Genomic DNA, 140,780 nt, shown 5'->3' with positions numbered 1-140,780 from the left:
CCCTTCCCCTAAAGATTCCAATCCTCCTGGTTCTGAATAAAGAGCTATTTTAAACTAGGAACTCAGAAGGGGCTGCGTGCCAAGTCAGATCGCCACGCCACCTAGCCCAGAATAGTCTGCTCTACTACTCTTCAACCATGGGCCCTCAGATGTCGTCGGACGACAACTCCCATCACCTTTGGCCATTGGCTAAGCTGGCTGCGGCTGATGAGAGCTGTAGTCCAACAACATCTGGGGGCGCACGGTTGAACAACCGTGGTCTGTCCTACACTGGCTCCCACAGGGGACTTGCCGAGCTCAACCTACAGATGCCAAGGACTGAACCCGGGATCTTCTACATGCCAAGCAAAGCGCTCTGCCACTGAGCCATTTAACCGGAGACCCTTATGCAAGGGGAGCCAAATGCGACCTCCTGGGCCTCTCTACACGGGCCTCGGGACTCTCCATGGGGGACATTCCTCACTGGCCTTGATTTGCACCCCAAGTGTTTTTTTTTTGTATAGCTGTAATGCGTCCTTGAACTCGGATCATGGATCTTGCTTGTCTGGGATGGCAGAGAGAGGGATGGCACGTCTGTGTGCAGAAACAAGACGACGACAACAACAACTACTACTACTAATAATAATAATATAGACCTCACTCAGAGATCCCAGGGAGGGTTACCACAATTTAAAAACACATAATTAAAACAAATGGAAATGGACTGCCTTCATGTCAATTCCGACTTATGGCGACCCTATGAATAGGGTTTTCATGGTAAGTGGTATTCAGAGGGGGTTTCCCATTGCCTCCCTCTGAGGCTGAGAGGCAGTGACTGGCCCAAGGTCACCCAGTGAGCTTCATGGCTGTGTGGGGATTCAAACCCTGGTCTCCCAGGTTGTAGTCCAACACTCTAACCACTACACCACACTGGCTACAAAGGCAAAATGGACATACATTGCTCCACCCCATTTTTCCTGTGGCCCCACCCACCGCTGGGAAGCGGCCCCCAGACGGTTGCCCATAAAGACTTGCGGCCCTCCGCCTGAAAAAAGGTTCCCCATCCCTTGTATGCCGGTTCACACCCTATCTAGCCAGGTATCGACTAAACGGTCAGTCTACGTGAGCAGGGTTTCAGGTAGAGAAAGCTCATTCCCATCACCTGCTCCGTGAAATCCTTTTAAACTTAAGAGCTATTCCCCCCTCCCCATTTCAGGCCATACCTTGATCTTGGGGTGCAGGAACCTGGACTCCTCATCCTGTGGTATCTCACTCGGGACCTGGGCTGTGCAATGGGGCTGGGCGGCAGTGCAGCTGGTGTTTCGGATCGTCATGTCCAGGGGCATCGGGTACGACGGGGGCTCAGCAACCGAGGGCTCCAGATCTTTCCACAGGGCATAGCCACCCAGGGAGACTGCAGGAGAGAAAAGGAAGTCGTTCGTTCCAACATCACAAGGGCTTAAAAGCAGCCCTTCTGGATCAGGCCATTTCGTCCAGCAGCCTGTTCTCAACGTGGCCAACCGGATGCCTCAATGGGAAGCCTAAGGGAAGGGCCTGAGGGCAACAGCAATTCTCCCCACTTGCAATTCCCAGCCACGCTTCCTCTGACGGAGGACCTTCTCTCACCATTAAGAAGTTTCCCCTCATGTTTGGCCGAAATGTACCCTCCTGTAACTTAAGCCCATTAGATGTAGACCTGCTCTCCGGATCAACAACAGAGAACACGTCCTTGCCTACACATATGTAAAAGGCCAGCAGTGGGGGACCTGTAGTCCTCCAGATGTTGCTGGACTATAACTCCCATCATCCCTGACCATTGTCCATGCTGGCTGGGGCTGATGGGAGGTGGACATCTGAAAAGGACATCTGAAAGGGCCGCAGGTTCCCCATTCCCGGCTTTAAGCTAACTGTAAGGATTGACTAATCTGGAATAAGCAAATGCAATCTTGAAAACACGTGAAGGGCAGAAGATGACTTAAAGGCCTCTGTCCTCCCTCCGTCCGCAAACCTGAACAGAGCATCATCCAACACAGGGCTCAAATGCAAAAGAATCTCTATAGGAAGTGTGGGTCTTGGGGGAGGGATGTAAAATCCCCTTGTGTCGGATGCTAGTCCTCATGACCAGAACTAAGTTGGAATGCTAGTCCTCACAGATGGAACTCAGTTGCGGCGCTAGTCCTCATGGGTGGAACTCAACTAAAAGTGTCATGGGGTGCTCTCTCCTTCCCTCCCCCCCCCGCAATCCCTCCCTCCCTTCTCTGCCTTCAACTACCACCACCCATCGTCAGCTGTAACAGCAAGTAAACAGCACAGAACCGGTTAACCGGGATGTTATTGGAAAGTCGAACCCAGCCCAGGTAGCTAATTAAGCATTTCCGGGCCGGCGCCACAATTTCATCTCCTGTCACCTGCCTCAAGGGAAGTCGCATGGGAGGGCCCATGTTGCAATCACCCACCAAAGGCGCATCCACTCAGCCTTCCCGTTCTTCTTGGCTCCGTTGGAAAGAGAAAGAACACCTCAGCACTAGGCAGAACCCAAGTAGGCGTCCCACAAGGATCGTGATGAAAGCCAAGCTCAAAAGGCAACATGAAGTGAGGAAACATCCAGTCCAAACTCTCTTAACCAAGCCAGCAGTAAAGGGCTGATTAACCACCAGCAAAAGGCTGATCAATGGCTGTTATGGCGCTGATTGAGGATAAACTCCTCCCCCCCCCAAAAAAGCAAAGACCTAAAAACCAAAGTTTCAGGAATACATTGCAGATTGGAGAATCTGCTTGCACCAAACTAAAAACACCCCATCTCTCTGCACAATATTTCTTTAAAGGTTTTTAAAAGGTTTCCTTGTACTTAAGCAGCGTTACATTTCCTTTTGATTTATCTATCAAGCAGCCTGGAGTGAACTGACAAGCCATTCGAAGAAGCCTGTCAAATTTGTCAGGGTCTGGTTCCCACCCCATCCCCATTCCTTTTAATAAAATGGAATTTGATGAAACATTTCCTTCCAAAGCAGTTGCAATTTGAAAGGAGGGAGTGGAACTTAAAATCTCCCCCCCCCCATGCACAGACATGCACACAAGCCTTTTTCTCTTAATTGCAGATATATGTGCAAGGGCTGCCTGCAGTTGCCCTCCATCACCTCTGCACATGCTCAGAGGCATGACGCCCCTCAGTGCATTCCAGAGCTGAACCGATGTTCAAATTCACCTACACTCGAAGCTTCTATTTTTCCCAAGTTCTGTGGGAGAAGGGGAACGCATAGACACCCATAGCAGGGGGGCAAGGGGGCTGCTGCTGCCCCCCTCCCCCGATGAAACATGATCCCCAGATCCCCAACTTCCATTAAAAAAAGAAAAATTCCTATCATTTGTAGAACCTGAGATATGTGACAAAATGGACAGACACTATTATCAAGAAGCCTGTGTCACCCTTTCAGTGTTTTATTCCTTCCCCCCAGAAAAATCCCTGCAGATGCCCAGGGGGCCAGGGGTGTCTATTTGGGAATGCAGGAAAGCAAGACTCTTGCTGTGTCTCCTTCTGCGATGGCTTTTTGTGCTCAGAACATCTCCTTGCATGCAGAAGGTGAGAGGTTCAATCCCCAATGGCATCTCTGGGCAGGGCTGGGAAAAATCCTTGGGAGCTGCTGCCAGTCAGTGTAGACAATACTGAGCTAGATGGAACTCAGTCTATGTTCTGATGGATGAAACTGAGGTTATCCTATCACTAGAAACTAAAATGATGAAACTGAGCTTATCATACTTTGGACACATCATGAGAAGACCGGATTCACTAGAAAAGACAATAATGCTGGGGAAAACAGAAAGGGTAGAAAAAGAGGAAGGCCAAACGAGAGATGGGTTGATTCTGTCAAGGAAGCCACAGACCTGAACTTACAAGATCTGAACAGGGTGGTTTATAACAGATGCTATTGGAGGTCACGGATTCATAGGGTCACCATAAGTCGAAATCGACTTGAAGGCACATAACAACAACAACAAAAGCCAATGGTCAGAGATGAGAGATGGAATCCGGCAACATCCCGGGGGCCACAGGTTCTCCCGAGGCCTGGCTTTAACAGGCATATGGCGAAGGATCGACAGGTCCACTTTCCCAGTTACCACACACACAGCCAGATAAGGCTTCCCCGGCCGAAATGCTGCTTGCTTCAAAGCTTTTAATAGATAAGGTTTGCGCAGAAGACATTCTAGCTCATGGTCGGAACCACCCTCTACGAAGGCAACCAGGGAGAACGAGCAAGGGTAGCAAGCGACTGCATTTCTTGCCCAACCCTCCGTTGCAAAGGCTTCCCAAAGAAATCTCGGCACACAGGCTCCAGAGACTTCCCAAGACTGGATTGCAAAGCACCTCGCCCCAGAATTGTTCCCAGCAGCCTTGGGACACATTAAGAAGGATTGCAGCTCAGTGGCAGAGCCTCTGTTTGGCATGAGAAGGTCCCAGCTTCAGTCCTTAGCATCTCCAGGCAGGACCGGGAACGTCCTGGGCCTGAAATCTTGGAGAGCTGCTGCCTGTCCATTTACTGAGCTAGATGGGCCACTGGCTCGACACGGTCTAAGACCGCCTTCATATGTTCCTATAGAACAGCTGTGGAGAACTTGTGGTCCTCCAGATGTTGCTGAACTCTATCTCCCATCATTCCTGACAACTGGCCATGTTGGCTAAGGCTGATGGGAGTTGTAGTTCAGCAACGTCTGGAGGACCACATGGGCACCAACGGCCAATCACTCACTCGTGCAGAAGAAAACAAAGGGCTATAACTGGGGAGGAGGCAAAAGCTGACCTTTCCCTGATGGCCCGAGAAGCAAGCTTCTCCAAAGCCCAACCCCTTAATCTGCATAGCCCCGCCCTGGGTTCAGTTTCGTGGTCACACGAGAACGTGACACAACAACGGGAGAGTGGGATAGAATGTCGAGAAGGGGGTCCAGAGAAGAGAGTGCTACTCATAGCAGAGGGGGTATTCTTGGTAGCTCTGCCATCCTCAGAAGCTCAGGGGATCATGGCCCAGGAGAGGACTGTGGCATCCGCTAAGTTGTGGAATTCTCTCCCCAGAGGTGTGTATGGCACCTTGGCTTTCACCGAATGCTAAAGACGTACCTCTTTACCCTGCCCTTTGACACCTGAGATGTATTATTATTATTAATTATTATTATTATTAATATTGCTATTAATATTATGTATTGCTCGCCCTTCACCCAAAGGTCCCAGGGTGGGTCACAACAGTTTTAAAATACATCTTTACCCCTCCATTCCTGTGATTGTAATTTGTTTTAATTGTTTTTAATATTAAATTTTAAACACTTGTAACCCTCCCTGGGACCTGTTGGGGAAGGGTGGGTTATAAATTTAATAATTATTATAATACATGTGGCTGTTTACAGAATAGCATAGATCCCCACACAAAGAGGTTCCTACCCCAGAGAGCTTACAATCTAAATCACTGGTCACAGAACCATAGAACAGTAGAGTTGCCAGGGGCCTGTAAGGCTATCCAGTCCAACCCCCTGCTCAATGCAGGAAACCAACTTCAAGCATCTCTGACAGGCGGTTGTCCAGCTGCCTCTTGAAGGCCTCCAGTGTTGGTGGTGCAGAATCCTGTGGCCCTGAAAATGTTTCAGGACACAGAGGTTCCTGCCCCACGGAGTTCACAATCTAAATCAGCAAGGAGGAACCTGTGGCCGTGCAGATGTTGCTGGACTCCATCTCCATCTGGCTGGGGCTGATGGCAGTCCAACATCATCTGCAGGAAGGGCCACAGGTTCCTCCATTCCTGATCTCAATGTTGATGGTGCAGGAACGGGGGGGGGGAGACATCCAAGGAGGGGCCAGAGTAACAAGGGATGAACGCAAGCAAACATTCCTCACCAACTTAGGCTTTGTTTTGGTCACAGGAGAAGACTATCATGATCACTCAGGCTAACCTACCTTGCAGGGGTGTTAGAAGGATAAAAAAGGAAAGGGGCCACATATGCCAACCTGAGCTTATTGGGGGGAAGGATGGGATAAATAGGTAATAAATGAACTCAGCATGTGGCCGGGGGGATGTTAAACTGGAGACTTGAAGAGAAAAGTGGGTATTTGGAGAGAGGGAGGAGTGGGGGGAAATTTCAACTGGGCCTTGAGCCCCACTCAGTGTGGTATAGAAGCACTCAGAGTCATCACAGCCAAGCTGATGGTCATTTTGTCTCACTGAAGAGCCAGAGCAGCCTGAAACCTGGGAGACCAGGGTTCAAATCCCCACTCAGCCCCGGAGCTCACCACATGGACCTTTGGACCAGGCTAAACTTTCTCTCCAAACTAACATACCTCACAAGGGGGGAAAGAATTCCTTTATTTCTTAAGTTTATTCCCCCGCCTTTCCTCTAAGGAGCTCAAGGTGGCATCTTTGGTCCTCCTCACAACAGCCCTGTGAAGTAGGTCAGGCTGAGAGACAGCAACTGGCCCAAGGCCACTCCAGCGAGCAAGGATTTGAATCTTGGTCTCCTGGGTTCTAATCCAGCACTCCAACCACTACATCGCTCTACCTCAAGTACATGCCCCGGAGCTGCTTGCACAGAAGGAAGGATATAAAGGTAATACGGTAACTGAATATATATACACACATGCAGCCTCAGTTTCCCCCCTGTTATCTATAATCCAGTTTAAGAACATAAGAAGAGCCTGCTGGATCAGGCCAGTGGCCCATCTAGTCCAGCATCCTGTTCTCACAGTGGCCAACCAGGTGCCTGGGGGAAGCCCGCAAGCAGGACCCGAGTGCAAGAACACTCTCCCCTCCTGAGGCTTCCGGCAACTGGTTTTCAGAAGCATGCTGCCTCTGACTAGGGTGGCACAGCACAGCCATCACGGCTAGTAGCCATTGATAGCCCTGTCCTCCATGAATTTGTCTAATCTTCTTTTAAAGCCATCCAAGCTGGTGGCCATTACTGCATCTTAAGAACATAAGAACATAAGAAGAGCCTGCTGGATCAGGCCAGTGGCCCATCTAGTCCAGCATCCTGTTCTCACAGTGGCCAACCAGGTGCCTGGGGGAAGCCCGCAAGCAGGACCCGAGTGCAAGAACACTCTCCCCTCCTGAGGCTTCCGGCAACTGGTTTTCAGAAGCATGCTGCCTCTGACTAGGGTGGCAGAGCACAGCCATCACAGCTAGTAGCCATTGATAGCCCTGTCCTCCATGAATTTGTCTAATCTTCTTTTAAAGCCGTCCAAGCTGGTGGCCATTACTGCATCTTGTGGGAGCAAATTCCATAGTTTGACTATGCGCTGAGTGAAGAAGTACTTCCTTTTGTCTGTCCTGAATCTTCCAATATTCAGCTTCTTTGAACGTCCACGAGTTCTAGCATTATGAGAGAGGGAGAAGAACTTTTCTCTATCCACTTTCTCAATGCCATGCATAATTTTATACACCTCTATCATGTCTCTCCCTATCATGTTTCTCCCTAGACACACTTTACTGGTCAACTAATACATCTTACAGAGAAATTAAAGGCTGTTTTCAGTCTGGCCAGCAGCACAGGGCCAGCCCCCCCCCCGGAATGCTTTCCCCAAGTCAGCACATTGGAATTTATTGAGGAAACTGGGAGCAAGCTTCCAGCACAATTAATTAAACGCTAATTACAGCCTCTCGAGCGAAGCGCTGTGATGCATGCCAAGGCAGACAGGGAGCTTTATGAGCAGAGCACCAGGCGTTTCCCCCCCACCCCAATTCCTTTGGGCTCTCCCTCCATCACCAAACCGGTTGCAGCCCCCCTCCTGTGCGCGTGCGCACTCTTCATGACCACCCTGATGCTCTCAGTGGCCTCATAGCTCCGATTGCCAAATGGAACCTCCAAAGTCAGAGGCAGCCTACCTCTGAATACTACTCACTGGAGGTTAGTCACCATAAGTAAACAAGATCCTGGGACTAGATGGGCTTTGGGCCTGATCCAACGGCCAGGTTCAGAGTAGGGGAGAGGAGCCCGACCCTTCGAGACCCCCCCAGCCCTTGCCAATTCTCCCACCACAACATGACTACATGCTTGTCAATTTAGTACTATACGTACCACGCATCTTGTGGAAGTGGGTGGCAATCCACAAAAGCTTATACCACCAGTGGTGCCATCAGGGAAGGACTTGGGGCAGAGTTCTAGGGCCCCACTCAGCAGAATGAGTGGGGCAGGAGGAGGGGGGGAATGTGGCTGGCTTAGCACATTTCCAAGTCAGTGGAGCAATATACATTATTGTCGGGGGGGGGGAAGGCAGACTGTCAAATTAGCCATCACATTAGTTTTTTAAAGGTGTCACAAAACTTGTTTTTGTCGCAACAGACTGGCACAGCCACCCTTCTGAAAAGGATCGCTTACAGCAGTGTCACCAGGCCAAGTTCAAGGTGTGTTATATTGTTGTGACCCAACCTGGGCTCCTTGTGGGAGGAAGAGTGGGATGCAAATTTAATAAATAACAACAATAATTTACAAGGCCCTAAACAACGTGGGTCCAGGACACCTTAAGGACCAGCTGTTCTGTACATCCCTGCACTATAATGGAGATCTTCGGGGGAGTCTCTGTTAGTGGTCCCAGATGCACAGCTCAAATTCACCAGGAGCTATGCAGTTTGGCATTGTAGGTCTCATTCTTTGGAACTTCCTTCCAGATAACAACAACAACAACAATCATAATAATCACAATCACAATCACAATTAGGGAACATCCTAAAACTCTGTCCCTCAAACCATCCAAACCTGTCGAACTTCAGGTGCTTGACGGAGACCTTTCTCCTTCGACAAGCATTGAAGCATGTTGGGTTATTGCTTGATTGATTGGGACCATCTACATTGAAAAGTGGCCTATAGCTATTGGAAAGAAATAAGCTTAAGGGGGACTGCAGCATTCTTCCAGCTAGGGCCACAAGATGTTGCCGGGCAACAACTCCTGTCACCCCTGACCATTGGCTAAGTCGGTTGGGGATAATGGGAGTTATAGTCCAACAATATCTGAGGAAACCAAGGTGGAAAAATGCTGGTCTGAGGATTGTTGGGTGCTAAGAAATGGGTGCAAGTGCCTAGCAATTAAGAGGTGGCCAATGAAACCCAGCTTCTTCCTCTGTGCATAGGACTCTGTTGCCTGCTCCCCAAAGGGAAGTGACACCTAGTAGTTACTTCAGACAAGTCCAGACCCAGGACCCCATTGCTCTAGACCCTGCATTAAGGAAGGCAGTGGGGTCTAGCAGTTAGAGCAGTTGGTGGGTACTAGGGAGAGGGCTTTTTCTGTGGTGGCCCCCACTCTCTGGAACTCCCTCCCGTTTGATCTCCGACATGCCCCTTCCCTGGATGTATTCCGCAAGGCCCTGAAGACATGGCTATTTCAACAGGCCTTTGAGATCTTTGGGATGGGTTAATCTCCATGATTTTGTCATCTATTATGTGCTGTATATGTAAATGTCTTTATAAATGTACTGATGACTGTCCAGTATTTTATTTATTGAGATTAATGTGACTGCATTTGATACTATTGTATTTTATCCCATTTTAATGTACGTCGCCTAGAGTGGCTATCTGCCAGATAGGCGACACACAAATTAAATATTATTATTATTATTATGTGAGCCAGGAGAACTCATCCCTGGGTTCCTGCTCTATTGCAAAAGGAAGTACTGAGACATTTGCAGTGGGTGGGAGGGTAGAGAGAGAACACTATGAACCAAGAGTTAAGAAAAGGTTTCTAGTGCTTGTTAGTGGAAGGACTCTTGACTGATTAATTAACATTTTTATACCTTGCTTTTCCAGCAAGCAATTACCTCCCTAGCTGGGCTTTTGCACCTTTCACGGCTGTAGGGCAGGCAGAAATTCACACGCACACCCATTAGGCATCCTGCTATGCAACCCGCTGAATTTCTGCTTGTCGCATAGCCCTTAAAAGCCTAAAGATCCTGCTGATGTCATCATGATCAACAAGTCCATTGAATTCAATCGGTCCACTTTGAGCAGGACTTAACTAAAGCCTGCACCTTGCCACATTAGTTACCTATATTGCTATGATCAAAGGTGAAAACATTACATAAACACCTTGAAAAAATCCAGATTGTTTACCCTAGAAAAACAGCCACTCGTTAAGGGCCGGCAAAAACTCCGAGATTGCAATCCTGAGTTTACTTAGCTTCTATGTTGAGTACGTGCGTGCAACTATACATGTTCAGGATCGCGGTGTACGTGATCCTGACCTTGCGCCGGACGGAGAGAGCGCAGAACAGAGACGCCCAATTACCTGGTGGTTTAATTAGCTTGGGAGTCGCGGGAGCGGCGTTTCCAGCGTCCAATCCCATGGAGCGCTTCCGGCAAACCCCACCACCACCACCTTGCGCCTCGTTCTACTTAACCAACCAGCCGAATCGCCGGCGAGTTTAAAAGCCGCCCGCTCATCGGAAGGGGGTTGCCGCGCATAACTGCACTTTCCCAGCATTCTTGGCCAAACAATAGGTTCGGATGGCCGGGCGCCCCGCGCAGGTGTGGTTAATTTTAAAAAAAGGGGGGTGGGAGTTTAAAGAGTAAGGAAGCCTTCCGGCTTTGCCTCAAGGGGACCCATTCGGAACGGAGTCACGATCTGTCGCTGTTCGCCCCCCCCCGGGCCCGATCACAGCCTCAAGCCCCCCTCCCAATTCCCAGACACATCCTCCTTCCAGGAAATGGTGGGGATCGAGGCCTCTCGGGCGGAATCTGCCCGAGCCATGATGGAGCCTAAACTTTTACCCTCTCGACCCCTCTCCTAGGATGGCCGTTACGCGCCACCTTGTTCCGCCTACCCCGGAGACATTTTCTAAGCCATTTTTTAAAAAATCCCAATCGTTTTAAAAGGGGACTTTCCTGTTTTTTTCCAGGCGTGACTCCGGATTTTATTCTAAAGCCGGAGCGGCCGTTGTTCAGGCCCCCCTCCCCAGAGTCCTAGAGTGGTCCCTTCCCAAGACTCACCTGGCACGTAAATCTCTCCTCTTTCTTCATCGGGAAGTTCGCTCCAGTTCCTCTTGCCGGTGGAAACGCAAGTTTTTTTCACGAGGAAAGCTCTGGGCATCTTAATTCTCTGGATAGCTTCTTTAAAAAAAAAAAAAAATCTCCCACCCCACCCTCCAAAAATGGCTTCGTTTCCTCACTCCTTTCCTCCCCTGGCACACCCCCACACCAGGAAAAAGATCCGCTTCGCTTTAATTAAAAAAAGCAAACCCTGTCAGTTTCGTGCTTTTCGTTATCAACACGCTTTTTGCGGATGGAGCGTTGAAACAAACAAACAACAAAGTTTCCCGGCGGCGTTCTGCGGATGGAACGCCGAGACACACAAGCAAACGTTCCCGACGTTCTACGGATGGAACGTTAGCCCCGCCGAACGTTCCAAAGCTGGTCAGTTTCACTCCCCTGCTACGCTGCCTGGTCTTTGGCGCGCCGGGCTTCAACTCGAGGGTCAAGGTACACCGAGCAAGACGGTGCGAGAGGAGAGCAGGTTAAGTCCCTCGTAGTTCACCCTCTCTCTCTCTCTCTCTCTCTCTCTCTTGTGCCTCTCTTCCCTCTTCAGTTAAGCGGGATGCCGGATAGATTTTTGTTCGTCGATGCGCGCTTGCCGGGGGTGGGGGGGAGAATGTTTTCCTGCCCGCCGCTTCCAGAGAGCTGCGAGTTGGCTGTTGAGCGCAGTGAATGCAAAACTCGTCCCTGTCCTTGCCTCTAATTAGATCAGATGTTTGGGGGTGTGGGTGGGGATGGCGCATGCGTTTGGAAATAACGGTGTCCTTACCTTGTGTGTGTGTTACCTGGCTGCCAAACCGGTTTGCGGGGGGGGGGGGGAGGAGGAGGATGGTGCTCCCAACAACCACGATTTCTAGGATGGCGTCTGTGTTTGGCTGCTGTTCCGGGCACACATCTGTCTTTTTCTGGTGGGGGGTATTAATCTATCTTCCTCTTATATTTCTTCCTAAGGCTGTAAGGGGGGGGCAATTGCTCCTTTTGCCTCACCCCGTGAACCATAACCCTGTAATTCAGGTATTTTGTATTGCACATTAATTTAATATTTTTTTCTTTCAATTGTTTTTCCCCCACTGTTGTATATTGTTAAGTCGCTTCGGGACGGCAAATCTCCTGTTAAGTCGCTTTGAGACTTTTTTTTTTAAGCGACTCATATTATTTATTTATTAAGCTTCTATCCCGCCGCACCTCCCAGAAGGAGCCCGGGGCGGCGAACAAAAGACCGAAAACATCTTTAAAAACAAACGATCTTAACGAGCCAACGCGCTAACGAACCTCTTAAATTAAGATTCTAGCCCTTGTGGAGCCTGAGAGGTGAAGCAAAAAAGTGCGGGTGCGCTAGTTTCCTCATTAGCTCCCCCCACCCTTCTAGTTTTGTTCGTGGGCGCATTTGCTTTGCTCCCCACCCCCGAGGAAAAATGCCTGGGGCTGCCCGTGGCTGCAATCCCTGCTCGTAATTTAAGAATAATCAAAAAGGTTTGCTTGTGAGGAGGAGTAATCATGCATAGAATCAGGCTGGGCTGACCTAGCAGCCTTCTCCACCACCACCCCCCCCCAAAAAAGAGAGTTTGGAGAAAAGTTTGTGATGGAAAAAGAGAGGGGGGAGGAGAAGAGTTAGGGTGGGGCAGGCCGGCATTCCCTCCTGCTTTCCTCCTTACCTGGTATGGGAAACTTCAGTAAACACAGGGAACAAAGATCAGCCAAACAATGGAGGGGGGGGGAGAGAGTTCGGAGGCGCTGATCCCAAGCGCAAGCGAGGGCGTGGGAGAGGGGAATTCAGACCCTCAGGAATGGATCAGTGGGATCTGTTTGAAGGGGGAATCAAGTGGGATTTTAAAAAAATCGAGGATGAAATGCTTCCTGATTTTGGCATGATCCCCTACACACATGTGCACACTGGATTAAGAGGGGCTGTAAAACTGGGCACTGAACAGATTCCTATTAAATCAGCCTTCGCTAATCTGGTGCCCTGCAGACGTTTTGGACTGTGACTCCCATCAGCCCCAGCCAGTGCTTCTCTTCCTGATGGGAGTTGTAGTCCAAAACTTCTGGAGGGCACCAGCAGGGGTGTAGTCATCCAGGCTTTTGGGGGGCGTCTTAGACCCCTTACTTTTTTCAGAGCAGTGTCTCAGAAGGGTCCCTATGTCTCCAGCATCCGACGAGACAATCGGCATGAAAGGGGAGTGCGTTAGCCACTGAGAAGAGTCTTCTAACATGCTGCCTCATCCTTTCCTGCTGATTGGAGCAAATAAGAGTGACAGGAGGTGAGTCGGCCACTGAGAAGACTCTTCTCAGCAGTTAACACACTCCCCTTTCGTGCCGATTGGCTCTTAAGGATATCTGTTGTTGTGGGAGAAGGTTTCAAAAGGATCTCATTCTTAACCCAGCAGCAAAAAAAAAGTGGGGCATGGCCGTGACTAACATGAAGGGACCCTGCACTTCTGAAGTTGCCACTACACTACTGGGCACTAGATTAGCAAAGGCTGTACTCAGTAAGTAAGTGGCAAACACAGGGCCCAAAATATCCCTGAAAATCCATATATAAAATATTCCCGTATGGTTGAGGTTCTTTCCCCACCCCCACCCCAACTCCCAGCATTCTCTGGGTGAGACTGAACTTTTCCAAATCCTCCTAGGCCGTCTTGAAAATAAAATCTTCAACTGCAATCCTATTGCATGTAAATACATATGGCGGCGTACACAGGGCCATACCATTAAGGCACACTCGGAGCATGTCCCCCCTGCCCCCAAAGAATCCTGGGAACTGTAGTTTGTTAAGGGTGCTGGGAACTGTAGTTCTAAAGGGTAAACTACAGTTCCCAGGATTAGGAACATAGGAAGTTGCCTTATACTGAGTCAGACCGTTGGTCTATCTAGCACATTATGGTCTACACTGACTGGCAGCAGCTCTCCAAGGTGTCAGACTGGGGATATTCCCAGCGCTACCTGGAGATGCTGGGGATTGAACCTGGGACTTTCTACATTCAAGGCAGATGCTCTGCCACTGAGCTGCGGCCCTTGCCTTTTTCATTGGGGGAAGCACTGCTCTTTCACTGGAAACATTCAAGAGGCAGCTGGACAGCCACCTGTCAGGAATGCTTTGATCTGGATTCCTGCATTGAGCAGGGGGTTGGACTTGATGGCCTTAGAGGCCCCTTCCAACTCTACTATTCTATGATTCTATGATTATGGGGTATACAAAGCGATCACTTCCCCCAAAGCATCTCAAAGAATCCCAGGAATAGTAGTTTGTTAAGGGTGCTGAAAGTTGTTAGGAGACCACCTCACAGGGCTACCATTCTCGGCACCCTGAGCATACTACAGTTCCCAGGAATCTTGCTGGGGGAGGCCATGGCTGTGCAAGTGGTATGAGAGCGCTTGAAACATCTGGTGCGGATGTGACCAAAACTCGCAGGGATTTTACTTCTGAGTACGGGTGCCTCTAACTGGGGTGCAAGGCTGTCCAATAGGCTCAGGTGGGTCCCCCAGTTCTTTGCAGTTGCCTTGGGTGGGACTGTGGGAGGCATCTCCAACTCTGCATTCCCTGAGGCTAGTTTCCCTCTTCCATCCCTCACTGATTTTTTTTTTAAGTTTGGCCCCAAGTACTCTGCAAGCTCACTTGGTAGTCATAAAAGTCCCATGACTCTGAAAATGAGGTTTCTCCTCACACTTAGAATAGGGAAACCCATTGTAGAGGGTTGGGCTAGGACCTGGGAGACCATGAAGTTTATTGGGTGACTTTGGGCCAGTTTGCTGCCTCTCATTCTAACCTACCTGACAGGGTTGTTGCGAGGATAAAATGGAGAGTGACGAGAACTATGTATGCCACCTTGAGCTCCTTGGTGGGATATAAATGTAGTAATAAATAAAAATGTTGCTGAACTACAACTCCCAATTAGCCTCAGCAAGCATGCCCGATGGCTAGAGATGATGGGAACTGTAGTTCAGCAACATCTGGAGGGCCAAAGGCCCCTCATTTCTGCCCTGCAGCTGTTTGCAAGGGTGGTTCCGCACATCTGGGGGCTGTGTTGATGTCGCTGCCCTGTCGTGGCTTCTGGCTTGGCTGGCTTGAGGCATCTAGCATCATTGTGGGTTGCCCTTGTTTTGCAGTGTGAGGCTAGACTAGGAGCCTCTTTGCTTTCTTCCCACACTACCAGTAGTGTAGTGGCAAATTCAGAAGCGCAGGGTCCCTTCATGATAGTCACAGCCATGCCCCTCCCTCTTTTTTTTTGCTGCTGGGTTGAGAATGAGATCCTTCTGAATGCCTTCTCCCACAACAACAGATGCCCCTAGGTGCCAGTAAGCACAAAAGAGGAGAGTGTTAGCTACTGAAAAGAGTCTTCTCAGTGGCTGGCTCACCTGCTTCCACTCCGATTGGCTCCAATCAGCAGGACAGGACAAGGAGCCTATTAGAAGACTCTTCTCAGTGGCTAATACATCATATCGCAGGATGCTGGAGACATAGGGACCCTACTCCCAAAACAGTAAGGGTCTAAGACCCCCTGAGACCCTGGACAACTACACCCCTGAGTGCTATTCCTCTTTCTGAAGTGTTGGGGTTCAGGGCCGTTAGAAAGTCTTACCCTCTGTCCCAGAATTTGCTTTTTTCTCAAGGTACACACGATCTAGGTGAACTTGAAGCCAAGAAGAGAACCCTTGTCATGATCGCACCGTACTGAAACATTTAGCCAGAACTAACTGAGATCTCAGAGAGCCAGTGTGGCATAGTGGTGAAGGTGTTGGACTAAAACCTGGGAGACCAGGGTTTGAATCCCCACACAGCCATGAAGCTCACTGGGTGACCTTGGGCCAGTCACTGCCTCTCAGCCTCATGAAAACCCTGTTCATAGGGTCGCCATAAGTCGGAATCGACTTGAAGGCAGTTCATTTACATTTACATTTGATTGAGATCTCACTAGGTCCATCTGTTTCAAAGGATCTCCTCTGAGCATGACTAATGTGCCTGCTGTGGGTCAGGGCAGCTCTGCGAATGGAGATGCCACCATGTTGTGTGAGTCGAGAGTGACAGGTTCAAAGGCCTGGGGCTGTGGGGCCCATCCAATCCTCCTCTCTCCCCACCCACCCACCCAAATTAGATTTGGACCCCCAACCCCTTCCTCTGCAGCTTGTCGTTTCGCTCGCCAGCTCTTGGCCTGCTAACAGCAGTGCCAGTTTCGGACCACTGGACTTCATGGTCTGATGGTGGAGGGCTTTTAGATGGCAATAGGTATTTCTTGATTAACTTCCAACAGACTCGTCCTCCCCCTTAAGACAGTAAGGCAAAGGTGGGAACCTTCATGACCCAGGGGCCAAATGTGGCCCTCTGTTGCGCTGCAGCCAACTCAGAAGGGACAGGAAGGGGGGAGGCATGAGTTTCAGGCGCCTCCGCAGCCAGAAGAAGCAGAGTTGGGGATTGTTGTGTCTGAGCAGGATCGTGCGGGAGGGGGGCAGCCTGCTCTCCAGCCAGTTCCCACGAGTAACGCCCTTTCCGAGGAGCCGAGCGCACCGCCCCCAGTTGATGCAGAGGACTTGTGGGGGGAAGCTTCAGAGTCAGTGCCAGCTCCTCCTTTACCAAGCAGTTCCCAGGAGGATTCCAGTGTGGCACCGCCCCCTGACCTCGAGCCCGTTGCTCCGGAGCAGGTGTCTTCAGATGAGCAGTTGGATGCGCGTCCCCTGTCTCCTCGTTCCCGTCGCCACGAGAAACGGACAGGGCAAAGACAGGAATTACGAAGGAGTCAGAGATTACGTTCGAAAACATTTCCTATATAAGCCTGCCGCTCCCAGTGGGGGGTCGTTGAGCCAACTTCCTTCACACGCTGCAGAGCATGTCTAGAGTATAGTTAGGGACTCTAGTGAGTTAGCGTAGGGTTTCCTATGAAGCGCAATGCCTTTGATGTATCCATTACTCTAATAAAATGAGATTTACTTGCGCACACACTCCAGCCTCATTCTTTCGGCTCTGGACGGGATAGATTGACTCAACCACCATCCCTACTCGAACCTGTTCCCATGGCGGATGACATGGACCAGAACGGAGCAAGAGGCGGAGTACCTATCACCATGGAAGCTTTGTATGCCGAGATCCAGAACCTCCGAGTGACTACGCAAGCCCTACAAGCCGAGAACCAAAACCTCAGAGCCGCAACGCAAGCCTTGCAAGTGGATAACCAGAATCTCCATGCCTTGGTCGCCCAAGTCCAGGCTGCGCCCCCTGGGGCGGCAGCCCCTGTGAAGTCTCCAGTGGGGCTCCCCGTGCGATACGGGGGCCAGAGTGAACAGTTTGCCACGTTTCTAGCCCAATGTGAGTTGTACATTCAAGTGGGCAGAGCTGAGTTCCCAACTGATGATGCGAAGGTGGCGTTCATCATCAGTTTATTGGAAGGAGAAGTGGCAAAATGGGCCATCCCGTATTTGATTCGCAACGACCAGATATTGCGCCAGTTTGACGCCTTGAAGAATGCAATGGGGGACATGTTCCGAGACCCCCAGAGGAAGGAGACAGTTGCCTGCCAGTTAGGGACCCTGAGACAGGGAAAGGGGTCTGTAGGGCAATACACGAATGCTTTTCGTGTTTTGTCTCAGGAGATGGAGTACAATGACCCAGCCTTGATGTACTTCTACAGAAATGGACTGAGTCCAGAAGTGTTGGATGAACTGGCGTGCTCCACACACCCCGACTCACTGAGGGGTTTGATTCAACTGAGTTTGCAGATAGACAGCCGCTTAGAAGGAAGAAAGTTGGAGCGAAGAATGGAGCCTTCACGGAGTCAGGTTGCTGCTCCGCTGCCCTGTGCGCGCCCCGTGCCCAATCCTGGCATCCCTACTGTCTCGGGAGAGGAGCCCATGCAGATTGGAGGGGCTAGACCGCGATTGACAGAGGAGGAGAGGGAAAGACGCCGGAGGGAAGGACTGTGTCTCTATTGCGGAAAGTCTGGACACCTCGCCAGAAATTGTGCAGCCAAAACCGGAAGATCCCAGCTGCCGGAAAACTTCACATCCCAGCTCTCGTAGAGGCTAGAGAGTTGGGGGGTGCTACAGACACTGAGCCTCCATTACGATCCCTTCCCTCCCAAGGGGCCCTTCTGTTGCCCATTCGCATCACCCTATCCTCAGGTGAGAGCTTCTCAGCCAAGGCTATGATCGACAGCGGAGCATCTTCGTTTCATAGACCGAGAGTTGGCGCTACACCACGCTATTCCCACAAGAGAACTGAGTCAGCCGTTGGCAGTGGAAACTATAGATGGCTGGCCTCTGAAGTCTGGGGGGGTGACTAGGGTGACTGAGTCGGTGGAAGTGAAGGTCCCTGGGCATCGGGAAGACCTGTCGTTCTATGTGGCGTCCTTGCCGCATTTCCCGGTGGTGTTGGGTATGCCTTGGCTGGTTAAGCACAACCCCACAATCTTTTGGGATGAAGCTGTGGTGGTTTTTACCTCCAAGAACTGCCATCAACATTGCCAGCCTGAAGAGGAGCCACAGGTGTTGGCAGGGGTGTCTCCCCCAAGGGATATAACTTTGCCCACCAAGTATGGGAGTTTTCGGGATGTCTTCGATAAAAAGGAAGCGGAGTAACTCCCTCCTCACCGGCCCTATGATTGTGCCATTGATTTGGTGCCTAGGGCACGCATCCCCGCCGGGCGGATCTACTCTCTATCTGAACCAGAGTTGGCAGCGTTAAGGGGGTTTCTGGACGCCAATTTGAAGAAAGGCTTCATTCGCCCTTCACAGTCCCCAGCTGGTGCACCCCTGCTGTTTGTGAAGAAAAAAGGGGGGAGCTCCGTCCCTGTAATGATTATCGAGCCCTAAACCAGCTCACTATTCCCAATAGTTACCCACTGCCGCTCATTAGGGAAATGTTGGAGAGGTTGCGTTCCACCAAAATTTTCACGAAACTGAACTTGAGAGGAGCTTACAACTTGGTGAGGATTAAGGCAGGTCATGAATGGAAGACTGCGTTTAAGACCCGTTACGGTCAGTTTGAGTATTTGGTGATGCCATACGGGTTGTCGGGAGCACCTGGAGTCTTCCAAAATTTTATGAATGACATCTTTTGGGACTCTGTGGACCGCTTTATGATAGTGTATTTGGATGATATCCTGATTTATTCGAATACTCCCGAGGAACACGACTCGCATGTGCATGCAGTGCTGCAGAAGTTACAGGAACACCGTCTTTACGCGAAGCTGGAAAAGTGTGGGTTTGACCTAACCACGTTGGACTTTCTGGGGTATCGGATCTCTCCAGCAGGAGTAGAAATGGACCCAGAAAAAGTTCGTTGTGTACTCACGTGGCAACCTCCCAAGACCAAGCAGAATTTGCAACGCTTCTTGGGCTTTGCGAATTACTACCATTGTTTCATAGCCAACTACTCCCATCAGACCGCACCGCTCACGGATTGCCTGAAGGGCTCAGGACCTTTCCAATGGACAGAAGCTGCACAAGAGGTTTTCGAGAGCCTGAAGCGAAGGTTTGCTACCGAACCCATACTACAGCATGCCAACCCGGCGCTCCCTTTTGTGGTAGAGACGGATGCGTCGGACATCACGATTGGAGGGGTTCTTTTGCAACCGGCCCAGAAAGGGGGAGAACTGATGCCTTGTGCCTACTTTTCCAGAAAGTTAACCAACTCTGAACAAAACTACACTGTGTGGGAAAAGGAGCTATTAGCCATTAGAGATGCCTTTGAAGCCTGGAGACACCATCTGGAAGGGGCACAGCATGAAATTGAGGTGCGCACGGACCATCGTAATCTAGAGAGTCTTCATACTGCCCGTAAACTCAATCAGAGGCAAGTGCGCTGGGCTCAGTTCTTCGCACGGTTCCATTTCAAAATTCATTATATCTCCCAAGCACAGAATAAGCGGGCTGATGCCCTCTCAAGGAAGCCAGAATTTCTGAGGGATCCCACCCCAAGACCGTTACAGTACATAATCCCTCCCGAGCGGGGAGTAGTAGGGGCCTGCCAAGATTCTTGGGAAGCTGAAGTGCGTGAAGCGCAACAACAGGACCCTTTCGTGCAGGAGCAGCGGGTCGAAGAGGGCGCGTCACCCCAGCAGAACAGAAGGACCTTATATGGAAGGATGGCATACTGCACCATCAGGAAGCTGTTTATGTGCCCCCCGGAGAACTGCGAGTGAGGGTACTATGTCAGTGCCATGACGCCCCCACGGCAGGCCACTTTGGGGTTTTTAAGACCATTCAAGCTGTCACTCGGGAGTTCTGGTGGCCCAAGGTGAAGAAGGACATAGAGCATTACGTTCACTCTTGCCCCACTTGCATGAGGGCTAAACATGCCACTGGGAAGCCACCGGGGCTACTGGAACCCCTTCCTACTCCAGGAGGACCTTGGCGAATGATTACTATGGATTTTATAACAAACCTTCCACCTTCGCAGGGGAAAACCACAGTTTTGGTGGTTGTTGATGCCTTCTCGAAAATGGCTCACTTCATTCCGTGCGCAGGGTTCCCAAGCGGTCAAGACACTGCCAAGTTGTATGTGCAAAATGTGTATCGGCTGCATGGTCTGCCAGACAGCCTGGTTTCTGATAGGGGCACACAATTCACCTCGCGTTTTTGGCAAGCGTTGTGGAAGTTGCTGCAAAGTGAGCTGAGACTGTTGTCTGCCCATCATCCCCAAATGGATGGGCAGTCCGAGAGGGTCAACGCAGTGTTGCAACAATATTTACGTTGTTTTGTGGGGTATCAGCAGGACAACTGGATGTCCTACCTGCATTTAGCAGAATTTGCCTATAATTATGCTGTGCATTCGCACACGCGACAGACTCCTTTCTTCGCCGATTTTGGCTACCACCCCCGAGCCTTCCCTGCCCCAAAAGACAGTCTCTCAGTCCCAGCCACAGAGGATTACTTGCAGGAACTTCACACTATGCCACAGCTACTCCAAGAGCAACTAGAACAGGCCAAAGCGGATTACAAACGCGCAGCTGACCAGTATCAGAGAGCGGGACCTCATACGAGTGGGAGACCAGGTCTGGATCTCTACACGTTTCCTAGCTATGCCTGGCCAGTGTCGTAAACTGCAGGATCGGCGTGTAGGGCCCTTTGAGGTGGAGGCTCAGATTAACCCCGTGGCTTACAGACTAAAATTGCCGCCCACCTTCAAGATGCACCCAGTCTTCCACAGGGCATTGTTGACCAAGGACGCTGCCCCCGACCCTCACCATCCGCGAGTGGAGCCCGCACCGCCGTTGTTGGTAGAGGGGGAGGAGGAATACGAAGTAGAACAGATTTTGGACTCACGAAAACGCCAAGGGCGTCTTCAGTACCTGATTCATTGGAAGGGGTACGATCCAACTGAACGTTCCTGGGAAACAGAGGAGAATGTGCACGCTCCGACATTGGTGAGAGAATTCCATGAGGCTTATCCAGAGAACCTAGACCTCAGGGGTGGGAAGGGTTAAAGCATGGAGGGGGGGATGATGTTGCGCTGCAGCCAACTCAGAAGGGCAGGAAGGGGGGAGGCATGAGTTTCAGGCGCCTCCGCAGCCAGAAGAAGCAGAGTTGGGGATTGTTGTGTCTGAGCAGGATCGTGCAGGAGGGGGGCAGCCTGCTCTCCAGCCAGTTCCCACGAGTAACGCCCTTTCCGAGGAGCCGAGCGCACCGCCCCCAGTTGATGCAGAGGACTTGTGGGGGGAAGCTTCAGAGTCAGTGCCAGCTCCTCCTTTACCAAGCAGTTCCCAGGAGAATTCCAGTGTGGCACCGCCCCCTGACCTCGAGCCCGTTGCTCTGGAGCAGGTGTCTTCAGATGAGCCGTTGGATGCGCGTCCCCTGTCTCCTCGTTCCCGTCACCGCAAGAAACGGACAGGGCAAAGACAGGAATTACGAAGGAGTCAGAGATTATGTTCGAAAACATTTCCTATATAAGCCTGCCGCTCCCAGTGGGGGGTCGTTGAGTCAACTTCCTTCACACGCTGCAGAGCATGTCTAGAGTATAGTTAGGGACTCTAGTGAGTTAGCGTAGGGTTTCCTATGAAGCGCAATGCCTTTGATGTATCCATTACTCTAATAAAATGAGATTTACTTGCACACACACTCCAGCCTCATTCTTTCAGCTCTGGACGGGACACCCTCCAGGCATCTGGCCCTCAGAACTCTCCTCTCTGGCCACACGCCTCACTGGTCCTGCTTCACTCTGTTTTGGTGGTGTTTTTGCCTGGCCAGGAAGCCTCCTCGAACTCCAGTCATGCCTCTTGCTTACCCGGATGGAGGACAGAGAGAGCTGTGTAGAAAAATAGCCTACTGTACATTGGCAAGTTTTTCTTTTTACATTTATTACCATTCCATTTATATCCCGCCTTTCCTCCAAGGAGCTCAAACACGGTTCTCCCCTTCCCAGTTTTATCCTCGCAACAACCCTGTAAGGTAGGTGAGGCTGCGAGACAGCGTCTCGCCCAAGGTCACCCAGTAAACTTCATGGCCTCGTGGGGATTACAACCCGGGTCTCCCAGGTCCCAGTCCGACCCTCTAACCACTACACCGCACCAGCTCATTCCTCAACATTCACTGCTTTGTCCTCTTTTGCCTCTTGCCCTGCCCACTGCTGGCATGTGGCCCCCGGAAGGTTGCTTGACAGTGAATGTGGCCCTGGGATTAAAAAAAGGTTCCCCAGCCTCTAGCAGTAAGGCAATTTTTAATTCTCAACTTAGTCTTATGGGGAGGCGTTAGGTGGTAATGTGTGTTCCTTCCTTCGGACCCTCTTTTCTCCACTCCCCCCCCCCGCTACACATGCGTTTTAGGCCAGGGGAATCTAAACCACTGTTTTTCAACTCTGGGTTCATAGATGTTGTTGGACTACAACCCCCATCGCCCTTGGCTGTTGGCTAGGCTGGCTAGGGCTGATGGTAGTCCAACAATGTCTGTGGACCCAAGGCCGAAGACAAGTGGTCTAAAACTTTGGCCCTCCAAATGTTGCCAGACCATCAGCCCCAGGACGCCTGGCCAATGCTCAGGCATCATGGGAGTTGGAGTCCAGCAACATCTGGACAGCCATAGGGTCCCCACACCCGTTTTCGGCAGCAACTTTGAAATGCGGGAAGCCATCGGTGCATTAGGCAGGAGTTGGCACTCCGGCTTATTCTCCTGAGTGGGGCCGTTGACGCCTGCCCCAACGTCCTGTCCCGACAGCACCTCCACCCGTTAAGTCAGTACATCCCCTTCTGGCCTGGCATGAGGGGGGGGGGTTAGTGTCCTGACTGCCCAACCCTGTTTCTCAGGTAGAGGTGGCTTATTTTTTTGTATCGTGCCCAGCTTGTGAGCTTCCCAGAAGTTTCTGGCTGAGTGCCACCGGAGGCAGCAAATGTTGGAGACAGTCTGTGCCTCTTTGGGCCTGATCCTGCTATTCGTCACGTTCGTTTTGTTTCGTAAAATGCCGTGACTGGAAGCCTTTGGCTATCCCTCTGAGTTGGACCGCTGATCTTGCTGGAAGGGTGGGGTGATGTGTGTGTCTCTCTCTCTTCACAGCCTCCCCACCTGCTTCCAAGGTGCGTGCCTGGAGTCTTTGAGGTGAGCGGTTGAGCAAGGTCAGGCCCAGGTGTATATTATTGGCCTCCAAAGAAACGACAGGGCCTTTTTTTTTTCTTTTTTGGCAAACAACTGCCTAGAAGCGCCCCAAGGCATGGGGTGGGGCGCGGGGGTGAAGCTCTGCTGTTGTTTCTCTCTCCAGGTTGCAGCACGGCACGGAGGATCCTGCTGGAGGCGGGCGGCGGAGCATATTCCAGCAGTAAGTCAGCTGGGCGGGTGGCGTGAGGTGGTAATTCAGGCCCATTCTGCGTGGGTTTGCAAGTCCTGGTGCCTTCCAAATCATGTTTGCTGTCTCCTCAAAAGAGCCTGGGCGTCGATGGTGGGGCCCCAACCTTCTAAGGAAAGAAGGAGGAGGAGGCGACTCTCTCCCCAAGGATTATGGAGATCATTGTTGCTTTGAAGGAGAGAGCTGGTTTCTCATTTCCCACCTCTGCTATGGACTTTGGTGTGAAACCTTAGTCAAGTTACAGTCGCTCTCCGGCAGTTCCATATTTTGTTAGTTGGGACTGGGCAGCAGGGGTGTAATTGTCTGGGGTCTCAGGGGGTCTTAGACCCCTTAATTTCTGGCGAGCAGGGTCCCAACTTCTCCAGCACACTACAAGCCAATCAGCATGAAAGGGAAACGTGTTAGCCACTAAGAAGAGTCTTCTAACATGAGTCCTTGTCCTTTCCTGCTGATTGGAGGCAATCAGAGTGAAAGGAGGTGTGAGTCGGCCACTGAGAAGACTCTTTTCAGTAGCTAACACACTCCCCTTTCATGCTTATTGGCACCTAGGGGTGTCTGTTATTGTGGGAGAAGGCATTAACCAGGATCTCATTCTCAACCCAGCCATCAAAAAAAGGGGGGGTGGTAGCTGTGACTATCATGAAGGGACCCTGCACTTCTGAATCTGGCACTGCACTACTGCAGGGCAGCATATGGTAGCGATTTACCTCCAAGGATTGCTGAGGTGGCAAATGCACTGAAGGTAGAGAGGCTTTTGCAAGAGAATGGAGGGGGTTGATTATAGTGGTGTGGATAAAAGGGAGGGTGCTGCATGTTTGTAGGGCCTGAGTTCAAGAGAGAACTTAAGAAAAGCCCTGCTGGATCAGGCCAGTAGCCCACCTAGCCCACCATCCTATTCGCACAGTGGCCAACCAGATGCCCCCGTAGGAAGACTACAAGCAGGACCTGAGTGCAAGAGCGCTCTCCCCTCCTGCAGTTTCCAGCAACTGGGATTCAGAATCATGCCGCCTCCGACTGGGGAGGCAGAGCCGAGCCATCGTGGCTAGTAGCCGCTGATGGCCTTCTCCTCCAGGAATTTGTCTGATCCTCTTTGAAAGCCATCCAAGCTGGTGGCCATCCCTGCCTCTTGTTTGGCTTTTGTCAGAGTGAGGAACAAAGGCTTAACAGGAAGGTGGGTCCTGCACTTTTTCCATGCTGGCCTGAACAGCAAAACGGGGGGGGGGGTGTCAGAGCAGTGGGGGGGGCAGCCATGTGCATGTTTAGACATGGATTTTATGAGCGTGGAAGAAGGAGAAAATACAGGTGGGTTGACCTGGAGTGGACACGATTTTGCGTATTTGTGCTAGCAACTGGGAGCGGATGCAGGGGGCCCTGGGGCCATATGCGGCCCCCTGAAATGTACCATTTGCCCCCCCTCCCATTGCCAGCTCAGAAGAATATAAAAAGAGTAGTGGCTGTGATCTCGGCATCAGCTGTGATCCTCTTCTAGACTAGTGGGGTCACAGTTTGACACCCACAAGCTCATCCTCAAAGTGACCCTTTCATTTTAATTATTCTTACTTTACAATCATCTTTGTCCCTAGAAAGAATTGGTAGCTAAGCAGCAGGAGTCCTGGGTCCTATTAGCAGTTCTGGCAGGGAGGGTTCGAGATCCAGCAATTCTAGCTCTAACTGAGGGTGGGGGATGACTGGAGCAGACTAGGAACGTTGAAAGCTGCCTTGTACTGAGTCAGACCATTGGTTCATCCAGCTTAAGATTGTCTACACTGACTGGCAGCAGCTCTTTGGGGATTCCCCGCCTTACCAGGGTATGCCAGGGGTTGAACCTGGGGCCTTCTGCGTGCAAGGCAGATGCACTATCTCAGGTCCTGGGTTCAAGTCCTTGGTTCTGGGGTTTGGGTTGCATTGGGTTACAGCAGGTGTGAGGAGCCGTTCGCCCTCTAGGTGATGCCGAACTCCAACTCCCATCAGCCTCAGCAAGCATGGCCAATGGCCAGGCAAGATGGAAATTGTAATTCAGCAACATCTGGAGAGGGCCAAAGGTTCTGTCCTGCAGCCATCTGCAAGGGGTGGTTTCACACAGCTGGTGACTGGACCCCAACCAGGGTGTCAGCAAAGGGGGGGTCTTGGGTTGTTCGGGAGGGAGGACTTGTGTCCCTAGTGTCAGAACACCTGGGCTTCTGGAAAGGGGACTGAGGCCTCATGACTGCAGCTGAAGGTGCCTCTTTATAGCAGAAGGACTGGAAAGGGGGATGAACATCAGAAGAGTCCAAGGCCCATCAGAGTCCAGCATCCGGTTCTCATAGTGGCCGACCAGATCCCCAAGCAGGACGGGAGTGGAAGAGCCCTCTCTCTGCTTGCCATTCCCAGCCACTGGCACTCAGAGACATACTGGGCGCTTTCGGACTGTCGCTGTTTTCGGGTGGGATTTGCTTCCATCCTGGCAAATTCAGGTTGTGCCATTATAGTTGTTTGGGAGGTCTTGTGCCACAAACCAGCTTCCCCCTCCAAAGAGCCGACTTCTTGCAATAAGGAAAGTGATGAGAAATTGCAGGCTAACCCTTGCATTGATGCAGCTGTTGTCTGACCTCCCCGCAAACGAATCGGAGCGCATCCTCGTTTAACAGCCAACGTCCGCATCTCCCTGCAAACAAATCAGGATGAATGTTCAGTAAACAGGTTGTCTGGAAGGGTTCACTGCTTCTGACAGTGGGGTTGGAATATAACCACTGCAGCTAGTAGCCATTGACAGAAGTTAGAGGGGTCTCTGTGCCATTTTAGGAGTGAGCTGGAATCTTGACGACGGATCTCTTCCGAAAGGTCACAAAATCGGAGGTTGTGACTCTGTCGGCGAGTCACCTTTGCCCCTGTGAAAGCTCTTTCCCCAGCAAAGGCGCTATCCTTCCAGACACCACAGGACTCTTTGGAGTGGTTGGCTGTAACAGGTGTGAATGCGACAAAGCTCCTGGAATCTGTGCTGGAATCTGGTCTTGCGTTTTCTCCCTCGGGGAAGGGTGCGGACGTTCAGAAGCAGCGCACGACTGTTTCATTGCGGTGCCGACTGAGAGCCTCCCCGGTGGCGTCAGCTTCGTGCGGTTCCTCAGGTTCCTCTGCTTGGGTGAGGTCCGGGCTGTACGTGATTCACCTGCCACGCGGGGAGTCTGCTGCTTCGCGTCCCTTGGCAGGCCCTGCTGTGTGTGCTGGGGCCCCAAATGCCCCAAAGCCGCGGGTGCATCTGAGCCAGATTTGGGATGCTTAATTGAGGCTGGCTCAGCAGGCACCTGTTTGCTGCATTCCAGCCCCTGGCACTCCAAACGGCACGTCTGCTGCTGAGTTCCCGCAAACAAACAAGGACATTTTCGAGTGTCAGGAAACAGCCTGAGATTGGCTGAGTACGCAACATACATTTAAAGCCCATTTCTCCCTCTTCCAAAAGAAAAAAAAAGACTGCTGGGGACTGTCCTTTGTATGGAACTGTCACTCTGCGAGGGGTAAACTACCGTTCCCAGGATTTTTGGGGTGGTGGAGGAATGTGCTTTAAATGGATGGTGTGTATAAAGAGGGGGATGGAGGGCCGCACTTGGCCCCCAGGCTTGTGTTCCTTTCTTAAGGGTGCTAGAAATAGTAACTGGGCTCCTGCTGGGAGGAAGGGCGGGATATAAATCAAATAATAAATAAATAAACTCTGTGAGGGTTAAACTACAGTTCCTACGGATTTGGGGGGGTGAGTCATGAGCATTAAAGTGGTATAAATGGAAATGGACTGCCTTCAAGTCGATCCCAACTTATGACGACCCTACGAATAGGGTTTTCATGGTAAGCGGTATTCAGAGGGGGTTTCCCATTGCCTTCCTCTGAGGCTGAGAGGCAGTGACTGGCCCAAGGTCACCCAGTGAGCTTCGTGGCTGTGTGGGGATTCGAACCCTGGTCTCCCAGGTTGTAGTCTGACACTCTAATCACTACACCACACTGGCTGCATATATTTATGCCATATTATGCCATATTATTGCTGCATATATTTAAAGTGCATGACTTCTCCCAAAGAATCCTGGGAACTGTAGTTTGTTAAGGGTGCTGGGAATGGTAGCTCTGTGAGAGGAAAAACCCCACGTCCCAGAATTCTTTGGAAGGGAGAAGGTGTTTTAGATGTATGGTGTGTACCCATCCTGTGACCAGGGCCCATTGTCGGGCCAGCCGTCTTGAGGGTGCTTTGAGCACTTTTAAACATTAGCTCTAGGATAGGGAACCTGTGGCCCTCCAAGTCCCTTCAGCCCCAGCCAGCATGGCAAATAGTCAGGGGTGATGGGCACTGAAGTCCAGCAATAACTTTAAAGGGACACATAAGAACATAAGAAGACCCTGCTGGATCAGGCCAGTGGCCCATCTAGTCCAGCATCCTGTTCTCACAGTGGCCAACCAGGTGCCTGGGGGAAGCCCGCAAGCAGGACCCGAGTGCAAGAACACTCTCCCCTCCTGAGGCTTCCGGCAACTGGTTTTCAGAAGCATGCTGCAAGTTCCCTGCTCTGTTCTTTTAAGAGCAGCTTGATCTGTGGCTTGTCAGCCTTCAGCAGTTGGAATGGGGGGGGGGGGACACGTGTGGTCCTCTAGATGCTGATGGCAGATATGTTAAAGGGAAGGGCAAGAGCATCAGCCCTGGGTTCAGTTTACCTGGATGGAAAATGGGTATCCTAAACTAAGTAAAATAATGTGAAATAATGTCTCGTTTTATTTTTCCTTATGGAGTAATTGTGCGCATTTTCAGGGGGGGGGGCAGATGCTATTGGAGGTCGGTGATTCATAAATGTAATAGACTGCATTCAAGTCAATCCCAACTTATGGCTACCCTTTGAATAGGGATTTCATGGTAAGCGGTATTCAGAGGGGGTTTCCCATTGCCTTCTTCTGAGGCTAGTCCTCCCCAGCTGGCTAGGGCCTGATCAGCTTGCCACAGCTGCACAAGCCAGCCCTTCCTTGTCCGCAACTGCCAGCTGAGGGGCAACTGGGCTCCTTGGGACTATGCCGCTTGCCCATGGCTGCACAGGTGGCAGGTCATGTAACCCCTGAGCCACTCACTGTGGATGCAATGTATAAGAAATAAGGTGATGTTGTTTGTTGTTATGTGCCTTCAAGTCAATCACGACTTATGGCAACCCTATGAATCAGCGACCTCCAATAGCATCTGTCATGAACCACCCTGTTCAGATCTTGGAAGGTCAGGTCTGGGGCTTCCTTTATGGAATCAATCCATCTCTTGTTTGGCCTTCCTCTTTTTCTACTCCCTGCTGTTTTTCCCAGCATTATTGTCTTTTCTAGTGAATCATGTCTTCTCATGATGTGTCCAAAGTATGATAACCTTAGTTTCATCATTTTAGCTTCTAGTGATAGTTCTGGTTTAATTTGTTCTAACACCCAATTATTTGTCTGTTTTGCAGTCCATGGTATGCACAAAGCTCTCTTCCAACACCACATTTCAAATGTTGATTTTTTTCTTATCCGCTTTTTTCACTGTCCAACTTTCACATCCATACATAGAGATCAGGAATACAATGGTCTGAATGATCCTGACTTTGGTGCTCAGTGATACATCTTGGCATTTGAGGACCTTTTCTAGTTCTCTCATAGCTGCCCTCCCCAGTCCTAGCCTTCTGATTTCTTGACTATGGTCTCCATTTTGGTTAATGACCGTGCCAAGGTATTGATAATCCTTGAGAAGTTCAATGTCCTCATTGTCAACTTTAAAGTTACATAAATCTTCTGTTGTCATTACTTTAGTCTTCTTGACATTCAGCTGTAGTCCTGCTTTTGTGCTTTCCTCTTTAACTTTCATCAGCATTTGTTTCAAATCGTTACTGGTTTCTGCTAGTAGTATGGTATTGTCTGCATATGTTAAATCATTGCTATTTCTCCCTCCAATTTTCACATCTCCTTCAACTTGGTCCAATCCCGCTTTCAGTATATGTTCTGCGTACATGTTAAATAGGGTGATAAAATACACCCATCTCACACCCTTTCTGATTGGGAACCAATCGGTTTCTCCATATTCTGTCCTTACAGTAGCCTCTTGTCCAGAGTATAGGTTGCGCATCAGGGCAGTCAGATGCTGTGGCACCCCCCATTTCTTTTAAAGCATTCCATAGTTTTTCATGATCTACACAACCAAAGGCTTTGCTGTAATCTATAAAGCACAGGGTGATTTTCTTCTGAAATTCCTTGGTCCGTTCCATTATCCAATGTATGTTTGCAATATGATCTCTGGTGCCTGTTCCCTTTCTAAATCCAGCTTGGACATCTGGCATTTCTCACTCCATATATGGTAAGAGCCTTTGTTGTAGAATCTTGAGCATTACTTTATTTGCATGGGATATTAAGGCAATAGTTCAATATCGAATAGGCGATATAATACAATTAAAAATCGTACAGCGTATGTAATGCACGGTGCATTACAATTGCTACCACAGGCAGAAGAATCATTGAGCAGCCTACCAAGACCATCAGCAATTTTCAAGTGGTCCGTGGGGCGGGGGGGATTTGGGAATCACTGATCTGTATGAAGCCATCGGAAGCGGTCAGTCAGGGATTGGAGCACAGTGAAACCAATGTGCTGATGACACCCATTTCTGCTTTTCTGTAACATCTGGATCAGGCATGGCCAGGGCCCAGGTGCAATGGTGGGCTGGATAAGGGCCAATCAGCTGAGCTTGAATCCTGGCGTAAGAGGGAGTCTCTGTGAGCAAGTGGCTCTCAGGTCCAAGAAATAGGTCTGTTGCCTGTTCTGGATGGGTTGCTCTCCCTCTGAAGGAGCAGGCACGTAGCTTGGGGGTGCTCTTGGAGCCCTAGGAATTTAGGATACTGAGTCAGACCATTGGTTCCTCTAGCTCAGTATTGTTTGCCCTGACTGGCAGTGGCTTGCTGCGATTTCAGGCCAGATTTCACACTTCAGCACCTTGGACAGCTCCTTGAAAGTTCAGACTAAAACCCGGCGCGGATTCTGCTGCCCCACTGACATGGAGCCATCGCTGCTCGAGATCATCCAACAAAACTAAAGGCAGAGGAAAGGAAGTCCTTCACACAGCGCTATGGATGCACGCCACAGGATGCACTGATGGCCATCGAAGAGGATTAGACAAATTCCTGACAGATCAGGCTAGCAGTTGTGGCGGGCAGAATGCCTCTGAGTACCAGTGGCTAGAAATGGCAAGCAGGAGGACAGAGGCTGTTGCCCTCATGTGCTGCTTTCAGGCTTCCCTGAGGTGTCTATTGGTATATAAAGCTTTTAACATTTTGGGGTCAGTTTACCTGCACAACCGCCTTACCTCATATGTGCTCGCTCGACCACTTTGATCTGTGGATCAGGTGCCACATAATACTCGTTCCACACTTGTGAGAAACTGATCCTTTGTGGCAGCACTTACAGGCAGTGTGGTATAGCCGTTAGAGTGATGGGCAGGGGCCTGGGGGACCAGAGTTCAAATCTCCCACTCAACCATGAAATGCACTGGGTCACCTTGAGCCAGCCTCTATATCTCTCAGCCTGGCCTACCTCTATAGGTTGTTCTGAGAATAAAATCAGGAGGAGGAGAGCCATGTTTGTACGCCACTTTGAGCTCCTTGGGGGAAAAAAGGTGAGATATAAATGTGCTCATTTATTTATTTACTGTACTTTTAGACCGCCCTTTAGCGACAAGCTCTCAGGGCGGTGTACAACAGAATAAAACCACATTAAAATACAGGTGAGTGTGGGTACAATACAACTATAAAAACATTTTAAAAGCAAGGTGAAATAAATAAATACACTCTGGAACTCCCTGTTGGCATCAGGTAGGCGCCTTCCCTGTGTTCTTTTCAGTGCCTGCTTAAAACATTTCTGTTCCAGCAAGCCTATCCAGACATGTAGATGTTTTTAGTTTACTGCCAGGGGAGTAATCTTCTGGGGTCTTGGGTTTTTTTTAGACTCCTTACTTTTTTGAGAGCAGGGTCCCAGCAGAGTCCCTATGTCTCCAGCATCCTATGAGACAATTAGCATGAAGGGTGTGTGTGTTAACCACTGAGAAGAGTCTTCTAACATGCTTCCTTATCCTTTCCTGCTGATTGGAGCCATTCAGAGTGAAAGGAGATGGGTCAGCCACAGAAGACTCTTTTCAGTAGCTAATACTCTCCCCTTTCATGCTAATTGGCTGCTGGGGACATTTGTTGTTGTGGGAGAAGGCGTTAACAAGGTTCCCATTCTCAACCCAGAAGCAAAAAGAAGGGGAGAAGGGGGCATGGCTATGACTAAGATGAAGGGACCCTGCAGTTCTGAATTTGCCAATACAGTACTGTTTACTGCTGATTCTAATTGTTGTTCAAATGTTTTTAATTACTTGTTTTTATTTATAATTTTAATGTTTCTTGTGAACCGCTTAGAGGTTTTGTTGCAATCAAGCAGCATATAGAGTTTGTTAAATAAAATAAATAAATACACATACACACCCTAGTGGAAACAAAATGGGCCTTTCTTACAAATGTCAGGGCTGTTGTTTTTTGGCATCCTCAGGGAGAGTCTGAAACCTCAAAAAAGCCTGCTGCTGATGCCTCCTCTACGCCTCCCCAACTTTAAAACAACAACAACACACCAACCTGGTGCTGAGCAGTTGGGTTGAGCTGCCATTTTAATTTCCCGCAATGCCCCTGAGGAACAGTACATCCGGGGCATTCTGGGAAATTTCACATGGCAGTTAGGCGCTGCTGCAAGACGGCCAGAACCGCCACTGACATCTGCGGTGACTTTGAAGAGCTTGTGCTTGAGTCTTGCTTTTCCCTCTTCCCTCCTGTCCCGCTTTCCTCCGCTGTCGTGTCTTTCCAGATTGTGAGCCTGAGAGGGAAGGGATTGTCTTAGTGCTGATTTTTTGTAAGATGCTCCCTCTTTTTTGGCTAAAAGGGCGAGGTACAGATGCTGCAAATAAATAAATAGGACCTTCCCCCTCAACACAGGGCAGGGACGGGCAGCCGGTCACCTTCCAGAATGCAGCTCCCATGTGGCCTCCCAGCTGTTGTTGGACTACAACTCCCTTAATGCTGGCTGTGGCGAAAAGGAGCTGGGAGACCAACAACATCTGGAGGGCCACAGGTTCCCCACCCCTGATTTAGAGAGCGCAGTGTGCTTTCTGGTTAATAAGAGCATCAGAGGAGCCCTGCTGCATCCTGGGGATGTAGAAAGCTGCTTTACATGGACTCTGACCAATGGTCCATCTAGCTCAGTGTTGGCAGCAGCTCTCCAGGGTCTCAGGCAGGGAGACTCTCCCAGCCCTACATGGCGATGCCATCAGGGATTGAACTTGGGACCTCAGACGCTCTTACTGCCCTGATCAGGCCAGTGGCCCATGTGGTTTCAGAGGAGGGCGACAAGGATGATCAGAGAACTGGAAACAAAGCCCTGTGGGGAAAGGCTGAGAAAACTGTTTGTGTTTAGCCCGGAGAAGAGAAGACTGAGGGGAGATAGGATCGCACTCTTCAAATACTTGAAAGGTTGTCACACAGAGGAGGGCCGGGATCTCTTCTCAATCGTCCCAGAGTGCAGGACACGGAATAATGGGCTCAAACTGCAGGAAGCCAGATTTCAACTGGAAATGAAGAAAAACCCTAACTGTTAGCATGGTGCAACAATGGAGCCAATGGCCTAGGGAGGTGGTGGGCTCTCCAACGCTGGAGGCCTTCAACAGGCAGCTGGACAGCCACCTGTCAGGGATGCTTTAAGTTGGATTCCTGCATTGAGTAGGGGGTTGGACTTGATGGCCTTATGGGACCCTTCCAGTTCCACTCTCCTATGATTCTATCTAGTCCAGCATCCTGTTCTCATAGTGGCCAACCAGATTCTCCAGTGGGAAGTCCAGAAGCTGGACCTGAGTGCGACAACAACTCTGCCCAATGGCGATTCCTCCCAGCAACTGGTATCCAGAAGTGTACTGCCTCTGTCGGTGGAGGTGGTGCATTCACAGAAGCGGGGAGGTGCAGAGGAAGGAGCTGTAGAATTCCTGGGGAGCCTAAGCTGTTAGATCCAGTCCTGGAAACTGGCATTGCGGCCTAGAGGGACGCTTGGATTTCCAGTTTGGCTATCTGCCCCCGCACCATCACCACCACCCCAATAACAGAGCCTGTCAGCAAGAAATCCAGAGTGGATGTGAAGCATCCGAAAGACGCTGATCACGCCCAAAGGGACCGGCTGTGGAGCCGGGGTAACTGGTTCCTCCAAATACCGGGAGAAGGGAGGGAGAAACTAACAGGGATGATGATTGGGTGAAGTGTTACATAGTGGGCAGATTCCTGAGTGCTAATTCTCTGCTTGGAGGGGGCCCCGGGGGTGGGAGGCAGGTGGAGGTAATGGAAGCCAGGCTTCCTGTCTTTTGGAATCGACATAAATACCGGAAAGGTGTGAGAGAAGTGAGAGGTTTTCATCTTCTTTTGAAGCAAGACTCCTGAGGGTTTTTTTCCTCCCAAGTATCTGTCGTAGTGGTTGTGGAGAGGAAGTAGTGACTAATGGTTAGAAGAGAAAGGGAGAGAATATCTTGGGGGCGTGGGGGGGAGGTTCAGAGTCCTCTCTGATAATGGGTTTTATTATGATGATTAATGTATACTTTTGGTGTACATGATGAGAAAAGGTTACAATATTTGGGGCTTTTTAGTGTGGAGGAAATCTACAGCCATACTACCCTGAACACGCCTGATCTCAGAAGCTAAGCAGGATCAGGCCTGGTTAGTACTTGGATGGGAGACCTCCTGGGAATACCGGGTGCCGTAGGCTTAGAGGAAGGCAATGGTAAACCACCTCTGAATACCTCTTACCATGAAAACCCTATGAATATATCCAAAAGGTTCAGAGGGTCGCCAGAAGTCGTAATCGAAGGCATATAACAAAAGTGTGGAGGAAAGGCATGGTAGAAGTGTATAAAATTATACATGGTGTGGGAAAAGTGGACAGAGACACGTTTTCCTGCCTCCTAACCCTAGAACCCAGGGCCATCCAATGAAGCTGAATGGACATTTCAAGCACATCCGGCATGCATTTCAAGCGCATGCTTTCCCCCAAGGAATTCTGGGAAGAATGGTTTTCCCTGCACCGAGCTATAAATTCCCAGCACCCTGAACGAATTGCAGTGCCCGTGATTCTTTGGGGGAAGTCATGCGCTTCAAGTGCGCATTGGCTGCACTTTAAAAGTACGGTGTGGACCTGCTCTCATCAGGGCGGACAAAAGGAAGTCTTTCACACGGTGCAGTCTGTGGAATTTGCTCCAACAAAGTGTACCGATGGCCAACACCTTGAATGGCTTCAAAAGAGATTTAGAAAAATGTATTCCTTTGTTCCTTTATTTATTAAATTTATAGCCTGTCCTTCCTCCCAGAAGGAGCCCAGGGCAGCAAGCAAAAGCACTCAAAGCACTCTTACAAACAAAAGACTTTAAAACATACTAAAACAAAAGATCTTTAGAAACATATTAAAATCTTTTTTAAAAATTCCCAGAGGTTAATGCTATCAGTGGCTACTACTAGCTATGATGGCTATGTTGTACCTGGAAACTGCAGGGGGGGAGCAGAGTTGCTGTTGTGCTCAGGTTGTGCTTGTGATCTTCCCACTGGAACATCGAGGTTGCCACTGTGAGAATAGGATGCTGGACTAGTTGGGCCACTGCACTGATCCAGCGGGGCTCTTCTTACCTGCCATCTGCATTGATGGTATGTTCTAGAGTCCCAAAGTAGACTTAAAACAGGCAGTGAAGTCAGGGCAGACTCTTGTGTCTGCTAAAGCTTGGGAGACTTGTTAAATACCCCAGATTATGACGTGAAGGGATAGGGCGAGCTGCCTTCAGTCAGCGGCTTCTTGAGGCAAGTGACCAAAATGGAGCCTCCATTTGCAGAGGCAGCATATCTTTCAGATGTTAGGGACAAATAATAGGGAGGCAGGCCGCAAGAGCCTGTGGCCCTCTGGATGTTGTTGAGTTCCAGCTCCCATCAGCCCCAGCCGGGGTGGCCAGTTGGGTATATTAAGACAGGGTTGTGTCTTAAAGCAATTGGGGGGGGTGATAGCAGGAGAAAGTTGGAGCCAAGACTCCTGGATTCTTGGCTTGCCCATCTCACAAGCTTCGGGTGCCTCAGCTTCCCCCACGCAAATCCTGAGCTCTGTGGTGTGTGTCTGCCAACCTGCCCATTAGCTAGCTGGGAGTGATCTCTTTGAAGCACTTCCTAGCTCAGCGCATAGAGTGCTCTAGGGCTCAAGCTGTAGAGGCCACAACTGAGAGTGCGCAGTCCACAGTTATGTCCCAGTTATTAATTTAATAACAGCCCGTTGTGAATTTTTTTTTTTGATTGGCTGTTGCTGCTTTCATCTCCACAGGCTGGAATTGCATTCACTAGTGAAACTGCCCGCCCCCTCCTTGGGGACAGGAGTAGTATCATTAAGTTGCTTCTGCAGAAGGGAAACTAAGGCAGGAGAGGATTGTCCTTTGCAAAATGGAGTCAAGGGAATGAAATCCCAGCGCTCTCTTTGCCGTGCGTGAGAACTGAAATTCTGCGCCAAGATCACCTCAGTCCCATGCCCCTGAAAAGCTGCTGTTCTCAAACCTGTTATTAAAGTAGCCAGTGAGGTAGATCTGCTTGATTTTGTATCATGTTTGCATAAAGAATTTAATCTGCCCTTGCCAGTTATGGTAAGGAGATGGGGGCTCTGTCACTAAAAGTGACAGTGCTGACCCCTAGAAATCATTTCCCAGCCAGATGTGCCCTTTTCACCTTAAGGGCTAGAAACTTGAGAGAGATGATGATGATGTGGTATCCAGCGGCCGATGACAGTTCATTGTACAGCTATAGTGTCACAGAATGCATACAAACCCCAGTAAAAAAATTTGTTGGAGCACCTCTGTTGATGTATATTCTTTGTTTTCAAAATGTGTTTTATTGGATTTTGATGCTATAGGATTGTAGGGTCGTCACTCTGGGACCTCATGGAGTGGGTAAAAAAAAAACTCTTAAATGAATAACTAAATAAAATAGGGTGTGCCCAGGAGATAATGCTCTCTGTGGTTCTAAAAAGAGTATCTCTGAGCATGCACTGGATGCTTTTCCTTCACCTGTGGCCAGCATCTACAGTGGGCAGAGTCAGGCACTTGTCGGGGCTCAGAGGCTATTGAGGTCTCCCCTTCCCCCCCCCGCCTCCATGTCAGTCCCTGCTACCACAGGAACATACAAAGCTGTTTTATACCATGCCAGAGCACAGGTCCATCTAGCTCAATATTGTCTGCACTGACTGGCAGCAACTCTCTGGGGTTTCAGATGGGACATTCCTAGCCCTACCTGGAGGTGTCAGGGATTGAACCTGGGACCTTCTGCATGCAAGGCAGATGCTCTTACCACTGAGCTGTCGGTCCTCTCTCCCCCCCCCCATGTGTGTAAGTGGGTTGTGATCTCCCCTCCAGAAAACTCCAGTGCAGTTGACAGGCCTAGATGCCATAAATTTTTTAAATGGGAGGTGCCGCTTGGTCATCACAATCTCTAGCGTTGGAAGCAACAGAGGTGTATAAAATTATGCCTGGTTTGAAGTAAGTGGATGGGGAGAAGTTTTTCTCCCTCTCTCACAGCAGTAGAATCTGGGGCCATCCAACGAAGCTGAAGGCTGGAAGATTCAGGCCAGACCAAAGGAAGTCCTCCTTTGGACATTTAGAGACTTGGGTTTGCTTACACAGTGATGAAGGAAATGGACTGCCTTCACATCAGTTCCGACTTTTGGCGACTCTATGAATCGGGTTTTCATGGTAAGCGGTATGCGGTATTCAGAGGGGGTTTCCCCATTGCCTCCCTTTGAGGCTGAGAGGCAGTGACTGGCCCAAGGTCACCCAGTGAGCTTTGTGGCTGTGTGGGGATTCGAACACTGGTCTCCCAGGTCATAGTCCAACACTCTAACCACTACACCACGCTGGCTCTCTACATAGTCATAGTAAGGAGAAAATACTCTCGTTTTTCCCCCCACAACCACTCCTGTCTAGGAGCAGATAGGGTTGCCAGGTCAGAAGCATCCCAAACCCTGAGATTTCAGGGGTGTGCCCTAGTGATGTCATAGGGGGTGGGCCCTAGCGATGTCATTAACTATGATACATTAAGCATCAACCACAGCTGGTTAGAGCATACCACTCAAACAAAAAATTATCTGATTGGAAACTAAGATGGAAATCTTAGTTAAATGAGGGTGTTTCCAGGTCCAGCTGAAGTGACGGGATCATTCCTACTCACCTGCTTAAGAGGCTGGGTAAGGAACATTTAATCTACCTGACTTGCTTCTAGCAAAAAGGGTTTAAGTGCCCACAGGCCAGGACAGTCACCAGAAGGCCATTGTAGGAAGAAAGCCTAGTGTTGTGGAGATGTTAGATGGGAGCACTCAGAAGTAAAGATGGATGCCCCTGAAGGCTGCAATTCTAAACACACTTACTAAGGGACTAAGCCCCATAGAACTAAGCAGGACTTACTTCTGAGTAGATATTGTTAGGATTGTGCTGTTGGTAACGCTTGACTAGGGATCCTCTGCAACTACATCCATATCCAAGCAGAGTTGGCAACCCCCTGCCTGGAATGACCTGTCTGCCTTTTAACGTGGCTGCTCCAAACTTCTTTACAGACTTCACCCTTCACTGCAGAGAGAGGTCTGAGAAATGAGTAAGAGTTAAGAAGATTCTCTACTCTTTCCTGCCTACTCTGTGGGCTACTATAAACTCACTTTGACAGCCAACCCAATTCCAGTGAGTAATAACTGACACAGAGAGAAAACACACATGGTTTGGTCTACCTTCACAGGCAGTAGAGTGGGAACAACAGCAGTTGAATCCACACTTCCCAGTATGTGAATTTTCTTTTACCACTATTGAGCAAGAAACAAACCTTTAAGCAAATAACAAGGTGCATCATCAGTTGTTAGCAAGAGTCCTCTGTAGACACGTGTTTCACATTCTACAAGTCTTGTGAATTAGGATCTTTAGACACGGGCAGTAGTGTGTCTTGGCAGATTTACCCAGTAACTTACACTCTCACAGATCATAAACATGGGGATATTTAGTGAGCATAGACACACAGAATCAAAATATATACATTTAACACTTCAATGGGGAATAGCTCAGTACCATTACATATCTATTGACATCAATGGGGATAGCTCAGTAACAATATGTGTGACGGAATTAGCTACATAAACCTAATCATAACTAAACTCACATACACACTCAGCATACAAACACACTAAGGAGCAAGAACACAAGGCATAAGAGGAGACGGAGCAAGGAGTTGAGTTCAGCACAACTGAGAGAGGCACACTAGCCTGCCCTTTCTCTCTCTCTGGGCTCACTTTGCAGACTAGGCCTCAGTCGTGAGCAGCCGGGCAGGGAGGATCAGAGCATGGCATCTGAAACACAGTCTCAGACACACGCACAGTCAAAGATACGCAAAGGGAGCAGATGTGGAGGCTACAATTTGTAGGGAAAGGACCTCCAAAAGACAGGATAGAGAGCAAGATATGTCTTTCCCAGTCCTGAATAGAACTGGAGCGCATTGAGACTCCTGGGTCACACAGGGAAACAGCAGATGGATCAGGCAGGTCCTGAAATGGCTTCTTGGATATCTGCTTTGGCTAGCAAAGGTCCAGAGCAAAGCTGGAAAAGTAGCAGAGTCCTGAAAAGAGCTTTTGAAGCCGCTTCAGCAAGCAGGGGCCTCTGTTTCAGCAGGCAGGGGTCCAGAGATAGTGAAGGAAGAGCAGGGGAACGTCAGATCTCTGGGTTCTGGCTGGCTAAGCAATTCAGCCGGCGATTTTAGGTAGAGTGATATTCAACAGGGTGGGTGACCAAGACCCAAAGACCAGAACAGTGATTCAGCAGGTGATTTCATAGTGGAACTGGGCAACCAGAACTCAGGATGGCCCTAGGAGTCCAGTTTTTATATCTTTCTGGCCAAAAGCCTCAAAGGAGAATGCAGAATTGATTGGATCAGGCTGGTATCCTTCCTTGATTTCCGTACTTATGATGAGTCACAGGGTTTTTCTTTTGTGAAGACAGCACGTTTTAGCTAGCTGGATAAGGTTTGAACAATGGGCTCCTCTCTTGAGGGCCAAACTTTTACCATTACTTTTGGGATTGCGCTGATTGGATTGCCAAAGGTCACGTCCTGTGCATATGACTGGGAACATCATCTCAGTTAAAATGATAGACTTACCTCGTTCAGCTGCTTTTCCCGTCAGGTCTCATGCAGCCTTTTTGGAAAATGAACCAAACTGAAGCCATTTTAAAAATCATATGGCCATATTGGGGTGGAGTGTCTCTCAGGTTTATAGGCTCGTAGCCAGCCTGCCACCACAGTGGGTTTAAGGGGATTGAGCTGACCATGTGGAACTACTGTTGTTGCTTCTTATGGATGTAAGGGACTAAGGTCAGAAGTAAATGAAATGCAAATAGAAAAAGACAGTGATGATTTCCTAAATACCATACCATACCAACCACAACAAGATTCCTATGAGTAAGACAGAAAACTCAGCATCCCACCACCAGTCAGGCTTCCAAACCAAAACTAAAAAAAATCCTGGCAGCCAGTCAGCCAAGGTCACAGAAATCCCCATGCAGCAGAACCTGACTTGGGGGCTGCAGTTAGTGCAGAATGCTGTGGCACGATTTCTGACATGAGTGAGACGCTATCAGCCCATAATACCTCTGCTCTGAAATCTGCACTCCTTGCCAATTTGCTACCAGGCCAAGTTCAAGGTTCAGTACTTGTTCTGCTCTTGTAAGAAATCAGTCCTTTAGTGTGGCAGTACCCAAACGTACAAGATCTGAATAGGGTGGTTTATAACAGATGCTATTGGGGGTCGCCGATTCATAGGGTCACCATAAGTCGAAATCGACTCAAAGGCACATAGCAACAACAACTTACACTTTGGAACTCCCTGCCTATTTACAATGGGCGGGCGCTTCATTGTACTCATTTTGGCACCTGCTAAAAACATTTTTTGTTTAGGCAAGCCTACCCAGGCATGTAGAAGCTATTGTGTTTTCTTATCTGTTTTTAACTCATTGTTGGCTTTATTTTGAATGTTTTAAATACCTGTCTAACTGTTTCTGCCAATAATTTCACTGTTTTAATCCCTTCTATAAACCGCTTTGAGGGTTTGTTTTTTTACAAAAAAGCGATATATAAATGTTGTAAATAAAATACCTAAATACATTTTGGAGTCACAGTGGCCCTTGGGTCTCTTTCCTCTTTTAGGCACAAAGGAATCTGCCTTATACCAAGTGAGGCCATTTGATACCATCTAGCTCAGTACTGTTTTCTTTTACTTGATGATTTGTTTTATTGGGTCTGTGACCACACAATAAATTGATTGATTGATTGACTAGCATTGGCTCTCCAGAATTCCAGGCAATAGTCTTTTCCAGAAATTGAATATTGGGCCTTTGCATGCAAAGCATATGCCCACTGAGCCACAGCCCTGTTTAAAAAAGTATCTTTTAAAACTGTCCTTTTCAATTCACTAATGAATACACAGCATTCTAGGGCAGATCCACACCACGCATGTAAAGTACATTCAACATACATTTGAAGCACGTGAATCCCACCACAGAATCATGGGAACTGTAGTTTGTTACAGAGCTTGGAAAAGTTACTTTTTTGAACTACAACTCCCATCAGCCCAGTCCAGTGGTCATGCTGGCTGGGGCTGATGGGAGTTATAGTTCCAAAAAGTAACTTTTCCAAGCTCTGGTTTGTTAAGGGTGGTGGGAACTGTAACTGTAAGGGGGAAACTACACTACCCAGAATTCATTGGGGAAGTCATGTTTTTTAAATGCGAGGTGGATATACTTTAAATGTATTATGTGGATTTGCATTACTTCATAAACTTTGCTTGCATATAAATCATTTTAATTACATTTTAAAATGGAAATAAGCTACAATGTTTACTGGGTGGCCATGGGCTAAGCACCACCTCTCAGCCTAATCTGCCCCTCAGGGTGAAAACAAGAGAGGGGGACCATGATCACCCCAAGGAAGAAGGGCACACATAAAATGTAGAGGGAATAATAATTTGTAAATAGTAATTTACAACCATAGTGTGAAATCAGATACATATTAAGACATAGTATGAAGAAATATTTATATAAGCATGTCGGTCAAAGATGTTTATTATTTACACAACCTGTAAAGATGTTTATAGTGCAATTCTATGCATGTTTACGCAGAAGCAAGTCCCAATGTATTCAATGGGGCTTACTCAGACAGGGAAGCATGCACAGGACTGCAATTCAGTGATAAGGAACTTCACTCACCCAATCCAAAGTATAGAATCATGCCACTTTAAGCTATTTTGCAACTGTTTAATATTTGTTTTATGGTTATTGGATTTTAAAAGGCTTTATTTCTTGTTGTGAGCTGCTTTGGTTTCCAACCCTACCTCACAGTAGGGTTGCCAGGTTCAGGGCCTGAGACTGATTCTGTATCTTTAGGAGAAGAGAAAGTCAGCCAAGTGCAGGTGTTCTTGCAACCCTGTAATGGGAAAAACCACAAGGTGGAATTCTCCCTCCCGCCTGCACAACTTTTAAAGATACAGAAGACCTCTTGGTTGCAGCCTCCAAGAGGTCTTCTGTATCTTTAAAAGTTGTGCAGGGGGAAGGGAGAATTCCACTTGTGGTTTTTCCCATTACAATGTGAGACAAGCAGGCAAAAGAAACTGTTCTCAGAACTTGAAATGGACTTTAGGTATTGCCCGGGGGAGGGGTCAACAAAGCTTGTCAATCACAACCTTGACTTCACTTATTGGCTAAAAACCTGAAAGGGCAGGGATTAGAGCAGCCGGTACGGTAGGGCCCCACTCATATGGCAGGTTAGGTTCCAAACCCCTGCTGGAAAGCGAAAACTGCCGAAAAGCGGATCAGCTGTAGTGCGGGGGTCTGGAACCTAACCCGCTGATTGCGCCAGAGGAGGAAAAGATCAGATCTTCCCCTCCTCTGGCACGATCAGCTGGAGTGCAGGGAGCTCCAGCCCCCCCTCCAGATGATCGCCTCACTGGCGCCATATTAGCAGAATGCCAAAAAGCGGGGTGCCGAGAAGCAGGGCCCTACCGTACTAAGAGAAGTTGCAGGGGGGCTGACATTTTGGTTTATATCTTGTGAACCAGAAACTTATTTTTTTAAAATAAAAGCTAAGAGTCCAGAGATTAAAGTGACTCGCCTGGAGACCTGGAGAAGACCCCCCCAAAATCGGAGTCTCCAGGTGAAAACTGGATACCTGGCAACCCTAGGAGCACAATGGGACTAGAGGGCCTCTTGCTCAACTACCTGGAGCTAGTAAATAGGTCAGACTTTTTGTTCCTATTGTCTGCCTAATCCCGCAGCCGGTGAGCAGCTAGGAGTGCCTCATGTGAGAGCACAGGATACGAATTGCAGGCGTAGGGTCCAGGGATGTAGCGACAGCCCCCCCCCCCCGGTGAGGGCATCGCCCCCAAAATGATAATTCTGCCCCCCAAATGAAATTTTCCTTCAGTCCCCAAATTTCTAGCATTGCAGTGACTTAAAACTTCAGTTGAGCTTTTAAAAATACAGTTGAGGCGTTGAAAGGCAGGGGCAGGGCAAAGTTACCAAAGGAATGCAAACACAGCAACTACACGAGTTAAAAGTGTGAATGAAGTGAACACAAGTCTTGATGGATGCGGGAGGGAACTGGCAACCCTAAGGGTTTGGAAACTAGAGGAAGGCAAGGTGGGAAAGACAGTGTCGTGATGCACTGCAGAGTATCTCCCCCTCTCCTGTAGTGCTCAGCCTGTCTTGGAGGTGTTGGGTGTTCTTAGTGCATCTGGTGGGTGTGCCTAGGCTTTGGGGGCTAGACGATGCAGCAGCCTAGCCTAGTCCAGGGCAGGACGTGAGAAGAAGCAGAGAGGTGCGTGAGCTGGCTCTCCAAGGCCCAGGAAGCCTGATGAGACCCCTTACTAACTTAGCCCAGGCAACGGGGAGCTGGAATATTGTGCGTGTGTTTGGCTTGTTAAAGAAGTTGAAAAAGATATGCTTTCAATCTTTTCAAGCTGGTTCCATTTCAAAATGGTTTTGATGGGTATAATGTGGCCAGAGCTTTAGTCGCAACAGTTTTAGACCGCCACTCTACTGTGCAAATGATCATTATAAACAATTCCCCTTATTTAACTTTTCTCATGCAAACTTATGCGCTACCAATATAGGGCATGTGAGATTTGCTGGTAGAGCCATCAAGAAGCCGTATTAGTTGACCAGGTCAGGGCCTTTCTCAGGGCCACAGAGATTCTGTGCTTGTTCAGCTGATTCTAGCACCAGTAGTTCAGAGAAACGTGTAGTTCCTATGTGACACGCTGCGAAGGATTTCCTTATGAAAAGTGATGTTTGCAGGTATTAATTTAATTTTTACAGTGAAGCTTCTCTCAGCTGCTTTCCTGGCATGGCAAAGGAGACCAGGGTAGTTAGTTCAGGGAAGTAGCTTCCTCAAGAGAACTGAACTCGCAGGTCATGAGCTTACTAAAACATTGTACCTGTACAAGGAGGCCTTTCCACTCATGTACACTTTGTATGCTGTGGCAAGACTCACCTCTAGTGCCTCTACAGTTGTGTGTGAAAAGTCATTCTCAGTTTTGACACACATGCTGACACCGTACAGGCGTTCAGTGCTTCATCAGAGAAAAGCAAGCGTAGTCATCTTGGCTTCTGAAAGTAACACATCTGAAGGAATTTCAAGTGAACAGTTCCTCTGCAAGTTTGCAGGGAAATCACGGCGCATTAGACTGTATTAACAGTTCAGATCATTATAGGACGACTTGCACAATATACATTTACTTCCTAGTCACTGTTATTTAGTTTACACAGCTCTTTTGCATGTGGAAAATTTTGTGTTTTAAACTGATTTCTTTTTTTTTTGTAAACTTCACAAGTCTTAGTTCCTAATTAAAATGAATAAACCGGGGTTTATTTTTGTCATTAACTATGAAAACTCCCCCCCCCAAGAAACCTTCTGCAACCCTCCCCCATTTTTGTCTCTGCCCAGCCAATGAAAATCGTCTTGCTACACTCCTGGATCAATCCCTGGCAGTTCTTCATTTCAAATATTATTTATATGTATTAGTCTGTTAATGATTAATTAGATTTATCAGTCACTTGTTCCCTGAAGGTCTCCAGTGATTTACAACATTGTTAAAAACACAAGTAAATATATCGTACCATAGCAAGAACAACCACTCATCCCCGTAACAGCCACAGAAGGCATTGGCAGCATTCTGATACAAATAACATCATCTTAGTCTATCAAACCCCTAAGAAAAGAGAGAAGTCTTTACCTGGCACTGAAAAGATGTCAATGAAGGCGCCAGGCAGACCACACTACAGAGCGTATTGCACAGATGGGGAGCCACAGCTGAAAAGGTCCTATTGGGTACCGGGGTTTCTGCTGGAGGTATAGAGCCAGATTAGCCAATGTGGTGCCCTTCAGACATAGTCAGACTCCAACTCCTGTCAGCCCCAGCCAGCATAGCTAGTGGTCAGGGATGATGGAGTCCAGCAGTGTCTGGAGGGCACCACCTTGGCTACCCCTGAGGCAGAGCCACACAGAGCAAACGATGCTGACCCAGATTTATTTATTTATTTGGACCATTTTGCAATGCGGTTGCAAAAAAGGCAAGTATTAGGCTGCATTAACAGAAGCATAGTTTCCAAATCATGTGAAGTACTAGTTCCCCTCTATTCAGCACTGGTTAGCCTTCATCTTGAGTACTGCATCCAGTTCTGGATGCCGCACTTTAAGAAGGATGCAGACAAACTGGAACAGGGTCATGGGAAGGCAACGAGGATGATCAGGGGACTGGAAACAAAGCCCTATCGGGAGACACTGAAAGAACTGGGCACGTTTAGCCTGGAGAAGGGAAGACTAAGGGGAGATATCATAGCACTCTTCAAGTACTTGAAAGGTTGCCACACAGAGGAGGGCCAGGATCAAATAAAAACTGCGGGGAGGGGGAAGCCGAGAATCCTGTCCGCTTCCTCCCCCCCTCCCCATAATGCCTGGTTCAGTTTAGCAAGCGCAAGCAAGGGTGAGGGAAACATTTTCAGCCCGAGGGTCACATTCCCTTCTACGCAACCTTCTGAGGGCCACATGCCACTAACAAGCAGGGCAAAAGTCAGCAGAGCAACGAAGACACATTTTGCCTTTGTACTGTACGCTCGTTTCTTCACGCAGCCCACATTATCCTCCATCCAGACAAACACGAGGCATGTGCACAGTTGAAGGACAGATTATAGCCAGGCAAGAACACTCAGGGTGTCAAAGGAGTGCCAGGGAGTGGAGTGCCCTGGGGAGAGTTCTGGGGGCCAGACAGAGATGCCGAGAGGGCCACATTTGGACCCCGGGCCTGAGGATCTCTGCCCTGCTCCTCCCCCCCCCCGGTGAGGATTTTGTCACAGCTTTAGAAACAACAGTTTTGTCTAAACAGGGAAGTAGTTTTACAAGGAGACTCCCCCTTTTTACCCAGTTCTGGCCCCGAGAGCTCATCTGGGGAGACAAGGCTCTGTCTCCAGATAAGATCTTCCGAGCTGCTAACGGAGGCGCTGGATCGCAGTTACGCCCGGCCCCGGGTGCGAAGGGAGGCGAAAGGCAAGAGCAGGCTTGCCGGAGTTTCGTTGAGTAAGGCCTGAGTAACAGTTCATGAAACCGCTTTGCTCGCCCCCTCCCAAGAGGTGAGTGAGCAGTTTCCAAGCAAGCTGTTGTTCTTTGAAACAGGTTGCCCGGGCACCCCGCGTGTGAGCTTAAGAGATGCTCCCTGGAGCTGTTGGCACAGGCCTTTCGTTGCCTTTCCTAACAGCTGAGAAGGACAGGTTTCTCCTTTTTTTTTTTTTTGCTCTGAATTTCACCCCACGGACCAGAGAATCATAGAATAGTAGAGTTGGAAGGGGCCTGTAAGGCCATCCAGTCCAACCCCCTGCTCAGTGCAGGAATCCAAATCAAACCATCCCGACAGGTGGCTGTCCAGCTGGCTCTTGAAGGCCCCCAGTGCTGGAAAACCACCTCCCGAGGCCATTGGTTCCATGACATTTCCATTCTAAGGACGTATGGAGAGCAGCCCTGTTGGATCAGGCGAAAGGCCAGTCGAGGCCAGCATCCTGGTCTCCAAGTGGCCAACCAGATGCCCCAGTGGGAAGCCTGCGAGCAGGACCTGAGCGCAACAACAACGCTCCCCATTTGCAAATCCCAGCAACTGGCATTCAGAGGAACCGTGGCGGCTCCCTGTCACTGGGGCAGTGGAATCCGCTCCGGGTTTCAGTTTGAACCTTCCAGGGGTGGACACTGACATGGAACCACCAGCCGCCACTGCAGAGGCATATTGCCTCCAACAGGGGAGGGAGAACATAGCCATCTTAGGGACATCGAATCTGCCTTATACAGAGTGAGGTCATTTATTTTTGTAGCTTGTTATTGTCCGCACTGACTGGCAGCGGGTCTCCAGGATTCCAGACTGGGTCTCTCTCCTTGCCCTACCTGGAGATGCCGAGGACTGAACCTGGGACCTTCTGCATGGAAAGCAGTTGCTCTACCACTCAACTACAAACCGTCCTCATGGTCCGGGTGGCTAGGAGCCACAGATAGCCGTCTCCATAAATTGGTTTAATCCTCTTTCAAAGCCATCCAAGTTCGTGGCCATCACTGCCTCTGGTGGGAGCAAATTCTATAGTTTTAACCAGGGGTGTAGTAGTCCAGGGTCTGAGGGGGTCTTAGACCCTTTACAGCAGGGTCCCTACGTCTCTGGCATCCTATGAGCTAATCAGCATGAAAGGGGAGTGTGTTGGCCACTGAGAAGTCTTCTAAACATGCTTCTTTGTCCTTTCCTGCTGATTGGAGCCAATCAGAGTGAAAGGAGGTACAGTCAGCCAAAGACTCTTCTCAATAGTTAACACACTATCTCTCGTGCCGATTGGCTCCTAGGGACATCTGTTGTTGTGGGAGAAATTACACGTGGGAAGAACTGAGGAGTGTGGAGAGAACAACGGAGAGAAAGCCAGTGAGCGAGGGGGCATGGCTGAGAAGGGACGTGGCGTGACTATCCTGAACAGATCCTGCACTTTTGAATTTGTCACTACGCTGCTGGTTTTAACTCTGCGCTGTGTGAAGGACGTCCTTTTCTGTCCTGAATCTTCCAAAGTTCCATGAGGCAGAAAAGACCTGGGATTTGTGGGGAGAGGGGGTTAGGTGTTTCCTGGGCCCAATTCAAGGGATGGAGAGCCTCAGTCCTGGGGTCCAAATACGGCCTCCCAGGCCTCTCTATCCGGCCCTCCAGACTCCCCTGGGCCACCCCCTGTCTCCAAGCCCCACCCCTAGTCAGCCCTGCTCCACCCCCACCTCAGTGGCCTCTCGCTCACCAGGATGGAGAGGCCTATGTATAGAAACGTCTGACTTTTGCATGGCTGGAGTATATAGCCTGCTGCAGAAACGCAAGAATCACATTTGTTCTTCTGCCCGCTTTTGCCTCTGACCCCGTGCAACCTTTGCGTGCGGCCCCTGGAACCTTGCTCGTGAGGAAACACGGCCCTTGGGCTGACAAACATTCCACACCCATTTTAAAGCCTTAGGCCTTGGAGGGAGGAATCTGTCAGGGATGCTTTAGGCTGGACTCCTGCGATGAGCAGGGGGGATGGACTCGATGGCCTAATAGGCCCCTTCCAACTCTATGATTCTATGACATTGCTGGACTCAAACTGCCATCCTTCCTAACCACTGGACATGCTGGTTGGGGCTGATGGGAGTTGGAGTCCATCAACCTCTGGAGGCCCAGAGGCTCCCCACCTGTGCCCTACATAGTCTGGGCCTCAAATAGCTCAGGGTCCACCTTCTCCTGCATGGCCTTGGGTTTTAAGATCAACTAATGAGGTCCTGCTCCAGGTTCTGGCCTCTAGGGAGGTACAGATGCCATCTCTCTTGCAAGTCCTTTTCGGTGGTGGCTCCAGAGCATGTTCTCCCAGGAACATAGGAAACTGCCTTATAGTGAGTCAGACCTTAGGCCCATCTAGCTCAGTACTTCCTATACCACTGTTCTTTATTTTTATTATTTCTTTCTTTATTAGATTTATATTCCGCCCTTCCTCCCAGTAGGAGCTCAGGGTGGCAAACAGAAGCACTAAAAACACTCTAAAACATCATAAAGACAGACACATCTTTGCCTGGCCGCGATAATGGACTGGATGGGAGCTAATAAACTGAAACTCAATCCAGACAAGACTGAGACACTGTTAGTGAGTGCCTTTTCCGCACAGATGGTGGATGTTCATCCTGTTCTGGATGGGGTTACACTCCCCCTGAAGGAACAGGTTCGTAGTTTGGGGGTTCTTTTCGATCCTTCCTTGTCACTTGAGGCTCAGGTAGCCTCGGTGGCTCGGAATGCGTTCTACCACCTTCGGTTGGTAGCCCAACTACGCCCCTATCTGGACGGTGACGACCTCGCCTCTGTTGTTCATGCTCTGGTGACCTCTAGACTGGACTACTGTAATGCACTCTACATGGGGCTGCCCTTGAAGACAGTTCGGAAGCTGCAGCTAGTGCAAAACGCAGCGGCCAGACTGTTGACGAGGACCAATCGGTCCTCACATATTACACCTGTTCTGGCCTGTTTGCACTGGTTGCCGATTTGTTTCCGGGCCAAATTCAAGGTGCTGGTATTGACCTATAAAGCCTTACACGGTGTGGGCCCGCAATACCTGATGGAACGCCTCTCCCGCTATGAACCTACCCGTGCACTTTGTTCGACATCTAAGGCCCTCCTCCGAGTACCGACCCATCGAGAAGCTCGGAGGGTAGTGACAAGATCCAGGGCCTTTTCGGTGGTGGCCCCCGAATTGTGGAATAGTCTCCCCGAGGAGGTACGCCTGGCGCCTACGTTGTTATCCTTTCGGCGCCAGGTTAAAACCTTCCTATTTTCCCAGGCATTTTAATGTATTTTAAACGTTTTAATGTTTTGGTTATTTTAATTTATTTTATTGTTATGTATCTGTATTTTACATTTTGTGATTTTGCTGATTTATTGTATTATCTTATGTTGTACACCGCCCAGGGAGCCACAGGCTAAGGGCGGTTTATAAATTAAACAAAATAAAATAAATAAATAAATCCTTAAAAACATATTAAAAGAAAAGATCTTTGAAAAGATCTTTTTTTAAAAAAAAAAACAGCTTTAAAAGCATCTTAAAAAGCAATTCCAACACAGATGCAGACTGGGATAAGGTCTCTATGTAAAAGGCTTATTGAAAGAGGTCTTCAGTAGGTGCCAAAAAAATAACAAAAAAAATGTCCAATACTTCAGGGAAGTGAATTCCAAAGGGTTGGTGCCACTGCGCTAAAGGCCAGCTTCCTATGTTGTGTGGAACGGACCTGCTGATAAGATGGTATCTGCAGGAGGCCCTCACCGGCAGAGCATAACCTAGGGTTCCCAGATATTTTTGTTGGACTACAAGTCCCATCATCCTTAGCCATTGGCTAAGCTGTCTGGGGTTGATGGGAGTTGTAGTCCACCAACATCTTGGGATCCAAGGTTGACGAACAGCAGTCTTCCCTGACCGGCAGCCGCTCTCCAGGCTTTCAGCCAGGGCTCTTTTTTAGCCCTAGCTGGAGATGCTGGGGACTGAACCTGGGACCTTCTGCATGCAAAGCAGGTGTTCCACCTTTGAGCTCTCGCTCTTCTGTCTCCGTGTGTTCTTTGGCCTTGCTTCAGAGGCACGTGAAGATGTTTTTATTCCACCAGACACTTAGGAAATAGCTGGAACTTTTTTCTTTTTCCTTTGTGCAGCTGCTTTATCTTGTTTTAAATTGTTTTATCTTGTTTTAATTGGATGCTTATATATCCCAGGGGCTTTTTTGTTTTGTTTTTTGGGTAAGCCGCCTTGCAACCCAGAAACACTGCAAATATGTAAAACTTGTTAATATCCTGTACCCAGAAAGCAAAATAAAATAAAATAGAGCGGGTGGGTTTACGCAATTTCTTCTTAGTTTAGATTCTAGCTTAACTGGATTGTTCAGGTCTAGAAGCTATAGGGTCCTGGGGAATCCATCATGTTAATAAAATTAAAAAAAGGACATGAAAAGGTGGTTGATTTAAATTTTATAAGTGGATAAAATGTATAAGAATAACAAGGAGGACATTTGTAAGGCCTTTGATAGCATAAGCTGGATTTTTTTTATTAAAATTACTAGAGAATTTTAAATTTGGCCTTAAATTTACCAAAGTTATGGAAAGCATATATACACAATCAACAACTATAATAAAATTTAGTGGTACCAAATCAAGGCAGATACAGGATAGAGCAGGCACTAAACAAGGGTGCCCGTTATCCCCTCTGTGATTTACCTTAGTGATGGAATTTTTAGTCAACAGGCTCAGAATTAATAGGGAGATTCATGGAGTTCAGGTGGAGAAGGAAGTTTATATGCGGATGACATCATACTCGCGGTAACAAATCCTATAGAAGCCTTACCACATATTCAAAAAGAATTACAAATCTTTTGGGAGGTAACAGGATTAGCAATAAATTTTAAAATATCAGATCTACTTTGTATCAGTATACCACCAAACCACCAGCTACATTTCTCTCAAAACTGGGAGTTCCATTCAGGGCTGTGCAGTCGGCACGCCAGACCTTCGACTCCAACTCCTCTATTTTTCTACTGTCCAACTCTGAGTCCGACTCCTTCATAAATGGCAAATGTATATTAACTAGTAGTAACACATTTACTGTAGTAAAATGGTAGTACAAGGCATTTCATCACTACCACGTGAATCCAGAGCTTGGAAAAGTAAACGTTACTTTTTTAAACTACAACTCCCATCAGCCCCAGGGATTGGGCTCGTGGGAGTTGTAGTTCAAAAAAGTAACTTTCCCAAGCTCTGGATTCACGTACTGGTGATGAAATGCCTTGGGCTACCATTTTACTACAGTAAATTTGTTATTACTAGTTAATATACATTTGCCATTTATGAAGGAGTCGGAGCTGGAATCAGAGGAGTCGGTACATTTCTACTGACTCCGACTCCACCCAAAATTGCTCCCGACTCCGACTCCACGACTCTGACTCCACAGCCCTGGTTCCATTAGCAGAAACCTCCTTTCAGGGCAGGATTTATGTACAAGCTAAACAAGCTACAGCTTAGGGCCTCACATACTAGGGGCCTCACATTAAGAACGAACAAACAAACAAATTACAACATTGCCACCAGGAAACCATAAACATCACACAAAATGAAGATAATTTTTGGTAGGTATTGAATATCATTGTTGTGGTTTGCTTGCCGACAACAGTAAACAATTCTATAGAAGGTTGTACACATGCGGCCTTTGGATTCTTGCAGAAAACAGCCCATGTGTCGGCATCAGGTGCGCCAACCTTACAAGTAATGCACATACTTGTTGAAGAGGGAAGGGCCTCACTCATGTTATAGCTTAGGGCCACAAAAAGTTTTAAATCCAGCCCTGCCTTCTTGATATTTAGGGGTACAGGTATGCAAAAACATGAAAAAATCATACATAATAAAATTATGTTCCTATATGGAAGCTTATACAAAACGATAATTCAGTATGGAGTAAATTGAAGCTGTCCCTTTCCAGCAGAATAACACTAGTAAAGATGACGTTGCTTCCAAAGTTCACGTATTTGTTTTATGTTTTACCCACTCAAATAAGGAAGAGTAAGATAATATTTTGGGAAAGGAAACTAGAACAATTTATATATGCTTCAAAAAAAACCAAGAACCGCCAAAAACCTTAGGTACAGAGGGAACCAAGAGCGAGGATGGGGAATCCTTAATTTCCTTTTTATATTATGAGGCCTATCAGATTAGGCATATGATTTCATTTTTTGATCTTAAAACAGAAAGAAATTGGGTCATAATAACCCTAAAGGGCTACCATAGATTAAAAAAGAAGTAAAAAAAGAGTATAAAATTAGAACCATACAACAACGACATTGGAGATATGGAAATATAGAAAGAAGCTGTTTTTACCAGCCTGGGTTCTTCTCTGTAATCATCCAGATTTCTGTAAGAAAGATTAATAGATGACAAAGAGTTAATTAAAAATGATATTTTCAGATTAAAGGACTTTTACGTGAATAACTATCCCATACCTCCAGATACCTGGCACATGAAATTGAGGGATATGGGCAATGCCGTAACTAGGCAGGTGCAACAGGTGCACAGGCACAGGGCACAGGACGAAGGGGGCCCTGAAATAGATTTGCTGGAATGAAAATTATAAACAATTGTTATATCGTATTTGTTTTATTATTATTTTCCCCCTCCAAAAAAAATTAAGGGGCCCAAAAATAAAACCTTGCACAGGGCACATGAAAAGCTAGTTACGCTACTGGATATGGGCATTTCTTGGTTGGCATGATACCAAATCAGTAAATTTATAAAGAGAGAAATTGGGCAAGGGGATCAAAGCGGTGGTAAACGCATCCTTGAAAGAGGGTGTGATGCCATCTGCTTTCAAGGAGGCAATCGTAAAGCCCATCTTGAAGAAGCCCTCCTTGGATCCCCAAGTTTTCAATAACTTTTGCCCAATTTCGAACCTACCATTCTTGGGCAAGGTCATTGAGCGAGTGGTGGCCAATCAGTTGTCGACACACTTGGATGAAACGGATTATCTAGATCCATACCAATCGGGTTTCAGGACTGGGCACGGAACTGAAACAGCCTTGGTCGCTCTGGTAGATGATATGAGGAGGGCATTAGATAGGGAAGAATTCACCTTTCTTGTCCTCCTCGATCTCTCAGCGGCTTTTGATACTGTCGACCACAGCATCCTTTTACATCGCCTGGAGGGATTGGGAATTGAAGGCACTGTATTACAGTGGTTCCGTTCCTTTCTCTCTGATAGGTATCAACAGGTAGCATTGGGGGAGGAGGTTTCAGACCCTTGGCCTCTCAATTGTGGTGTGCCACAGGGCTCTATCCTCTCTCCCATGCTATTTAACATTTATATGAAGCCGCTGGGGACAATCATTAGGAGATTTGGGCTGCAGTGCCACCAATATGCGGATGACACTCAGCTCTATCTCTCATTCAAATCTTCACCAGAGTTGGCTGTGGAGACCTTGTCCAAGTGCCTGGAATCCGTGAGTGGATGGATGGGAAGGAACAAGCTGAAGCTGAACCCTGATAAGACCGAGGTGCTGCTTGTGGGGGATAAAGGAAGGTTGGGAGATGTTGACCTGAAGTTCAGTGGGGTGAGTTTACCCCTGAAGGACCAGGTCCGCAGCCTTGGGGTTGTGCTTGACTCCAGGCTGTCCTTGGAGGCTCAGATTTTGGCTGTGAGCCGGGCAGCCTGGTATCAACTACACATCATACGAAGGCTGCAACCCTACCTTCCTGTTCATCAGCTCCCCCTGGTAGTACACGCCCTGGTCACCTCTCGTCTGGACTACTGTAATGCGCTCTACGTGGGGTTACCCTTGAAAACGGTCCGGAAATTACAACTTATACAAAATGCGGCGGCTCGACTGCTTACGAATAGTCGCCGCTGGGATCACATCACCCCAGTGTTGTTCGATCTACACTGGCTTCCAGTTGTTTTCCGGGCCCAATTCAAGGTGTTGGTATTAACCTTTAAATCCCTATACGGTTTCGGCCCAGTTTATCTGACGGAGCGCCTTCAACGCCACCAATTATGCCGCCCGACAAGATCAGCCACGCAGGGCCTTCTCTCAATCCCGCCGACAAAAACAGCTAGATTGGCGGGTACGAGAGAGAGGGCATTCTCAGTGGCGGCCCCCACTCTTTGGAACTCCCTCCCACAAGATCTCCGGCACGCCTCTTCCCTAAATGTATTCCGTAAAGCCTTAAAGACCTAGCTCTTTCAACAGGCCTTTGGGATCTCCGGGGAGGGTTAATTGCTAAGACTGAAATGCCTCCTACCCTGTTTTAATATTGTTGCTGCTGTATTGTTCTCATACTGTTTTTTATTGTATTATTGTATTTTATCTCATTGTGTTTTAACTGTTTTGTACGTCGCCTAGAGTGGCCTTTGGCCAGATAGGCGACACAGAAATTAAATTTATTATTATTATTATTATTATAACTCAGGGAACGAAAGAACTGACTCGAGAAAAATATTGAATGCAGGCCGTACTGAAAAAGGTCTAGTCTCCTCCTTATATAAGTGTTTACTGGGAAAAGATATGGGCAGTAACCAAATACTTAAATATGGGAAACTGAATTGAGTTGTAAAATTGAAAATGAGATCTGGACAGGCATGTGGTTACAATTCCCATTTAAATCAGTGGCATCTTTGAGGGAAATGGCTTTAAAAATGGGCCCGTCCTACTTTTCTCTGCACAAGATGAAAGAACAGGTCAAGTACCAACTCCCTTTAAAAGACTATGGCTAAGTTAACGTATTCCTTGGACTCTATAACTGTGTATTTCAATGGAAAATAAAAGATGTAGCGTGGGAAGAGGGAAGATTTATGTAGGGGGAATGGGGTAAAGGAGTATCGTTTACATTGTCGATGAATATATATGTTTTCAAAACCTCTAAATAAATAAATAAATATTGCCTGGGGGGGGAAGAAAAAAGTAGATTAGGTAATTATTTTATATTTTGTTATCAATAATTATTGCAAAATGCTCTCGGTATGACTTATCTCAGTCGTCTTCCTAATGTTAATCCGCCTCAACAATACGTTATTATTGGTTTGTTTCATCTTCAATCATTAGTTTACTTGTTCTGTGTCGAAAAGCATTATTTCATGTCAACATTTCTACAGCATCCTGCGACACCATTTCGTTTGTGCAAACATTCGTTTCTTTCGCTGCACTCAGTGTTTATTATTGTATCATGTTTTTATTACAAAATCTAATTCTTGCAAACTGTATTGCTTGTTCTGCACTTACAAAGGAGCTCTGTGATATGAACAGTGCAATTCTATAGGACAGAGATAGGGAACCTCAGGCCTGGGGATCCAATGCGGCCCTCCCAATCTTTTCACCCGGCCCTCAGGAATCTCCCCCAGGCCATGTTTTCGCCTGGTTGGAACGCACCCTCGAACTCTTTAACAAAGCCTCTTCCTTGCCCGGAATATAGAAAAGGGGTGTGTGAGTGTGTGTAGCAACTAGCCCACTTGATAAAGGTAAAATTCAACAGTATAGATCGGTGCAAAGAATAAGCATACCGTGAAATTTATTTATTTATTTTAAAATATTTCTATCCCGCCCTTGTACCCTACAATAGGGCACTCAGGGCAGCTTACAAAAATAAAATCAAACACGTACGTAATAAAATTGTCAACAGTAAAATCCCAAAAACATTAAAATACATAAAATACATAGGGAATGGAAAGAAGCTGCTAAGGCTCCGATTACCATTAAAATATATATATATAATCACTACGAATCATTTCAGCGTTGGTCTCAGAGCATGTGCAGAATGTTTTCCCCCGGTACCGGCACTTGGGATGGAGTGGAGGGGTGGTGATTAGAGAAGAAAGCTTCCGGGAGGGACGGCAATGGCTTTTGGACACCTGTGAACCTTTGTGCAGACGCGTGTCTTTTAAAGGCACCCACACGTTACTGCTGGAGCCGGGTTGCGCTTTTGGCCGATGGTGGGCGCCTGTTTTTCCCTGCTCAGCCGCTGCTCGGGTTCCCTCTAGCGGCAGGATCGTCCGGAAGGGGAAGTCGGAAGGCCAGCCGCTTTGCCCAGGCCCGGAGATCAGCTGAGCGGCGCCTGCTGCAATTGCAAAGAGGAGGCGACGAGGGGGCCGGCGCTGCCCGGGGGTGGAGGTACGTGTCGCGGCTGGGAAGCGGCTGCATTCGTGCAAAGCGTGTTGGGGGGAACGGGCTCGTAGTCCCAGGCTCTCCCTTGCCCCACAATCGGGACCGATCCAGCCCCGTCGAGCTTCTCCCCACCTCGGTGCGCCTCCACTTGCAACTCGGAGGGTCGGTGCTGTTTGCAAACGTCCGTCCATTTAAACAAAAAAACCCCCAAAATTCAGGGTTGATCCAAAGCTCTCCTCCCCCTCTCCCGCTGCTAGCCCGTGGGGGGGCTTTGCAGAGGTGCATCTTCTTTACTGTAGCGCCATATATGTGGGCAGTGTGGACCCCTTAAGACGCGGACGGGGCAGCTCACTGGGTGACCGGAGGCGGAGGGGGGAGGCAGCCATGCATCTCTCAGCCTAGCCTACCTCACAGGTAGGACGTCCTAGGGAAGGGGAGAACCCCGGACGCCACCTTGAGGCCCTTGGAGAAAAGGTTGGGATGTCTAGATAATAATAAGTAAAGGAGATGTTGGACTCCAACTCCCATCAGCCCCAGCCAGCATGGCCGACGGTCAGGGATGCTGGGAGATGCAGTCCTGCAACCTCTGGAGGGACACAGGTTCTATTTACTATATTTACATCCCACTTTGATATCCTCCAAGGAGCTCAAAGTGGCGTGCAAACATGTGGGCTCTCCGACCCTGGAGGCATTCAAGAGGCAGCTGGCCAGCCATCTGTCGGGAATGCTTTTATTTGGATTCCTGCATTGCGCAGGGGGTTGGACTTGATGGCCTTATAGGCCCCTTCCAACTACATGATTCTGTGGTTCCCCCTTCCTGATTTTATCTTCACAACAACCCTGTGAGGTAGGTTAGGCTGAGGCAGTGACTGGCCCAAGGAACCCCCACAAGCTTTATGGGTGAGAGGGGATTTGAACCCTGATCTCCCAGGCCCTAGGCCGACACGCTAGCCATTACACCACACCGGCTCTCACTATTGCTGCCAGTAACACTGGTGCCACGCTTCTGCCCTGCCTGTGTAAAGGGCAGGCGTCGCTAGCTCCCAACATCATTGCGGAACTTCCCGAGAAACAGCACTGACCTCTCCGCCTGCCGCCGCTTTCAGCCTGGGTGGGACTCAGCCTTAAAGGGCAACCCCAAAGTTGTGTAGGTGGAAGCCCTATGCCATGGTACATCCTGTTTCTGGCAGTGCCTGCCAGCCAGGCACAAAGGCAGCAGGCCTGTGCCACGGCTTATCTCTGAACAATTGGGAACTTAGAGGAAGACTGCTCCTGAGGCTGGAGGTTCCTCTTGGCAATCATGGCTAAGAGTTATTCATAGACCTATTGTTCCGGGCAGGGATTTGTGTCCATAGGGTTGTTGTAGGAAGCTGCCTTATACCAAGGCCACATTCACACCATATATTTATTCCATTATTATTCCACTTTACACAGGCACGGCTTCCCCCAAAGTACTCTGGGAAGTGTAGTTTGTGAAGGGTGCTGAGAGATGTTAGAAGACCCCAATTCCCCTCACGGAGCTACAGTCTCCAGAGTGGTTTAACAGTCAGTCCCTCTTCCCAGAAAACTTTGGGAATTGTACCTTTATGAGGGGAATAGGTGGTCTCCTAACAACTCTCAGCACCCTTGACAAACTGCACTTCCCAAGATTCTTTGGGGGAAGCCGTGATGATTTAAAATGGAATAACAGGGGAACAAATGTATGGTGTGAATGTGGTCCAAGTGTGATGTAATGGTTAGGGTGTTGGGCTATGATCCGAGAGACCAGGGTTCAAATCGCCCCCTCAGCCATGAAGCTCGCTGGGTGACCTTGGATCAGTCACTGTCTGTCAGCTGAACCTACCTCACAGGGTTGTTGTGAGGATAAAATGGGGAGGGAAGAGCCATGTATATCACCTGGAGCTCCTTACGAGGGTAAAAGTGGTATATAAATGTAATAAATAAATATTAGGCCAGTGGTCCATCTAGCTCGGTATTGGCTACACTGACTGGCAGCAGCTCTCTACGGAGTCTTTCCCAGCCGTACCTGGAGTAGAGATGTTAAGGCCCAGAAAAAAGAAATTGAGGGGGGAAAACAGGTTTTTCCTATTTTTTCCTGGTCTCCCCCACCCCCCATTTTTCAAGATTCAAAACCGGAATCATTGGGGGGAAATGAGAAAAAAGCAACCAATCTCTCCCCCATTTTTTCTGTTTTTTTCCCCCTGGGCCTTCGCATCTCTAACCTGGAGGTGTCAGGGTTTGAACCTGGGACCCTCCACCCCCAAGACTGTCCCCTAACTACATGGCATCCCAGACGAATAAATGGCGACCGACTTAGGGCCTCTGAGATAAGTTGGGATCTCAGTAACGCTCTCTGGGGTGGCCAAAGTAGGATTAAGGTGAAGGAATTCCCACATCATTAGGGTGGCTTCCAAGCAGAGGCCCCATTATCAAGGAGCGCGTCTTAACAATTTATTTCTTACTGTCTTTGTCTTTTTCCCCCCCACAGTCTCATCTCGGCCATGGGGTCAAAGAGTGGGGATTGCTGGGCCAACACCCTTGCTTCGTTCCGCTTGGGCCCCACGGCTTTCCTCTTGGCCCATGGGGCCAGCGACACCTTTGTGGCTGAGCTGTTGCGGGAGCTCCGGGGCGAGAGGCTGGGGGAGCAGCTCAAGGTATGTGGGACCCCCGTGGCTTTGAGGGTGGTTGTGGGGCTGGGGCAGGAGGGGAGAACACCTCCCTAATGTGGCCCCAGCATCCGCAAGGGCCGTGCGGTGAGGCTGACCTTGTTGCTCGTTCGGAAGGGATAAACGACAGCCCTGCAAATAAGCCCACCAACATACCAAAACAATAACAAAAATTAAAAGCCTGCGGGTACCTCTTTACAGGCTCTGGCGCAAGGTCTCTCAGTAAATATTCCCTCAGAAAACAACAACAGTATTTTAATCTACTTCAATGTGGTATTGTGTTTTTATGTACCGTTTACAATTGTATTGTGAGGCATTGTGGGGTAGAAGGGCAGGATAGAAGTATTTTAAATGGATAAATTTAAATAAATTACATAAAACAAAATCTAACATGGACAAGATGGTGGAGTATGGTCGCACCATTTTGTGTTCCTGTCTCTTTTTCTGCTCTTTCGTACACCGCCCTGAGAGCTTGTCGCTAAAGGGCGGTCTAAAAGTGCAATAAATAATAAATAATAATAATAATAATAAATCTTTTAGATGTGGCAGCCATTTCATGTTTATTCCCTACACACGCACCCCGCGGCTGCCATTGTGTGACGGCAGAGCACCAGTTTTCAACACCTGAAATGTGGCCCGTGGCCCCGATAGGTTGGCATCCCTAAGCCCCCCTCCTCCGTAGCAAGCATGGAAGCGGAAGTTATTTCTTAAGTATCCTTCATCGAAGGATTTCAGGGCAGTGTACAAGAGCGTGAATGAAACCAACACACACACAACATATAAATCCAATTTTAAAACCAACAGATGCGCTTAACAAAAGACAAATGAGGTAAACAAAAAAAAACACCAAAGAGCTGAGGGGGAAAAAACAGACTAGGGCAAAAACATTTCAAAACGTTAAATGCCTTGGCAAACATTTATTTATTATGGCATTGATATCCCACCTTTCCTCCAAGGAGGTCAAGGTGGTGCACATCGTTATCCCCCTTACCATTTTATCCTTACAACAACCCTGTGAGGTAGGTTAAGGCAGAAAGACTGTGACTTGGCTGAAGGTCACCCAGTGAGCTTCATGACTGAGAGGAGATTTGAACCTTGGTCCTAGTCTGACACCATACACTGCACTGGCTCTCTATATTACCAAGGCAGCCTTTCCCAACCAGTGTGCCTCCAGATGTTGTTGGACCACAACTCCCATCAGCCTCCCATTGGCAATGCTGGCTGAGGCTGATGGGAGTTGTGGTCCAACAACATCTGGAGGCACACCGGTTGGGAAAGGCTGTACTAAGGTCTTCACCCGGTGCCGAACAAGTAGCAGTGTCAGCGTTGAATGTGCTCCCCTGAGGAGAGCATTCTAAAGACAAGGCTTCTTTTCCAGCCGTCTCTCCCTGACTTAGTGGCTCTGCTTTCTCTCTTGGCAGATCTCCATGTTGACGCTCCTCTTGGAATATCCCACCCTGCTGTGCCCAGACGCCAAGGTAGGGCAAGAGGCTGCGGCATCCCTCCTCTCCCTCTTTGCCCAGCTGGGTCCCTCATCCAAGCACTCGTGTCTACGGTGCCACCTGCTCTTTGCCACGGGGACGGTGCTGGTGGCCACAGACGCCTTCAGCGAGAGCTGCCAGACTGCCCATGAGTACCTCTTCCTGTTGCTCCACCTGGCGTCTGACCTTAACGACCGCCACGGGGGAGCTGCAGAGCGGCCAGTGCGATCGGCCGCTTGTGAGTGCCTGCGGGAGCTCGAGAGCTGCTACCCCGGGCTCCTCTCTCGGCGGCTGGAGATCCTGCGTTCCTTACAACACCAGGAGGCGACCCCAGCCCACCAGGGCTACACACTGCTCTACGGCCTGGCTTTGAGGAACGCCATCTTGCGGTTGGCCCAGGGCGGCCTGGAGACTCTGGGGGAAATCCTGGCAGGCAGTGAGGGCCTGGTGTGGGAGGCTACAAGGGAACCAGGGGAGCTCCCTCTGGCTACCTTCGACCAGCTGTCCCTGCTGCCCTCGCCGGGTGACGTCAAGGACCTCAAAACGGTGGTGTCGGCTCTGCTGGACAGCTCCTACCTCCTGTCCTCCGTAGCCCAAAGCCACCTCCTATGGCAGCTGGCCCAGGCAGCAAATGTTGTGCGCACCCAGTCGCCCGCCGTCTTCAAAGCCCAGCTTGTACGCCTTTTTGGCACGGCAGAGGTAGAACTTCAGCACGCCATCTTGCAGCTCAAGTCCCTCTTCACCGACAGCCTGTTCACCTCTGAAGATGAAACATTCCTGCTTCGCCGCCTGGTGGGGCTAGCCCAGCACCCAGCTCTGCCCGCCCCGGTGAAACTCTTCCATCTGGACTGCCTCTTGCACTTCCCTGAAAACCGGCCACTGGGCTCGGGCACGGATGAGGGGTTGCCAGTTCTGCTCACCCCTCACACCACTTCCGGCCTCTTTCCTGGCCTCTTCCAAGACCAGGGCACCGTCTTGGCCCGGCTGAACCTGCTGTGTCTAGTGTGTGTAGAGAGTGAGGGGCCCATCGCCGAACGCGCAGTGAGCTACCTCTTGGAGCATGTGCTCACCCTCGGGGGGCTGGTGTCCAGGAGAGGTGGAGTGGAGGCCACCCGGCTTTTTTTCCAGGCAGCCTATTTATTTGCCCGCTACTTTGGCTCCCGAGTGCAGCCCATGGTGGAGGTGACCCAGTGCCTGTTGGACCTCTACCGTCAGAATTGTGCTCTGGCACCAAACCTTATCAACCTTTTAGATGAAGCATGGCGGGCTCCGGAAGCAGGTGGCTGGGCTGGCCCTCTTGCCCAGGCCTTACAAGAGCTCGTTGTGGGTGTTCCCTTGCAAGAGGAGGACTTGGCTTGGCACCTGAAAGTCTTGGCCCGATTGGCAAAGGAGAAGGACATCCCTCAAGGGAGCACCATGCAGTTTCTCAGTCGTCTGGTGGCCTCAGGGCGACTCGGAGATTGGCGCTCGGGGCAGATCCTCCTGAGCATCTGCCGTAACTTGATGCAGCTCCGCCCGCTTCCTGCTCCAGGCCACCTGGCTGACCTTCTGCAGGCTGTGTCGCTCAGCCACCTGGACGTGGATGTGCAGGACCGGGCTCGGTTCTACTACACCCTGCTGGCAAACCTCTCCAGCGAGAAGCTCGGGGCTGTGCTGGCTCCAGGAGGTCCCATCAAGTCCCGGACACTCTCCTCCTCCATTGTGGCCGATAGCGAGAGCTTTGTGGCCGCTCTGACTGTGCATCCAGCCGAGCGAGCCCCCTTGCAGCTGCAGCGGGTGGGGGCCAGCAGCGACATGCCTGTGGCCCCTCACCCCGAGCAAGATGTGGAGGGCTATTGCCAGTGGTTGTTGGAGCCCCGTCCTCCCTTGCAGCTCAATTTGACGTACCAACTGGTCCACACGGGTCCGTCCAGCCCCCGCTATGATCTCCTGCTCTGCGTGATTCTTCGTTTTGCGTGCTCAGACCGGTACTATGAGCCTGTCCCAGAACTGTGTGTGCCCTGCCTTTCGGCGTCCCGCCCCCCTCGGATGCTGACATTAACCCTGCAGCCACGGTGCCCCTACCCGACGCGGCTGGACGTCTCTGCCCTGTACACAACGCAGGAGGGCCTCACCCATTGCAGCCGGCTGGAGCCGTTGGAGGTAGCCTTCTCTGATCTTTTCATGCCCCTGTCGCTACCTCTCTGGGCTTTAGACAAGCGGCACCGTCTCTTCAGCGCCCTCTGGGACCGGCTTCACCCCGAGGGCAACGAAACAGGTGCCGAGAGCCTCACCGTCTGGCCCGTGACCCCGCAGTCCCTGGTGTGCCTGGTGCATGATCACTTTGCCCGGTACGTCCTAGCGGAGCAGTCAGGCTGCTATGAAATCGGCATGGCTCTACCTCCTCAGTATCACATTCTGCTTCAGGTGCAGAGCGCGGAAGACGTGGCCCGGGTGGGCATTCGCACGGACAACTGGAAACTGTTGCCCTTGCTGAACAAGTACTTGCAACGTCTCATGGAGACCAGATGAAGGCACGGATTGTGGGCAGTGTGAAAAGAGTACAGGGGTTCGCCTATCAAACATCTTTGTGGACCCCAAATAAATGCTTTTCTGTTTTTGCAAGTCCAGAATAATTGTAAACCGTGTTGAACGGAGAAGGGGAGGTGTGTGTGTAGCAAAGGTCACCAACCCAATGGGTGCCAGGTGACCTACTAGTGCCACCTACGATGCCTGTGAAAGGCCCCAGTAAACATTCCCTCGGAAATCTGCAGTGCATGAGAGAATGCACTTCCTCCTGCTCACTTGCTGTTTCCACTGGCTCCACCTCTCCTTCCTTGAACATACCTCGGACATCCCTGCGTTCACTGGGTGCCAGGATTGGACCCCTCCCTCCCATCTGCAGAGAGGAGAGCTGCTTCTCTACGTGAGCAGGCAATTGCTGGTAGCTGACGCAGGTCCCTTTTTCCCCCAATGGCTTGGGAGGGGGGACACCCATGCCACTTTGTGCCCCTGTCTTTTTTGTCCTTTTTGAGATGTGGCAGCCATTTTGCACAGCGCCATGCTCCGTGGCAGGTATTTTGCGCTATGCCACATCCCCGCACCCCCTACAGCAGCCATTTTGTGACTGGTGCCTACAGCACTTTTTCAGAATTCCACATGTGCCCACTGGCCTCAGAAATGGTTGGTGACCCCTGGTGTGGAGGGTCAGTCAGTTCTTTGGGTAGGGAGAGGCAAGGCCTGTGCACACTGCTCCCCCTCCCCGGAGTTATACAGCGATTCTGTTTACTCCAACAGCTTGTGGGGAGGAGAGCTTGCATCCATGGGAAAAAAATCTCCTGAACAGCACACGTTCTGACAACCTTTCCCTGTCCCCCTGACCCCGGGTCAAAATCTAGTATTCTAGCAAAGATTTTATATTGGCTTTCAGGAATGTTCTTTTTCAATGGGGCAGAAAGTCAAAAAGTTGCATAAGCCCAAGGCTCAATCCTCCATCTTCCTACCTTAGTTCTGGCTGGAAAAGGTCCAGAAAAGGACAACCCAAAAGTCTAAGGGGGCAGAGGAACTCCCCTATAAGAAAAGCATTTTTTAAAAAAAAAAAAAAAAAAGAGGGAATAATGTAGCTGTCTGTAAATGGATCATCTGCTGTAATTAGTCTTCCCTGCTTAAAAAAAAAAAAAATTGCTGGCGGAAGAGGCAGGGGCAAAGTTGCTCAGAGCTTTGGTCTGCTGCTGTTGGGATGTTTCAAACAGCAAACTTTGTGCATGGGGTTTGTAGAGCTAGGAAAGGAGCACAAAAAGGCAACCGAAATGATCACTCCCCTATGAGGAAAGTTACAACATTTGTGGCTTTGTTGGTTTTGGGGGGGGGGGGGAGGCAAGTAAGGGGAGCACAACAGAGGTGTCTAAAGTTGTGCATGGTGTGGAAAAGCAGACGAGGGAAAAATTCCTTGTAGTACTACACTACAACGCTGTGGGGCCATCCAACGTAGCTGAAGAAGGCCAATGGAAAGTACGTTCTTCACGCAGTACGTAGTTCAGATACGGAATTTGCTCCCGCACAATGGAGCGACGGGCGCCAACTTGGATGGCTTTAGAATTCCTGGACAAGAAGGCTCTCAGTGGCTACTAGCCACAATGGCTCCATTCTACCTCCAGCGTCAGGGGCAGCATGCACAGAAACGCAAGTGGAGAGAGTTGCAGTTGCACTCAGGTGCTGTTTGTGGCCTTCCTATTATGGGCTTCTGAATGGCTGCTGTGAGAAGCTGCACTGGCTCGGTCCCTCTCATGTATGTCGCTTTAGCCCTCTTGCAGCGTGTCTCTTTTGCACGGGACCGTACATCTGAACAGGGTTTCTTCAAGAGAATTTTGCCTGAAAACTTTTTTTAAAAAATTCCGTGTTTGTAGGACATGTTCAAAGGTACAGGAGGCCACTCTCTTGCTGGAGCTACCACGGGTGGGTCCGGTCAGTGGCTGGGTGGCCACCTTGGAACATGTACGCTGGGGCCGTGGTTCCCCGTGGACAACTTGATAAACTGCTGATGGTCTTTGCAGGCCACTTAAATGATTTTTCTGCCTCTTGCAGCAGTTGCACTGCGCTGTGCTAAATTTTACTTTTATTGCTGCTTTTATAATATATTGTGTTTTATGGCATTCCACAGAATGCAATAAAATCGTGGCAGCTTACCTTTTTATGTACATGGAAAATGTTTGCGTAGCCACTCCCACCTTCTTTGACAGCCTTTTCCCCTACTGTAATCTGAATTTAGTTAATACATACTACCCCCTCCAGGATGCACACCTTAACATGGTGAAGGGGTTTGAGAGTGTTGGAGAAGCTGAGAGCAATGCCGTCAGGAGTCTAGACCGAGAGGCTAGACTCCTAGCTGGGGCACCCAAGGCGGAATGGTCCAAGCTGAGACACCAGACTATGATGCATCCAGACTCAGAGGAAGGCAGTGGTAAACCACCTCTGAATACCTCTTCCCACAAAAACCCTATGAACAGACTATCCAAAATAGTAATACATACTACATGTTGTTGTTATGTGCCTTCAAATCGATTACGACTAATGGCGACCCTATGAATCGGTGACCTCCAATAGCATCTGTTATAAACCACCCTGTTCAGATCATGTAAGTTCAGGTCTGTGGCTTCCTTGATGGAATCAATCCATCTCTTGTTTGGTCTTCCTCTTTTTCTACTCCCTTCTGTTCTTCCCAGCATTATTGTCTTTTCTAGTGAATCTGTCTTCTCATATGTCCAAAGTATGATAACCTCAGTTTCATCATTTTAGCTTCTAGTGACAGTTCTGGTTTAATTTGTTCTAACACCCAATTATTTGCCTGTTTTGCAGTCCATGGTATCCACAAAGCTCTCCTTCTAATCAAATGAGTTGATTTTTTTCTTATCCACTTTTTTCACTCTCCAACTTTCACATCCATACATAGAGATCAGGAATACCATGGTCTGAATGATCCTGACTTTAGTGTTCAGTGATACATCTTGGCATTTGAGGACCTTTTCTAGTTCTCTCATAGCTGCCCTCCCCAGTCCTAGCCTTCTTCTGATTTCTTGACTATGGTCTCCATTTTGGTTAATGACCCTGCCGAGGTATTGATAATCCTTGACAAGTTCAATGTCCTCATTGTCAGCTTTAAAGTTATATAATTCTTCTGTTGTCATTACTTTAGTCTTCTTGACGTTCAGCTGTAGTCCTGCTTTTGTGCTTTCCTCTTTAAATTTCATCAGCATTCGTTTCAGATCATTACTGGTTTCTGCTAGTAATATGGTATCGTCTGCATATCTTAAATTATTGATATTTCTCCCTCCAATTTTCACACCTCCTTCATGCAGGTCCAGTCCTGATTTCTGTATGATATGTTCTGCATAAAATTAAACAAATAGGGTGATAAAATCAGAGCTTGGAAAAGTTACTTTTTTGAACTACAGCTCCCATCAGCTGAATCCAGTGGCCATGCTGGCTGGGGCTGATGGGAGTTGTAGTTCAAAAAAGTAACTTTTCCAAGCTCTGGATAAAATACACCCCTGTCTCACACCCTTTCTGATTCGGAACCAATTGGTTTCTCCTTATTCTGTCCTTACAGTAGCCTCTTGTCCAGGGTATAGGTTGCACATCAGGACAGTCAGCTGCTGTGGCACCCCCATTTCTTTTAAAGCATTCCATCGTTTTTCATGATCTACACAGTTAAAGGCTTTCTGTAATCTATAAAGCACAGCGTGATTTTCTTCTGAAATTCCTTGGTCCGTTCCATTATCCAATATACATTTATGATATGATCTCTGGTGCCTGTTCCCTTTCTAAATCCAGCTTGGACATCTGGCATTTCTTGCTCCATATATGGTAATGGCCTTTGTGGTAGAGTTCAGTAATTACTGCATTCCCTGGGATCCCCTTTCTTTGGAATTGGGATGTATATTGAACGCTTCCAATCTATGGGCCACTGTTTAGTTTTCCATATTTCTTGAGAAATATGACATTTCAGAAAACAGTATGTTTAGGATGGGAGTTTTAGCATGAAGTATAGTTATTTTTCCTTCAAAGATAATTTCATGTGGAACCCAGCTCGCCCTGCTAGAAATATGCTTTGCCCCCCCCCAAATGTTTTTTCCTGGTGGCACCACTAGTGATGATGAATACTACCGCAAACCACATGCAATTGTAGCCCTACCTTGTACCCTTTACAGAGGAGTAATAAAAATAATAATTAATTAACATTAATTAATGTCCCTCTGTGTTTTACTCCCCTTTTACTGGGGAGTAAACTATAATAAAAATACATTTTAGAAAGCTTAACATGGATGCATTTGTCACCCATGTAAATATATAAAAAACTAACGTGGATGCAATTGTCACCTATATAAATATATATATAAAAACAACGTGGGTGCAATCCTAGCTCTGCCTTGCAACCTTGTTGTTGTTATGTGCCTTCAAGTCAGTTACGACTTCCGACACCCTATGAATCAGCGACCTCCAATAGGATCTGTCAGCACCCTATTCAGATCTTGTAAGTTCAGGTCTGTGGCTTCCTTTATGGAATCAATCCATCTCTTGGTGGCCTTCCTCTTTTTCTACTCCCTTGTTTTTCCCAGCATGATTGTCTTTTCCAGTGAATCCTGTCTTCTCATGATGCGTCCAGAGTATAATGACCTCAGTTTCATCATTGCAACCTTTACTGGGGAGTAAACTCCCCAGGCTTGCCTTTCCGCGCTAAACGGGCCCGGGATCCGAATCAGGCTGATGGAGGAGAGCGAGCCCCGTCGCATGCGAGGCTTCCTTTCCCGAGGAAAGCAGAAGCCGCCGCCGCCGCCGGGGCTCACTGGAGGGAGGAGGCGCTGCGCTAGGCGCGACCCGGGAGTGGATGCCTGGACGGGGCGGAGACAGGAGCAGAAGGCGGAGAGAGGCTTCTTAGCGGGAAGGAGGAAGGCGGCGGCGGCGCAGGGCTACTCCTCATGGCCAGCTCGGATCGGGGTCCAGCGCGGCTGGCGCTGGCCTCCTTGCCGGCGGCGCCCCGAGAACAGCTCCATCTCCTCCCGTGCGCGGTCCAGCGCGATGGCAGCGCGGAAGTCCGGCGGTACTTCGAGCCGGCCATCCGACGGCCCGCCGAGCCCGACGGTGAGCGCAGCATTACAGTGCTGTTACGGCGAGGCGGCGGCAGCAGTAGCAGGAGACTTTCCCGGGGGGGGGGGGCTCTAAGGCTGCGACCCTGCCGCCGGTTACCCTGGAAGGCAGCTCCATTTTAACTCGGGGGGAACTTAGGCTGCAATCCAATACATGCCTACGCGGATGTAAGCTCCATTGGATTCAGGGGGACTTGCTCCCAGGTTAAGCGTTTGTTGGATTGCAGCCTTACTTCTCAGCAGCCATGCACCCTTCTAAGATGCTATAAACTTCTAGGGTTATAGAATAATCTGGCCAGGTTTGAATGCTGCTTTCTCCTTCGTAATGTCTTCTCCCACAACAACAAAAGTTCTTAGGAGCCCATCAGCATGAAATGGGAGCTTGTTTGCTACTGAGAAGAGTCTTCTCAGTGGCCGACTCCCCTCCTTTCCCTCTGATTGGCTCCAATCGGCAAGAAAGGGCAAGGAAGCAAGAGAGAAGACTCTTCTCAGTGGCTAACACTCCCCTTTTGTGCTAATTGGCTCTTAGGACACTGGAGACATAAGGCCCGTGTTTCCCCCTAAAATAAGGGATCTAAGATCCCCTTGAGATCCCAGACGACTACACCCCTGAAGAGGGAGAGGATTGCATTGCAAGGGGTGGAGTGCCTTGCAATAATGAAATGACCTCTTCTGCCCAACTGTGAAAAATGCAGGGGCTCCAGCTTCTTGTGCATCTGCCCAGACTAGGTATTTCCGACCTCCTAACTGTTAGAGCAGTACAACGACAACTGTTAGAGCGGTACAGCATCAATGACCCAGGGGGGTGGTGGGCTCTCCGACACTGGAGGCCTTCAAGAGGCAGCTGGACAGCCACTTGTCAGGGATGCTTTCAGTTGGGTTCCAGCAATGAGCAGGGGGTTAGACTCGATGACCTTATGGGCCCCTTCCAACTCTGCGATTCTATGATTCTACGTGTTCTGCATGTGGTAGGCCCCTGGATCAGTCCTCGGCACCTTCAGTTAAAAACGATTGGATAGCAGGCAAGGCTCTTCTCCGCCCGGACAGCCAAGGCTGTGAGTATCCCATCTGAGTTCTGTGGGTTTTTTGACCTCTCTCTTCCCCATCGCCATCCAGGAGAGTCATCTGTGTCCTTCCGTGGCCGGAGTCTCATAGGGAAGGACGTCTTTGTTCCTGCAGGGTATGTGGGACTGGTGTTGGAAGAAGACGTGGCACCCTTCTTGCCAGTGCAGGTGAGCAGATGTGGTGGTGGTGGTGGTCGGACGAAGAGGGGAGGGTCAGTCCCCTGATCCTCATTGGTTGCCCCCCTTTCTTTTTCCACAGGAGCGGCAGGTGCGCGTGAAATCGACCTTTGAGTCGCTGACCATGTGGACCCTGGAGCGGGCCCCTAACAGCAGCGATGAGCTCCTCATGGCCTTCCATTGGCCAAAGATTGCTGAAGGGGTGAGTATCTATCTAAAGAGGGGGGGAGGGGGAATCCCAGGCCCCGGGGACCACATATGGCCCTCCAGGCCTCTCCCCAAGTCACGTTACCTCACTGCTTTGCACCTCGTGCTTCACATCTCGTGGCTAGAATGCGTCCTAGAACTCTGATGATGTACCTTGTGAGGTAGGTCAGGCTGAGAGGCAGTGGCTGGCCCAAGGCCACCCAGCGAGCTTTGTGGCGGAGTGGGGAATTGAACCCTGGCCTCCCACGCTGTTACACCATGCTGGCTCTCTTAAGGCCTCTTGATTCTCTGGGTGGAGGATAGCGAAGGGTGTTGTGAGTTTAGGTGGAAACTAGCTCACTGCACAAAGGTGACGTGCAGCCCAGGGGCTGAAAAGGCTTCCGCATCCCCGATCCATGGCACCCTTTCCCAATCTGGCACCATCCAGATGTTTTATTATTATCTTTATTATTTCGATCTTTATTTTCATTTTATGTTTTGGACTAGACAGGAATTGTGGTCCAGAAACAGTTGGGGGGGGGCGCTAGGTTGGAGAAGGCCGATCTAAAGGCCGAGGTCGTAGTTCAGGGATGGAGCCACCACTTTGTATGCTGAAGAGCCCAGCTTTAATTCCTGGCGCCCCCAAATAAAAGGATCCAGTTGAAGGTTATTGGAGAGACCCTTCTCTGCCTAACATCCTGGGAAGCTGCTGCCAGTCAGAGTAGACAACACTGGACTACATGGACAAAGTGGTGTGGCCTGGGCTAAGGCAGCTTCTGGTGTTCACGTTGTGTGTCACTTCTTCTGGGACGGAATGGCCAGCAAGCATGTCTGGAGATCCTTCTGGTGTCCACCAAACTCTTGGCAACAGACTTCCACGCACTTCCTGTTGGTTTTGGTATTATTCTGGTGTGAGGAACTGGAGAAGGGTGGGCCCGTGGAAGTGGGGACGTAACAATCCTCAGGTATCTGAAGAGCTACATGCTACACAGAAGAGGCCTTGGGGCTTCTTGTCCACTGCTGCTCCAGAGGGAAAGACTAGTTCAGAGGTTCCCAAACTGTGGTCCGAGCTTCGTTCATGCGGTCCGTGGTGTGTCCACATTAAATAGTCATCTTAATTTTTAATTATATTTCTGTTGCTTTTTATTTCTTACATTGAATTTTGTTGTACAGCAAGTTGAATTTTGTGGAATGCAAACTGTAATACGATGAAACACAGCGTAAGAGATAAAGGAAGCAATAATAAAATTCAGCTAAAATAACTGGACAGCATCCGGTGCACAGTAGTGGCAAATTCAAGAGTGTGGGGTCCCTTCATGATAGCAGCACCCATGCCCCCCTACTCCCTCTTTTTTGGCTCCGGGGTTGAGAGCGAGACCTTGTTAGTGCCTTCTCCTGCAACAACAGACATCCCTAAGAGCCAATAAGCATGAAAGAGGAGAGTGATATTTATTGATTTATTACATTTATATATCGCCCATAGCTAAAGCTGTCTGGGCAGTTTACAGCAATTAAAAACAAATATAGAAAGTTTAAAACACAAAAAACAATTTAAAAACACAATTTTTAAAAAAAGTAAAAACAATTTAAAAACACAATTTAAAAAAAATGTAAAAACAATGTAAAAACACATACTAAGATGCCTGTTAGCTACTGGGAAGACTCTTCTCAGTTGCTGACTCTCCACCTTTCCCTCTGATTGGCTCCAATCAGCAAGAAAAGACAAGCATGTTAGAAGACTCTTCTCAGTGGCTAACACAGTCTCCCCTTTCATGCTGATTGGCTTGTAGGACGCTGGAGACATTGGGACCCTGCTCCCAAAACGGTAAAAGGGTCTAAGACCCCCTGAGACCCTGGATGACTACACCCCTGCTGGCACAGCACATTACAATTGCTACAGCAGGCAGAAAAATCATAAAGTGGTGCACCAAGACCCTCAGCAACTCTCAAGTGGTCCATGGTGGGGGAAAAGTTTAGGAATCCCTGGCCTAGATCAAAGGCAAGAGGGTAGATTTCAGATTTTGGACTTGAGGAGGAATTTATTCGACAATGGAGCCGATTGGGGGGGGGGTAGACTCTCATTTGCTGGAAGTCTTCCAGCAGACACTAGACAACTGTCTCTTCAGGACACTCCGGGTTTCTTTCAGCAACTGAGAGCAGGGGTGAGGAATCTGTAGCCCTCCAAAATGATTGGACTTCAACTCCCAGGAGCCTCAACTGGCGTAGCCAGCGACAATGGGAGTTGTAGACCACAACTGGGCATTGGCTAAAGGCTACACTGTCTGGGGCTGATGGAAGTTGCCCTCCACATGTTGCTGGTCTGACCTACAAGAATCCTTCCGGCTCTGCTTCTATGGGGTAACCAATTTTTTTAATGCTCTTGGAGTGACAGACGCTGTACTAACATTGGCCCTTAGTTACGGGGTTTGGAAAGTGAGGATTACCAAGTGGTTTTAAGCTCCTAGTTTGGCTCTCTTCCCCACCCCCACAATTTCTGGCAGGGGGTGGTGAAGGCACGAAAAGCTTTTGTGGAGGACAGGTAGCATGTAGGATGAAGCTGCGCAAATGCGGAGCGTCATCGGTGAGGACTAGAAGCTTGATGCAGATGGGGAGGTTTGCCTGCCTTCTTTGTTCTAGCACTTGACTATTGGTGCAGGGCTGGAGAAACCCTTTGGCCCTCCAGACACTGCTGGACTACAACTCCCATCATCCCTGGCCATTGGTTACCCCGGCTGGGGCTGATGGGAATTGAAGTCCGGCCGCATCTAGAGGGCCACAAGTCCCCTAGCCCTGTATTAAATGGCTCAACTCTGTAGTTCCTTCTCTATGAGCAGAAACACCATCTTTTCTGCTCAGTTTAGGACGGTGTCTAGTAAGATGGCGTTGCTTTCCGATCTGTGGGCAGGAAAGGGGCTGCAAGAACGTAAGAGAAGCCTGCTGGATGAGGCCAATGGCCCAGCCAGTCTGGCATCCCTGTTCTTGCAGCAGCCAACCAGATGTCCCCATGGGAAACTTACGACAAGAGCACTCTCCCCTCCTGCAGTTTCCAGCAACTAGGATTCAGAGGTATACTGTCTCCGACCGTGGGGTCAGAGCATTGCCATCATGGCTAGTAGCCACTGACCACCTTCTCCTCCATGTATTTGTCTAAGTCTCTTTTGAAACCCCCCAAGAGCAGGATGGTTGGGGAAAACTGGTTCTGCCGATGTTGTGGGACTCTCAGCTCCCATCAATGCCAGCCAGAGGTCAGGGATGGCGATGGGAGCTGTAATCCCAACATTGGGCGTTCCAGAGTGCCCTCATTCCTGCTGTACGTAGAGAGCATGGCCTAATGGATTTTTTGTGCATCCTCTCGTAGATTCATGCTCCCGTGGCTGATGAGGAGTGAGGTGTGGGCCAGCGGCTGCTGTTGCAACACACGTGGAAGTTCAGTGCGGTAGAAAATATGCTGCCCTTGGACTCGGTGCTGGATTTTGGGGCAGACTAAGGAGTGGACCTTCTTCCCCAGAACGTCTCTTTTCAGACTGGCTGTTGCTGTTCCTCCGGGCCCCACTGAAGTACAGCGCCACTGCTTCTGCCAGGCCACAGATGGGTTCAGCCTTGTTTCTTGTATGGTAATAACATTTGAGTACAATTTGGCTTGTTTCAGATCGCTGCGATTCTGGTTTCAACTAAGTTTTCATGGGATTGCCAGGGGGGGGGGGGCTTTGAGAATGTGCTACATCACGTTGAAGGCACGTCAGCTAGGAGCCTGCTGTTATACTTGGTTTCTGCTGCCTTTCTTGTTTGTATAACTACCTACATAAGACCATTTTGAAACTGGTTTAATTCTCATGTTTTGCCTCCCAGGAACGTGCTGCAGCCCCTGAAGTTTACATACCCCTCCAGCTGTGGGTTGTGTTCAGTGCTTTTCCTACTGTGAGAAGGCCCACTGAAGTTAATAGACATGAAAAACGTTTTATGAATTTCAGTGTGTCTCCTCTGAGTAGAACTTAATTGGATAATACTCCTATAGGTCCCAGGCTGTGGTCTGAAGGCACATGAGGCCAGCTGAGACCACCTGGGAACCACATGTAAGCCGCCTTGGGCTTCTATCATGAAAAAAAAGGCAGGGGATAAATGTAATAAATAAATAATTTCTATGGTTTATTAGGAAAAGAGAGCCAACTAGTTTTAAATTGCTTTTAGTTTGTAGCGTAAAGGCTTTGCTTTGAACACCTCTTAATAAAGTAAGAAGAGCCTGCTGGATCAGGCCAGTGGCCCATCTCATCCAGCATCCTGTTCTCACAGTGGCCAACCAGATGCACCAATGGGAAGCCCAAAAGCAGGACCTAAGTGCAAGAGCACTCTCCCCTCCTGTGGTTTCCAGCAACTGGCGTTCAGAAGCACACTGCCTCCGATCATGGAGGCAGAGCATAGCCATTGAGGCTAGTGGCCATCGATAGCCTCCTCCTCCTCCATTAATTTGCCTAATCCTCTTTTAAAGCTGTCCAAGTTGGTGGTGATGGCCATCACTCGCTTGGGAGGATGCCCTTACAAGGTACGCTAAGTTTCAAGAGGTTTAGGCTGAAGTGGCCGCCTCTACCGTGTAACACACACAACGTTCCTTCTCAGGGTCTCACTCGCTTGGCCGAGGCGCTTGTTGTGTGCAAGAGAAGAACGTACACAGAAGAAAGATATACACACAGTTTAAAAACCATTTTGTTAATTTATTCTGAGCACAGAAGTTGGGTGGGGTTTGCTTTTTTGTTTTAAGGCTCCTCCTCCTCTGGCTCACGAAGACCCTTGGGAAAGGGGGCGAGAAAGCGAGAAGTCCTCACGCCGCCTGCTACTCCGGAACAATTCTCCCTCCTTTCCGCACCTTCACCCCTGTGAATGGCACCGCAGGCTCAGAGATCTGGTCATAGAGGGGCTTGTGGAGCTGGCCCGGCGGCTTCTCTTGTCTGAGACTGCACAGCACAACTTCCCTCTGGAAAGAGGGCAGCAGAAATGCTTTCTCTTCCTGCAGCTGATATATAGATACCCGGGGGGGGGGAGTAGCCCCCATGAAATGTCTTTGTCACTCAAGGAGGCAGGCTCCAGCCTTTGATTCTTGGTGGTGGTTTTTATAAATAAATAATCCAGTCCCAAAGGAGAGCAGGTTGGGTCGCTTCGTCTGTGCTTTATCAGCATCTGTACACAACGGCTCAATTCAACGAGGGATCCACAAAAGTCCTATATACAAACAGCCAGGCAAGTCCAAGGCACACGGGGCCCAGATTTTCCCCCTCAAGAGGTCTGGCAGGCCAACAATGCCTGTCTTTGAAAGCTGGCTGGAAACAGTCTTTGAAAGCGCGCACGGGCACCCTTGCCTGATCCTCACCGTCAGAGAATGGGAGGAAGAGGAGGGTGAACGGCCTACAAGCATCCATTCCCTAGTCAACGTGGGCAGCTCTTTGCCCTCACCACTTTCCTCTCTTGCTCCAGTCCTTTGGCGTGAAGTGCAGACACTTGGAGTCGATACGGAGGATTCGCTTCAGCATGGCACGCTCGTGTCCATCCACTATGTCCTCTGAGAGTGTCAAGATATACTGGCCCTAAAAGAGAGACAGATTTTGGTTTTCCTTGCTTACTGATTTAGAAAAAAAGAGAGCCTAGTCCTCATGAAAGGGATACGTGTATATTTGAAACACTGCCGTCTCCCACTGCTTCTGTGACCACCACCGTTGAGTGCCTGAGATTCTGCATAATAAATACTGAAAGCAAAGCTCATTCTCAGATTTCTTTGATTTTTTTTTTAAATCTTCCAGTTTCTAGCGCTCTTCGTGGCGGAGGTAAATCTGCTGTGGCAAAGAGTGTGCCGTGCCTACCCCGCCCATCCCTCCTCCTGGAATCTTGTCAGGAAAGATTCGTCACATTTTTTTGGGAGGAAGGAACACATTTCCCCCCCTGCCCCCATTACTACAGACAGGGAAAGCTGAGGGCAAATAAAATGAGTAACTTGCCCAAGGTCTGACTCTGCTCTACCAGGTTTGTAGTCCTGCAGTTCTACTCCGTGCCCCACATCAAATCTCGCTGCAGTGTACCGTCTTCCCTGTTGCACCCCACCAAACTGTTGGACTACACTTCCCATCCTTCCTGACCATTAGCCATGCTGCCCGGGGCTCATAGGAGCTGTAGTCCAAGCACTCTAGAGGACCCGAGCTCCATGAAGGCTGCCCTGTGCAGTTTCCTGTATTCCTCGCCACCAAGAACAGCTGCCTTCCTCCACTTTAGCCTTCTGGGACTTTGCAAGGACTCCAGTCCCTCTCCCCATGATGAGCAAAAACAGCAGGACTCCACAAATGACACAACTGTGTGTTATTTTTAAAGCGGGATGCGTGTGTGTGTCCCTGCCAAAATGCTCTTACAGAAGCATGCACATCCATCCCAAATCAGTGTAGTCTGTGCAGATCTGATTCATGTTTCTCCATCGCTTCCCTCCTTCAAGATCATTTAGTCCAGAGGTGGGGGGAACCTGAAGGCCCTCCAGCTGTGGATGGACTACACCTCCCAGCATCCCTGACTACTGGCTGTGCGGGCAGAGGAGTCCGACATCATCTGGAAAGCCGCCTGGTCCCTGTTTAGCCCATCTGCGTCCTGATCTGCCAGGAACTCTAGAAAGAAAACCCAAACAATGGGGGGGGGAACTTTACAGTTAAGCCCCCAAAAGGGCTCCTGAATAGGTTGGGGTCTCGACTCTCTGGAATACTTTGCACAGCCGTTCATTCAGCCTGGGTTTACCTTGTAGTAGTTGATGAGGTTGAGGTATTGCAACGTGGAGATGACGTCTTCCTTCTTGATGCTCGTGATTTCGCTGATCTCGCTGGAAAGGGGTGGAGGGGGTGAGGAGAAGGAGGCTTGAGTGCAGTCCAAGCATACAGAAGAGGCACAGAGTGACCATCCCAGCATGCACTTGGGGCAGCAGAGGGGACAGAGTGGGCCGCCTTAAAGACGACTGTTGGAGCGACAGAACTTGCTCTTCCCCCTTACATCTTTTAGGGCAACCTTCCCCCCTCCCTTGAGGATCACAAGATGGGCAGCAAGTTAGAGGGGTACGACAATGGAACCCGTGACCTCGGGAGGTGGTGGGCTCTCCAACACCGGAGGCCTTCAAGAGGCAGCCGGACAGCCACCTGTCAGGGATGCGTTAAGTTGGATTCCTGCGTTGAGCAAGGGGTTGGACTTGATGGCCCCTTCCAAATCTACTGTTCTATGACTCAATGATTCCAACGCATGAGGTGGGCAGTCGGGGGCCGCATGCCAGTAGGCATGGTCAGAGCCACTCACACGCGTAAGTGCATACTCCATTTGCATGCACATAATCACACACGCCTTTGCCTCCCCATCGCACTCTGTCCCGCCTCCCCAGCCTGCAGCTATTTGGCAGGCTGGGAGTAATGCAATATTCTGGACATGATGGCGTACAAGGATACCCTTGCACGGCGTCCTCCCCATTAGAATCGCCTGCCCCTGGCAAAACTCAGTGATGAGGGGGCGGCATCGGCACCTGCACGGGGCCGTACAGAAGGCCTCTGAGCACCAAGGGCAACCCAAGGGGTGCCCTCAGGTGTTTTAGGAGTTAATAACGCCTTCGCATTCCTCTTTGGAGATGCGTTACTTGGCCCTCACTTGATGGTGATCTGCGGACGCTCTCCGGTCTCTGATTTGAGGTTCATGAGGATCTCGAGGATGGTCTGGGACCAGTAGCTGCGGTAGGACAGGAGCCCCAAGTCTGAGAGAGGCTTCTCCGGAGTGCCCGTCTTCCCTTCCACCTTGGAGAGCTCGTAGCCTTGAGAGGAAAGAGGGAGACAGTGTGGAGTGGGACCAGTGTGGGTTTCGGTAAGAAGATGGGGCTGCATATGAAAGAACAAAGGGGTGGATGGAAGGAACCAGCATGGTATAGCAGCTAAGAGTGTCAGACTGAGGTCTGGGAGGGCAGGGCCCAAATCCCCAGCTCCACCATGAAGCTCAACTGGGTGACCTTGGGCCAGTCACAGCCTCTCAGCCTAAAACTACCTCTCAGGGTGGTGCTTGTGAGGATAAAAGCAGGGAGGAGAGCCACGTACGTCACCTTACGCTCCTCAGAGGAAAAGCAGGGAGACAAATTAATAAAAATTAAATTAAATAAAGGTGGCAGAGTCAGGGAAAGTGCCACCCATCTCTCTGGAGCCTTGAAGACCTGGCTATTCAGGCAGGCCTATGGGATTTCTGGGATGGGTTAGTTGTTAACGTGTTATTAACTGGAAGACTGGGTTAGATGATTGATGGTCTTATCTATTTTATATTGTATCTTAGTGTATTAATGTATGTCGCCTAGAGTGGCTGTTAATTCGGCCAGATAGGCGACTCAGAAATAAAATTTTATTATTATATTATATAAAATGAGGGACTGAAAATCCCTTAGGAGCCAGACTTTAATAATACTAATTAAAAACACAGCAACCAAGTTTCATAAAAAAAATACAGTAGGACCCCACTCATACGGCAGGTTAGGTTCCAGACCCCCGCCAAAAAGCAAAAACCGCCAAAAAGTGGATCAGCTGTAGCGCGGGGGCCTGGAATCTAACCCGCTGATCGTGCCCTGTTCTTCCCCTCCTCCGGCGCGATCAGCTTGAGCGCAGATCGCACCAGAAGAGGAGATCAGCTGTAGCGTTCGACAGCTGATCTTCCCCTCTTCCAGTGAGATCAGCTGGACCGCTGGGAGCTCCAGCCCCGCCTCCAGCGCTGATCACCCCGCTGGCACCGTATTAGCTGAACACCAAAAAGCGGGGCCCTACTGTACAGGAATAATCTCTGGAAGAACTTGGAGCCAGCAGTCTTAGGCGCGTTTTTCCCAGCAACAGGGAAAGGGGGGCTATCTATTCCAGTGGTCCCCAAACTTTTATTTCCCCGCAGGCCGCTAGAAAATTGCCAATGGTCTTGGCGAACCACATAACGACTCTTCTACTTCTGGTATCAATTGCAACGCACTGCGCTGCATGATTTTTAATCGTATTCTTACAGATTTGCTGCAGACCATCGGAATGAAGCTTGCAGTTTGGGGACCCCTGGTCTACTCTACAGAACAGGCACACTCGGATATAAGGAGGCTCCGCTGTGAGGCTAGGAGGCAGCACAACAAACTTGAGCAGGCAGCTTGTTGAAAGCAGCGCTCCCCAACCTGGTGCCCTGCAGACATTTTGGACTACAGAACTAGTGGGTTGGCTGGTTTATAGACTGCTCTGTGGGGATGGCGAGTGTAATGGTTTCAGGTGCCTCCATTTCCTGAGGTGGGAAGTTCTGGGTGGCCTTTTCGGGGCCTTCACAATGAGCCTTTAAAAAGTCATTATATAGATAGACAGATTTTAAAAAACATAATGCAACTACATATTACAATCTCTTCACACATTCCCCATAGTATATTCTAACCCACAGAAGAAATCCAAAGCCTTTCCAAATACAGCTGAATGCTCGCAGGTCTTGAAACGTCAAAATCAGATTGTCGTTAGTCCTAAATACGGTATTCATAGTTAAAAAAAATTAAAATGATATCCCATCTTTTCATTAAGGCAGTCGTACCTTTTGAGACATTCGTATCACCCCCAAAGATAGACAGATCTTTCCTGCTACTAATTAAAACAATCCATTCAATTGCCCTGAGCATAATGGTCTGAAAGGTGATACAGAAGCAAGCACAAAGGCTGGCAGAGCTAATCCCGAAGCAGAGTCGGCACTTTAGAATCCAAGCAAAATCACTTTTCCTCGGAAACAGCCTAGAAGTTCTTTCAAAAGAGGCTAGTCCTGACAGGCAGGTGTCATTTTCACGGCACAATCCAGGTTCTTGGAACAAAGGGTCTGGGGTTTTTGTACATTTGTGGCTGTGGCCAGTTGTTCTATTGCTCCCCCTAACAAGGACCAGGAGGTATCAGCATCTAAGCAAGGGCTGCTGAACCTTTGGCCCTCCACATGTTGTTGGAGGACTTCTACTCCCATCAGCCCCGGCCAGCATGGCTAATGGTCAGGCATGATGGGAATTGTAGGCCAGCGGCATCTGGGAGAATCACAGGTTCCCTTTCCCTGGTCTGAAGGGAACGCCATTTTCTTTACCGCAAGAACGCAGCGTACAGTAATACGCAGAACATAAACAGAAAACAGTGAGCAACTATCACCTGCTCTGTGAGGATTCCAGAACAGAGAGGCAGGCAGGTAAAGACCACCTCAGGGCCTCACCACCCATTGCCACTGGGTGATCTACTATCAACCGCCATGTGGGAAGGATCCTGATGTGTTTTCGATACATTAATATTTGTATTGTATTTTAAAACACAAACATGTGATTGCATATTACTAGTAAGCCACCTTGGTAGGATTTACAGCCTGAAACGTAGGATGTAAATAATTGTCATAAAAACAAACACAGCTCTGTAGTTTTTAAAAATAGTAATAATAAGCAGCTGAGTTGTCAAAGCAGAAATGCTCCACCCAACTGAAGCCCAAGCTATCAAAAGTGAAAATAAAAGACTGCTTAGGCAACACATGGGTGGCAGGGGGGAGAGGAGATGCTCAAGACACAGCTTTGGAGGGTCCCCAAGATGAGGGAGTTCTACAGCTGCGGTGCAGACACATCAATGGTGGACTCCATGTGCGCATGAGACAATCTAAATTCGATGCACAGATGGCGCTTCTAAGAGGGGGCCTCACAGATCCCGGCACACTGGGGAGAAGCGTGTCTTTTGGGAATGTCCGAAATGGTCGGGGCAAATCCAGAAAGAACAACAGTGGAGGATGCAAGGAGGGTTTAGACAACAGCCTGTTAAGATTCAAACTGAAGGTCTCAGAAAGAGGTTTTACTTACTGAATTCAATCAGCAACTTGCCATAGCCACGCCTCTGGTAAGGGGGCAGAGTCAGGATACAGGCCACGTTGTAGTCCTCTGTGGATTCCTTCTCCTGTGGCAAAACAAGTAGCGTGTTAAATTTCACTGTTCCAGCCCTTCTGATATCAACCTTCCCCAGGATCCTCAACCATAAGTATATAGATTTGACAGTAGATTCTCCACCCCTCTTCCACTCTGCATCTTTTATCCAAAAGAGGCTATTCAGATTTGACCACAACTCAGATAATGACCATTCATTCCATTAGGGCAGTGTCTGTTCCAAGTGTCTGCTGTTTCAGACCTAGAGCAGAATTGAAGAATGGTACGCCCTCAGCTTTTATTTTGTTTTTTAAAATCAAGTTTCTAGTAGTCTTTAGGGCTGCAAAGAAAGCCTTGAAAACAAAAAATGTAATGCCTAGTGAAATATCAGGACTAAGCTGGACTTATGACAGTCAGATGGATGGGTCTCCAATGCACTGTGGAGATCCACACCTACTTGCCCCACGGATAACATTATCCTGTTGGTACCAGCTCTCCCCCTAACCTCCATGCACTTCCCTTCTTTCTTGCAACAAAAATAAATAAAAATTATTTGAAACCTTGATTCTCGGAGGCAGGAAAAACACCTATAACTAATTTAAAGTGATTGATGGTACTAAGTTATATTTATTTGAAACGAGAAAGATGACTTTTACATGAATTATGGAAATGAAAATGTGTCTGTAATATATATAATTGTAACATATAATATTACAAATGTTATCAGTTTAGAAATTCTTAAGATCCATATGATAAAATATTACTGTAGATATATTTTAAGTTGGCAATTAAAAAAAGATAAAAAGCCAGATTTCGACTGGACATCAGGAAAAACCTCCCAACTGTTAGAGCCATACGACAATGGAACCAATGACCTAGAGAGGTAGTGGGCTCTCCGACAGTGGAGGCCTTCAAGAGGCAGCTGGACAGCCATCTGTCGGGAATGCTTTGATTTGGATTCCTGCATTGAGCAGGGGGTTGGACTTGATGGCCTTAGAGGCCCCTTCCAACTCTACTATTCTATGATTCTAAAGACTACTGGAGAAGACTGAGAGGAGATATGATAGCACTCTTCAAGTACATGAAAGGTTGTCACACAGAGGAGGGCCGGGATCTCTTCTCGATCGTCCCAGAGTGCAGGACACAGAATAAGTTGCAGGAAGCCAGATTTCGACTGGACATCAGGAAAAACTTCCTAACTGTTAGAGCCATACGACAATGGAACCAATGACCTAGAGAGGTAGTGGGTTCTCTGACACCAGAGGCATTCAAGAGGCAGCTGGACAGCCACCTGTCAGGGATGCTTTGACTTGGATTCCTGCATTGAGCAGGGGGTTGGACTGGATGGCCTTAGAGGCCCCTTCCAACTCTACTATTCTATGATTATATGAAAACTGTTAGTATGGAAATGTGCAGTGCTTGCATGGTCAATTGCGCGTCTAGAAATTTATTCCCAGCTCTGTCCAAATAGAGAATAAATGGGGCAAGTTAACATAAGAGCTTGCTGGATCAGGCCAAATGCCCATCTCATCAATCATCCTGTTTTCACAGTAACCAATCAGCTGCCTACAGAAAGCCTGCACGCAGGCTCTGAGCACAACGGCGTTCTCCCCACTTGCGATTCCCAGCAACCAGTATTCAGAAGCACACTGCCTCCAACAGCGAAGGGAGAACATAGCCAAGGTGGCTGGTAGCCATTAAGTGGATGAGGGGTTCTTGAACCATGCAGCAGCAGCCCCATCGCCAATATTCCAACAAAGGCCTTCGAAGATCACCTTAGAGAAGTAGCCGACAATGTGGAACCCTTTGCTGTCGTACTCTGTCATGACATAGAAGAGGAAGGGATCTGTGTCGTAGTAGAGGGTCTTGTGGTCCAGGAAGCACTTGGCCAGGAGGCAGAGGTTTTGCGAGTAGCTCTAAGGGACGGGACGGAAGAGACACAGAAAGGGTGAGCATATCCTCGAGAAAGGAATGCTTAGGATTCATCTCCGGCAGCAAGAGGTTAAGGGGCAAGGCTGAGTTGGGGAGGGAGGGGGAATCCCATGCCATTTCAAATGTGAAGCTAGGACTATGAACTTTTTTCCCCTTGGCTCCATACAGCACAGTGTCTAGAAACCAGATGCTTCCCTCCTTAGGGAATTTACATTCCAAGTTCTGAAGAGAGGGATATTAGTATAAGATGCTTGTTGCATTAAGTCTACAAAAAACAAGGGAGCAAGCGGAGGAGAGAGAATATAAACCCATCAGTTTAACTTCTCAACATCTTTCCCCTCTCCAAGGACCACTTTCGCTTAGAGGTCAGTTCCAACACTTCCAAAAACATGCCTGCCGTATAACATGAGGCTTCGCCCACAAGCCCCACAGCGCTTTGGTCAGAAGGAATCACTGCCCCCCCCAGCTCATTTTAAAAATATATCTGAATCTTGGCAGGCAAAATAGAAAAGAAACAGATATGCAAGGAAAAGACTTTCACAGTAAAGGACTGCAAGCAACAAGCACTGAAAATATCAGTCCCCCATCTCTTTCCTTGCCATTGTGAATGTCTCCGCGAAATGTCTGGGATCCATTCTGCCTTGCGTAGAGCTCAACACACATAGCTTACAACAGTTAAGAAAATACTGTTACCTTCTTCGCATTTAGTTTAATTTTTTTAGCTGGGCAGCAGGGAGGGGCTAATATACTGTTTTCCTTGTAAAAATTGTTTGAACGTTTTACATTTCTGTTCCTGATGGAGCATGTAAGCGTGAAGGGCCCAAGCGTAAGTCACAGAGCATTTGTTTTACTTGTGGAAGGTCCCCTGCTCAATTCCTGGCATGTCCTGTTAGCAAAGGGTGGGAAATACCTTGAGGGATTGGCAGCCACCCAGAATAGATGAACAGACAAATAGCGTGATCTGGTGTTCCTAGGCTGCTACGTTCAAGAGGGTGGATGGGCCCTAGCTCAGTGACAGAATTGGATTCCGGCATTGAGCAGGAGGTTGGACTCAACGGCCTTAAGGCCCCTTCCAACTCTATGGTCCATTTTGAATGCAGAAACTCTCCAGTTCAGTCCTTGGCATCTCCCATTAGAACAGGTGTGGGGGAACCTTTGGCCCTCCAGAAGTTGCTGATCTACAATTCCCATCAACCTCGACCATTGGCCATGCCCATTAGGGCTGATGGGAGTTGTAGTTCAGCAACATCTAGAGGGCCAAAGGATCCCTACTACTCAGTTACAAGGATCTCAGGAACCACTGCATGGCTAGGAAAGAGTCCTCTGTTTGAGTTCCTGAACAGCTGCTGCCAATCAGAGTAGACAGCACTGGGACAGATCTTCAGTAGAGAACGTGTGGCCTCCAGAAGCTCCTAGACGACAACTCCGGTCATTATCAGCCATGCTGTCTGAGGCAGTTGTGAGCTGTAGTCCAACAACATCTGAAGGGCCACAGGTTCCCTCCCCTTGGCTAGACAAAGCAAGAGTCCAACCGTGTGTGCGTGCGAGCGCGCATGTGTTGGATGAGATTTCCCTTCCACCAGCCACCACCACCACTTCCCTCCACAACCCACATATGCACAGGCTGCATCTGCGCTACACGTATCACTTTAAACGGCTTGTTAAGGGTGCTGAGAGTTGTTAGGAGACCCGTGTCCTTCACTGAGTTCTATTTCTAAGTTTAACAGCCAATCTCTCTTCCCAGGGAGCTCTGGGATTTGTAGTTCTGCAAGGGGAATGGGAACCTCCTGACAACTCTCTGCACCCTGAACAGATTACAGCTCCCAGGATTCTTTGGGGGCAAGCCATGATTGTTTAAAGGGATATCGTACTGCTTTCAATGTACAGTACAGATGGGGCCACACACACATACACAATGCTCCAACAATCAGGTTTCCTAGAATCCCAGTTTCCCTGTGCCCAGCAACTACTCTTGCCTTGTTCTTCCGCCCATCGATCTCAAAGAAGGAGATCGTCCCCTTGCGGTAGATTTCGTTTCCTGGGGGATGCCGCAAATCACACTTCGTCTGCAAACAAGAGAATCACAGGTTGAGTTTCCCGGCTCCTCTCTCTCTCAAAAACAAAACGGGGAATAAAATTGATTAAATCGGATGCAGAGACTCCCTGTGGGGCTTGCTTCCTTAAGTTACTTTGGCTCTGGAAACTCCTTTTTGGGGCCACACCTGCTCTTTGGTTGTGGAAAACTGCACTTTGGATCATGAAATAGATCCTGCCTTTGGGCAGGTGAGGTTGAACTATTGATTGATTAAATTTATATACCACCCCATAGCCAAAGCTCTCTGGGCGGTTTAAAGCAATTAAAAACATTAAAAACAAATATACAAATTCTAGATGAATTCCTAGGTCCTTGTGATGCTAGGAATCACATCGATTGGACAGGGGTGGCTGGTGCCTATTGACTTTGAGTCACTGTTACCGACAATGTTCTTTGAGGGATGGTGGCTCAGTAGTACAGCTGCGGTACCTAAGAAGAGCCTGGCTGCTGGATCAGGCCAGTGGGCCATCTAGTCCAGCATCCTGTTCTCACAGTGGGCGACGAAATGCCTCAATGGGTAGCCGGCAAACAGGACATAAGCACAACAGGACTCTTGTCCCCTGTGGTTTCCAGCAATTTGGGCAGATCCACACCATACATTTAAAGCACATCCAATGCACTTTTAAAGCGCATGACTTCCCAATACCAGTGGTCCATCTAGTCTAACATCCTGTTCTCACAGAGACCAGCGAGATGCCCCTGGGAAGCCCTCAGGCAGGACCAGAGCACAGCAGCAACTCTCCCCTCCTGCGATTTCCAGCAACTTGTATTCAGAACCAAACTGCCTCCCAACTGTGGAGGTAGAACACAGCCCTCAGGTCTACCAATCGTGGACAACAGGTCTACTGAGATCAGGAGACCAGGTTTGCTGAGCCTGACAGACCTGCCTGGCCTCCAACAGCTGATTGGGGCGATAGGCCTAACAAGTGCAGAAGTGGCCTAGGAGGAGGCATAGTCCCAGGCTGGAATCAGGTCTACCTGCCAGAGCAGGCTGGCCCAGACAAGAGGTTGACTTGGGCCAGAGAACCAGGAGGCCAGGAAAATAGACCTGGTGTCTGAGAAACAGCCAGGCCTGAATGACAGGTCTACCCAGGGGAACACCCACTAGCAACCCCGTGGTAGCCACCAGGCAGAGTCCCAGGTAGTGACCGGTCTTGACGACCGACAGCTGGCTGGGCACCAGATCAATCCGGGCCTGGCTGACCTGGCCTCTTGGACGACAGGCTGACCAAACTGGGTCCTGGGAGCTGTACCTACCAGATGCCTCTGGAGACATTTGAGGCTCTTGACGTACTTAAGGCAAAACTCGCAGAGGTAGAGGACGGGGAGGGTGGTGAGCTCCTGCGGGTAGGGCGAGAAGTACCACGGCTTCAAGCGGTGCCGCCCCAGCTCAATGCACTCAATGTTCTTCATGCGCGTGATGATGTCGTCGTGGCTGCGGTCCGAGACCAGGCTGCCTGTCATGCGCGGGGCTGAGGGGATGCCGTCTGAGCTGTCCTGGGAGTCCTGCTCGCCAAAACCAAGTCAGGGAGCGGAGGGGAAATATTCAGGGTGAATGGGGAAGCACCACATTCTTCCTTCCAGACCGGTGCCCCCATCTCAAGAAGAAGCAGGCAGGAGCAGCACTGCCCCAGGCCCTGGTGCTTACCTCATCTGTTCCAAGGCAGTTGGATTTTCTCTTCCGGCCAGGCTGGGCAGCCACCGCTCGCCGTGCAGAGCCGTTCTGGAAGAAGACAACAACAGGGCCATGGCATCACACAAAGAAAAAAAACACACGGCAGAGACGGTCGGCTGGAAAAAGTTTCCTGCTGGCCTCTCCAACTCAGGCAGGAACAGCGTTGGAAGGCAGCTCAAAAATCGCTCCGTGAGGCTCACTGAGGAAGGTGGAGAACCTTTTCTAAGTTGCAGGAAGCCAGATTTCAACTGGACATCAGGAAAAACTTCCTGTTAGAGCCATACGACAATGGAACCAATTACCTAGATATATAGTGGGCTCTCTGACACTGGAGGCCTTCAAGAGGCAGCTGGACAGCCATCTGTCAGGAATGCTTTGATTTGGATTCCTGCATTGAGCAGGGGTTGGACTTGATGGCCTTACAGGCCCCTTCCAACTCTACCATTCTATGATTCCAGCCCAAGGGCCGCGTTCCCTTCTCGGCCACTTCCGGGGACCACTTGCCGGTGATGGGAGGGGCCAGAAGAAAATGTGGGTGGAGCAACACTTGTTCGTTTGCTCGCCCATATCTCTCTATCCTCTGCCCAGGCGAGCAAGAAGCATTTTTATAGTTCAAGTACACGTTCCGGCCAGGCAAGAACACTCATGGAAAGTGCCCAGCTGTGCGGGCGAGGGGTGTGGCCTGAAAAAGTGTCCCCATGGGGCAGACAGAGAGGTGGCATTTGGCCCGTGGATCTGAGGTTCCCCAACCCTGAGCTAGGCAACGCAGACACCCTTCACATATAGGTAAGAACATCAGAAGAGCCCGGCTGCTGGATCAAGCCAACGGCCCATACAGTCCAGCATCCTGTTCTCACAGTGGCCAACCTGATCCCCAGGGGAAACCCATAAGCAGGCCCTGAGCGCAAGAGCACTCTCCCTTCCCACAGTTTCCAGCAACTGGTATTCAAAACATACTGCCTCCGAGCATAACCATCGTGGCTAGTACCCATTGATAGCCATATCCTCCATGAATTTGTCTAGTCCTCTTTTAAAGCCAACCAAGTTGGTGGCCATCACTGCCCTCTGGGGGTCACAAAGGAATTTTAACTGGAAGGTAAAACGCTCTCCTCCTGTAAGTATTTTTTTTTTTTTAACTACGCTGATATCCCACCTTTCTTCTCCAGAAGTCAGGGCAGTGTCCTCAGGCGGGTCTCCCGTCCAGGCACTGACCAGACCCAGCCCTGCTTAGCTTCAGCAACAAGACCTGCATCATGTGCCTTCAGACCAATGGCCCTCATGGGGGCACAAGTAAAGCCCACCTGCCCTCCCAAAAGGGAAAAGTGACTCAAGGCGCCACTCTGTGCCGCCCATCGCCCTGCCTGCTTCCTGGTCTGTAAGTTGAATCCCAGATCAATGTGGTTTTCCACAAAGATGAGAATTCCGGTTTGGTTTCCTTGCTAACCCCCCCCCCCCAAAATGTAAGATTTCATCAACCCTCTGTTTGAGTAACTGGAGAAACAGCTTCCGCTCCCTAGGAGTCTGCGGAAACGCAAGCAGGCTCTTCTTCAACACATTAAATCTCCCTTCCCCCATGCCACCCCAACTGGCATAGTCCCATTGCCCAAAAAGAAATGTTCGAGCAGGGTCCGCAGCAGCTTACTTGGGGGAACACCGATGCCTGCGTCGTCTCGGTTGGAGCGGGGATGGGGGTTGCTGGAGAAACCACCTCCACTTTCCGTTTCTGGAAGAGATAGAAACAAAACAGGTTATTTTGCAGGGGGCCATCCTTCCCCTTCCTCAGCAGCCATTTGTACTCGTCGTTCCCTCCACCCCACACCCCAAGGAAACTCCCCGCCTGCATGCCCCATCGCAAAGAACAGGGTGACTTTGACCCACAGCCCGCGTTGTGGGCTGGCTGTGCAGCGACCCCTTCAACAACCACTGAAGGGTGATGTGAGACAAGGAAAGTCATATGGGAGCTATGGCCAGGGTTTGTCCGCTTTGGGTACTGAGGGACCTGCCTTATACCGCATCAAACCATCTAGCCTATGCTGACAGTCAATGGCTATCTAGGACAGAGCTTGGAAAATTTACTTTTTTTAAACTACAAGTCCCATCAGCCCAAGCCAGCATGGCCACTGGATTGGGCTGATGGGAATTGTAGTTCAAAAAAGTAAATTTTCCAAGCTCTGATCTAGGATTTCAGACGGGAGACCTTCTGCATGCAAGGCAGATGCTCTGCTACTGAGCTGGAGCCCTTCCAAATGTTTATAGAGATCGCTCATCCCCTCCCTTTGGAACTCAGGCCAAGTTTGTCCAGCAGTCTCTTGGGATCATTTCTGTCCAAATCTCACGTCTGAGAAGCAAATCGTTCTACAACAGAAGGTCTGTTTGTACACGCACAGCTTAGTTTTTTCCCAGCGGCGGAGACCGTTTATACAGGAACACCTCGGGGAGGTTACAGGGTGCGTTTTATGGGGTTTACAGAGAGACGTATCACAGAAAGGAGGAGAGGGGGTACGGAGATCCAATGCCTATGGGCAGCTCTGCCAAACTAGAAGACTCCATAGCCAGGGCACTTCCAAACGACAAATCTTAATTTTTAACTTGCTTAATGGCCATGGCCCTGAAGCAAAGAACCCTGAGACCTGTGGTTCAGCAAAGGGACCTTGGCAGTTAAATTGGTCTCAAACCAGATTTCAACGGCCTTCAGCTGAGGCAAGGGGGAAATCAGCAGCATTTTCAGTGGCAGTCCATTATCATTCACAAGCCGCAGATCCTGAATGACACTCAAGAGCTTAAGTTTGATGAGCAATGTGCTTTTGAGCACTGGGCTCTCATTTACATAAGGGCACCCCTGAGGCTGCACAAAGGGCACTCTGCTCAAGGTTGAGTTTGAGCCAGGGCTTCACTGGTTCTTAATTATTATTTTTATTATTTTTTGTCCTGTGAGGTCACCTGCACTGCTCTGGTTTGACTCGGGAGGAAAGAGGGGGCCCTCAGGATGAAGGCCAGAATGCCCCCCAGGCTTCTCCCTGGAGGCCTCCCTTGCCGGCCCAGACCTAGCCCAACCCCGCCCAGCTGGTGCGGCCTCTTGAGAACGTGCCGGGTAGACAAAGACACAAAAGGAGCGAGCCGGGGCGGCCGAGCGCCGGTTCGTACCGTTGAGCGATGGTTTGGCTGGACGCAGGAGCTGGAGGAGAGGGGTTGGTCGGGCGAGCCGGGGACGGCCTCCCTCTCTTTAGGTAGGTTAAAACGGAGGGTTATCTGCACCGGGATGGGCAGAGTTTTACCGCTGGATGGAGTTGCGGCTGGTTGTAGAGACAGATCCAAGGTCTTCCTCTGAGTGGGAGGAGGAAGATGGGCGTTACCAACACAGGGGGCAAGGGGCAGCAGTGCCGCTCCGGGGGCCACCATCCCCACGCGCTGCGGGCCAGGCGGCACCGTAAGAGGACACAAGGGACAAGACCAGAAGGAAACCAACAACACTTCCAAAGGCCCCGTTCCTGATGAAGTCTCTGCCCTTGGTCTGAAGTGACCTGGGGAACTGGAGGTGGGTGGGCAGGGCATCAACCCCAATGCTGATAAAAGCACTCTCTTCCCCGGGCCTGTACTAAGAACACCACCACCACTGGACTCCCTTCCAAAGCATCCCTCCCCAGGGCTTGCAGGTCCGCCTACCACATCACGATCTGGAGAGCTGGGCCGTGATCCAGGCAGCCCATTCTTGGTGGGAGTCTTGGCCTCCTTTTTAGGGAACTGTATCTTCTTCAGGTCCAGCCGGTCGTGGGTCACCCATTCGTCCAGGCGCTTGTTAACTGTACGGTTCAAGGCAAGGCATAATTTTCCCACCCCCGTCTCTTAAGGAGGCAATGATAAAAGAGAGCAGGAAAGCCAACCAGAGCCCTGCTATGTGGCCAGCGGCTGCAGCAGCCCCCCCCCCTTAAGTCCAACACATATTTCCAGCCAGCGCACAAAGCTTCCGCCTTTCTCCCCACCTGCCCTGTTTACAGTGGCTGCCACCGGCAGCTGTCTCCTTTTTGTGACCATATTTTCTTATGTATGTGCACACGTTAAAAAAAAAAAAAGCTTTCCAAGGGCTAGAATCAAAAGTCAACATGTCTTGGCTGATGTCGGTGGCAAGCCAAACTCTGCGGTCACTTGGACCCTGCCCACATTCCAACAGAGAAAGGATGGGAGTCCTGTCTCCGACACCGTACTGAGTTTCAGGGATGCCTCCGAAGCGAAGTATGAAGTCAGGGGCAAACCCTGCACTGCCCCACCACCTCCCCAAATTTAGGAGGACTGGTACAGATTGGAAGGATGTTTACCCATGGCCAGTGCATTCACAGATCCCTTGCTTAGGACGCTGGTTGCAACTGTGAGGTCTACACGCAGACTGTAGAGGCCCCTCTGGGATACCTTTGGTCCTCCAGATGCTGTTAGACTACAACTCCTATCAGCCCTGGCCATTGGCCATACTTGCTGGGGCTGATGGGAGTTGTAGCAAGCCAAAGATCCCTCACATCTGCTACAACCTGTTGTCTTCCTAGACATTCTTCATCATCCCATTCCAGAAAACCCCACTTTCCTTTTACAGTCCTGCTCCCCACACCAGCACCACCCCGACTCCTTTTCTAACTCTACTTACAGTCAATGTAATGAACGTAGAAAAGTTTCCGGCCACTGATGTCCTTGACGCTGAGGATTTCAGCCAGTGCTGTTGAAAGGAAGAAAAACATTATCTAAGGAGACATGAAAAGAGAAAGAAATCCATTTTGTGGAACATTGAAATGTTCCTTACAAAAAGCTACAGCCCTTCCCCGAGAACCAACATCCGCCACTGGGACTCATCTCTGCCAACAAACAGGGGTGGGCTGGGGGCCAAAATCACAGACTGTTAGGAGATGATTTTGCCATAAGATGTTAAGACTTCCCTTTGCCACATGTAGAACGCCAGAGTGCTTTATTTTGAAATACCCTTGATAAAAAAATCATCAAAATGTGTTGGGTTTAATACTTTTGGGCGTGTGTGCATTTAGAAATGTCTTTTTCTCATGTTCCTTCCTCTCGCATTATCCCTGTGGCTCCTCTAAAGCCTTCTGCTGTCAGACCCCAGATTCTACTGGATCCTGTCCTCCACTGGCTGCTCCCCAAATCCCCAGAGACCTCTAAGCTCTACACCACCTTGACTGAGGCTCCAATCCTAACTCACGTACCTCCATTGTATTCAGCAGGACTTGCTTCCAAGTAGGCAGGCTCACACTCTTAGCTTCCCTCCTACCTTGGCCCATCTCTACACCGCAGCTATGCCAGGCCTCAGCTCCAAGGTGACACACACAGTTCTTCCCTCCCCATTGTTATCCTCACAACAACCTTAAGTAGTTTACGTCAATGTTCTTCAACTTTGGGTCCCCAGAGACTGTTGGACGATAACCCCCATCATCCCTCACCACTAGCTAAGCGGGCTAGAGATGATGCGAGTTGTTGTCCAACAGCATCTGGGGACCCAAAGGCAAAGAGCATTTGTTAGGCTAAGACAGATGAGGGGAACCTTTGGCCCTCCAAATGATGCTGAACTACAATTCCCGTCAGCCCCAGCAAACATGGCCAATGGCCAGGGCTAATGGGAGTTTAAGTCTAACAGCAAGCATGGCCAACAGCCAGGGATGATGGCAGTTGCAGTTCAGCAACACCTGGAATGACAAACGTTCCCCATAGTTAGCAGTAGTTGTATCATTGCCAAGTGTAAATGTGAAATTTGTACTGTACAAAAAAATCTTTTTTGTTGGGATTTCTATTTTTGTTGAAATACAAAGCAGTATATAAATCAAACAAACAAGCCTTGTTCTCCCCAGACCCCACACTGACTGTTTAGCATGGTGGCCCTGGCCATGCCACCCCTGCAGTGCTGGCCACTGCCGCATGCCACCCCTCCTGGCCTCCTTGACTCCATCCCCGGCCCCAAGACCCATCTCGCCATCTCCATCCTTGGCTTCGCCTCCACCTTCTTTTCCAGCCTCACCCGACCCAAGCCATTGACAACATTTATATGGGCAGGATTTGCTGCCGAGATGAGAATTCTCCCCTCTCCGCCATAATGACATCTTACCCCGCCCCTCCACTAAAAGCCCCTCCCCTCCACTAAAAGCCCCTCCCCTGGGCATAGGCCCCTCCCCCTCCGTCTTGGCTCCGCCCCTCACTCACGCCACTCGTCTTCGTTGTCCTGGTTACGGCGCAGCACGGGGAGGCGACACCCCTCGGTCACTTCCTCCTGCAAGAGGGAGATATATTAGGACCCAGGGCCAACACCCCCAACGAGACCCCGCCATCGCCCCCCAATCCCCGGCTCCGCACTCACCACCTCCGCCATCTTGGACCCTCGCCGTAAGCCGGGGCCTTCTCTTCCGGCATCTACCAAAACAACTTCGGGGTGGGGAGAGAGAAACTGATCACTTCTGGTATGCCCCAGACGACAACTTCCTGTTTTCTTTTGGTTCTTAGGCCTTCTACAGACGTCTCTCTTATCTCTATGGTGTCCTATCATGTGGCGAGGGAAGCCAGCAATAGGCTACCATAGAGAAACGCAGACTGGCAGGCGTTAGTGTCACGTGGCGCCCAGGAAGTGAAGCTGAAGCCTTTGACACGTAGCTGGGCAACGGTCCCCGGATGCGGAACTTGCCCTCTTATTTTTTGAAAAAGTAATATATTCCCATATATCTGTTTATGGTTGTTTATTAATATATTCAAATATAGAGAAGGCAGCCTTCACACCCTGAGACTTGGCAGCCAGTTAACTATGTCTCTTCTCCATCTCCACCAAGTATAACATGGCCAAATTGTACCTGGCAAAAATCATGGCCCTGCAATGGCAGACTAGAAAATAAGCAAACTTTCAACTACCACTGAACTCTTTCCATGAGAGAAGAATAGAATCACAATCCACCTCAGTTGGGAGTAAAGTTACATCGCAGGATGAAGCTGCACACAGTCCATTCTGAACACACTTTGCAGAGAGGAAACCCTTATTGGGGCTTATTTCTTAGTAAACATGTTTAGAAGCAGGCTGATAAATTATTCTCATTATTGGTCCCCTTTTCTCTCTCTTTGTTACTGAGAATTCTGCAACAATATAAAACATAGAATTTGGCTGCAATATTAAACGGACCTGTTCACTTGTAAAGATACACCAATTCCTATTCCGAATAAGGTCTTAGAGAAGGGTTTTTCTCTAGCCCTGACTATCTAATCCTTTTAACTGGAGATGCCAGGGATTTAACCTGGGATCTTCTGCACCCAAAGCAGGCAATCTACTACTCAGCTGTGGTTAAGAGGGCTCTAGTCCATACACAAATAAACCAGTTAAACATAAGAAGAGCCTGCTGGATGAGTTAAATCTTTAATGCGACACATGACACCTTTTTTCCTGCAACAGACTGCAACACTGACTTCTTGTCTGGAACTACAAAATAACCTGCTTTTTTTTGTCCATTAGAATTCCATACAGAGATAATAAAGTAAGTCCTTTGTTAGGCCTAAAATAAATGACCATAAAATAGCATGAAAGTTTTTTCTTGTTCTTCTTCAGAGATAGCTAAGATAATCTGACCTGAAAATCCTGCTCCTAATACTAGCTGTGTGTGTGTTGGCTGTAGTAACATGGGTGATGAAAGGAATGCATTTTAAACATGTGCAGAAATGCTTTCATCAGAACATGAAAAGAGTCCTGCTGGATCAGCCCGGTGGCCGATCTAATCCAGCATCCTGTTCTGACAGTGGCCAACCAAATGTCTCTAGGAAGCCCAAAAGCAGGACTTGAGCACAAGAGCACTCTCACTGCAGTTTCCAGCAACTGGTATTCAGAAGCAGGGCTGTGGAGTCGGTATGTCAAACCTTCGACTCAGACTCCTCTATTTTTCTACTGTCTGACTTATTTTGAAGTCTGAGTCACATTTCTACCAACTCCAGCTCCGACTCCACCCAAAATTGCTTCTGACTCCGACTCCACAGCCCTGTTCAGAAGCTTCAGACCATGGAGGCAGAGCATAGCCATCATGGATAGTAGCCACTGATAGCCTCATCCTCCATGTATTTGTCTGATCTTATTTTAAAGCCATCCAAGCTGATTGGCACCACTGTCTCCTGCAAGAGTGAATTCCACTGTTTATGTGTGCATGGAAAAGTACTTTGTTTTGTCTGTCTTGACTCTTCCACCATTCAGCTTCATTGGACCTCCATGAGTTCTAGCATTATGTGAGAGGGAGCAAAACTTTTATATGCTTCTGTCTTGTTGTTTCTTACTTGCCTTGTCTTTAAACCGAAGAGCCCCAAATGTTGCAACCTTTCCCTGTAGGGGAGTTGCTCCATCCCTTGATCATTTGGGCTGTCCTTGTCAGAACATTTTCTATCTCTACAATATCTTCTTCCCCTTCTCATCATAATTAAATATTTTCTGGACAAATCACAGATGAACATAGGGATACTAATTTGAGTCAGGGTGGTGTAGTGCTTACTGTGCCCAAATGGAATTTAGAGGAGACCCAGTTCAAATCCCATAATCAGCCATGAAGCTCACTGGGTGATCTTGGGCCAGTCATTACTTCTCACCATGATCTATATCACAAGGTTGTTGTAAGGATAAATAGGAAAGAGGACCACGCAGACCACCTTAAGCTACTTAAAGGAAAACTATTGTTGCACACACACCCATCTTTAAGCTGTGAGAGGCTTTGAGCGGTTCCAATGCTTACGCAGTGTTTGGTTTCCTTAGAATGAAGATGACTGGAGGCTGTGGTGTCTTTCGGATATATGTTTTTATTTACACATATATACAACCTGAGCATAAGACAGAAGGCTTCCCAGCATTAACATTCCAACAGAACTTGCTTCCTCATTAGGTTTCTGGGAGGCACCCCACAGCCATGGCCTTGGATTCAGCACAGAGAGCAAGCCTCTCTGTGTCTTTTCAGCTTCCAGAACCACATCAGACTAACTACAACACACATAGGCTACCTCTTGTCCCTAGGATGCTGGGGGGAGGGCTACCTCAGTTGTTCCCTTGGCAACATACCTGCTCTTGACCAAGTCTTAAGACATGTAGTTGGGTACTTAACAGACTTGGTCAGCACCCACTACCCTAACAAAGGAACTGGTTTGACCAGTTCAGAAGATTCCTTTACTACAAACTCCATCGCTGCAGACACAGAATTACAGGTTTGGAGGGTACAGACATCACCCACACCAATATCCCAATCCTATAACGTATAAATGTAAGAAATCAGGGCCAGTATTAGAGGCTGGCATTGTTAGGCATATGCTGAGGGTCTGATGCAAACCTGCAAAGCCTTCTGACCTTACTGAAATGCAGAAAATAACAGACATTTACAATTGCATTATTGACAGATTTGATAAACACTGGCATTAGTAAGATAATTAACACAAGCAGTGCGATTATATATTTATTTATTCATACCCCACCCTTCCTCCCAGTAGGAGCCAGGGTGGCAAACAAAAACGCTAAGTCTAAAACATCATTAAAAATAGGCATTAAAATATATAGTAAAACAACACATCTTTTAAAATATCTTTAAAAAAAAAAGCTTTAAAAACATCTTAATAAGCAGTTCCAACACCGAGGCAGAAGCGGGATAAGGTCTCTACTTAAAAGGCTTGTTGAAAGAGGAAGGTGTTCAGTAGGCTCCAGAAAGACATCAGAGATTAAAAAGAGAGAAAGAGAACTTTTTATCCCAATTCAAGAAAGACTAAACAACCCTGGGTTAAATTTAAATGTTAACGTTAAAATAAAATAAAAAACACAGGACATAATTTCGGCTCTCAATCGCGCTCTTCGTTTTCCACCCAGGTTAGGAACACGCACCCGCTCCCTTACGGCTCCCGGCCGGCGACACCCACTCCCGCGTTCGTTCCTTCGAGATTTGCTTAAAAGGCGGAGCGAGCGAGAAAGAAGGGAAGAGAAAAGAGACGGTGGGGGGAAGGGGGCGGAGCTTTCCCAGCAGGCGGCCGTGTCACGTGGGGCGGGGTGGTGGTTCCTTGGCCTGAGACGACGACGCTGCGAACGTTCCGGCGTTGCGGGCTGGGCGCGCCTGCGGATCTCCGCGCTGCCTGCGCTCGCGCTTTGGACGGCGGGAGGGCGAGTAGGGAGCCGGGGCCTTGTTATCGCTGCCCCGGGGCGGCTGCTTTCTCCCTTCCTTCCTTCCGGGCTGGTTCCGGCCCCTGGAGGCGCCTCTTGCCCGGTTTCCGAGGGCCTGTGCGCCCCCCCCGCCCCAATTAGCATGGGGGACCCTCTGCCCCAGATCCAGGGAGCCTTTTCTTCTACAGCTATGGACGGTGAGTGCCTTGCCCCTCTCCTTATAACCTTCCCCTATTTTTTTTTTCGGGGGAGGGTACCATCCTTGCCTGATGTCTCTCCCCTCCGCATATTGCCCCAGATAAGGTTCCCCCCACCCCGGCTACGTTTATTGAAGGAGGGGCGTGCATTGTCTTCCTTATCCAAGCCCTCCAAATTTATTGATGATTATTGTTACTGTTAGCATCATCTAGCCCACCTCACAGGGTTGTTGTGGGGATAAAATGGGGAGAGAAAGAGCCATGTACACCGCCTGGAACTCCTGGGAGGAAAATGTGCTATATGAACGTAACCCCCAAAAATCATACTTGTCAGTCGCCTGTCACCCAAAGGTCTCCCAAGCGGCGTCCCTGATGAGGTACGCCTGGTGCCAACATTGTTGTCTTTTCGGCGCCAGGTTAAGACCTACCTCTTCTCCCAGGCATTTTAGTATTGTAGTATTTAGCATTTTGTATTTTTAGTATTTTAGTTTAGTATAGGTTTTTTGGAAATTTAATGAGTTATGTTTTAAATTGATTAATGTGTGGTTTTTAAATTGTATGTTGATATTTTGATGTTGTGAACCGCCCAGAGAGCTTTGGCTATGGGGCGGTATAAAAATTCAATAAATAAACATGAATACATGATGCCATTAGGTAAGCCTGTTCCGCCACATAGATGTTGATGTGTTTTTAGCCTGTCGCTGGCCTAATGGCTTATAAAATGTTGTGATGATTTGTTTCTAATTGTTTTGTGTGTCATTTCATGTCTTGTATAAACCGCTTAGAGGTTTTTTTTAACAATCAAGTAGGATATAAATTTTGTTAAAATAATGGCTGTGTGGGGATTTGAAAGGGCTTTCTCAGTGGTGGCCCCCGAATTATGGAACGATCTCCCTGTGGAGGTATGCCTGGCGCTAACATTATTATCTTTTCGACACCAGGTTAAAACATTCCTTTTCTCCCAGGCATTTTAATAAATTTAATAATTTTAATTTTAACATTTTAACATCTCAACTTATTTTTAGCATCTTAGTATGCTAGTATATTTGTATTTTAGTATGTTTAAATTGTTCTATAAATGGTTTTAATTGTATTTTTGCTGTCTTGCTTGTTGTGAACCGCCCAAAGAGCTTCAGCTATGGGGCGGTATAGAAATTTAATAAATAAATAAAATAAATAAATAAACCCTGGTCTCCCAAGTTGTAATGCAACACTCTAACCACTGTACCGCACTTGCTATCTTAAATTAAGTAGCAAATTATACAAAACATTAACAAATTCAAACGACACCCTGAGAATTCACAGCATTACAAAGGTGTTTTTTTAAAAAACACTGTGCCTTTCACTGTAAGGTCCCAGGGAGGATTGTGAGAACATAATTGTACAATTAAAAGCAAGTAAAATAATTTTTACATATACAGTTAGAGAGAAAACATTTCGAAGGAACAGCAGGCACAGTATAGATTAAATCAAAACAGGAGAGTAGGGTGGTCCAGCCCCTAAAAAACCCTTGCCTGTCAAAAGGCCATGGTTAATTTATAAAGGAAATTGGCTGGTCCTGTGTTAACTGGGAGGGTGTTCTCGGGGGAGGTCCCTGATTTGGGAGGAGGGGTGTATTAGTCCCTCCTTAATATTGACTCTCTGTGTGATGCATGATAAGGGAAATGTTTTTTTTAAAAAGACTCTGGAACCCTAAAAGTGATAGAAATGTGTGCTGCAAAAGCGGACTCGCTCAGTTTCACGCATCAGAAAAGCTATAACTGCTCTGCAAAAACTTCCTGGCCCCGTTCACTGTTGGTTGTGATGGGAGAACGTAAAGCAGACTTGGAGTACTGGAGAGGGAGGAGAGGGGACCAGAAATTGCTGGGGGGTCTCCCTCTTGGGGGTTATTGGAGGTTGTTTCCAATTGATATTTGTTCCCAGATACTGAATTGAGATGGCATCATGAGGTGGGATGTGGGCATCTGGAGTCTGAAGACCTGGGAGTGATTCTGTGTGTCTCACCCATGTATTCTTTGTGAGTTCCTGCAGCTGGTATCTTCCACATGTTTTGGACTATTACTCCCATCAGCCCTCGGCCAGCTGGTTGAGGGGAGTTGTAGTCCAAAACACCTTGAAAGCACCAGGGTGCCAAAAGGTAATCAGTGTTTCCCAACCTTTTTTGTTTATTTTTCGTTGCTGGACTACAGTTCCCATAATTCCTGACCATTGGCCATGCTGGCTGGGGCTGATGGGAGTTGTAGTCCAGCAACAAAAAAATAAAAAGAGGTTGGGAAACAGCTGGTTCCAGAGAGAGAAACTGTTCTTATGTTTTCAGATGTGATTCACCGACGGCTCCTTTCAAAGCTGCCTTGAACCTCTGTTCTGTTTCCTCTTGGTTTTCAGCGGGCAGAGCCTGCCATTTGGATTTTGGTGGTGTAGGGGGCTTACCCAGTCAGGGAGGCTTCTGCCCCTCCTCAGTGCCGGATTTCAACATTACTTCTCCAGCTGGGGAAGTGATAGCCAGCAAGAGGGGCCCCGGAGCACGTGCAGAGTGTTCCCACACACACCAGTTAAGGACCACACTGTACCACCACCAGATTATTTGGGATCCCAGCTCGTTTTCTTAGCCCTGAGAGCCCTCTTTTAGGAAGTTAAGTGTGGTGGCTTGCTGATTTCTTAGCAAAGGCACCTGGCCAAAACAGTGGCTGTTCCAGAATGCTTTTAGTTTAGTTCTGCTTGATGATTTAGTGCTGTTCCTTCCTGATCGATGTGCTGTGATGTTTGACTTTCTGTAAAGTTGTAGTGAACGTGATTTATGTCATATATCAGCCTGCCCGTATCTTACGATCTTCTGTAGAGGCCCTTCTCAGAGTTTCCAAAAGGGAGGGACTTTTCGGTGGTGCAATCCCAACTTCAGAGTACCCTCGTCATGGGGGCCAGAACTGATGTCCACATTACAAGCTTTTTGGGTGCCAGCTGAAGACCTCCCCGCTTGCCCACATATTTTAAATTTTAGTCAATGGGTGGAGCTTTGCTCTGTTCTGCGCTCTAGTTTTTTTGGGTGGTTTTATCTTGCTAGTTGTCTTTCACTGGTCTTCAACCTTGGGTCCCCAGATGTTGATGGACTACAATTCCCATCATTCCTGACCATTGACCATGCTGCCTGGCGATGGTGGGAGTTGTAGTCCAACAACATCTGGGGACCCAAGGTTGAAAAGCAGTGCGAATTTATGTTATGTATGTTTGATTTTTAAACTGCATTTATATGCTGTGTAAATTTAGTTTTATTCATGCTTTTCTACACCACCCTAGAACCTTTTACTGAATAAGAAATAAAATGTATTATAGTGTGAGTGTTTGTAAGCCACTGGGCAGGGGGAACAGCACAGGAGTCCTTTCAAAAACAAGTTGAGGATGCCCAAAGGTTAGCTGGGACAAGCACTCTGACAGTGGTCAGGTAGGGGCAAAACCGTAACCCAGAATGATTTCACAATCCATCCCTCTTTGCAGGGAACTCTGGGAAATGTAGTTACGTGAGGGGAAGAGGGGTCTCCTCACAACTGTCAGCAGCCTTCACAAACTACAGTTCCCAGGATTCTTTGAGGGGGGGAAGCCCTGACTGTTTGAAGTGGTATAACACTGCTTTAAATGTGTAGTGCGGATGGGGCCTTAGACAATGGCGAGAAACGGTATTGCACACTTTCATAATCTGATGTCCTCTTAAATTATGATGGTGGTATTCTGAAACTGCCTTATTTGCAAAAAAAAATTCTGTTTGTGGGGGTCACCTCTGTTCCACTCCTTAGTTCAGGGGTAGGGGAAGCCCTGGCCCACCAGATGATGTTGGACTACAACTCCCATCAGCCCCAGTCAACATGGCCATTGGTCAGTGATGATGGGTGTTGTAGTCCAGCAACATCTGGAGGGCGACAGGTTCCTGTCACTGCTGCAGTTGATGCTCCCCAGCCATGAAGCTCAGTGTGTGTCCTTGGAGCCAATCACTGTCTCTCAGCCTAACCTACCTCACAGGGTTGTTGTGAGGATAAAATCAGGAGGGGGAGAATCATGTTTGTACGTCGACCTCCTCGGAGGAAAGGGGGGATATAAATGTAATAAATACGTGAAAGGATTGCATTTATATAGCTCCTTTCCTCCCATGAGATCAGGGTGACATACATGGTTCTACCCCTCTCAATTTTATCCTCAAAACAACCTTGTGAGGTGGGTTAGGCTAAGAAAAAAGTCATCCACTGAGCTTCATACTCAAGTGGAGATTTGAACCCTGGTCTCCCAGGTCGTAGTCCCACATTCTAGCCACTACACCAAACTGGTTCTTGTTGATGAATGTGGGAAGATGGAAAGGCAAAACACAGTGATGATCCTAGATAAGACTCTGGAGTAAGGATTTGGCCTGGGGGGGGTGATGCTCCTTCAAATAACAGTTTCTCATGTTGGGGGTGGTCCTAGATGCTCCTTTACATCTGGGTGATCTGGTGGTATTTATGGCTGCTTTTGCTCAGCTCAACCTGGTGCATGAGACCGTTGTGGCCATACATGAGGAAATCAGACCTGACTACGGGGAAAAATGCTAGCTGTAGTTACTCCCAAGATTGAATTACTGCAGTGAGCTCTATGTGGGGCTACCATTTGAAGACTGGATGCAGTCGGTCCAGAATGCAGCGGATAAGGATGTTAGTGGGTACACACCCGTGGGACCACACTACACCTTTCCCACAGTGTCTCTGCTGTCTGCCAGTTTGTTTCTGGACACAGACGAGGTGCTGATCACCTTTAAAACCAGGGCTGTGGAGTTGGAGTCATGGAGTCGGAGTCGGGAGCAATTTTGGGTGGAGTCGGAGTCGGTAGAAATGTACCGACTCAGACTCCTTCACAGTGGCAAATGTATATTAAGTAGTAATAACACATTTACTGTAGTAAAATGGTAGCACAAGGCATTTCATCACCACCACGTGAATCCAGAGCTTGGAAAAGTTACTTTTTTGAACTACAACTCACATCAGCCACAGGGATTGGGCTCGTGGGAGTTGTAGTTCAAAAAAGTAACTTTTCCAAGCTCTGGATTCACGTGGTGGTGATGAAATGCCTTGTGCTACCATTTTACTACAGTAAATTTGTTATTACTACTTAATATACATTTGCCATTTGTGAAGGAGTCAGAGTTGGAGTCAGACAGTAGAAAAATAGAGGAGTCAGTAGAAAAATAGAGGAGTCAGAGTCGAAGGTCTGGCGTACCAACTCCACAGCCCTGTTAAAACCCTGAACAGCTCAGGCCCAGGATTACCTGAGGAATTGTCTCTTCCCATACTATCCTACCTGCTCTCTGAGATCTGGGTCTCACCTAAGGTGGAGGCATGGTTGACAAGAGATAAGAGCCTTCTCAGTGGTTGTACCAATATTATGCAGTGCCGTGCCTTGCCAAACACAGGTGGACTCCCTCTCTGGCTGGCTAGTACAAATATTTTTTTCTGGCAACCTCTGGCCTGCTAAAGTCACCTTTACTTGCACTCTTTGCTGCTGTTGAGTGTCTGCGTGTGTATACTACTTTGAGCCCGCTTGAGTAAATTATAAATTATAATTATAAATAAGCCAGAGCTGCTGTGGATTATCATGGTTTATTGAGAGCAAGCAGAATGCCAGTGTGCATTGCCCAATTGCTCTTCTCTCCTGGCGCAAGCAGGTGAAACAAACCTGGAAGCCGCAATTAAGTGGCATGCGGTCCCAAAATTGTGGTTTCTTCCTCCACAGCAACCCATCATCTCTAGCCAGCCTTAAACTGTGGTTGGCATGCAAATCCTGGCTTGTCAGGGACAAACAAGCCACAATCCTGGGTTTGCAAGCCAAGCTTAATTGCAGTTTGTTACTTCCCTCGCTTCAGGGAAGGAGCAATTGGACATGTCTTTATTTATTATTCCATTTGTATCCTACTTGTTCTCTATGGAGCTCAAGGTGGCATGCAGGCATGGTTCCCCGCCTCTTCAGTTTATCCTCGCAACAACTCTGCGAGGTAGGTTAGGCCAGCGGTTCCTAACCTTCTTTTCCCACAGACCACTGGAAAATTTCTGATGGACTTGGCAGAGCCCTTCATGATTTTTCCGCCTGTTGCAGCTATTGTCATGCGCTGTGCTAGATGCTGTATGATTTGGAATTCCGTAGAATTCAAATTGTGTTATAGTAAAATACAATGTAAGAAGAGAAGCGATAAAAATTCAATTGGAAATCAATATGAATCATTTAATGTGGTCATGCCACGGTAAGCTTGCGGACCAACAGTTTGGGAACCCCTAGAATGGGCTGAGATCCTGTGACTGGCCCCAAGGGCGCCTAGTGGGCTTCATGGTCGAACAGGGATTTGAACCCTGGCCGCCCAGGTCCCAGCCTGACACTCTAACCACTGTGCCACACTGCCAATGTTGCTGCTCATTGCTGATAAACTATGGTGAAATGCAGCTGCTGCCTTATTTTGTCTAGAACCACCTACCCTGACACTCATCTCTACCCCAGGGGGTGGGGAACCTGATTTGGCCTTCAGGCCAGGTCTTTATCTCCCCTAATCCTTCTGGGCTGAATTTGACAGGTGCGCAGGTCCAACGACCTGTCAGTCACCTTGCATCACAGTGACATCGGGTGATGATTGTTGGGACTTCAAGGCACCGTGCAGGGCTTGCAAAGAGTCCTGTGGGAGGCTTTGAGGCACTGCCAATCAGCAGACTTGAAGTCACTGCCTAACCAGCTGGTGGGCAGTGATTTGAAAGCCACTTCCTGCAGGGATCAGCTGCACAATTGAGTTCCCCACAGCAAACGTGTAGCTCTTGTGGCCGCATCTCTACCTCACGTCACATATGGTTTGGGGAAACTGGCCCTTTGGGCCATGGGTCAGAGGTTCCCCGTCCCCCGATTTAACCTGACCCAGTGGCAGTGATGGCTTCCTAGGAGCTCCTGCATCTTTTCCTGGAGATACCAAGGGCTGAAGTCTGCATGCCTGGGCTGCAGGCTCCTATACAGTAATACATCAGTTAAGGAATCCTCCAGGAAGGGAACTCTTTTAAGGAAGGGTTTTTTTAAGGTGAAACTGACCAGCTTTGCTTTCCATTGGATAAACTTTCAAGCCTGGGCCTTTGCTTTAAAGTGAAACTGACTAGCCTGGGCCTTTGCTTTAAGGTGAAACTGACTAGCCTGGGCCTTTGCTTTGCTGTCAATAAACAAGCCTGTGCCTTTGCTTTGCCAGGGTGAAACTGACAAGCCTGTGTGTTGCTTTGCATTGAAGAGATCTCTTGCTTTCTCCCAGGGCTGGGGAGGGAAGGATCAAATATGATTCAGAGGGAGTGTGCTGTGTTGGCAATCTTTAAAGCCCCTTTTGAAGCTTCCCCCACCATCTATGAGTGGGTGTAGGATACTATCCCTGTTCTTTCCATGTTGTTCCTACCTCTGGTACCAAAGTTCCTGTTATAGAAGTAACGTCCTAGAACGCATCTGTTTTGTTAACTGAGATATCGCTGTACTGTGTTTAATCCTGTGTGCACTGGTGGGGCAGAAGGCAGGGAGCCCAACAGTCGGCAGAAGCAGAGCCAATGAGAAACAAGAGGCAACTAATTTCTAGTTTTATCCCCATCCTCCTCCTCCCTGCTGCGTTCCACCTGAGGCCACTCCCTGGACTGGGTAGTAGCAAGAAGGCATGAAAGTGTAGGCTGACTGAGAGCGGATAGAGGTTGGTGGCCCCACTAGCCCCAATGGACCAGCCGCCAGTGAGTGCTGCAGTTATTCAGCCATGGAGGTGATTGCTGGCATTTTAAGCACCAGGCTCGTGGGACTCTCCAGGCAAGCTTTGAGAGACTTGGCACAAATTAGAATTCAAGCCGATGAGATGGATTTTATTCAAGGAAAACAAACCTTATTGGGGACAGGAAGCGCTTGATCTTCCTGGTTTCTCTGTGTTCCTGAGCCGCTGGGGAGCCAGGAAAGATCGCTGGGACCCGTTCCAAGGCAGTCCAGCTTAGCTTCAACATAGCTATGAAGGTCTGGATGCAGATGTTCCATGCTTTTTTTTAAAGGAAACATTGGCAGAATTTATGGCTTGGCTTTCCTTGTGTTTCTTTGTGGGCCAGCACCAGCAAGGGCAAGGTGAGAAACTGAACGCAGTTCACATTTGCAGGCACACTGACTCATTTGCAATTTCCAAAAGAATACACGCACCAGAACAAAACTTCAAAACTTGCTCTTATCTCAAGTTTTCCATTGTAGTTCGCTAGCCAAGTAATGTGTTTTTTAAAAAATCATATATCGGCGCAGATAACATGCAAAAATTATTTATTCAACTTACATCCCACCCTTCCTCCCGAAGGGGCCTAGGGTGGCAAACATGTCAAAAAATTAACCAAAAAAAGAGAAGCATTCTGAAAACAGTTCAGAACATTCTTAAACGCAATTGCAGTTAAAAACATTCTTTCATCAGCGATGTTCAGGTTGCCAGGCGCAGCCCTCTTCCACTTTCAAACGCCTGGGCGAACAGGAATGTTTTCAAATTCCTCCTGAAAGTCCACACATGGATAAATGCATTATTAAGGAACAACACTGGTTTGCAAAAAGAATTGTGTATCAGTCAAAATTGTATACTAAATGGAGTATGTTAGGAGACATTTGCACTTAAATGCTGATAAATTTTCATGAGGATATGCATGAGAGTCAGTTTTCAAAGCAACAAACAGAACTTCATCCAACTTCCTCTGGATTCTTGTAAGGATTTGGTTAATCACTTTAAAAATATGCACATGATTGGGATTAATGAAACGGAGGAATTTTTTTAAATTTTTCTGGCAAAGGTGGCGTGATTATATTTGTATGTTATCAGCTGATGAAGGCGGATGCTGAAACATTTTGCTAGAAAAATAAAAAAACATTGTTTAGTTAAGCACAAGTGAGTGTATATATATTTGTATTGATATACTGCAAATTGATGCAGAAATGCAGAGAACCGAACTTAAGACTGTAAAAATTAGAAATGGAAACAGATAGATGCACACATCCCTAAGTGCCAGTGATTGCCCTGGTAAAGCTGGGAGGAGAGACCTTGAGTGCTGGCTGCTGGGAGTTTGTAGCTCTTGAGTACATACAGAGTGCATTGCTGTAACCAGAAAGAAACAATCACTTGCTTCCTTACATCTGAAATTAGGTGTCAATGCAAAGGTCCATGAGGGAGAATAGGAGCTTTCCAAGACGATGATTTTCAAACTGTGTAGGCCGGGGTTCAGTGGAAGCCAGTGGTGCCTGGTGGTGCCATGTCAGTGGGACAGTAGAATTCAGTCCGGGTTTTAGTCTGAACTTCCAACGAAGCACCATGGACAGCTCCTTGAAAGTCAGATGAAAGCCCGGAGCGGATTCCGCTGCTCTGCTGACATGGAGCCCCCAGCCGCAACTGTTGGAAGCTAATCGGGAGCGTCTCAAGGCGAAAGTCAGTAATGGGGGAATATCTAAGCCAGGGAAATGGCTCACATCGTAGAGGGCTTGCTTAGTGTGTGTGAGGTAGTGAGAAGTGATCCCTGCCCTTCCTTTGGGAAGGGGCTGCAGGACTCTGGCGGACCACCTGTTTTGAGCACAGAAGGCCCCAGGTTCAGTCCCCGGAATCTAAAAGCAGGGCTTGGAAAGGCTATCTGATACCCTGGAGAGCTGCTGCCAGTCAGTGTGGACAGTATTGATCTCTATGGACCAGTGGTCTGACTCAGTAGAAAACAGCTCCCTATGTGTTCCCATTTGGGAAGGGCTATAGCTCAGTGGCAGAGGCTCTGCTTTGCTTGCAGAAAGAACATAGGAAGCTGCCTTGTCCTGAGTGAGACCATTGGTCCATCTAGCTCTGTATTGCCTACACTGACCGGCAGCATTTCTCCAGGATTTCAGGCAGGAAGCCTCTCCCAGCCCTTCCTGAAAATGTGGAGGATTGAACCTGGGCCCTTCTGTATGCAAAGCAGATGGTGTACCACTGAGCTGTGGCCTTTCCTCAGGTTCATTCCCCGGCATCTCCAGGTAGTGTTGGGAGTGCCTCTGAGCATGTATGGAGTACTGAGTGACCACTGCCTTTCTTCTGAGGTTGACATTAGGACTTCCAGGTCAGAATGTGGGCCATTAGGTGGGTTTGAATCCTGAGACCTTTCCTTATTTAAAAAAAATAAACCTCGCCCACACTTTTTAAAGAAAACCTAGAATAATGGGGTCTCTCCCCTTTGAACTCCGCATCCCTGAGCCAGGAAAGGGGCTTACACTTTGCTCCCAGCGTTGTCTTCCCTCCCCCTTCCCGCCTTTCCCTTTGTAAGACAAAGTCCAGTCCCTGCCTCTGAAAACTGGGGAACAAAAGCTGCCCCTCTTGCATTTTTGTCAATCAATCAATCATTTATTATTACGGTCAAAGACCAGCACTATAAAATATTAAAACAATAAAGTGATAAAATGTATCAATATTATACAGAGAAGGAAACAAGCAGCAGGCGCATGAGATAATATGGCACTAATAGTGTTGAATAAATGCATAAGTGTGCATTTTTGTCAACGTTCGGATATTTGGAAGCGTGTCCTTCTCAAGGTTCCTCTTTTTGGGGCCCAGAACCAGACTCTGTGCTTTTCAGTTTGTGAAACTCCTCTTTCATGGGGTCGCAGGTTCTGCATTGTGCGGTTGGGGCGGGGGGAGTGTGTGGTGTTGTTCAGTTTTATTTTCCCAAGAGGGAACTGTGTGTGGGTCTCCTTCAGCAAAAGCCCAACCAAGTGTATTGTGGCTCCTTAAAAAAGACAAAGCAGATTTGTTGTGGCATCGTTTTAAATGTGTTTTTAAATTGTTTTTTTTTTAAGTGTTTTTAAATTTGTATATTTGTTTTTAATGTTTTTAATTGTTGTAAACCGCCCAGAGAGCTTCGGCTATGGGGTGGTATACAAATGTAGTAACAATAACAATCAGCAGCAGCTGGTGCAAGAGCCGGTGTGGTTAGGACTGTTCTCCCTCCACTGTCGGAGGCAGGATGCCTCCAAATCCCAGTTGCTGGGAATCATAAGTGGGGAGAGTTACTGTTGCGCTCAGGTCCTGCTTGCAGGCTTCCCAAGGGCCATCTGGTTGGCCACTGTGAGAACAGGATGCTGGACTAGATGGGCACTTCATATGTTTTTATGTTCTTCTGATCAGAAATTAAGGCAATATAACAAAACGTGTAGCTGGAAAACACGCATTTTGAGTGGCCAAGACCCACAATTGTCCTCTGTGCATTTATGCTGTATTGTTGAAGTTAACAGAAACATTCAATAAAACATTTTTTAAAAAATGTACATGAAAAACTTTTTTTAAGGGTGCTGGACTAGTTGGGCCTTTGGCTTGATCTAGCAAGCCAATCTCATGGCGTGATCTAGCAAGCCAATCAGATCATATCTTCTTATTTTGACTACTTAGCCATAGGTGGGAGGAGCTCTGCAGGATGATGAGGCCCCGCCCCTCTGATCCCTGGAAGTCTTATCTGGCTCCATCTGCACCATACGTTTAAAGCACTCTGATACCACTTTAAACAGTCATGGCTTCCCCCAAAGAATCCTGGGAAGTGTAGTTTGTTATGGGTGCTATGAGTTGCCAGGAGACCCCCAATTCCTCTCGCAGAACTACAATTTCCAGAGTGTCCTGGGAAGAGGGATTGATTGATATCCCACTCTCGGACTTGTAGCTCTATGAGAGAAATACAGTAGGGCTCCACTCATACGGCAGGTTAGGTTCCAGACCCCCACTGAAAAGCAAAAACCACTGAAAAGCGGATCAGCTGTAGCACGGGGGTCTGGAACCTAACCCGCTGATTGCACCAGAGGAGGAGAAGATCAGATCTTCCCCTTCTCCGGTGCGATTATCTTGAGCCGGGGGTCTGATCACACCAGAAGAGCAGATAGCTGTAGCACCAGCTCCACCCCCCCCTCCATCTGATAACCCTGCTGGCACCGTATTAGCGGAATGCCGAAAAGCAGGGCCCTACGGTAGGTGGTCTCCTGACAACTCTCTGCACCTGTAACCAGCTACAGTTCCCAGGATGCTTGGGAGAAGCCCTGACTGAAGTGGTACCCTAGTGCTGCGAATGTATTGTGCCAATGTGATCTTGCTGGGCACCTGAGACATCAGCTGTTGCTCAAACCGCTTTGGGCACTCTCTCTCTCTTCAGATGAAAACTGCTGGTCAGGAAGCTCAGTTCAGCACCCGTTTACCACCTTCCGAGTGTTTTCTGGGCCTCTGCAGGATCGCAGCATAACCACAGCCTCGGATAGGGCCATCCAGGTTCTTACGCTTCCCCCCCCCCCCTTTTTTTTGGCGTTTTTTAACTTCAGCAGTTTCAGCTTCCGTTTCAAGCTGGGAGGCCCACATTTTTGGCCTGGCCTTTATGCAGCGCCAGCCCACGGTTCCCCGACACGCAGACATGGCCTCGGTGTGCTTCCTGTTGGAGGCTGCGACATGAGGACATCGGGAGTGCCTGGCTGCTGGATCAGGCCAGTGTCCCACCTAGCTCAGTATCCTGTGTTAGAGGGGCTGACCAGATGCCTCTGGGATGCCCCCAAGGGACCCTGAGTGCAAGAGCAACTCTCCCAACTTAAGATTCCCAGCAACTGGCATTCAAGGGCACACTGCCTCCGACAGAGGGAAAACATTGCCATTGTGGCTAGTAGCCACTGATACCCTTCTCCTCTATGAATGTCTCTGTTACTCTTTTAAAGCCCTCCAAGTTGGCAGCTGTCGCTGCCTCCTTTGGGAGCAAGTTCCACAGTTTAACTATGTCCTCTCTTTTGTCTGTCCCAAATCTTCCAGCATTCAGCTTCATTAGATGTCCATGAGTTCTAGTACAGTAAGGCCCTGCCTTTCGGCAGCCCGCTTTGCGGCCCGCTAATATGGCGGCTTTCAATTGGAGTAAGGCCCCACTCATACTGCTCTTGTTCCGCTTTTATGGTGTTTTTCGGGCGTCGGGCACCACTCTATTGAATGAGTTCCGCTTTTCAGCGGGTTTTGCTTTTAGGCAGGGGTCTGGAACGTAACCCACCATATGAGTGTGGCCCTACTGTATTATGATTATGAGAAAAAGAGAAAAACTTTTCTCTATCCACTCTCTCCATGCCATGCATTTTTTATATACAGTTTTACCTTGGCACAGTCCTTAACCAAAATGGAGGCAATAGTCAAGAAATCAGAAGAAGGCTAGGACTGGGGAGGGCAGCGATGAGAGGACTAGAAAAGATCCTCAAATGCAAAGATATGTCAATGAGCACCAAAGTCAGGATCATTCATACCATGGTATTCCTGATCTCCATGTACGGATGTGAAAGTTGGACAGTGAAAAAGGTGGATAAGAGAAAAATCAACTCATTTGAAATGTGTTGGAGGAGGAGAGCCTTGCGGATACTATGGACTGTGGAAAAGACAAATAATTGGGTCATAGAACAAATTAAACCAGAACTATCATTAGAAGATAAAATGATGAAACTGAGGTTATCATACTTTGGACACATCATGAGAAGACAGGATTCACTAGAAAAGACAATAATGCTGGGAAAAAGAGAAGGGAGTAGAAAAAGAGGAAGGCCAAACAAGAGATGGATTGATTCCATCAAGGAAGCCACAGACCTGAATTTACAAGATCAGAACAGGGTGGTTTATGACTGATGCTATTGGAGGTTGCAGATTCATAGGGTCATAATCGACTTGAAGGCATATAACAACAATCATGTCCACTCTCACCTTTTCTCTAAACTAAAAAGCCTCAAATGCTGCCACCTTTCCTCACAGGGGAGTCGCTCCGTCCCCTTGATCACTTGAGTTGCCCTTGTGTGAAACGTTTTCCAGCTGTACAATACCCTTTTTGAAATGAGCCAACCTGAACTATACACAGGTGTTCCAAGTGCCGGATTGGTGGTTGATGGCTCCATATCACTGGGGCATCGGAATCCACTCCGGGGTTTAGTCCAGACTTGCTGGAGCACCTTGGACAGCGCCTTGAAAGTTTGGACTAAAACCCGGAGCGGATTCCACTGCCTTCCACTGGCACGGAGGCACCAGTTGCCGCTGAAGTGCGGTCTTGCCATAGATGGCGAACTGTTTGGTCTGTTGGTCACCCAGATGGATAGGAAGGTTTGGGGGCAGGGTGTTAAACTCTTTTTTTGTGTGGCCAGAATGGAGCCTACTATACAAAGACTATAGTTGCACCTGTTGGTCTGCCCACTTCTTCCTCTGGACACTGGAAGATTGCCTGCAAGGGAATGTGGTCCTGTGGACTATAAAATATTGCCATGCCCTAGGGTGCAAGGCTGTTTGTGTGTTGGGGGTGGGTGGGGATGCTAACGTTCTAAAAATATTAAACATAAGGAGTTTTGGATTTACTTTACCAAAGCACAGAGGTTACAGAGTGTAATCAAACCTGGTGCAATACCTTTTGAGCGTAAGAGCGTTTTTCCACTGAAGAGTGCGAGAAAAAATACTTAAAAGGAGTGGAGAAGGGTTTTAGCAAAAAAAATTCCAGAGGAGTAGCTGATTAACCCAGTGCAGCCAGTTGTTGATGTAGGTTCAGCAGTTCTTTTTGAAAGGTGGGCGGGAGTGAGAGAAAGGGAGGCAACGGATCACCCATACAGACTTTCAAAAAAGCCTCTCCCAACTTCGCTGGTTCCATTTTTACCGCTTTGAGTAGCGCCTTGGATTCCAAAGCATGTAGGAGGTTCCCCAGAGAAAGGAGGTTCTGGGGAAAGGGTGTAAGGCAGGGGATGGGGGAACTGGTGGCCCTCTGAAGGTTATTGGACTCAGGATAATGGGCTCAAGTTCAGGGCCTGTGCCCGGGGCCACACTGCACACCCTACCTACCTACCTTTCTTTTGAAGTGAATGCTGGCCGTGCTTGTGCAACGCATGCCTGCCATCAGCCAAGATGGCGGCAGGGGCATCAGCCCTTTAGGGAAGCCTCAGCCACCATCTTGATTGATGGCAGGCATGTGCGCACAGCGCGGCCAGCATTCACTTCAAAGGAAAGGTAGGTGGGCGTTGTGTGCCTGTGCAGTAATGGGGGGGTGCCTGGGAGCTCCCTCTCTGTGATCCATGGCAGGTTAGGAGCTGCCGCTGCCACGGATCGTACAAGGGAGTGCTACCCACCCAGCATAAGGCAGGGCCCCTCGGCCAAGGCCCGACCTGGCCGCCCTCTGGCGCTAGCCCTGCTCAAGTTACAGGAAACCAGATTTCAGATAAACATCAGGAAAAACATCATAACTATTAGAGTGGCACGACAGTGGAACCAATGACCTAGGGAGGTGGTGGGCTGTCCAACACTGGAGGCCTTCAAGAGGCAGCTGGACAGCCACCTGTCAGGGATGCTTCAAGTTGGATTCCTGCACTGAGCAGGGGGTTGGACTTGATGGCATTATGGGCCCCTCCCAACTCTACTTTTCTATGATTCTGTGATTCCAGTTCCCATCAGCCCCCTACCTAACAAAGCCAATGGTTGGGGGTGATGGGAGTTGTAGTCTAGCAACACCTGAAGGGCCAAAGGTTCTCCATCCCACTTTGAGTTCTTGCAGGGAATCTTTGCTCACCTGAGTTGAAGGGCTCCAAGAAGACTAGGAAACTGAGTGGATGATTCACATATTTATAGGAATTTGAGATCAGTAGATCTTTCTTGGAGGAGAGTGTAGTATCAGCCAGTGGAAGAAAGGAACTCCATCTGTGATGGAAATGATCTAAGGAGCCAATTGGAAATTTTCTTAGAAGCTGGTCCCAGCCCCTTCCTAATGGTTCTGAACTGTCATTACAAAAGAGCTAGCCAGTTCAGACCAGTGGGTCAATTGCAAAAAAGGAGGAATTAAACAGGGGAAATAAATTGGATTAACCCCCCCCCCCCCAAGGAATCGTGTATGTTTTGGAATTGGCTATAGACGCTCTGGCTCCCAGACCTCTAGATCAGTGGTTTCCAACCTTTTTTTTTTATCGCCCATAGACTACACAAAAATTTCTGAGGGTCATCTTCCTGCCCCCACTTGTAGCGATTGTAATGCGCTGTGCTAGGTGCTGCATGCTTTTAAATGGTATGTCTCAATTGAAGTGGATGGGCGTGCCTAATTTAAGTTTATTAATTTCAGTGGGTCTACTCTGTGTAGGACTTGGTTGAATACAAACCTTGGTCTATATTGGGATATAGGTAGCTCAGAGACTGGCGTGGGGTTTCTTTGAAGGGTGGGAAGATCACAATCGTGGGAGGGTTAAGCTTCCTGACTATATTTGGGGTTTGGGGGAGATTATTGGCTGAAACAAGGGTCACCAACATGGTGTCCGTGGACACACTGGTACCTGTGAAATCTTCCCCAGTTGCCCCATGAAGCCCCCTCCCCATTGTCTCGCTGCCCCCGTTGGTCATGAAGGTGGTGAGGGTGATTAATTTTCAGTCGATTTATTTATTTATTTATTTTATTAGATTTATATCCCGCCCTTCCTCCCAATAGGAGCCCAGGGCAGCAAACAAAAACATTTTAAAACATCATAAAAACAGACTTTAAAATATATTAAAACAAAACATCTTTAAAAACATTTTTTTAAAAGCTTTAGAAACAACTTTAAAAAAAAAAAAGGTGTAAAAATATATTAAAAAGCAATTCGAACACAGACTGAGATAAGGTCTCTACTTAAAAGGCTTGTTGAAGGTCTTCAGGAGGCGCTGAAAAGATAACGGAGATGGCACCTGTCTAATATTTAAGGGGAGGGAATTCCAAAGGGTAGGTGCCACTACACTAAAGGTCCACTTCCTATGTTGTACAGACTGGGCTTCCTGATGAGATGGTATCTGCAGGATGCCTTCACCTGCAGAGTGCATTGATCAACTGGGTATATAAGGGATCAGGTCTTTCAGGTATCCTGGTCCTAAGCTGTACTTGAAGTAGGCCCACTGAAATTAATGGATGCATGTGGTTGGTGTCAGTGACAACTGGTGACTCCATGACAGTGGGGCAGTGGAATCCGCTCCAGGTTTTAGTCCAAACTTTCAAAGAATTTTCTGCAAAAATTCAGACTAAACCCCAGAGTGGATTCACCTGCCCCACTGACATGGAGACGCCACTGTTGGGTATCAAAGGCCAGGGTAAAGAGGTGCATTTTCAGCACATGATGAAAACTAAGCAATGAAGGTGCCAGATGGACTTTGTTGGGGAAGGAATTCCAATGATTCTGTATGAATCTGCTTCCTGCATTCCTCCTCTCCACAGATATTAATGCTGGATTTTTTTTCTTTTCTTTTGCTTTCCTTCACCAGATCTTCTGCCATTGATCTTTCAGCAGAACTGGGGTCTTCCAGGTAAGTGGTGCATCTTGCCTTTCTGTTATCTTAAACTCGTATCATGCATGACAACATTTTCTGGAAAGTTTTGAATTGGGGGAAGGCAAGGGGATAGTTCCCCCCAAATTTCCATTTCCCAAACTGGATGAAAATGTAATTTCATGTTTTCTTTTTATTGGAATTGCTTACAGCTGTTTCAAAACAGCACAACTTAACACCGTTGACCTTGCTTATGTTGCTGCTTTTATTTTTTATTTGAAAGCACTTATAAACTGCTTAATATTTTAAAGATTGCTAAGCAGTATTTTTTTTAAATAAGAAGCTCCGAGGCACTGAATTTATCGACTTTAGCATGTCTCTAGAGTTGTGTGTCTAAGTATTTGTTTCAGAGGGATATGTGTGCTTCCTGGGGAAAATAATAATTTGCAGCACTTTTAGATTTTATCAGGAAGTGTCCAGTTTGCCCAACTTAATGCATATAAATGTAATAATAATAATTTGATTTAAGTTGCATGTGTTAATTTGACTGTGTACAGATGTCATACTAAACCAGGGGATGCCAACCTTTTTGGGGCCAGTGGGCGCATTTGGACTGCTGAGAGTGTTGTGGGTGCCAGTCAGAAAATGGGTGTGGCATAGCACAAAGTGGCTACTACGTCCTGCCATCCAATGAAATGTGGACTTGTTTTTTTGGGGGAAAGGATTTAATGTAGGAGAGGCCGAACTAGTGCAGATAGGAACTAAGTGGAAGAGCAGTCTCTCATGCATTGTGAATTTTTGAGGACATGTTTACTGAGACCTTTCACAGGCACCGTAGGATGAGTCCCCTGCACTGAACTGCCCATTAGCTACCGGGCTAAGTTCAAGGTGCTGGTTTTGGTGACTAAAGCCCTATATAGTGTGGGGCCAGGATACCTGAAAGGTCATCTTACCCCTTATACACCCAGTTGATCACTATGCTTTGCAGGTGAGGGCCTCCTGCTGATCCTATCGCATCAGGACGTCCGTTCCGCATCACAGGAATTGGGCCTTTAGTATGGCGGCACCTACCCTTTGGAATTCCCTTCCCCTAAATATTAGACAGGCACCATCTCTTTTGTCTTTTTGGTGCCTACTGAAGACCTTCCTCTTATCATAGAATAGTAGAGTTGGAAGGGGCCTATAAGGCCTTCAAGTCCAACCCCCTGCTCAATGCTGGAATCCAAATTAATTTCAACAAGCCTTTTAAGCAGAGACCTTATCCTGTCTGCATCTGTGTTGGAATGGCTTTAAAGAGGTTTTAAACGTTGTTGTTTTAAATGAAAGATGTTTTGTTTTCATAATGTTTTATAGCTGTTTTTAGTGTTTTGATGTTTGTTTGCCACCCCAGGCTCCTCCTGGGAGAAAGGGTGGGATATAAATTTAACAAATAAATAAACAAACCATGCGCTTTATTGGGCTTACCAGAACAAGCCACAGTGAGCCTTGCGTGAATGTCATCTCCTCCCCCAGGACAGCGTCAGAAACAATTTATTTAAAATGGTTAATTGTTTTAAGACACATAGTGTCATAATTGGGTGAGGTGGAGTGGCAGAAACACCATCCTCCCCCTTGCACGCCAGGCCTCTGCTAGGAGGATCCTTGCCATGAAGAGTGCACGTGTCATCTAAAGTTGAGAAGGACGGGGTGTGTGTTCTTGAGTCCTGGTGTTTTGTTCACATGCAAATTTATGCAGATTCAGTTGGGGTAAAAATTCTATAATTAATCAGCTAAGGCAGGAATTCCCAAACTGAGGCCCGCCAGTGGTCCACAAGCTTCATTCAAGTGGCCCACGATATGTCTGCGTAAAATATTTGTCTTGATTTTTAATTGTATTTCTGTCGCTTCTCTTATTTCTTACACTGAATTTTACGGAATGCAAAATATGATATAACAAGCGAAAGAAGCAATAGAAATGCCATGAAAAACCACCCGGCATCCAGCACAGGACATTACAATTGCTACAGCAGGCACGGAAATCATAAAGTGACCCTCAGCAGTTTTCAAGAGGTCCATGAGGGTCAATCAGCCTCCAGCCCCTCCTGCTTGAAACCCTGGCATGCCACTGCCGGTTGGTGTAGACAGTACTGAGCTAGATGGGCTGATGTTCTGACTCAGTGGAAGAGAGCTTCCGACGCCCCTGCGATGGGAGGCATCTGGAAAACAAGTCCTGCGAGGCAGAATTAAGAGAGCTGGGTACGTTTAGCTGGAGAAGATAGTGGGGAGGCAGAAGGCTAGCAGTCTTCAAACATCCTGCTGGGACGAAGGGCGGGATATAAATCAAATACTAATAATAATCATAATAATCATAATCCGCCATGCAGAAGTTTGAAGAGGCTTGCCGCCTGTTGCCTGAGAAAGCAGAACTAGAATCAGTGGATATAAGAACATCAGAAAAGTCTGGCTGCTGGATCAGGCCAGTGGCCCAACTAGTCCAGCATCCTGTTCTCACAGTGGCCAACCACGTTTATTGTATTTTTGATGTTTCTTGTCTTGTGAACCGCCCAGAGAGCTTCGGCTATGGGGCGGTCTATAAGTTTAATGAAATAAATAAATAAATAAACCAGATGCCCAAGCAGGACCCGAGCGCAACAGCAACTCTCCTCACTTGTGATTGCCAGCAACCGGTATTCAGAAGCACGCTGCCCCTTGACAGTGGAGGAAAAATGTTGCCATTGTGGCTAGTAGCCATGGATAGCCTTCTCCTCTGTGAATTTGTCCAACTCTCTTTTAAAGCCGTCCACGTTGGTGGCCATCGCTGCCACTTGTGGGCATGAAGGCCATAGCTTAACCACGCACTGCGTGAAGAAAGACTTTTCTTTTGTCTGTCCTGAAACGTAAATATATAAACTTCAGGGAAGCAGATGTCAGCTAAACTAGCTTCCTAGTTGTAAGAGGTGTTTGGCAGTGGAACAGGCGGTGGTCTCTCCTTCGCTGTAGGTATTTAAGCAGAGGCTTGGCATCAATCTGTTGATTTCCTGCAATAAGCAGTGGGTTGGACTAGATGACCACTAAGCTCCCTTCCACCTCCAAAAATTCTGTGATCACTGGAGTATTGTGGGGCAGGGCTTCCAGGAGAGAGGGGCATTTTCAACAGATCAGTATAATTGTCCAGCTTTCTTTTGAACCCCTGGTGCTCAGATACTGATTGCTTTTACAGTGTGCATCCTCGGTATATTGTTTTTAGTGATCTAAGAGATGGTCCTGTCTGTTTTTAACTGCACCCCTGACATGTTTAAGAGACAAAGCTTTCTGGCTGTACATAAAAGCTTTTCCCAGTGCAGAAATACAGTCATTGGAGCAGAGCGGGGGCAGAAATTAGCGCCACTTGTAGTGGTGAACCTTCTCGCACTGGCTGGCTGAGCTGCCGTGTGACGCTACGGAATGTTCACGACCATTCCAGCAGCGCAGGGAGCAGAACTATTTGCGGTCCCTGTCTGGCTTCTCTGAGTGAAGGGGAAATAGTTAATACAGACAAAGATTATGATGTCGCCTACTAGGCAACTAAAAATAGAGAATTAGTTTGTGGGGCAGGCTAAGGAGAAAGTGGTAGAGGTTAGGGAGCCCAGAAGCCAAAAGGAAGAGTCGAGAGGGGCAACAAGAGGCAAAAAGGCATTGTCTAGCCGGGGGCCGAGTTTACATCTTGGCTTGTGAACAGATCAGTTTGGCTACAGGCCTTACTCATTTATTCACATTTTGTAGTCCATACCTGGTTCTCCCCCAACTGATTCCATTTTGTCCTCGCAACAACCCTGTGAGGTAGGTTAGACTGAGAGAGGAAAAAGTGATTGATCCGACTCCATTTTGTCCTTGCGACAACCCTGTGAGGTAGGTTAGACTGAGAGAAAAAAGTGATTGATCCCATCTTCACAGCCGAGTAGGGGTTTAAACCCTTGTCTTCCCAGTCCTGTTCCGACAGCCTCACTGCTACACCGTGTCCGTGCAAATCAAACATCCTAATACACAGCTCGACAGGAGAATTCTGTGACTGGGGGCGGGGGAACTCACCTGTGTACCTCATTTCCTAATGCCACATTCCCCGTCCGGGGAGGGTGATGTCACTGATCCTTCTGACGATGTGCAAATGCTGTAGATCCAGATGTACACCTCTCCGTGTCGTGGGGTTTTACCCATGCTGGGAGAGTTCTCTGGCTTTCGGGGCTGGTCCAGCCGGACGGCAGGCAGAGGTGTTGGGGGGATTGTTGACTGTGCCAAGCAAAGCAAATGAATGGAGCCAAAGTGGAGGGAGTGGATCCGTCCCAGCACAATGGAAAAGTCTGCTACCATTGGCTGGCCTCGTTATACCTGTGACTTAATCGAGGGTTGTAAAGAAAAAATTCCGGTATTGCTTCAAAGCTTGGATCGGGGAAATCCCCAAGTTTGAGTTGGCGGGGACGGGGTGTGTGTAATATTGACTCAGGGGAAGGAATATGAGAACACAAGCTGGAATAAAACGGAGCTCCTTTTGACAAGGGATTGGCATGGGAGGAGAACTGGAGGGCAGGAGGGGGCTTATACGCTGGACATTTCCCTGTGCAGACAGAAAGTTGGCAGCCAGTTCTTTATTTTCAGGGAAAGTACCTTTTGTTGATGTGGCAAATCCTAGCTAGGGACAACTGCATTTAGAAGTTTGGAGGCAGTGTGGTGAAGTTCTCTCTCTTCATTTTTTAAAAAATTCTCTCTTAAATGAAATGATCAGCGGTTTGGAATGTAGAATGTGTCGCTAGTGATTTTGCCTCTCCCTCTTCCCAGGAGGTTCAGGCTTCCAGTTACATTTATTTTTATTCATTTCCATTTTTGTAAATGTCATAGTTATTTCATTTTTATATCCTTTCTATGAAGCCTCCCTAACAATAAAAACATATATAAAACAAGTGAATATGTCACTGTATATACTGTAATATGTAATTGTTAATATATAATTGTATATATTATATAATTTTAACAGTAAAAGCATATATGACAAGTAAATATATAATTATATATATATTGTAATATGTAGTTAAAATTATTAACAGTAAAAACATATATAAAGACAAGTTAATATATAATTGTATATATATTGTAATATGTAGATAATAAATAATTATATACAAAATACATACAATTTAAGAATAAAAACACACATAAAACAAGCTAATATATGAAAACAACTTAAAATCCCATATATGTACAGACTGGGTTTTAGGGGCAGAAAGCTGTTTTTAAAAGTCATATTGAAAAAGGAAGATCTTCAATAGGTGTAAAAAAAATTATCATCAACCTCCCTCCCTAAAGCCATTCCCCATTCCTCCAGTGTTGGGTTTTGTTGGAGTAACTTGATGATGTTGAGAACAGGTGTCAGAGTTTCAGAGCTGAGCGCTAGCCTTGGAGATGGGTTCTGGTGTTTGGCTCAGATTAAACCAGGGAGTGGGTCCCTGTGGCCCCCCAGACGATGCTGGACTACAACTCCATTCATAGAATCATAGAGGTGGAAGGGGCCCATAAGGCCATCGAGTCCAACCCCCTGCTCAATGCAGGAATCCAACTTAACGCATCCCCGACAGGTGGCTGTCCAGCTGCCTCTTGAAGGCCTCCAGTGTTGGAGAGCCCACCACCTCCCTAGATCACTGGTTCCATTGTCAGACTGCTCTAATAGTTAGGAAGTTTGTCCTGATGTTCAGCCGAAATCTGGTTTCCTGTTCCTTGAGCCCATGATTCCAGGTCTTGCACTCTGGGACGATCGAGAAGAAATCCTGGCATTCATCTGTGTGTCAGCCTTTCAAGTGCTTGAAGAGTGCTGTCATTGTTCGGTATTATAAAAAATACCAGAGAGAAATAGGAACTAATTTGGTTGGTCCTATTTCTTAGCAGAGATATAAAAATACAAGCAGCAGAATGAGAATGTAAACCAGGCCCACCTTTCTCTATATAAATAACAGACACAATCTTCTTAGGTAAAAGATAAAGCATTTACTCACGAATTCTTCATATGTTCAGAAACATAGGCTCTAGCTTAGATGAAAGAAAAATAGTCTCAGTCCATCTTAGTCTTTAGTATTGATGCTCTCAGCAGAGAGAGCACCTGCCATGCATCCTCTCCCAATGGTGGGAAGATCAGCAATGGAGAATATTCAAAAATCCCCCAGGACAAAGGAGGAGGAAGTCAGGTAAGTAACCCCACCCATTAGGAAGTTACATCATGGTAAAACAGGTACATAGGATATTCCTCAAATATCCCATAAAGGGAACATGCAACATTTGCCTATTCCAACAGTCATGTCTCCCCTCAGTCTTCTCTTCTCCAGGCTAAACATGCCCAGTTCTCTCAGGGCTTTGTTTCCAGTCTCCTGATCATCCTCGTTGCCCTCCTCTGAACCTGTTTCAGTTTGTCCGCATCCTACTTAAAGTGTGGTGTCCAGAACTACTTCTCCTCCTCCTCCTGCAAGGAAGGGCAGGATATAAATTTAATAAATGAATAATAAACTGGATGCAGTATTCAAGATGAGGCCTAACTAGTGCCAAATAGTACTTCATGTGATTTGGAATGTATACTTCTGTTAATACTGTCAAAAATCATCCCTGGCCATTGGCCATGCTGGCTAGGGCTGATGGAAGGTGGTCCTCCCCCCTTCTTGTATCCTGCCTTACTTCCCTCACGGCACCCACGGTGGTGTACCTGTGGTCCTCGGCTAGTCGCCCATCCAGGCACTGACCAGATCCAGACATGCTCAGCTTCAGCAAGGTGGTGTCTGGTGGCGGCTGGCAGCTTCATGTCGGTGGGGCAGTGGAATCCACTCCGGGTTTTAGTCCAAACTTTCAAGGAGCTGTCCAAGATGCTGAGCTCCTTGAAAGTTTGGACTAAAACTCGGAGCAGATTCCACTCTCCCACTGACATGGAGTCACCACTGCTGGTGGCCTTGTGTGGAAGTCCCACAATATCTGGAGGGCCACACATTCCCCACTGCGGGATTAAAACATGGCACTAAAGAAATAACTGAGCAGGTTTAATAAGAGAGAGAAGCATGGCAATTTTCATTTCATTGAGGGAGGGGTGATTTTCCTTAATTGCTTAATTCATTAAGCAATGTTTATATATAACATAAAAATCTTAAATATTCATTTTTTGCCATAATACAATTATCCAATTATAGATAAAATAAATAATTATAAAGACAACTGTACATAATTAAGATGACATGTCTGGGTTGGCTGTCCTAAGCTGAAAAAGTCTTTAGCAAGAGTTGAAAACTGTACAATGAAGGTGCTTGCTGTATTTTAATATAATTTATTACTAATATTATTATCATTTAATTAATTGAAGTACCTTGATATGTTGGTATGAACTTGGGCACCTCCTAAACCTGGAGTCTCTTCTGTCTACTCCCCAGATGGGGTGGTAGGCCGACTGTGCTTATTCAGTAATGAAGGAAAGATACTCTGCACATTCTCAGTTACACTCTGCTTTAGTAATACTCTTCCAGGCCAGGAACTGGAATGGCCATTTTTGCAACCCATATAGGGGAAAGTGTCAATGCACATATGTACTCTTTACAATGCATATGGATGAAGTGGTGGTTTTTTTAAGAAAATCCTTGGTTTACAGCTAAATGCAATAGCTGTTTCGGAAAACCAAAGACAGATGGAGGTGTTGGTTTCCCAGCCTTATAGGACATAGATTCTAAAGCAGTTGTGAGTTCCATGTTTGTGTGTGTGTGTGTGTGTGTGTCTTAAGAAACTAAACACACTCTTGTCTCCCAGTCTTGAGGACTAGAAGTACCTATCAGCTGCAGCCTGGGTTACTTCAGAAGCACAGAATTGCCAAGGGCTTCTGGGTGGGGTAGGGTGGTTTGTTTACACAGGCAATCCCTTGATCTCAGAGAGCCAGTGTGGCACAGTGGTTAGAGTGTTGGACTACGACCTGGGAGACCAGGGTTCAAATCCCCACACAGCCATGAAGCTCACTGGGTGACCTGGGGCCAGTCACTGCCACTCATCGTCAGAGGAAGGCAATGGTAAACCCCCTCTGAATACTGCTTACCATGAAAACCCCATTCATAGAGTCGCCATAAGTCGGGATCGACTTGAAGGCAATCCATTTCCATTTTCCCTTAATCTCTCCACCTGAGTGTCCTCTTTCTGACTGCCGTGTTTCAGTGGGATTGATTTATTGTGTATTTTTATTATTTATTTATTTATTTATTTATTGCACTTGTATACCGCCCCACAGCCGAAGCTCTCTGGGCGGTTTACAGCAATCAAAAACATTAAAACAAATATACAATTTAAAAACATATCTTAAAAACAATTTAAAACACAATTTTAAAATTCAAAACAATATAAAAACAATTTAAAAACACATGCTAAAATGCCTGGGATGTTTACAGTTGTTAGTGGGATCGTAGCTATGGATGTTTTTAGCTTGGTGTTTGTGTAACTGGTTTTTATGCTCTCTAAATCACTTAGGTGCCTATTTTGGCAATGAGTGGTGTATACATAAATATTAATATCATTATTAATCATTGTTGTTGTGAATAACAGCAGTAATCATGTTGATATAATAATAGTAATGTATCTTTTTTTTCCTCTTCACCTCAAGACCCTCCCCCCAGCAACACGCCCGTCGTGGAGATAATTGAACAGCCCAAGCAGCGTGGCATGCGTTTTCGCTACCAGTGCGAGGGGCGCCTGGCCGGCTCCATTCCTGGGGAGCGCAGCACAGACACCACCAAGACCCACCCCACCATCAAGGTCAGCCCCACTGTATTTGGAGTGGGATGAGGTACTTGGGGAGAGAGGCCGCCAGCCCAGCCCAGCAGGTCCATGTTGCGACTGGGGCAGATAAGGGGAGTCCACCAGGCCCAGCCACAGAGGAAGCTGCCTCACACTGAGGCAGACCAGCGAGCCCCCTAGCTTGGTATCATCTGCACTGACTGGCAGCCGCTCTCAAGGATTTCAGACGAGGGGTTTCTCCCAGCCTACGTGGAGAGGCCGGGAATTGAACCCAGGAGCTTCTGCATGCAAAGCAGAGGCTCTGCCTCTGAGCTGCAGCCTCTTCCTCTCCAGGGCAGGGAAGGTAACACCAGCCTACCTTGCAAGGTTGTTGTAAACGCTGGACTAAGCGGTGGTGGAGCAGCAGTTCTCCACAAAGTGTTGGGGGGTGGGGAATGTCTCTCTCTGAGACCTTCCTGGAGATGCCCCTTTGGGGATTGATCCCGGGATTTTGTATGCAAGAAGCAGACACTCTACCACTGAGCTGCGGCCCTTCCCCACATGTGAACTCTCCTGCCTCTGGTTCCAGATCCACAACTACGTGGGCCCAGGCAAGGTCCGCATCTCGCTGGTGACCAAAGAGCTCCCCTACCGGCCGCACCCCCACGACCTGGTGGGGAAAGACTGCAAAGAAGGCTACTACGAAGCAGAGCTGTCACCGGAACGCTCCATCCACAGGTGAGCAGATGTGGGGTGAGGGGTGAGCTGGGCCTCCCTCTCTCTTTCCCTCTCTCCCCCTCCCTCTCTCTTTCTCTCCCTATCTTTTCCTCTCTCTCTCCCTCTCTCTTTCCCTCTCTCTTTCCCTCTCTCCCCCTCCCTCTCTCTTTCTCTCCCTATCTCTCCCTCTCTCTCTCCCTCTCTCTTTCCCTCTCTCCCCCTCCCTCTCTCTTTCTCTCCCTATCTTTTCCTCTCTCTCTCCCTCTCTCTTTCCCTCCCTCTCCCGCCCTCTCTCTCCCTCCCTCTACCCCCTCTACCCCCCCCTCTCTGGCCATCGTGCAGGATGGTTTGGAGATGGATCTATAGGCATTTGCACCAGCGGCTAGCCTTTGCAATTTGTGTGCAAAACATAAACACAATTTAATAGATAAAATTATCAAATTATATAAACAGCAACACCTTATCCTGAATCAGGCCCACTGGGTCTGTCTAGCTCAGTATTGTTTACACAGCTGTCCAGGGCTTCAGATAGGAGCCTTTCCCAGCCCTCTCTGGAGATGCAAGGGATTGAACCTGGGACCTTTTGCAGGCAAATCCTGTTGCTGCACTACTGAACTGCAGCCCTCCTGTTAAAAAGAAAGTAAGATTCCAGTCTTCATGATTCTGGATAGAGGCCACTTTAAACAGGAACATAGGAAGCTCTTTTCTACTGAGTCAGTACAAAAGATAGCCCCTTTTTCAAAAGTTTTAAGTTCATCCTGGTAATCTTTTTTTTTAATTGAGGTTTCAAGGAAAACAAAACATCCAGGACACCACTGTCATAAAAATCATGTCGCCCTATACAGTAAACGTAGGTAAACTGGGGACACGGTGAACAAATGGCCAGAAAAGGAAAGGAAAGAACATGAAGGAGATTCCCCCACCCATCCACCCAATGATTCACCAAGGAAGTATGAACCACAACACAATCACAACCATAGAGCTTCCAACAGTTGATGCACAATCAACCGTTAACAGAGAATCATTATTTTTTCACTGAGCCTCAGTCTGTGTTCTAAAGTAGGAGACAGGCTCGCCGCGTGCCTAACGTGTGCCCTTCGCCCATCTTGGTCATCTTCAAATTGCAAGAAGACCAATTACAGTTGGGGGGGGGTGTCCCAGAAGAAGATTGACTTAGCTGTTAATGAATCGTCCTGCCCTTTGAATCAAGATGAGCGTTTGCTGAGTCAGACCCACTACTACCCGGAGATGCTGTTGCGGATTGAACCAGGCCCGGCGCCAATGGGCGAACAGAACAGGCACTGGCCGTGGGCCCCTACATCTGGCCCCCACTCTGCGATCCCCACCAGCATCGGGTTGCGGGGTGTGATTGCAAATCGCAACTGGATGGTGGCGCGGAGCTCCACGCTCCCAGGCAACACCCCCACGCACATATTTAAACATGCCCAGTTGCGCCACCTCTTGTATTGCTGTATCTGCGTGAGCCGCCATTTTGGCTGATAGCGAGCGCAAGCTCTGAGGCAGCAAAGCAAGAGGTGGCACAACCAGGTGTATTTAAGCACGTTCGGGTGGGAGGAGCCAGCAGCCCACTGCAGTCTGGTGCCCAAGGGTCTGCTGTGGTCTGTTGCTGGCCCTAGATTGAACCTCCTTCCTGCACGCAAAGCAGATGCGCTACCACTGAGCTGCAACCTTCCCCGAGCATTGCCGTTTGCAGACAAGTGCAAACACGCACAAACTGAGCTGCTGAAATTGCCAAACATAATTTAAAAAATCCTGCCAGTTTAACCTCGGGGAGTAGTTTGTGGCCCCCTGTTTTAACAGCCGTCGCTTGAAATGTCACCGGCTTTACCCCAATCCGCAGGGGGGAAAGATAACCTAAAAACCTGCTGAGCCCCCCCCCCCCGGTTGAGATGACAATCTTCGCGCAAGTGTCTGTACGGAAGAGCAAAACGACAGCAGCGCACGGGCCAGGGTTTCAGCGTTAGCATTTCCGCATGGAGGCAGGATGTGGGGAATCTTCCCCGCTGGTGTTTGCGGAAGCAGACGTGCTTTTCTCTTTCCCTCCTCTTCCTCCCCCCTCCCTCCGAGACGCGCACTGACCCCTGTCCTCTCCGCGTGCCCTTCGCAGCTTCCAGAACCTGGGGATCCAGTGCGTGCGGAAACGAGACCTGGACAAAGCTGTGGCCAAGCGGATCGAAACCAGCAACAACCCGTTCAATGGTGAGGAGCCCCCCCCCTTGGCAAGGACTGTAATTCTTTTTGTCGGGGGGGGGAGTCCGTTGTAGGAATGTGAGCAGCTGCCTCAGACCAGCTTGGACTGGTTTTTGCCTCTCTAGCTGAGAGTTGTCTGTACAGTAGGGCCCCACTTTACAGCGTTCCGCTAATGCAGCAGTTGTCAATTGCAGAAAGACCCCACTCTTACAGCGCTTGTTCCGCTTTTACGGCGTTTTTTGGCCATCGGGCACCATTTTGGTCAATGTAAGTCAATGGGATCCGCTTTACAGCGGTTTTCGCTTTACAGCGGGGGTCCGGAACTTAACCCGCTGTATGAGTGGGGCCCTACTGTATTATGACAATTGCAGTTCCTCTCTGGAGTCTTCAACAGAGAAGGGCCTTATCCCATCACCTGCTGTCTCAGCGATGGGGAAATCTCAAGCCCGTCAGGCAAATGTGCCCCCCCCGGCCTCTCCATCTGGCCCTTAGGACACTCATCACTGGCTTTGCTTTGGACCCTAAGTAGTTTTTGCCTGCCTGGAAGACGTCCTTCAACTCTGACCGTGGCTTTTGCCTGCCAGGGTGGAGGACAGAGAGGGGTGTGAGGGTGTGTGTGTAGAAGCTAGCCTGCTGTGCAAAGCTTAAAATTGACATCCGTTGCTCCGCCCACTTTTGCCTCGGGCCCCGCCCACCACTGGCACTTGGCCCCTGGAAGGTTGTCCAGAAGGGAATGTGGTCCTTGGGCTGAAATTAGATTCTCCACCCTGTAATAGTAGCCATCCAGCCCAACTGTAGTCGGTCCTATCAGGGTGCCCTCCAGGCTCAAATTTGCATGCATTGCTCTGTGCGGCCCCCGGAAGGTTGTCCAGAAGGAAATCCGGCCCCCTGGCCCAAAAAAGATTCCACTTTCCCCCATCCCAATGCTGCCTCATCCTTTTCCATTGGAGATTCCAGGGGTTGGGTCATCCGGATGCAAAGCACAGTCTGTCCCACGGAGTTACACCTCTGCTTTCTCTAGTCTGACTGTATTTTTCTTTACACCTCTTTCTCTTCCCCCCACCCCAACCCCCGCCTGGTTCCAGCCTCCTTAGAGGAGCTTAAAGGAGACTACGACCTGAACGCAGTTCGACTCTGTTTCCAGGTGTGGATCCAGGATGCAGGCAGCGGCCACTTAGCCCAGCTTCCTCTGGCAGTCTCGCAGCCCATCTATGACAATCGTGAGTGCTGGCCTTGGAGGGGCAGGGGGCAGCGGAGTTGAGCGGGGGCACCCGCCGTCCCATTCATGGGGGGCAGGACCCAGGGTGGGCTGTGGAGCACATCCAGCGTTGGCCATTCATGGATTTTTTTGGGATGTCCGACCCTGGAGGCCTTCAAGAGGCAGCTGGACAGCCATTTGTCGGGAATGCTTTGATTTGGATTCCTGCATTGAGCAGGGGGTTGGACTCGCTGGCCTTGTAGGCCCCTTCCAACTCTACTATTCTATGATTCTATGATATCTGAGAGGCTCAGAGCAACTTCACAGCTGTCCTCTGGGAAGAGCAACTGAGTGTTGAACCGCTCTGGGAATTGTAGCTCTGTAATCACATTCGCACCGTGCATTTATTCCACTTGAATAGTCCTGGCTCCCCCACACACAAGCATCCCAGGAAGTGTAGTCTGTGAAGGATGCTCTTCCCCTCAGAGAGCTACCATTCCCAGAGCGGTTTGACAGCTGGCCCCTCTTCCCAGAACCATGAGGACTAGGATATGTGTTTTTTGAAGAAGGTCCATAGCTCAGTGGTGGAGCGCCTGTTTTGCATTGCAACAGCTCTCGGCATCTCCATGGAGGGCTGGGAAAGGCGCCTGCCTGAAACCCTGGAGAGCCGCTGCCTGTCAGTGTCTGCAGTACTGAGCCAGCAGTCTGACTCAGTATGAAACAGTCTCCTATATTCCACCTCCCGTCTTGCCACTTATTAAGGTGACTCCGGACGCCCTCTCCAATTTCTTATTCTTTTTCCAGGTGCTCCCAACACAGCTGAATTGAAGATCTGCCGTGTTAACCGCAATTCGGGGAGCTGTCTTGGCGGCAATGAGATCTTCCTTCTTTGTGATAAAGTCCAGAAAGGTACACTTCCTCCCTGTTCTCTGCAGTGTTTTTTCCCCCATCAGCTACAGCCCCCTTGAGCTTTGAAAGAGATGGGGAGATCTAGCCTTGGAAGAGATTGCCAAGGATGTCTGGAACCAATTACCTAGAGAGGAAGAGGGCTCTCTGACACTGGAGGCATTCAAGAGGCAGCTGGACAGCCATCTGTCGGGGATGCTTTGATTTGGATTCCTGCATTGCGCAGGGGGTTGGACTGGATGACCTTATAGGCCCCTTCCAACTCTACGATTCTATGAAGGTTCAGAGAGTAAAACCGTGTGTGTTTGTGTATGCCCTTTTCTAATGGCATAGTTTTTTTAAAAGGCAATTTTTAGTTGGGGTGGGTGTCGAGATCACCGGGCCCCAAAACTCCAGCTTTTGTAGGCAAACACCAGTTTCAACGTACCAGGGGTATAAAACCAACGCTGCAAGGTAGGCTGCTGCCACCACTCCTTACATCTGCACCAGGAGACTCCTATCCGGACATCCCAAAGAAAGCAAGAGTGAAGACCCAGATGCGCTGCTTCCGGGAGCCCCAGGCAAACGGGCTACTCAAGTAGCAATTAACCGAGATGGCCAAAGTACTGAATCTAGTACTAAAACTTAGCCGAAAATATTTAAGAATGGCAGCATAAACAAGAACCAGAGTGCTAGTGAGAAACACAGTAAGGAAACAACATTAAAAATACTTTTGGGAATTGTAAAACAGAATGAAAACAAATGCGCTGAATGGTCCTCGCTCTAATACACCAACAGAGCATAGAAACATTGACCTACCAAGAGCAAAGGACCACAAGGTGTTGCAAGTGCGTCCGGAAGATTGTGAGGGCCCAGGACAAAGAAAAAGGCTAATTTTAGATTAGTTGAGTTTATGTGGTCACAGGCCCAACAAAACAAGAGAAAATACATGATTAGTTGCAATTAGGGTTGCAATTGGGAAGTATCAACCCTTTTATGAGTCCTTTGAGAAGAGGAACTTGGCCCCTATCTCCGTCGTTAACTTAATTCGTATCGACCAAGAAATTCTGCACATACAGTTCCAGTGTCCTCTCAGGGTAATAGGGCAATTTAATCTATCACGTCCCTCACATTGAAAATTACTTGCAAAAGGGACTCAACCCAAGCAGAAGCGACCCTCATGTTGGACACTATATAGTCGCATCCAAGATGAAGCCTAACAGCCAATTGGAAGGCTTTTCAGGGAGAGCTTTCCAGTGCTTTTCCTGTGCCGTGGCCTGTGTGCGTTCCCTCAGCGCACCTGCCGTCCCAGTGAGCAGGCCCCGGCTCCAACCTTGAGGCACCAAGGCTCTCTCCAGATAACGCTGGTGTCTCTGGCATGAAATCGCATCTTTCTCCAAAGAGCATCCCAGCCTGTACGTCTCGAGTAAGGAATCCTTTTCCCAGGCCAAGGAACCATTTTCTCGACAGCGAGGACAACTCAGAAACCCCTTCCAGTCGGATGCTCGCAACAGTCTCTAAAGCTTGCTGTGTCGGCTGAGCCTTTTATAACTTTTCCTCACTTAATTCTTTTTCAAGGCGGGCCTTTAAAATTTAAGTGAGGCCTTTCCACACTTAATTATTTTTCAAGGCAGGACTCAGTCTTGTCGCTCGGTTTCATCTGGCCACAGCAACCTCTTCTTCCATCACAGTTTGGCCAACTTGCATTGCTGACATTTCAGCCCTGCTCAGTTGCTGTTTCTGGGCAGATTCACACCATACATTCCATTGCTATTCCGCTTTAAACAGTCGTGGTTTCCCCCAAAGAATCCTGGGACATGTAGTTTGTGATGTGTGCAGAGAGTTATTAGGAGAGCCCCCTTTTCCTCACAGAGCTACAATTCCCAGAGTTATCTGGGAAGAGGGATAGACTATTAAACCACTCTGGGAATTGTTACTCTGTGAGGGGAATCGGGGTCTCCTAACAACTCTTTGCACTGTTCACAAACTACCCTTCCCAGGATCCTTTGGGGGAAGCCATGACTATTGAACGTGGAATAAATGTATGGTGTGGATGTGGCCTCTTGTCACGTTTGCCCTCATGTGACTGCATCTCAGCCAATGGTGATCTCGCAGGCAACTTGAGGGAGTCCGTTTAGATTTTCAGAATGTGAAAGAGTCTTCCAGATTTTGTGTGTGTGAACTTGCACATGTTTTAGTCTGTTGCCTTCCAAATGTCTTGTGGGCGATTTCCCAGTTTGGGAACAGGAGGGGATTCTATGGATGAGGGGGGGGGGGGAGAAAGGCTAGGTGTTGGCATTTCCTGCTTTTTTTTTCTCCCAGCCCGCCCTTCACACCCTCAGTGAGGCAGTGATGGCCACCAACTTGGATGGATTTAAAAGCAGACTAAACAAATCCATGGAGGATCGGGCTATCAGTGGCTACTAGCCCCCTGTGGCCACGTTCTCTCTCTGCATGCGGAAGCAGTATGCCTCTGAATTCCAGTTGCTGGGAATCACAGGTGGGGGGAGTTGCCCCCAGGTCCTGCTTTTTGGGCTCCCCGTTGAGGCATCTGGTTGGCCACTGTGAAAGCACAATGCTAGACAAGATGGGCCACTGGCCTGATCCAGCAGCCAGGCTCCTTTTAGCTTCCTATGGATAACAGCTACGGAGGGTGCTTGCCTTCACGCCCTGCCTGTGGGCTTCTTGGAGTAATCTGATTGGCCACTGTGAAAGCAGGGTGCCGGACTTGATGGGCACTGGCCTGATCTAGCTGCAGGGCTCTTCTGATGCTCCTAATGAGCCTGAAAACCCTTGACTCTTTCCCCCCACTCCTCTGCTTCTGTCCCCAGAGGACATTGAAGTCCGCTTCTTCAAGGACTCCTGGGAGGCAAAGGGGTCCTTCTCGCAAGCCGACGTCCATCGCCAAGTGGCCATTGTCTTCAAGACCCCGCCGTACATGGACCAAGCCCTCCGCGAGCCGGTGACCGTCCAGATGCAGCTGCGTCGCCCGTCCGACAAGGAAGTCAGCGGGCCCATGGAGTTCCGGTACCTCCCCGATGAAGGTATTTTTACACTTGTTTGTTTCATGTATGATTCACTTCCTGTGAGGCGTTTATGGTACAATAATAGCATATATTTTAAAAATTGCATATATAAAGACAGTTTAAAACGAATAGCAATTATGTATAAAACACACACAAAACAAGAATCTGAAAAGCAATCCTGACACAGATGTGGACTGGGATAAGGTCTCTCCTTGAATGGCTGAGGTTGGTGGGGCAGTGCCCCACTTGCCCTAATGGACTAGCCTATTTCTATCTATCTCTATCTGTCTCTGTCTATCCATCCAGACTGGTGTGAATTGGGACTGGTGGGGTGGAAGAAAGGTGGAACCAGTAGGCGGAGCCAGAGCCAATGGCAGGCAGAGGCAGGGTCAATGCCAGGCGTCACAAGGCCCTTGGTCACCAGCCTGCCCTGGGCCTGCAATGCCATAGCCCAGCACACACCGTATACAGGAGGCATGGGGCTAATAAGCCCTCCTGTGTGCCCTACCTACCTCTTGTGTTTTGTTAAGGACGTGCGTACGGAGCGTGCATGCCTCCCATCAACCAAGAGGGCAGCTTCAGCCCCTTAGGGAAGCTCCCACCGCCCCCTTGGGTGATGGCAGGCATGCACGCACAGAATGCGCACAGCACTCACACCGACAGGAGAGGAAAGTGGGGTGTGCAGGTGAGCTTATTGAACCCACGCTGTCTGTACTGGGGGGGGGTGCCTGGGGGCTCCCTCTCTGCGATCTGTGGCATGATCGGGTCGCAGGACCCGATGCTGCCACAGAACGGGAACGCTGCCCTCCCATCCTAAGGAGAGGTCCTTCAGGGTCCCCTCTGAGTCACATGGGTCCTTGCCCAGGGCCCAACCTGGCTGTCTTCTGGCACTGGCCCTGGGCAGAGGCAACTAATTCTAGTTTTGTCCCCTTTCTCCTCCTCCTTCCCCCTGCTGAGTTCTGCAAGAGCAACACTGAATCTAAGCAGGAGGAGAAGCTGAAAGGTAGCCACCCTGTGGATTGGTTGAAAATAAGAGGGGAGGTGGGGACTGGTTGAAGGTGGACTGAGGTTGGTGGGGCAGTGCCCCTGTTGTTGTTATTGTTAATTAAATTTCTATCCCTTCCTCCTAGAATGGACCCAGGGCAGCAAACAAGGGACAAAACACTAAAAATGTTTTTAAAATAAAATGTTAAAACATCTTGAACATAAAACATCTTTTTTAAAAAACTTTAAAAATCTTAAAAAGCAATTCCAGCACAAACACAGACTGGAATGAATTCTCTACTTAAAAGGCTTGTTGAAAGAGGAAGGTCTTCAGTAGGTGCCAAAAAGAATCAGAGATGGTGCCTGTCTAATAATATTTAAGGAGAGGGAATTCCACAGAGTAGATGCCACTACACTGAAGGTCCACTTCCTATGTTGTGCGGAATGGACCTCCTGGTAAGATGGTATCTGCAGGAGGCCCCTCACCTGCAGAGCGCAGTGATCAACTGGGTATATAAGGGGTCAGACGATCTTTCAGGTATCCTGGTGGTCCCAAGCTGCATAGGGCTTTGTACACCAAAACTAGCACCTTGAAGTTGGCCCAGCAACTAATGGGAAGCCACTTGCCCTAATTGGCTAGCATCTACTCTATATATCAATTTATTTATTTATTTTATTTTATTACATTTTTAGACCGCCCTATAGCAATAAGCTCCCAGGGCGGTGCACAGCATAATAAAACAGGTTAAAATACAAAAACACAATAAAACATAATTAAAAATTTTCAATTTTAAATTCAAATTTTAAAATTTTTAAAATGCCTGGGCGAAGAGATAGGTCTTTACCTGGCGCCGAAAAGATAGCAAAGAAGGCGCCAGGCGTATCTCATCAGGGAGGGCGTTCCATAGTTCGGGGGCCACCACTGAGAAGGCCCTAGCTCTAGTTATCGTTCTCCGTGCCTCCCTATGCATTGGGACACGGAGAAGGGCCTTCGACGTCGAGCGCAGCGACCGGGTAGGTACATAGCGGGAGAGGCGTTCCGCCAGGTATTGCGGTCCGATGCCGTTAAGGGCTTTATAAGTAAGAACCAACACTTTGAATCTGGCCCGGAAACATATTGGTAGCCAGTGCAGCTGGGCCAGGACAGGTGTTATACTTCATATCCAGTCTAGGTAATCAAATCTAATCCAACTGGAATAACGATCTCCACTTAGAAGGCTTGTTGAAAGAGGAAAGTCTTCAATAAGCACCCAAAACCAATTGCGAGGCCTTTTTTTTTATTTAAAAAGCAGAACTTTCACTTTGTTCCCATCATCCTTTCTTAGACGGCACCCATTTTTACTGCTGAGTAAAAATGCCCCACAGTGGGTCTCTTATCTATTTATTTGTATTTAACAAAATGTATATACCGCTTGAATATAAAGTGAGAGCCAGTGTGGCGTAGTGGTTAAGGTGTTGGACTACGACCTGGGAGACGAGGGTTCGAATCCCCACACAGCCATGAAGCTCACTGGGTGACTTTGGGCCAGTCGCTGCCTCTCAGCCTCGTGAAAACCCTCTTCATAGGGTCGCCATAAGTCGGGATTGACTTGAAGGCATCACATTTACATTTTGAATATAAAGTCCTCCAAGTGATTAATTATTGAGGCACTGATCCTTGTCAATCATTGGGGGATGCGTTATCTGCCCCCTTTCCGAGCGAAGGCGTCATGTATTTTCTTCCCCCTTTTTTGTTTGGACAGGGGACTTTAATCGCATTGAGGAGAAACGCAAACGGACGCTTGGCACCTTCAAGAACTTTGTGCAGAAGACGCCTTTTGCAGGTAGGGAGGGAGGGCAAAAGGAGGGCATGGTGGTTGGCTGAAAGAACTTCCTTTCTTAGAGCGAGACGGGTGGTGGCTGATGCCCGTCAGGGCTGGTGGGGCATCAGGCAAGGAGGCCTGCAGTGGGCGGGGCCAGCGGCAGGCGGGGCCAACTCATTCCAGGCTTGTCCCCGTCCTTTTCCTCCCTGCTGAGTTCTGCAAGGGGCACCGCTGAGACTGAGAGGGGGGAGAGAGGTGACTGGCAAGGGCCACCCTCTGAACTGGTTGCGGTCAAGAAGGCAGGCAGGTGGGGGCCGACTGAGGATGGCCCATTTGCCCTAAGGGACCAACCTTCCCAGGACTTAGAGGGATGTAGGAGGTGGAACTCTGCAAGACCCAGCTTCGATTCTGGGGGCATCTGCCCTCTTGGTGACCCGGCAATAAAGAGCACATGCTTTGCGTGCAGAGCGTTCCAGGTTCAGTCTGCGGCATCTCCATTCAGAAGGAGGTGATGGGCAAAGATCTCCCTCTGCCTGAGGCCCTAGAGAGCCACTGCCAGAGCAGGCAGCGTTAGCCTAGATCAGCTTTTCCCAACTAGTGGGCCACCAGATGTTGTTGGACCACAACTCCCATCAGCCTCAGCCAGCATTGTCAATGGTCAGGAAAGATGGGAATTGTGGTCCAACAACATCTGGTGGCACACTGGTTGGGAACGGCTGGCCTAGATGGATCAATCTCACTGGGGGTAAGGTAGCTCCCTGCATCTATAGAGGGAGGGAGCGGTTTAATCCTCGGCTGAGCACTTCCAGGATGTTGCATGTTCCATTTCCTTCTGCTCTTCCTCCTCCCCAGCAGTCGGGACTCCAGAGTCACGCTCCCCACGACGCATCGCTGTTCCGAAACATGGGCCGGCCAGGCCCAACACCAGTGGTAAGGTGTTCCCAAACTTTCCACTCCCAAAACGCTGCCATCAAGTCAACTACTTGTCTAGGGTGGTAGGGGAATTGGCCTAGCTGGGAAGCTTGTAATAACTCTGTGGTTTTTCTGACCTCCCTATGGACTAGCAGCTCAAGATTGTTCTTTGCTTTGTTCAAACTGTTAGTTGGCATTCAGCGCCTGTCCACCCGCTCCCTCTTTTTTGTCTCGGTGGTAGAGCATCTGCCTTGCATGCAGAAGGCCTCAAGTTCAGCCCCTGGCATCTCCCGGGACAGCTGGGAGAGACTCCTGCCTGAAACCCCGGAGAGCCGCTGCCCGTCAGTGTGGACAGTACTGAGCTAGATGGGCCAATGGTTTGACTCGGTATAAGGCAGCTTCCAATGTCCTTTGTTCCCTCCCACTTTCCCATTTCCCTTTCTCATCGTTCCCAGCTATCGACGTCTATTCATTCTTGAGGATTGCATCCTCTTCCTGGCCCCGCATATGAATTCCACAGCCAGATTCCCTCCCCACAGAGGTGCGCCTGGCTCCCTCATTACACAGCGTGGCTCATATGCTGGAGATGCACCTCTTCACCCTGGCCTTTGACACTTGAGAGAGACAAGAGGGCCAGCACAGCATTGGGACTAGGGTGTCAGACTAGGACCTGGGAGACCAGGATTCACATCCCCGCTGGGTCCTGAAGCTCACCTTGGGGCCAGTCACTATCTCTGAGCCCTAACCTACCTCACAGGCTTGTTGAGAGGATAAAAGTACGAGGAAGAGAACCATGTATGCCACCTTGAGCTCCTTAGAGGAAAGATGGAGTATAAATGCAATATAATATTTTTTTAATTGTTTTTTAATTACAATTAACGGGGGGGAAAGAAAATACAGAAAAATGAAAGACCCATCAGCTCACATCTAAACATCAGCACGTCCATTTTCATTTGCACATATAGATCATTAGATGCCATCTAAATATTCCAGATGTGTAGCCAGGTCAAGTTGGTGTTTATAGAAAGGACGCTCAAATGTAGCAAGGGTGTGGCCAAGCCATTGGTTGTCAAAGCATTGCATAAGAGGTGGCGGGTATTTGTCCTTCCGGGCTCGAAGTATGAGAGCCTTAGCGACCACTGGGGCACATAAAGTCCATTCTTCCTGCTCTGCCATTAATCCCCATACAACAGGAATATGTAATGCAAAATTGCATGAACATCCACAAATGTCAAAGATCCCACCCATGCAAAGTTAATACAAACAAATTATGATGGTGATGATGATTATACTCTGGCCTTTCTTCCAAAAATAAATACCCTGTATTAACAGGGATGGGGGAACTTGTGCCCCTGCAAACACATGTTGGACTCTAGCTCCCATCAGCTCCAGCTGGGTGGCCAACAGTCAGGAATTATGGGAGTTGGAGTCCCAAGAGCATCTGGTGCACCCCTGGCTTTCCCTGTCCCCTGCTGTGCAAGTTGCTTGTCTCGTTCCTCTGGTCTGCACAACTGCTTCAGGCACTGACGACACGTGTGAAAGCAGCTTTTAAAAGTTCACTGTTTGCATATATAAAAAAGACAGCTTTTAAAAAAAAATTCTAAAAACGTTTTTACGTTGAAATTCCAAACGCAGCTGCCAGTTTTGCTGGTGATGAAAGTGTTGATGTAAGTTCCCTTGCTAACCTTTTGCCATAATCTGCCCCCTCTCCTCCCTGCAGGTGTCTCGGGGCCCATGGGATCCCCAGGGCAAGCCCAGCTGCCTGTTCCAAAGCTCCAGGCCATGGGCCACCCTTCATCTAGCTTCTTTGCCGGGCCCAACCATCTCCCGCCTCCTGCTCCTCCTACGGCTGTGCCGTCCACCTTCAGCACGGTAAACATGGAAGACCTGTCGGGCCTGGGCGTGAGCCAGCGGGTCCAGCCTTCTGAGTCGGACGCGGAGGCCAGCATCGCGGACGCCTTCCTGCACCTTCACTTTGAAGGGGGGGACGCGGCGGCTATGGAGCTGGCGGGGATCCTGGACGACACCCCCTACACCAGCCTGGAGGGGATCAACACGGCCGAGTTCCGCCAGCTCCTGACGGAAGGGGCCGGGCAGCCGGCCCTCCAGGACAACCAGGGCACTCTGCTGACCTACCCAGAGTGCATCACCCGCCTGGTGTCCCAGCGGAGGGCCCAAGGGGAGCCCGGAGGCGGCGGCGGCAACGGGGAAGGAGGTAGCGGCGGGGGCAGCTCCTCAGCCACCAGCTGTTTCAACGGTCTTCTGGGGACTCTTCCTGGCGAGGACAGCTTTTCGTCCATGGTCGATATGGACTTGAACTCTATCCTGAGCCAGCTGAACTCATAAGCTGCGGGGGAGGCCTCTTCTCTGGACCCGAGGGCTTGGGACTCTGGCTACCTCGTGGCCCCAAATTGCGTAGACTCGTCAATGTGCTCTTCTCCCTCACAGATACTCCCTGCTTTCCAAGGAAAGGATCGCAGGCGGGGCTGGGTGGGGGGTGTCTAGGGTTGTTCCCCCACCCCATACCAGCACCATCACTTTGCTTGACTGTGGACAGGGGTGAGGTCTCTTCTACCCCGCCCACCCAGTAAAGAGGGAATTCTACACTGTACATCAGTGCGGTGTAGACTGTTCTCATTTACCCTCTTTCCAGATGCATGGGGTTGCAGGGAACTGTTTTGGAGGTCGGGTGGGGGTTTCCCACCTTCCCATTGTTGCCTTCTTAAAGCTCAACAACCGGCACTTTCTCCTCTTCATGCCAAATAGAATGTTACTAGGGTTGGGGGGAGGGTTGCTCATTTGCCTTCAAGAACTGTGCCAACAAGCAGAAAGTCAGCAGGTGAAGCCTGTGTCTGACCTCTTCCTTTGCTGCACAATTCCAAAAGTTACAGTAGCTGTAGCAGAATTTTTTTTTTTTTTTAAGCAAAGCTACTTTTTGGTGTTTGTTCTTAGTTCTGGAGTGCCTTAAAGCATCATCCCAAGGGTCTTCCGGTGGACGATGCGTGCCTGCTTGAAACCCTACCACAGGGATGGTAGAAGTGTGGCCCTCTAAAAAGTGTTGGGTTTCAGCTCCCATAATCCCCGACCATTGGCCACGCTGGCTGGGGCTGATGGGAGGTGGAGGCCAACCACATCTGGAGGGCCACAGCCTCCCTGAGCCCAGGGCAAGCAAGGGCTTGCTCACTCACCCCCCCCCTCCCAAGGCAGAGGCAGAAAAGGTTGGAATGCTTTGTAGTTCTCTTTTTGCAAAGAAATTGTCTCGCTTCATTAGGCTGTTGGAGGGTGTACAGAACGGTGTGGGTGGAAGGCAGGTTATCTTTTGGCCTTGTTATTCTTTGCCTTAACCGGGGCATGTGCGCAGTGCGTTGTGGCACGCACGTAGGACGCGCCCCCCTGCCCTCCACAAGAGTTCTTTTAAAAGCCAGGCTAAGCGACAAGGCTGCCAGGTGGGCCAGCCTCGGGGATGAAAGGAGAAGGAGACCAAAATCATCATCTGCTAGCCGACACTGAAAAGCTGTAGGCTTGTGCCCTCTCATTCGTCCCGGGAAGGTAAAGAAAATGACGAGAAATCACAGAGGACGTCGGCCGCTTTTCGCCTTCCGCACCGAAACCAAATCTGGGAACGCTGGCAAAAGTTAAGGGCTTTTCTTTTTCGGTTACTGTAAAGGGGTGCAATTGAGACGGCTGGTGCCTTTTCCCTGCAGCCTTGCCTGGCTCCCGGTCCTGCTCGTTCTCCTGCCGCTGGTTTGGAAGACGGCTCAGCCAGGGCAAGGGCTTCAGATCGCCATGTCTCCCAAAATCTGCCAGCCTCCAGGTTCCTCCACCCCTCCTCAGTGGCAAATTGGTTAGACCCACAGCCTCAGGTGGGTGTACCCAGCTAAGCACTGAAAAAGGGTGCAGGACCCCCACCTGCAATCACCCGTAGGGTAGGAAACGGCCTACAGCCAGGGGGGGTGGGAGACTGGAGGTGAAAACATCTTCCAGACCAAGCTAGCAGGGGGCAGCAATGGGGTCTGTCCTTTGTAGGGTGTCGGTGGGGTTGTGCCTTGTGTGGTTTTTATACTATTTTCTGCATTTTTAAAAGGGGAGGTAGGTGTGTGGCGATACTTAACCACTTAAGTGCTGTTACTATTTTACAGTTGTATCTACTTTTTTTTGTTATCTAACGTGGCCACTCTTCCTGCCGCTGCCACCTTCTCTTCGCAGGTCCCTACTAATAAACTGAAGCCTCAGACTGCTAGAGAGGGGTTGGGTTTTTTTAGCGTGGAGTTGGGATGTGGTGGTTTCCGTAGGGACTCCCGTCGAGAAGATCTGGGTCCTGTGGCCAAAGAAAGTTGCGTCCTTGCCTGCAGGCACGGCCGTTGCCTCAAACCAGTATTGGCAGCGATGAATTCTTCACGTGAAGGCTAGAAGCCGTGGTGGCTACCACTTTCTTAAGGAGGCATATAGGGGTAGGGGTGCCTTTCCTTCCCCCGTCTCCAAGCTCATGCCCTACAGCTGTTCTGGATTGCACCCGTCTTCCCTGACCATTGAGAGCCATAGCCTAAAACAGCCTTTCCCAACCTTTGGGTCCCCAGATCCTGACCATTGGGCACGCTGGCTGGGGCTGATGGGAGTTGTAGTCCATCAACATCTGGGGAGCCAAAAGGTTGGGAAAGGCTGGAAAAACATCTGTCTGGTGGGCATTAAGTTCAGGTGGAGCATTATCACACGGAAGCAAGGATAAACTCACTGTGCTGTCTTTTTTTAAAAAAAGACTGATACTTCTTTGTAAAACAAAAGAAGCATAATCATTTTTTCTAGGCTATTGTGTTAAGTATACCCCCAAAAAGAACACTTGGACCAGGAATAACTCAGCAGTGTGTATCCTCCATAGACTGGGTATTTTATTTTAGTTTGGATCATTAATTTCCCCCATTCTTACTCATCTTATTATCTCTCTTTTGTTTCCCTGAGGAAAAGGGAACGTTCTATTATTAAACCCCTAACCCAGGGATGGGGGCCGTTTTTCAGCCCAAGAGCCGCATTCCCTTCTGAGCAGCTTTCCAAGGACCACAGGCCAGTGGCGGGTGGCTTGAGGCAAAAGTGGATGGAGTAATGAATGTCAATTTTGCCTCTGTACAGCAGGCTAATTTCTACCCACGCCCTCCCTGTCCTTCAACCAGAGAGGCGAGAGGCAGGAGCAGACCAGCTACACATTGCTGCTCGTGAAAAGCACCCGGGACATGGAAGAGGGCCAGGCGGGGGTGTGGTCAGGGGGGAGTTCCAAGGGCCAAACAGAGAGGCCTAGAGGGCCTCAGCCCCTGCCCCACACTCTTGATGTCTTGTGCAGGTAGGTGCCTGCCCTTAAGCTGCTCACAAGGATCCATCTTAGCCCCCCGCTCTTCTGAACACCCACATGAAACTGCGGGGTGAGGTCATCTGGGGATTTGGGCGTCATCAGATGCTGATGATGCCTGGCTCGATTCCTGCTCCTCGTCAGAGCCAGGTGAGGCTGTGGAAGTGCTGAACCACCGTCTGGACTTGGTAACAGGCTGGATGAGGGCGAATGAAGTGAAGACGAATCCTGACGAGGAGGAAGTGCTGTGTTGCCTGTTCCAGAGAGGGTTGCCCTCACCCTGAAAGGGGACCAGCCCAAGACATTTTGCTGCCTGAGGCAAAGGAGAAGACGACAGCCCTTCCACGTTGCATGTGCAGAAGCCAACAATGCTGCCTGCTGAATCTGAATTCAGTCTGGGTGATGGGATCGTCTCCTCCAGCACACCCAAGGCGAGAGCCTCGTTTCTTTCAAACATTTCTGTAGTGCCCGTCATCAATAACGGCTAGGGGTTCACGTGAAATCATCTTTCTTATGAATTGTTAAAAGACAATTCGGGGGTGCTCCTCAAGCATGTTGTTGCCCTCGAAGGCTGGTGAATCTGCTGCATAGGAGTGGACAGTTCTATTTCTGCTCCGTGCCTGAGCAGGTTTGGGTATCCTCCGGCCCTCCAGCTGTTGCTGAGGTGCAACTCCCATCGGCTCTGACCAGTCGGCTATGCTGGCTGGGGCTGATGGGAGTTGGGGGTCCAATGACAGTTGGCCCTCCAGCCCTGCTGTAACCCTTGGCATCCTGCAGCCAACTATGACGAGGAAGACTCTCACGGGGCAACAGAGTGGTTGCATGTGCTGGTTAGATCAGCGCGATCCCCCTTCTGCTTGGGGTCTACATGCCCCTGAAACTGTGGCAAGCTTTACATTTGCCCTTTGATGGGGAGTACGGCAGCAGTAAGGGGATTCGTGAAATAGATGGTATAATGCTGTACAACTCTATGGCACGACTGCACTTGGGAGTACCATTTACAGTTCTAGTTGCCTCAGCA

The 140,780-nt window shown here is 48.8% G+C and overlaps 5 protein-coding genes, 1 long non-coding RNA gene and 1 pseudogene across 9 annotated transcripts in view; 4 read left to right on the top strand and 3 right to left on the bottom strand.

Moving 5' to 3' along the window:
* OVOL1 (ovo like transcriptional repressor 1) overlaps positions 1–11,749 on the bottom strand; it is a 17,270-nt gene extending 5,521 nt beyond the window's left edge. Inside the window, exons 1-2 of one of the 2 annotated variants that reach the window (XM_061606503.1) lie at positions 10,933–11,749; positions 1,203–1,393 (exon numbers count right to left, since the gene is read on the bottom strand). In XM_061606503.1, the coding sequence (XP_061462487.1) occupies positions 1,203–1,393; positions 10,933–11,032 (291 nt within the window). In that variant the 5' untranslated portion in view covers positions 11,033–11,749. Of the gene's footprint in view, positions 1–1,202; positions 1,394–10,231; positions 10,551–10,932 lie in introns of those variants that run through there. The other variant, XM_061606504.1, reaches the window with a different exon arrangement.
* A 22,653-nt stretch (positions 11,750–34,402) lies between these two features.
* Positions 34,403–34,511, top strand: LOC133375278 (5S ribosomal RNA; annotated as a pseudogene).
* A 21,871-nt stretch (positions 34,512–56,382) lies between these two features.
* Positions 56,383–63,290, top strand: AP5B1 (adaptor related protein complex 5 subunit beta 1). The gene is made up of 3 exons (XM_061606511.1): positions 56,383–56,545; positions 59,028–59,193; positions 60,627–63,290. The coding sequence occupies exons 2-3, from the start codon at positions 59,041–59,043 to the stop codon at positions 63,195–63,197; spliced, it is 2,724 nt and encodes a 907-aa protein (XP_061462495.1). The 5' UTR covers positions 56,383–56,545; positions 59,028–59,040; the 3' UTR covers positions 63,198–63,290.
* Positions 63,291–68,031: 4,741 nt separating this feature from the next.
* On the top strand, positions 68,032–75,509 carry RNASEH2C (ribonuclease H2 subunit C). Its single transcript, XM_061605772.1, has 4 exons — positions 68,032–68,303; positions 69,425–69,540; positions 69,632–69,751; positions 73,094–75,509. The coding sequence occupies exons 1-4, from the start codon at positions 68,141–68,143 to the stop codon at positions 73,121–73,123; spliced, it is 429 nt and encodes a 142-aa protein (XP_061461756.1). The 5' UTR covers positions 68,032–68,140; the 3' UTR covers positions 73,124–75,509.
* Positions 74,424–92,899, bottom strand: KAT5 (lysine acetyltransferase 5). Of its 2 annotated transcripts, XM_061605769.1 has the most exons (14): positions 92,696–92,897; positions 92,542–92,608; positions 90,986–91,054; positions 90,016–90,152; positions 89,497–89,676; positions 87,995–88,075; positions 86,326–86,400; positions 85,935–86,183; positions 84,559–84,648; positions 82,426–82,566; positions 80,591–80,684; positions 77,386–77,545; positions 76,498–76,579; positions 74,424–75,311 (listed from the first exon to the last, which is right to left on the bottom strand). In XM_061605769.1, the coding sequence occupies exons 1-14, from the start codon at positions 92,879–92,881 to the stop codon at positions 75,177–75,179; spliced, it is 1,746 nt and encodes a 581-aa protein (XP_061461753.1). In that variant the 5' UTR covers positions 92,882–92,897; the 3' UTR covers positions 74,424–75,176. The 2 variants fall into 2 exon arrangements, with proteins under 2 accessions (XP_061461753.1, XP_061461754.1); XM_061605770.1 differs by lacking the exon at positions 89,497–89,676 and having other exon boundaries at positions 92,696–92,899.
* Positions 92,900–96,319: 3,420 nt separating this feature from the next.
* RELA (RELA proto-oncogene, NF-kB subunit) lies at positions 96,320–138,661 on the top strand. Of its 2 annotated transcripts, none has more exons than XM_061605708.1 (11): positions 96,320–96,681; positions 113,954–113,995; positions 122,574–122,725; positions 123,276–123,424; positions 125,532–125,623; positions 126,700–126,834; positions 127,617–127,721; positions 130,529–130,741; positions 133,450–133,530; positions 134,365–134,439; positions 136,142–138,661. In XM_061605708.1, the coding sequence occupies exons 1-11, from the start codon at positions 96,627–96,629 to the stop codon at positions 136,765–136,767; spliced, it is 1,725 nt and encodes a 574-aa protein (XP_061461692.1). In that variant the 5' UTR covers positions 96,320–96,626; the 3' UTR covers positions 136,768–138,661. The 2 variants fall into 2 exon arrangements, with proteins under 2 accessions (XP_061461692.1, XP_061461691.1); XM_061605707.1 differs by having other exon boundaries at positions 134,362–134,439.
* LOC133374619 (uncharacterized) lies at positions 105,080–118,197 on the bottom strand. The gene is made up of 3 exons (XR_009759932.1): positions 118,004–118,197; positions 112,248–112,391; positions 105,080–105,209 (listed from the first exon to the last, which is right to left on the bottom strand). It is a non-coding gene; the product is annotated as an uncharacterized LOC133374619 (long non-coding RNA).
* Positions 138,662–140,780: the final 2,119 nt, after the last annotated feature.

Source organism: Rhineura floridana, chromosome 22 (genome assembly GCF_030035675.1).
Source record: "Rhineura floridana isolate rRhiFlo1 chromosome 22, rRhiFlo1.hap2, whole genome shotgun sequence".
NCBI classification, from domain to species: domain Eukaryota; kingdom Metazoa; phylum Chordata; class Lepidosauria; order Squamata; family Rhineuridae; genus Rhineura; species Rhineura floridana.
The sequence above is the reverse complement of the archived record's forward strand: the minus strand, read 5'-3'. Positions and strand labels throughout refer to the sequence as shown.

Excerpts from the sequence above, each read along its gene's own strand:
- AP5B1 (XM_061606511.1), top strand. The coding sequence starts at position 59,041 with ATGGGGTCAAAGAGTGGGGATTGCTGGGCCAACACCCTTGCTTCGTTC. Across the intron at positions 59,194-60,626 it reads GGCTGGGGGAGCAGCTCAAG|ATCTCCATGTTGACGCTCCT; the intron begins GTATGTGGGACC and ends CTCTCTTGGCAG.
- RNASEH2C (XM_061605772.1), top strand. The coding sequence starts at position 68,141 with ATGGCCAGCTCGGATCGGGGTCCAGCGCGGCTGGCGCTGGCCTCCTTG. Across the intron at positions 69,541-69,631 it reads CACCCTTCTTGCCAGTGCAG|GAGCGGCAGGTGCGCGTGAA; the intron begins GTGAGCAGATGT and ends CTTTTTCCACAG. Across the intron at positions 69,752-73,093 it reads GGCCAAAGATTGCTGAAGGG|ATTCATGCTCCCGTGGCTGA; the intron begins GTGAGTATCTAT and ends ATCCTCTCGTAG.
- KAT5 (XM_061605769.1), bottom strand. The coding sequence starts at position 92,881 with ATGATAGGACACCATAGAGATAAGAGAGACGTCTGTAGAAGGCCTAAG. Across the intron at positions 89,677-90,015 it reads GCTCTCCAGATCGTGATGTG|AGGAAGACCTTGGATCTGTC; the intron begins GTAGGCGGACCT and ends CCTCCCACTCAG. Across the intron at positions 82,567-84,558 it reads TCGATGGGCGGAAGAACAAG|AGCTACTCGCAAAACCTCTG; the intron begins GCAAGAGTAGTT and ends CCCGTCCCTTAG.
- RELA (XM_061605707.1), top strand. The coding sequence starts at position 96,627 with ATGGGGGACCCTCTGCCCCAGATCCAGGGAGCCTTTTCTTCTACAGCT. Across the intron at positions 122,726-123,275 it reads AGACCCACCCCACCATCAAG|ATCCACAACTACGTGGGCCC; the intron begins GTCAGCCCCACT and ends CTCTGGTTCCAG. Across the intron at positions 133,531-134,361 it reads GCAGAAGACGCCTTTTGCAG|CAGTCGGGACTCCAGAGTCA; the intron begins GTAGGGAGGGAG and ends CCTCCTCCCCAG.